Here is a 103,684-nt window from a genome sequence, read left to right as displayed (position 1 = left end):
CGCGGGTGAAATCTCTCAAGACACCGTGAGCAGGGAGATCACCCGAGACATACCTGGATGCCTCAACATCAGTGACGACATTCTTGTGTACGGAAAAACACAACAGGAACATGATCGGAATCTAGACAAATTATTCAAGAAGGCTAGAGAAAAGAAGATCACGTTTAACAAGGGAAAGTGTGAATTCAATAAGCAAAGTTGTGTGTATTACGGGATGAAGTTTTCTAAAGATGGAGCATCCCCTGACCCGCGAAAGGTTGAGGCTATCAAGGCGGCCGAGCCTCCTCGCAACGCGAAGGAACTGAACTTATTCCTATGTACAGTGCAATACAACGCGAGATTTATGGAAAAGTATGCTCCTCAAACCGACCTTCTGAGAGGTTTACTCAAAGCCAACGTTTTTGCCCGGACGAGAAATCATCAGGAAGCGTTCGAGAGTTTGAAAGAAGGCCTTAGCTCAGACAGTCTTGGTCTATTTTGACCCTGCTGCAGAGCATGAAGTTCATGTGGATGGCTGTCCGTTAGGAATCTCAGCGACCTTGGTCCAACGTGAGTCGAGTGACAAAGGCTGGAGGGTGGTGCAATACGCTAGCAGGGCCCTCTCAGATGCGGAACGGAACTATTCCCAAATCGAGCTAGAGATGCTGGCGGCAGATTTTGCGTGCAGGAAGTTTCATGTATTCATGTATGGCTGGCCATTCAAAATAGTCACCGATCACAAACCGCTTGAAGTCATCCTGAACAACCCTAGGCATCAGACGTCAATACGGCTGCAAAGAATGATGGTACGAATGCTCGATTATGAGTTCAAGGTCGAATATAGGGCCGGAAAGACGAATATCTCCGATTATACATCTAGGCACCCGCTGCCTCGTGAAACCTGCACTAGAAGGGAACTAGGCACTACCAAGGATGTCAAGCAGTACGTGAATTTCGTGGTCGCAAGTGACATTCTCCGGGCTATCAGCAAAGAGGACCTGGTAAAGGCAATAGAAAACGACGAGGAACTAAAAAGGATAATCACCTGTATACGGGAGAGGAAGATTGACCACAGGAACCAAGACATGAAAGCGTACTTCAATATTTACGATGAATTGGCTGTGGCTGACGGTCTTGTCCTTCGGGGAGAAAGAATCATAGTCCCTCGAAATTCAGAGAAACTATGGTGAAAATTGCTCATGAGGGTCACCCGGGCATCGTTCGTACGAAACAATTGCTTCGTGCCCACGTTTGGTTCCCCGGAATCGATAAGATGGTCGAAAAGCACGTTGGGAATTGCTTAGCTTGTCAAGCTACCATCCCTTGCCACACCAGAGAGCCACTCCAAATGTCGGAACTACCATCAGGTCCGTGGAAGAAGATCAGTGTGGAATTTGCGGGACCTTTTCCAAATAAGGACATGGCTTTAGTGTTCTGGGACCAGTATTCAAGGTATCCTGTCGTAGCATTTGTCACAAGTACCTCCGTAGAGGCTGTAATTCCCCAGCTCACACGTGTTTTCACTAATTATGGAATTCCAGAAGAGGTGAAGACAGATAACGGCCCCCCATTTAATGGGTCCAAATTTGCAAAATATGCCCAAGAACAAGGGTTCAGGCACAGGAAAGTCACACCCGGATGGGCGGAGGCAAATGGTGACGTCGAACGATTCATCCAGACGGTCAAAAAGAGCGCGAGGGTTGCCAAGATTGAGGGAAAAGCATTTAAACAAGAGATCCAAAGGACGGTTGGCCACTATCGTGCCACACCCTATCCTGTGACGAGAGAGAGTCCCGACAAGCTTATGTTCGGGAGAGAGATAAGAAGAAAACTGCTAGAAAGAGACGTTCCCCAGGAAGAACAATGCCATGAACTAATCCGTGAAAGAGACTAGAGAAAGAAGAAGCAAATGAAAGCTTATGTTGATGAGCGCAGACGCACATCACAAAGCTCGATCAAAATTGGTGACCGTGTCCTTTTGAAACAGCATAAGGGTAACACGTTGACCCCGCCCTATGATCCACGACCATACGCAGTCGTTGGAATAAAAGGGAGCATGATCACTGTGAAGAGAGGAAAGGAAGTCAAATCCCGCAATTCTTCCCACTGTAAGGTACTCAAGTATGCTGAAAAGGAGGAGCACGATGATTTGGATTGGGACAAAGAACAACAACCGATGAACAGGCGACCAACCAACCGCCATATTGGAGTAGGGGAGGTTCCTGGAGAAGAAAATATAGTCATGCTAGAGACACACAGGGGACCGACAATCGCGCCATCGGAACCCCGGAGATCAGTACGAGCCAGAACGTCCACGTGGGAAACAATTTACAGAGACTTCAAGCCTCACTAAAGAAAAGGGGGGAGGTGTAGTGTCCAGGCCTCTAAGTCCACGCCCAAGGCCCCTGGAGACGTTTACTCGAGTATTTATTATGCACGGTAAAGTGAGAACGGGGTGTGATACAATCTAGGATAACGAACAACTAAAGGAGCTGTAAGCGAACTGTAATCGAACTGTATAAGCGAACTCCAGAACGTTACAAGTCGTTTTTAATTTTTCTTACGCGTTAAGTGCCAGCATGTCTCTTAACGCGACTCAGTGAAGCGGTTTACGAACTTAAAAACATTCCGAAACATTTCTTGACAAAAACATCGCTTCTTATACTTGAAGAAATGATCTGTTGAGTTTATACTGCATATCCAAAAGTAAATTTCAACGTATTCCTAAAACTTAAACTTAGTAAAAGAGAAGTATTTTAGGTTTGGTGACTTATATATGACCGAAAACGTAGATAGCATTCGAAAATTCTCGTAAGTTCATCCTTGGCGTTACCATTTTGCGTACGTGACCTAATCACTGATCCGAATTGGGTAACCAGTAAATTTGACCACTTAGTTAGGTTAAGCCTTTTTCAGCTTTTTGCTCCCTTCGTCAAACTCTTACTTATTAAAAATATTTGGTGCTACACTGAAAAATTCGCTAAGGAAAGTGCACTGGAAACACGACTGAGAATTTCCCTTGGAAAAGCAATTTGAGATGGGCCGCAAGTGGTCAAATTTAACAGCTGCCAAAACACAGTTGCATATAGTTTTAGAAAAGCAAACTCAAACATAACCGAACGTGCAAATGACTAGCACCTTACGGCACTGTTAAAGCAAGTACATACCCGTTTTAGTGTAAAAAAATATGTGGCCTTGGTCGACGCCGTGCAACATGTACAGCGTAGATAGCCATGAGATTATTCCAAAGAGGGAGCATCAAATTACTGCGAAATCACAATATGTATTTGAGTTCTACACATGCACTCATGAAACGCATATGCAATGCGTGAGAAGCTTCCTGGCAACGCACAAAGTGTACCTTACATGCGTGTGACGGCTCAATAATTATTTCAGCTCGCTGCGTACCTATCGATCGTGACATTCTTTGAACGCGACCATTTTTCCGCTTCCCGGGAGGGTTAAGTCAACTTACATGTAATAATCGCAGTATAATGACCTAAACGAGGGTACACTTGTTCGGATCTCAAACACGTCTACTGACAACTAAATAATAAAAGGACCATTGAGGACATTTACGGGGGAATTTTAAAATCGCGCGACTGTGTTCTTTTTGTCCATTGCTCGCTTTTTTTTTTTTTTTTTTTTTGGTGTTACATTAAGTTATCCATTTACTCCACTGGCTGCATGTCTTTTTAAATCTTATCTCGTACGTATATTTCTTTTTTTTTTTGTTCAATTACCCTCTTGTCGTAATCAATTTGAAATAACCAAAACAGAAACTCCTGAACCACCTAAAGTGCCAAAATTGCTGATTAAAATTTACTTATCAAACTAAAATATCATCGATTAGGCGGTCTGTTCAGCCACTACAGCCCTAGGTATTAACAACAAGCAAACGAGGTAACCGATCAGAATTAATATGGGATACTGGTGGATCTGGCATGTGCACTGGGAAACAGCTTCACCAAGCAATGTAAGGTATGGTGCTTTTCGTTGAATGGCAGGTACAGGAACGTTCAGCTCCAAGTTCTGGCATTGACTCTGCAGCATGCCAAGCTTTAGCTTCTTCAACGTGTCGTTTTTCATTGTCGTACAAATATCGAACTGATCGAACAATGCAGTAAATGGCTTGAACCCGGGGGTAACATGCGAAAGTGTAGTGTGATCGTCCGGGTGAGTGTAGTCCTGATTGAGAAGGACTGTTGTCGGTGGTAGTGACTGACGTTTCGACAACCGGTGCGGAAGTAATCAGAGTCAAGTGAATAGTTGTTGTCAGTAGAATGTTCTTATTTCAGTTCGTGTAAAATGATTGGTCAGTTTTTCCGTGATGTAATTGCCTGTAAGACTCAAGCGGCGTAAGTCGGTCGTGATTGGTCTGTTTCGAACCGTCGGTAAAGTCAGGTCGTTCTGTAGGTAAAGCATTGACCACTTTCAACGGCTGGTTTACTAACTTAGAACAGACTCCCCTAAACAGGTGTCAACTTCTACCGGCTCCATACAAACGACTTATTCACAAAATAAACATTACAAACGAACCGAACAGAACGACCTAGCTTTACACTCACCCGGACGATCACACTACACTTTCACATGATCGAGCAATATTGGGTGCTGAAGAGATATGGTTTCTAGGGCCAAATTCCTTGCCATCGTGAAGTTTGTTTCCTCTTCGCTGGCCTGAACATCGCAATCATCCGGTCATGGTTGTTTCCGAACCTTAGCAGCAAGGCGGGAGAAGTAGGAGGAGATCTCCGGTGGGCTCAACGTTGAAAATTCGAGCACCGTCAGGTACTTGGGTACGTCTCATCTCTCTTGCAACTTCTTCCCTTTCTAATTTTCTACCTGACGTTTGGCCAATATTGAATTTGGCATTAAGGTATGCCCTCTGCTTCTCACTAGGGCTGTAGGCCTTCTTGGTTGACTTAAGAGCCCAGCCTTCCTTATTACAGCAATCAGTTCGACGTTCACGTCCTGGAACTGGTTGCAGAGTTGGTATAGTCCCCATACCTTCTTCCAATGCAGATTTATATGCGATCTTGGCCAGGTCTAGCAAAGATCTCTTCTCTAAAGACTTTGTGCATTTTTCTGAGGTCAGGTGTTTCTCTAAGGCAGAATACCTTTGAAAAACTCTCACGCACCCGTCTTGAGGGCAGGCAAATGCTGCTGTTTCATCACCAGCAATCACTTTATGCGTCTTAGAGACTTCAGGTTTCTCTGTAGTCTCCGACTCCGTCTGCGTGGGGTGTTTTTTGCTGAGTGATTTAAAACCACCTGCGGAAAATGTTGACCCCATCCAGCGATAACTACACTCTGAAAATGGAAGGATGTTATGGTCCTCAAAAGATTCTATAAAGAAGACGTTAAATTGTGGTAATTTTTTATGCGATTTTGCAAAGAAAATTCGGTACAACATAGACCATGCATATAAAAAAAATATTGCTATGTTAATTGTAAATTGACTAAATGAGACTGGCTAACGGATCTGACCCACGGAGAAAAAAAAAAGAAGCGGGAAGGAAGCGATCAATTAACAAACACATGATCGACAAGAGAAAGAAAAACCGATGGATGCACGGTCAAACGGTCGGGTGGACACACCCACGGACACGGTTGTGGTCGAGTATGGACGGGGGACTTGTGCGCGGACAGGGGGCAAAGAAGATTGCAACATATCAAAAATATGCTACTTGTCAACACTGTATGTAGCTCACTAGCACTTACCGGAAGATTGCTTCTCTAATCTGATATCTTTCCCACTCCCGATTTCATAGGCACGCCAAGCTGTAATGCTTTCGGGGTTGAACTTAAAATTGTTGAGCTTGCTGATACCGGGAATCATCCTTGCATCATCAATGACGGAATCCTCCATGCTGTCAATTGCAACTTCTCTCACTCCTTCGATGGCTTCGTGGGAAAGAAGAGCTTCTTGGAATTGACTTCCTTACACACGTCGTTGCCTTCGTTTATGTAGACCCTTATTTGGCCTTTACATTTTGCCGCAAGTCTGTCTGCGGCACCTTTACCTCCCTGCGGGTCAGAAAAGTCAATTCCTATAGCCTAGACACCAGTAGCTAGATTCTGCAATGGCTGGACACGCAAGGATTGTACATGATAAGTGATAGCAACCGGCGTTTTCCTGCCTGAAATATGCCTTCGTTACTTCCCCGTGTTGCAGCTTTAGGGTGTTCAGAACATCTTGCATGATAGCCACCACTTCAGGACTTCTTTGACTGCACGCGCGACTGGATTACATGGATGAATCTTGCCATTCAAGGCCATTTTCGCGACGATAGATTTTCACACAAATAATTCTCGGAAAGTTCTTTAAATAATGTGATGATAGTTTCCTCGACGGACTTTTATATTGTTCTTTCATCCAAGATTATTAAAGCAGAAATAAAAGAATTTGAGGCCATTCTTTGTTCACCAGAACATGTTAAGCGTTACAGCTTAGGTCACGCACAGGTCATTAAACTTGATAAATTGCATACATTGTCTATACCGTGAATGCTGTTAATAATCCAAATAGCTTTCTTTTTCTTCATTTAAGCACGAAGATTTTTTAGTATATTTGGTAAGAAGCAACTCAACACATCATTAATTTAGTGTAAGTAGCGGCGTTTTAGCCAACACTGATTGTTTTCGAAATGTTCCGAGGTTTGTAAATCCCATCAGCCGTGTTAACATGTGTTAAGAGACACGCTGGCACTTAAAACGTAGTTAAGAAAGACTAAAAGATTAAAAACTACTTTGCTTTACATTCACAGCTTCACAGAAGAAACATAACGATGCTGACGTCATTTAATTTTTTCTGTGTATTTTCGACAAACTGACTCTATAATTAGCTTGAAATTAACATCAAATTCTGCACGCTTACATAGCACTTAGGTGGCATCACGTTTTATTTAACTGCCAAGACGAGACTTAATTTCCAACGGCCAAACTCTCCAGGTGTATAGTTTGATAAATGAGCTCTCGTCTGATATGGTTTCAATGTCGAAATTTTAGGTACCAGGTGTCGTTTAAACCGGTAAAACTTATCCTTCATTTTGTCTCCTAAAAAGGCGTGCAAAATACACCTTTATAAAAACGGCGATAAAACCCATACCAAAGAGAATTACAAGAAACTTTTTATATGCTTTCACTGTGCAGTGATATTATAGTTACTGTGCAAAGTCTGATGGTGAATGGACTTGTTTGGCGCTGCCAACAGTTTTCTAAAGTTGCGCGACGATTTGACCGTTTAGGCAAGGCGAAAACGGCTTTTTAAACGAATTTTCAAACTTTTTAAATTTCAGCCGGAAAGAAAATCGCTGGAACTTTAAAATATTTTTTTCGAAACTAGTTCACAGATAGGGATGTTTTGGCAAAATAAAAAAAAATTCGATTTTTCGTCACTGATTTTCGATCCTCGAAATATTCTGGCGGTCTCTCTTAATTTATCTCCTGATCACTTCTGGGAGTAAAAGAGTTCAAAGGTTTTTCGAGACAGTTTATCATCAGTGCGTGGGCTGACTTTGAAGCTACAAGAACCTTAAAGGTAAGATATAGTATCGTAGTTCTTTTTGTACTTATTTCAAACAAATATGAAATTATTTAGATGAAGATTTACTCGCACAGACCCGTCAACAGACAAGAATGTCTTTTTTGTTGTGCAAATTTTTTCAAAAGTCTAGGGCGGAAGTTTTGGCCGAAATGTCATCATATTAGCAAAGGTTGAATGCTAGACTCAGCGATTCATGTGCATAAAAGCACCGATTAGATCATTGTATTGCAGTTTTCTACACAAAATCTTCAACGTTTTCAGCATTGATTTCGCCGATGAACACCATGAAAAGAAAATTCAGAAATAAGGACTTTGCAGCAGGTCACGGTTATCTCAGTTTTGGTGTAATCTTAAAATTTCAGTGCCAGCAGACGCGAAAAACTATGCGACGGTTACTTTAATAGTTCTTGGTTTTTTGGTCTCCACTGATCGTAGTTTATACTGAATGTTGTTTTGAAGATTCATATATTTAGTTTACCTGTGCTGCAATCAATTTTGCTCCTGGAATAAAAAGTTGCATAACAGCATGTTTGGCAAAATATTACAATGGGATATTACGCTTAGAGACTTCCTTGAAGAAAAAAAGGTACAAATAAATATATCGTAGTAATATACAGACAAATGTGGTTTTAAGGTTATTCTGAGTTTAATCGTCGAATCGTGCTCGCTTGATCGTGAAAACTGTGTTCTGCAAAACACGACTGGACGGGGATTTTGTTGAATGACGATATTTTGAATGTCCGGGCACTTTCGGGCACTTAGTCTTAATAGAAGGTATGTCATTAAATAACTATGCATGGTAGGAGTTGAATAATTGTTTTTGTTTAGTAAAAAGTTTGGACTGAAGTTGAACAATTAATTTTGTTGAGAAAAATAAAGATAGCTATTGAAGTTGAATAAATATTGTTGTCGAATGAAAATAATTTTGGTTGAATATGAAAAGAAAATGTGTGTCGTTGAACATAAATATAAAATGTTGACTATAATTGTATACTGTTGAATAAAAATATATTTTGTTGAGCATAGTTGTTGAATAAAAATATGCAAGTTGTTTAATTTTGCAACATTTGGCATGGCTAACCATAGTTTGCCTGCCAGCAGCACTTGAAAATTTGAAAAACGCCCCCTAATTAGATATGCACGAGTAAGGATAAAGCGCAAATCGCAACGGAAGTGGATTTTCACTTCCGTTGCTTGTCAAAATTTTTGTTATTCGAAGGGAATCACATGTGTCAAAATTTGTGTTCACATGTCGCTGAACGAGAATTGCCGCTTTTGCGGCTGTAGTTTTAAAGTTAAATACAGCTCATACCTGTCATCAGTAAATTTATTCAGAGTATCGAAGAGAAGTGATGCTTATGGAGTAATTTTATCAGACGTGTGTGCTGGAATTGGCATCGAACTCATTCAAAACAACGAACAGTTATCCAATCGCTCTACTAACTATGGTGACATGGCGGCATGCGCCAGCAGTTTTTAAATTGTAGCATTGTTGAAGAGGTTTCTCCCTTCACATAAATAATAAGTTTTGAGAATTTTAATGGTTAATGCCACTGACTCACTCGCGACCTTGATTCCCGACTTCGCGTTCTCCCGATAAGGTAATTTTTGTTGAAATTTTGTTACGCTGTTTTATATTTAGGGCCTGATTACATGAGCCGAGCGGGCCCGGTTAGCCGAGCTGATTTCTTTTGTTTTCACGCTTTGGCGAACACCAAAACAAAAGAAATCAGCCCGGCTAACAGGGCCAGCCCGGGTCATGTAATCAGGCCCTTAGAAAGCCTTCTTCACCTCTGTGTGTCATGTGTAACTTGGCCAATTGTCATAATTTATTCGCAGATACACTAGTTTTGAAATCCAGTTTGAAAGATCAATTCACACCGTAACTCACATTGACTCACACCGTAAGTCAGTTATGCTTTCTAAGGTGTATGAGTTTGATCAAATGCGTCATATGAAAAGTTTACGATTTATTTAAGCTGGCGTTTCAAGTGATCCCACTCTTTTCAAGCACAAGAGACAGTGACTTGCCAATTGGTAGGTGTTGCGTGGGTTCACTCATATTTCGCCGGTTTTAACGTTTGTGCCATTTATGACGCTTGCCTGAGAATTAATTTTCTATAAGATAGTGTGTCACCCGTTTAATGTTGCATGTTTTCAAATGGGTAGCCCGCCGAAAGGGTCCTTTCATATATCTCTTAACCTAAGGTAAAGAACGGTTTTAACCCAATTCGCTTTCTGTAGCTGCTCTAGTTTTAAGTGACTTAGACATTTACATTTTCAATAAAAATAGTGAGTTATCATGTAAACGTGTTATTCTCGTCAGTCAAAAAGTGCCGAAAGTGTAAAATTCTATGGCTGGTAAAAATGGGACGTACGAAAAATTTATTGGGTTCTGTCTTTTAGAAGACTGAGTTCGAAGAGGCCCTGGAGTTATTGCGACTTGAAGTTGAGCGAGATCGGGTGGAAGCAAACGAAAGCGGAGAAGAAAGAGACAGACAAGAACAGGATAGAGAGAGGCAGCGGAGAGAAAGGGAGAGGAGCAGGGAGGAGAACAGAGAGGGGAGAAGGTCGGCTGCAAGAGGAAGGAGAAGAGCAGACGGTGAAGAACAGAATAGGGAGAGGCGAAGAAGAGAAAGGGAGAGGAGCTGGGAAGAGAACCGAGAGAGGAGAAGGTCGGCTGTAAGAGGGAGGAGAAGAGCAGACGATGAGAGGCGCGAAAAAGTGGCCGTTGTGCCACAGAGACCCCCTCCACCGCCCCCCGGTCCACGACGACACCATCAAACCAGTGAGTAATCTACAGTTCTTCCAACCGTTTGCTAGATTTCAGATCCGCAACAACATAAATTGAATTTTTCCGAAGCTGCTTACACAATCCCGCAATCCCACAGTCCCAAAGTCTCGCTGTCCCGCAATCATATCTACGCTAATTTCCATAACTGAGAGCACCGAATCGTATCAGGGATTTTTTTCTGTGAACCTCGGTATTTCATGGCAAATCACCATTTCGGGAGCGTGGGACTGGGGAAGCATAAGTTCTTCAGCGCGTAGAATAGTCTTTATGAACTTCATGAAAAATCACCACTGGACTGCGAAAGAAACTCTCTAGCTTGCGTTCACAAAATGTGAGGGGTTAAGTGTGCTGTGAAATTGCTACCACGGCATCTGTTCAATTTTAATCCAAGTAACCACATATTAGACAGGTAGAAAAATGCATTTTAGTCTCACTTGCCAAGTTTTTCAATCTAAAGCGAGCAAAATACATGTTCTAACATGGCGCGCTGAGATACGAAATATCCCTTCGAGTGTTCAAAATGTCTCAGGATTGCGCGCAGCGAACGAGAGACATATTTTCCCTCCCTAAATTTCATATTGATATAAAAGCCACAGAATCACTTCATTTATGCGCGATTTACTTTGTATCAATGGCATCCGTGCATTATTCACATGTGAAAATAACACTGTAACACATGTCACATTTTGGTGCCCGACTTTGCCGTATAATATTCTACTGCTATTCATTTAATGAGTGTAGGATATTACATATTGTCAATATTTGATATTTAACAATTATTCGCCGAATGCGAGGTGAATATCGTCGAATAATCCCCGGGACGAAGTCGAGGGGATTATTCGACAATATTCACCGAACCTGAGGCGAATAATTGTTTTAGTATAATTTCAGAGCTGAACAACAATGAAATTTCTAAAATCATAACATTTTAGTAACTTTTATTTTAACATTTTATATAAACCGCGCGGAGCGGGTAATATAGCGTCCTAGAAGGAACCGCTCGACCAATCAGATTGCTGGAAACTCTTTGCTCAGCTCTGAAATTATACTAAATTTTATATATTATTCTTTGTTTCCTTGCAGAGAGATGTTACAATTGTGGAGTACTTGGCCACATCAGGACCCAGTGTCGTAAAAATAGGAGATGTGTACCCAAGAAAAGGGACAGTGTCATTAGGGGTGTTGTACATTTAAACTTCCACGGCACAATCAAAATTTGAAAATGGCAAAATAAAATGTGGTTAACGCTAAAAATGTCCGATTAAGCCTTATGACTATATTCACACATTGAGGGAATATGTCGGTAATGAAGGGTCTTGAAATAGTAACCTGGGTGGACGACATATGCTAACACGAATCCAGCGAACAAGAACTTCGAATTCATATGTATGCGTTATTAAAATAACCAAGCGTGAGGTCAAGATGGCAGGATATTGGCCGAGTTCTTGTTTTTGCATATTTATGACCGAGACGAAGTCGAGGTCCATAAAAATGAGAAAAAAGAATGAGGCTAATATTCAGCCGTCTTGACCGAAAAAGCTTGGTTAATACAGGATTTATTATACTATAAAACGATTTGGCTTTATCAAAAATTAAGAATGACTTGTTTACTACGAGAGCTTTGTTTTCCGTAAATCATTTTAATTGTTCCTCAGTGTGGGGGAGACGTCTAAACATAATCTACACAAATTACAGTTGGTGCAGAAGTTTGCAGCGAGAGTTGTAATAGAGTTAAGGAAGTTTGACCATATCTCTCAGGATCAGAGATCTCTTAGATGGTCAGATGTTACAGAGAAAGTTCTATTTGATAAGTTGGTCTTAGCATTTAAATGTGTAAATGGTCTAGCTCCAGCTAGATTATTCAGCTAAGTTTTTTGTTAAACGTTCAGGAGTTCACAATTAGGAATACAAGGGGATGTAATAGTTTTGTGGTTCCCCGATGTAGACTGTCAACGGGACAAAGGGGGTTTTACTACCGGGGTCCAAGGGAATGGAATGGGCTAGCTGAGAATATTAAGAATGTGAGAGAAATTGATAGTTTTAAGACTCTTTTTAAAAATGTGTTTTATAAGAAATAATTTTAGTTTAAATTGTTTGTGTAAATATGTTTAGTTAGTTTATTATGACTGAAAAGCCCTGTTTAAGGGAGTTCCAATAAAGTTAGTATGCATGTATGTATGTAAAGAAAACCAAATTGTGTTTGTAGCACAACAAACTCACGAGAATCGATCGTTTCTATTTTCATTGTATTGACTATCTTCTGCCACTTTTAGCATTTCCATCGACGAAATTTTCGAAGAATGACGAACTTAGTTCTAATTCTATTTTTTGTCATACTTCTCAGACAACCAATTATGAATCGATGACTTGTCGTGTCGAACTACCCCGAGAAATATTTTACAAACACCCACCCCGTCACTTTTCAAGCTAAGACCTACCAAGGCAACTGTGCTAAGAAATAGCAAGCTAAGGCGTAAGATAGAACATTGGATAATTCAGTATACTGGAAGATTTTACACCGTTAACTAACGGCGTAATTCATCTCAGTCGGTAATGTATATACTATAGGACAAGAGCCCTAATTGGCTCTTGTATAGGATTAACGCCGTTAATTAACGGCCTCTTTTGTTTCAGTCGGTGATATATGTAATGTAGGGTTTAACGCCGTAAACTGACGGTGTAATTTGCTTCAGTCGGTGATAGATATACTGTAGACGTAAAAATACATTACCTTTCTCTTTTTGATTTTTTAATTTTTTAGATTAGTTTGCATACATAATTAATCATATAATTATACCGAGAACGATTGTGGCATAAAATCTCCCTGTTTACAGAGAGAGATAATCACGTATTATGTTATTATATGTATTCCTATCTCTGTTGTTCGCGTGTTGTTATAGCTTCAGTCATGCGATCATTCATCCACTTCCTCTTCCGTCATCCATTGCTTGTCACGTCGTAACAAAAGTCACGCAAATATTTAAGACTGACCACATGAGCAATATTTCGATCTTAAATCATAGAGCGGATCGAGCTGAGCTTAGCCTCTGAAGGTGAGAAATGGGAAGGGTTTTTACAATTACTATTCTGGTCGTAAAGGAATAGAATCAGAAATTCGGTTTGGTTTTTTCTGTTCGGGAAAGTGCTCGATAGGCACTACAGGGCAGTTTTTTAAATTGGCGTAAAGCAATGTAGTAGTTGAGGTAGATTTTGGGCATCGAGTGTTTCAGACATGTTTGGAAATTTCGCGGACATGTTTGGAAATGCGTTGCATCAGATAAATCCTTTTACTTTAAGCCAGATTTGATTCTTGTATTTTTATGCTCGATGTGACGATTTAGCCCGGTCGCTTTGGTCAGTTTCAAACACCAACTCTGCGAAGTTTTAGAGCTATAATGATGTGTAATTTCAGAGTATCAGAAACAAAGACTATGTCGTAGAGTTCAGACTCTTGAGGCTTGTTTTGGAAAAAACGTTCATCACTGATACAGAATTGATTCAGGACTGTCAGCTTCCCGGTGATCGAAATTCAGACTGAGTGTTTGTTATCAGTTCGTTATATCGTCACGATCGATTAAATATAATCAAGGGTATGAAAAGGATAGAGGTGGAAAACACTTACATTTTAGGCTTCCCGTCATAGTTAAAGAGAAAGGTAATTCAAAAGATTTGTCGATAACCCAGAGGCAGTTGGAGTACGAGAATAATTTTATATTGGATACCAATTCCTATTCGTCTTTGTTGTAGAGAAACGGCAGAAAATATGCTTTAAGAGCGCGGAAATAGCTAAAGTACGAAAAATATTTTAAAATGAAGTACCGATTCGTGTTGGCTCCACCTAAGAAACCGTATTTTAGCAATTATGCCATTACTTCGTTGACGCATTCCTGTGTTCCCCTCTACCAACTATGGTTACATTTGCCTTGGCCCAGTTGTTCGAGGGCCGATTAGCGTTAACTCAAAGTTAAATTTCAACCCGGGTTTCTAAGCCTTTTTCGTAGAAATTTTCTCTATTATGTTTAGAGCATCCAATCACCAAATCGTAGCGAAAAATAGCTATAAGGAGTTTTCTTTTAAAGCCTTTAAATCTGAAATCAAATTTCACACAGACCCTTTGTTATCTTACCCAGCTTTGAACCACCCGGCCCTGCTGGTCGTTACCTTCCGGAATGCGAAAACAAGTTGATCACATGACCAGTAATTTACTCACTCAGGCCAGTAAACAGACAAAAATATCTCTTTGTTGTGGAAATTCTTTCAAAAGTTTATGGTGGACGTTTTGACGGACATGTCGTGCATCACATGAGTACATGTTGTATACTAGAATTTGGCGACTTCGAAACTTTTCTGAAGAAAAAAGGGCAAAAATAAATATATCGTGGTAATATGCAGACGAATGAGGTTTTCATATTATTCTGAATTTAACCATCGATTCGTGCTCGCTTGATCGTAGAAACTGTGTTTTGCGGAACATGACATGAACATTTGTAGTTGCCTTTCATTGAACAATGTCTTTATTATTTCTACTGAACTTGTCCTTGTTGCCGCCTTTTTGGAGCATTAAAATGGTGAAACACCAAGCTGTTAGTCTTGATGAAATAAAATACTCAGAATAATAACTGCGTTAAAATCTCTGTTGTCCGTGTGTCGTTATGGCTTAGTCATGTGATCATTCATATCTTCGAAGTCATCCGCTGTTTGTCTCGTCATAACAAAAGTTATGTAAATGTTTTAGACTGACCACGTGAACAACTTTTATCTAATCGCTCTTAAGAAGGTTGTCGAAGCAGTTTATCATCAGTGCGTAGGCTGATTTTGAAGCTTCAAGAGCGTTTAAAGGTGAGAAATAGCATCATAGTTCTTTTTGTACTTATTTCCGACCCGTAAAAGGACAACAATATCTTTTTTATTGGGGAAATTCTTTCAAAAGTTTATGGCGGAAGTTTTGACCGAAATGTCGTGCATCATATTAGTATATATGTTGTATGCTAGAAGTCGGCGACTTGTGCGTATATAAGCATCGATGAGATTATTAATATTGCAGTTTTCCTCACAAAATCTTCTACGCTTTAATATTGCTTTGATTTCGGAGTGGAATACCGTGACGAGAAATTTCAGCAAGAAGGACTTTGCAGCAGGTCACGGTTATCTCAGTTTGTGTGAGATCTTTAGGTTACCGTGCGCCTTCAGGGGGTGTCTCGCGTGCAAGCGATGTAGCGCGTCCGGTTTAAACTGTAGATATCCAAACCCCCAATCAAATTAAAGCTTATAGGACTGGCTATCAGACTATACCAAAAATTTTGAAAAAATATGAATTGTCGAATTTTTCACGACTTCTAAATGCGAGCGCCCAAATCACCTTTTGAACGTTAGATGTTAAAGCGAATTTTGTTTTTCTCTTAAGTAATGTGTTCCTCCGTTTCCGGGGCCAAAGCGCTAAAAAAACGTGTCTGCGATTTGCCATATTCAATTTCAGTGAAAAGTTACAGAACATTTTTGAAATAGGATTAAAAAAAATGTGGAGTGAATGTACAAAAATCGCTCTTGAAAAAAAAGTATTTAGAAATAAAAAATACGGAGACATCTTTTTGTTGTTTATATGTAAAACTAGCTACTGTCAAAATTTGAGAGAAATCAAACAAATTCCCTTTGACTTGCAGCTCTTAAAAGGTGATTCGGGCGCTCGCATTTAGAAGTATCGAAAAATTCGATAATTAATTTTTTTTCAAATTTTTTGGTATAGTTTGATAGCCAGTCCTATAAACCGGACGCACTACGTCGCTTGCACGCGGGAGACCCCTGAAGGTGCACGGTAACCTTAAAAGTGGTGAATGATCTCAAAAAAATGGTGAAACACCAAGCTGCTAGCCTTGATAAACTGAAATACCAAGAGTAACAACTGATAAAATCTCTTTTGTCCGCTTGTTGTTATAGGTTGGTCATGTGATCATTCATATTTTCTAAGTTATCCGCTGCTCGTCACATAACAAAAGTCACGCAAATGTTCTAGACTGGCTACGTGAGCAGTGTTGTGGGGGTTTTTCATCAATTTCGATCAGAATTCATAGAGCGGATCGATACCTTAAGAAACATTTTCAAAATGTTTTAGACGGAAGTACTTATCGATTTTCCTCGCAGACGTGTTTAGAATTGCCTGGCATTAGATAACGTCCTTATTTTAGGCCAGATTCGATTCTTGTATCTGTACGCTAAGTGAGGATTTAGCCCGGCCGCAATGGTAAGTTTCAAACACAAATTCTGCGAAGTTTTAGAGCTGTAATTTCAGAGTATCACAGACAAAGACTATGAGACAGGGTGTTGACTCTTGTGATTTGTTCAGCAAAAATGTTCGTCACGATAATTTTATCATATTGACGCGTATGGAATAGAGGTGGAAAACACAATCTCATCGCAGGATTCATGTCGAAGTTGAAGAGAGCATATGACATTACTTGATTGATGTTTACGCACATACTCGAGTTTTGGTTAAATTTCCCTGGTTGTTGCCCACCAGTTCAAGTTAATCACGGCTCCGTAATGCTGCTAAATTGTTGTCTGGTTGTGTTACTATCAAATCCTCTGCCAGCAGGGGTCATGCGGATGTTACATGCGTTCTCGTAGCACTGATCACGTGTCCATTTTATTAGTGCATGTTTATGCTTCATGCTAGATATGATTACTGGCGCGGTAAGTGCCTTTCATAATTGCAACCAAAGCGTTGAAGAGCTTGGGAACATGATTGCACTTTTAAGTTGTTACATCGATGAAGGGGTTTTTCCCTCCACATATAAAATAAGTTATTAGAATTTCAGTGGTTACTACCGCTGCAAAAAGATAAAATTGTCTGCTGAGTGAAAAAGTCTGAGTTCGTCGTTACAGACTTTTTCAAAATCGCTAAAAAAAACATTTTTGGGGCAAAAGGACTATACACAGCAGGTAAAGTAATTCAACGGTTATTTATCATTGATTTATTTACATAGTCAGCAGTATATCACTATAGGTGAGGCAAACGGTAAATCTGGTACATTCACGATAAAACAACAGTCGGCTACACAAACAGATTGTATGGCCCCTTTGTGCTCTTATATAAGCGTCGTAACGTTGTTCTAAAAATTTTCACCGTGCTTATTAACTGCTTGGTTTCAGTAAAACAGAAGGAAGGAGAGAAATTTTTTCGGATCGAATTTTAGAGGTGTAATCAACGGTTGCAAATTAACATTTACTTTTTTAAAGACTAAAGCTAAAACGTTTTTACAACTTTAACACAATTACAGTGACTGAGAGATGCTAAAGTTAACTGAATGTGAACTTTTCAGTTACGTCTCAAGCCAATGAATAAATCATTCAACTCTCGCAAGACCTGACAAAACAGTCCTTCTAGGTAAAATGAAATTTAACAAATTGTAGAAAAAGAAGCCTCTAAAAATTCAGTTTTGGACGGGGTTTTCGAGCCTGTGCCTGCTTAAGGTGCCAGTTGAGTAGTACATTGTGTTACTTTTTCTGCAATTCAATTTCTTTATTTGCAGTTCACGTGCCTCTTGGTTTTTGGTTGGTAGGCAGTGTTTCCCTTACTTTTTGAAAAGGAGATGTAATTGTTCTGCATAGGAAAAAATGTTTTGAAAAATTCCTTGGCATTTGTTTCTTCAATGGCCCTAAACTGTTTTTGTTTGGGGGGGGGTTTGAGCTTTCTTCATGTAAGGGCCCATTCAGAGCTGCGTAATGAACAACGTCCAGTCAAAAAAAGTTTTTGTCCAGTCCTTAGATGATTGACAATTTTTCCAGTCATTTATAATGGTAAGGAAAATATGTAGAGTTTCAAGTATTAATATTTTAAGGTTCAAAGACTTGAGAAGAAGACAGATACTTAAGTACCAGACCAAGAAGTTTTAATAAGGGATTTGTATTGGTTGTAAGATTTCTGGCTGTATGTGATTGCACATTTTTGCTTTGCCCCTTTCAATAAGATGTAGCAGTGAAACAATGTGATGCTTAAGCTTAGTCATTCTGAGCTCAAATTATGTCAAATCAGCGGACAAGGATGCTATTTGTGTTTCTGTCGCAGTAAATAAACTTTGTTTAGCTTGTATTACTTTGAGAATCAATTAGTTTGCAAGCCTGAGTTAATTTCATTAACTTCATAACCTAGGTAAGTATAAAAATTTAACCAATAAAAGATGTAGATGTAATACTGATTTCACAGACTGTTTTGGTTGTACCACTTTTCCTGCATTGAGATGGATGCTCATGTACAGTCAGAAAATGCTCTGAAAATTTACTTGTTTCATATTTAAATGTATTTAAATATCATGTCAAGGAGGGCACTTTTATAGTGATAAGATGCAATGGATGTTTTTCTGGCCAAAATGGGGTTGTGTCTGAGAAAATATAGGTTTGACTGGACAATTAGACTTCAGGCCTGGATTTTGATTTCTAAGGGCTGCTGGCCTGCTCTACACTAGCTGTTGTCATCAACAAGTTACTCTCCAATGTGTGGAAAGCCCAAACTGGGATCAATTTAGTTGTTGGTAAAATGTAGTGGTTGAAAACTTCATTTATGCCCCTTATTTAAACAAAGTTTAATCCTCATTTTAGGGGAACTTGTTATCTGCACAGTTATTTTTGTGAAGTGTCAATTAAGGGCCAAAAGCTAACAGTGGAAGGATATGAATTTAATGAAATCAACCCTTTTATAGAGAATACTCAAATGCAAGGCGTTGACCTCTAAATAACTAACCATTTGTGCCTAAACTAGATCTGTGGAAGCCCAAACACACTTTGCTCCTAAAAAGAGCAATCTATAGAAAGCAGAAGTTTGAAACACTGCCTGCCCAGGATATAAGAGGAGGTGAGAGTTTCTTCTTTAGTGAGATGTTAAGAAATGTAGCTAAATGTTTTTATTCAAATTGTTGAGGTGTATATAGAGAATGCTGGTACAAAGGGTATCTAGTCAGTGGTTCTATTTACTGACCCCTCTGTAAGCTTTAGTAGTCCATTTCTCTTTATTACCTCCAGATATTTCAATTCCTTTCTATATGAGAAAACACCCAAAGTCTCTGGATGATTTTATCTGATATCTTCCCAGAGAAAGAAATAGCATCATTCCTTCATACTGATTTAGAGTAGACTGTTCTGCCTTTGCTAGGCAAGGGTTCACCAAATATTAGAAATCTTTGGTTTAAAATTGTGAATACGGATTTTTCGTTCTTTGACAAGCTGGGTTGGGCTGAGACATGCCCTATTTTACTGTTTCAGTTAATTAAACTTCATTTTTCAAAAAAGATATGGCTACAAATCAGTGCGAATGTCCTCCTAAAAAGAGGAAGAGGAAAGCTGCTGGTGATGTCATTGAAAAGTCTGTAACGCTTATAACAGAGGAGGATGTCAATAGAAAGCCTGGATCAAGTGAAGTATGGATGCCAACAACAATAACTTTGGCAAAGATAAAGAAAGATAAGACAAAACGCGGGAAAATCTTATTTACAGTAAGCTCAACAAAAGAAGAAATGGAGCAGAAGCTCAGGGTTACTTTCCCAATTCTTGCCTGCACTGAAAGGTAATATTTTGTTGTCATGAGTGTTAAAAGTCCTTAATATTAGAAGCTTGCATTGTCTACTAAGTTTTTCAGGGACAATGATAGGTGTACTGGACTGGAAGGTTAATTATCAAATGAATAAGTAATTCTTAATAATTCCCCACTCAGTATGATTTGCACAGTCTGCAGTCTGTAGTCTGCAGTCTGCATTTTACCACGCCCTATTACCTATAGCAATTAACAGTTGCTCACTGATAAATTAGGAGATAATCCATGGTTAATAAGCTGCAAATATAGGGTACTTGTAATTACAATAATTGTAATCATAAAACTACCACAAGGTCCCCAAGGGCTGGCAATCTCTATCTTCAACATTCAAGTACAGAACAAGTGATTTATTTCACTACCTGAAAATAAATTTAAGAGAGTACGCATTACATTAAGTCATGCAGCTAAACATTTTGATGCCTCATCCTTGATTCACCTATTACAACTTATGTTGACCTCTCTACTTATAATTAACTTTGTTTTGCAGATTTTATTTTGCCAGGGCAACTGGGCAAGCGAAACTTGACTTTGGCGAGGAGTGTGGTATCTGGAGTGGAGGATATACAAACAGTATGATAAAGGGAGATAGTGTGTTGTATGTCTATTATAAGGTTCGTCTTACTCAGACAGTACATCATTTTGCAAAGTCTTAAGTAGTTCTTTGTGTTACTTTGCTCTGTATTTAATGCCTTATGTTGGTTAATGTTGTGTCACTTTACCAGGTGGAGATTTACTGGAATATCCATTTTCACATTTGGGACATATAATGGCCCTAAAGGTCATTTGCAAAGCACTGTGGTGTGATTTGACATACTTTGCTTTTTGAGAATAAGATACATACAGCACATTCAAAGTTTTGTTCCAATAACCCTCATCGTATCACCTGTCGGTCATAATTGGTAATGGCCTGTCAGTTATTTGTTGGCCCACAGTTGATGGAGGGGAGCTGTTCTTTACAAAATAGTTACCACATTTTGCATGTTCCTTCAAACTTTTATAAAAATCTGTACATACAGTTCAGAGCCACCTAAATTAGCATGTCATGCGTAGATATAAGTATGGTAAATAAGACTAATTGTAGCCTAGGCCAGGTTAAAACCAAGTCAATGCAGCACTCTCACTTGTGAGATGTGGGGTCTCAAGGGAGGTTTGTGGGGAACTTTCTGTGCCTTTACTTGATTTCTAGGTTTGCTTGCTTTGTTTCCCTCCCTTTTGATTCTTTCCACTAATTGGTAAGCATTGATTCCAGACTCTTTTTTAGTGTTTGTTTTGACAGGTACCTAAGTTAGTTTGGCTTTGTTGCCATGGTGACTTCACTGCTGCCCTCCACTGTTGTTACTTAATTTTACAGAATTATCGTTCGACTTAAATAAACTGTACCTCTTAAAATCCATTTTGAGCTTCCTTATGAAATATGTGGAATGTACTGCTGGAAATAAGGATTATGTAAATGACATTTTGACTTGTTTTTAAGGAAGAGAAAGGTGAAGACTCAGGCCTTTACTCCTCAGACTCAGAATTTCCTCTGACAAAGGTATTTTGAAGACCGCAGTTCAAAATATATGAACTTCATATATTTATTCTATCTCATTTATCACTTTCACGGGTTTATTGTGAATCGACTTAACGGCCTGCTCCCAGTTGGCTTATTAGCTCAATTGGTAGAGCGCTGCACTAGTATCGCAGAGGTCAGTGGTTCGAGTCCCGTACAGGCCTGATTTTTTTCAGGTCTGATTTTCACTATTGCACAAATAGCGCTATCTACTGCGAGGATCGTGCATCATGCATATAGATACTAACTTAACATGGAGACTGCCTGGAGTTGAAAAATATACTCTTTAATTTGGCAGCTTTGACTTGGGTTTGGCTAAGTCTCCCATTTACCTATCTATAGGAATTGGGGTCATTCCATTGTGAAATAAGAAAAAAAACTCCTGAGCTTTTGCTGCTTAGAGCTAGAGCATTTCTGTTTTTTAAATAAATAAAATTGCTTGTTTTGAGTTGATAATGATATTCTGTTAAAAAACAAACCTTATAAATTTGGACCATTTTTTTCTGCAACCATCACTCAATCAAATTTTCTTTTATTGACAAATTATAATGCATACAAGGTTTTTGAGATAAATTTTATTTCCTTGCAAATCACATGAGAGTAAACTAAAACATGCTCTAGGTAGGAGACTTTTTCATCATTGATAACAGTAGCTTACATTACTACAGCAACAGTAATATATATAACAAGTTCCTAATATAAGCTGACTAATCTGTTAGACTCAGGGATTTGTTAAAAAAGATTAAGGATAGAAGGAGAAATGCTCTACTATCTAATTATATATTTTTTTCAATTTTTTTCCAGGAAGACCAAATGCAAGACTCCAGCCAGTTCTCCACAGAGTCAGGACAGTCAGGAGCAGGTATTACACTTTCACCAGTGTGTTCTAACAAAATTGGTTCAAATGACATCGCCATTACCACCGCAACCAACACCTCCAACAAGTTGATTATAATGTTACTAGTGTTTTAATGTCTAGCAACTCACCCATTATGCCCCTTGCTTCATAAGTGTCTCACCCATGGCATTTAACAAACATTCTGAAGTGTTGCTTTCAGCAGTTCTTGGGTTCACAGAGTAGAGATGGAAATATTGTGCATTAAGTCACATTTTTCCCTTGCAACCTTTAATTTATTGAGGGGACGTTGGGGTTTTTGGTGTTGTGGTGTTGACCCCTTTTTGAATGAGGTATTGAGGTGAAGAACAACTCGCATTGCAGTGTTGCAGTGATCTCAGACCTTACAGTGTGCATTGTTTACAATTTCAAATTCATGGTGTTCAGTGAAATAAACCATTTCTGGTGTTGCAGTTTGTTCTTTACTACATTTTGATAACCTGTGGTTAATTGTCAAACAAAATAAGCATTACATACCAGATAATCTTCAATAAACAGTTTGTTCTATTTTGTTTGTGGTTTTGCAGTACTTTGAACCTCCCCCCCCCCCTCATGTTCTCCTCTTTATTAGTTTCTCTATAATGAGTGAATGTAAGTAGTTCTCTAACATATAATTTGAAACTTCAGTCCTGTTTAAACATTAGCAATGTGTGAGAAATTGGTTGAGAGGTATCAGTTGGCATGGGATTTTTATCTGGCAAGCCCTTATGGTTTTTTAGGATGTCCTGCACCCTTATTTATTAAGTTTTCTCATGTATTTAATTATTGCATAGTAAATACTGGGTCAAAAAAAAATTGTCTTGGGATCAAATATATGATCAAATATATGATACACGGTTGTACAAAGCTTTTTAGACCGATGTCATAAACACGGTTCTATCTCCTTTCCAGTTTAAATCAAGAACCTTTTAAACAAACAAGACCGAAACATTTTGAAGAAACTAAAATCAATGGATTGCCACCCCCTGTAAGACATCATTCCTGTCCAAAAGACATATGTACACAATCTTAGGAAAAAAGGCTGCGCGCACCCAAAAATTAATACACAGCGCTTTATGAACACCTTTGTAAATAGGTTGATATTTAAGCTCCATTTATTGTAATGACATACTTTTTAATTCATAATATGTATGTAGATTTCTGTAGTTTTTCCAAATTCACTGTAACATAAGATATGTAGTTTTATCTTATGATGGAATAAAGACTTTTTATTATTATTATTTATTATTATTATTATTATTATTATTATTATTATTATTAAAAAGGTAACCCATAGCTAGGAGACAATATAGACAGCAAGGTATTGTCCACTCTCCATGAAAATTGATTTGGCACAAGTGAAGCTGATAACAGCCATGTAATACTGAAACTTATGTCGGGTATAAAGAGGGGAACACTGCTGATAACAGAACTAGTTATGGATACTCTATTTGAGTTGTCAGAAACACATGATTGTACAAAAGGCTCATTATTTGGTAGCCTATAAAAAGATCATTTTGATCAGGAAGTAAATGGTTAAAAGTCAATGTAATGCATCATATGCTCAAGAAAATTCAGTTATTGGAGAAAAAAATTAAATATTTTGAAATAGACTTAAATATATGATTTTTTTGTCTGTAGATGATTTACAAGAGCAGACAAGGAATACCACTCTTATATCTCAATTTAAGAGTGTTAAAATCTCTGAGAAAGAGGAAGTGAAGAAGGCATCTCATAAACAGGCTTTGATGGAGACATTCACAGCAAAAGGGAGTCAAAGTTATCCACAGTTAGATGTTACTGAAGTCAACCAGCAATATACATGTGCAACTTTAGGGACCTCTAGCCCTGATGATAAGGTAATCAGTAACAAAAATTAAGAATGAATGAAATGGGTGGTAGTATAATATAAAATAATAGATGAATGGCTTTGGGAAAATTTTGAAATATTTTGAAGATAACAAGTTAATAAACAAACCAAAAGGCATTCAAGTTGATGTTAAAATGAAATAATTTTTCACAATAAGTATTAATTAGTGGAATAGTTTTTAGGAAATAGTAATGAAGGAAAGTTCAAAATCAGAAAATAGATAATTTAATAATATATGTATTGAATTTGGGAATGTCTGCTGATAAAAAATGAAATAAAAAATTTCTGGAAGAAGATTTTGAGAATGAAATCTTGCAGAGTTTGCCTATAGTGCAGCATTGACAAAATCTGGATTACATCATAGACTGGATCACAGACCAGATCACAGATTGGATCCTAGACTGGACCACAGATCAGATCACAGATCAGAAAATAAAAAGGTTTTGGAAAAAATTAAAACACTAAAATATGTTAGGGATGGGGTAGACTTTCAAGGCCAATTTTGATAAAAAAAATTTTATGGTAAAAATGGTTGATTTTACCTATTATAGTTTCCAAGGAAAATCGGGGTAAAATATTAAAACCTGAATGAGCTGTGCACAAAAAGGTATTTTCAAACTGAACTCTTTAGCCTGCCAGATTGTGAATTATAACATGTCAATAGTAATGACACCCTTAGGGTTTCTTGCAGTGAAACATCCTGGTCATTGAATTTCAATTACATAAACAACTCTTGATTTTGGTTACATGTGGAGATCTCTGCTATCTGTCTGCATTTATTACCAGAGTGTGAATAGACACACACACACACACACACACACACACACACACACACACACACACACACACAAACACACTGAAGGATTTCTTGGACAAATTGTTGTATTTATAAGGTATCTCATTCCATCAGCCTGTGAAAAGACCTTATGGCTAAAGAGTAGTGACATTGATGAGGAAGTAGTATATGTGGGGATGTTTAAAGTTCGTGTAAAAAGTTTCATGATGTTAGAAGGTGCACAGTCATTATGAACATCATTAATTTACATACAGGTCATAATATAAGAAGGTACTGACAGGTAAAATTTTTACATTTTCAAATAAGGGGTGCATGTTCTTCTTTATCAACAAGATAGATTAAATGTAATACTTTCCTTAATTTAGAGAATAACAATTTTGTTTACTAGATAAGTTTTAGACACATTACTCCAAGTAACAAGTCCATAGCAGTTCAATACGGTAAAATTAAGGATTCATAAATATCTATAAGTACAAATGATGGAACAAAGTATTTCAGCTTGGCAATAGTTCCTATGGTCTTACATATTTTAGTGATAATTAACACGTCAAATTGGTTTTTCCAAGGAAGATTTTTATTGTTTAAAATGCATAATACTTGATAAAACTTGCATATTCTAAACTGACCCTTCTATTTCTTTCACTGTCAAATATTCTTATTTGTGGGGAATAACATATTCTCTTTTGTTGAGGGAGAAAAATTACAAGATTTAATTAGTTTGCATTCAAAGTCAATTTATCGCCAGTCATGCAAATAATTGTTCAGTTCAGCGTTGATAATCTGTTCTGAAGACTTGAGGTCCTTGTCAGCATAGACAATCTTAGTGTCATCCACAAATAAGAAAAATTAAAGTTTATTGGAACAGAGGTAAGTGTCATTTATATTATTAAAGTAAAAAGGGAAGCTGTCCTAAGACCGAACCCTGAGGGACACCACATGAAGAAATTAGTTATGAGTTGATATGTGCGATCCAATTTGAGTTGTTTGAGTTTGATTTCTTAAGTATTACTGGAACCACTTATTGAAAATTCCTTGAAAACCAAAAAAAAATTATTTCATTAAGTAGTATTGTGTGATTGATAATATCAAAAGCCTTTTTGAATCAATGAAAACACCACACAAAAAAAATAATGCTTATCTGTATTGTTTAGTGAAGTTTTGACAATTTTTGGAATTGCATGACCAGGGGAGTTTGTCTTACAGAAGCCACAGTGTGAGGAATGTATTAACTTGTTTTTGTAAATAAAGTCCTTCACTCTGTAATTAAAAAAGAATCAGGTGATTTTAATTTCTTGAGATAATCCGTATGGTTGATTTTTGCGGGTAGTTTCCTCGATAAAATATTTGTTATACGTGACAGGTCATTATAATCATGGGTAACTTGACTATTGGGTCCTTAGATTCCGTAACCCTTTATGATGTTTTTGATGGTTTAAAAATTCATGTATTCCTTGTTATGTTTTTTCATGTCTGTTACGATATGTTTTCTTTAAAAAAATCAAAGAAATATTGCTTTTTGCTTAAATGCATAAGAGTGATGATTTTGTTCCTGAGATTTATATTTGCTTTAATTTCCAGTTTTATATAATCTATCCTTTATTTTAACTGAAGTTCTTATTCTCTTTGTTATCCATGGTTTTGCAAGTTGTTTAATTTTACATTTTGATACAACTTTTGAAGGCACTTGTTTTTTACGCCCTTATGAAAAGATGATTATTGGTCATCAACTCTATTAATTTTGCTTTTGATGCTATAATACTATCCTAGTCAACTATAGACAGATCATTATTAAACTGTACTGAGGAGAAGTCTGAGAAGTCATGTTTCTTTGTTGTTTTGTTATAAACTTCCTCCCTTTCTGAAGTCAAAATGTAAATCTGAGAGAAATTATCAGAAATGTTAGTGATGATATATATTATCACTAACTAAAACTCTTTCGGAATTGTCAGCAAAAAGTAAGAGAGGCTGACATTTTTTGCACGTCTGTTGGTTTGTCAATCATCCAAAGGAGGTAACTGCTCTGTAAGGCCAGTAAGAAGTACTAGTCTTGGCTGTATTGAGATTTTTTGGTCTTTATCAGACATATGTCGAAGTAGCCCATGCCCTTTATTGTTTTTCCTGTGGAAGCTCGCTTTTAGATTGTATCTTACTAAAATATTCAATTGGTAATTTCAACATTCAACTTCTCCAAATGTTTTGTTTCTCAATCACTGATTTTCTTTTTTAAGTTGACTTTCTTTTCCAATCATCTTGTTTGGTTTATCTCAGATGAGTTACAAAGTAATGGAGGAAAGAAAGACACATCCACTCAGTACTTGAGGCCATAGCTAAAAATGCTTGATCCAATTGGTGATCTAAACCATATTCTTTCTGTAATCTGATCTGTGATCTGAACAGTGATGCAGTCTGACTGATTTGTGATCCAGTCTGTGAGCCGAATCTGTGATCTGATGCGGGTTTGGTCACACCCCATAAAGTGCATGTTTTCTACAGCACTGATTCATCTCTACATCTTTGCAAAATATTGAGTTGTTCTGTGTGTACTGTTTGAAGTGATAAGTGAATTATATGTTACTCTCCTTATATTTGATATTTATCTGCTTATAAGCAGAACCGTGAAGGACTGATTGATTTTGATTCAGTCTATCAGGACTTCTTCAAATTTAGACAGAAGATGATGACTTCTTTCCCAAAATTTGTAGCATTTGTGGTGATAATTCTCTTATCTAGAATGATCTCCTGCACTCACATCTTTGTCTTTATGGTGTGACAGAGGCAAAATTAAAACTTTTATTAGCATGTCATTTTGCTTTGTTCGACTCTATTTTCAAGTCAATGATCACAAATGCCATAAAAAATGTAATGTGGCACTCTGCCACCAGTAGGATGGTTGGATAAACAAAGAGTAGATAAAAACAAAAAAATCCTGTGTGTCAGAGAAACTGAGTTAAAATTAACTTTAAATTTTCTGGATACAGATCATTCAACTGAGTGAAATTGACAGAGGATCAATTTTCCAACAGGTTGGGGCAAATTCCCAAGGTAAGTTTAAAAAAGTAATAATCCATTGTCACTGTAAATTAATGTTGTAAAGCAAATATAATTTCATCCCCATCAAGCTCTTCCATCAACATACCTCCACTTTTCAATGCTTTCTAATTAGCTTGCTCAACCTTGAATAACTTCTTTGCATCAGCTGAGATGTGAACCTCTGGAAATAAAAAATCTGGAGGCTCGAGGTTTGAATTTGGATCACATCCCCTGCGTACTTTCCCTAAATTTGGTTCTTGGCTCACCCTTACAAGTTTCAGATTGCTTTATTTTGTAGGCAGCAAGAGATAAAAAAATATGGTGTAGAGATGAGCATATCTTCTTCTTTTTATTAACTGATATTAACTTTTTAGCTCCAAAGTTCCAGGATGCTGAAAGCATAGTAGCGTGGTTGAAGCAATGTGATCATGAGGTTCATGCAAATCCTCCAGTGAGTCCTTTGCAGGTAAAGAAATTGCATTGTATATACCAATAGAATAATGCTCAAATTAAAAACAGATGTAGAAACATGCATTGTATCTTCAAAACAACAATAAAGGAAGTTGATTTCATAGTCTCTTATGGTTATATGGCTTACTGTAATTTGCAGAACAATACAAAATGAAAAGAAAATCTGTAATTTCATTGTGAAATAAAAATCTGTAGAAAAGTCATAAACATGCTTGAAACTCAAGAAAATCAAAGAGCTTGGGTCAGTTCCATTTTCCCAGCAGACATGATGTTTTATCCAGAAACATGCTGTCACATTTTCAACTTGTATTTTTTGTCAGGAAAGTGACCTATCATGCATTGGAATTATTCATTGACAACCTAAATTACTTATACCCTATTGGTAATATATAGTGCAGCTACAGTGCCAGCTAATATTTCAAATTTCATTTACTCCTTGTGGCATAATGGCACTCTTCTTTCACATAGATGACACATTGATTTATCCACCAATGTAGTGGAGATTTGACAACGAACACCATGCAGATTTCTCATTTCTCACTTTTGCTAGCTCATGTTATTATGATTTGATAGCTTGGGTATGCTATCTTCACTTGTGGTGAACTGACAAATTCATTTTTCCAGCCTGTGGAGTTTTCTGTATAGATTCTTGTTTCACAAATAACAGATTTCCATTTTGCAAATTACAGATTTCTGTTTTGCAAGTCATGGAATTCTATTTTGAAAATCATATTAACCAATTCCTATTTTGAAATTACAGTTTTCTACTTTGCAATTACAGATTCTATTCAGCAAATTAAGGAATTCTATCTTGCAAATCATCAGCAGATTTCTGTTTTACTAATTACAGATTTTCATTTTGTTTTGTTTAGTTTTGCTAATTAGCCATAATTACTTATTCTGTGTCTGTATCAAGCCTTTCCTTTAATGCTTTCAGCTCTGCTGTTTTTTTTTTTTTTTTTTAAGGACAAATAGTTTGTGAACTCTTTTTCACTATTTCTTGACGCAGTTCTGTAAGGTGTTTGTGCCAGAGCTCAAGATAATGGACAAATTTGTGGGCCATTTTCGTTTTGTTTGTCTGTCATGTGTAAGTGCAAGTTTGAATAAGAAGAAAGTAATAATTTGTTGACACTTAATTTTTTCTCCAAATCTTTAGGGAGGACACCCCTGTACTTTCAAATTTGAACCTGAGCTGCCATCAAATGTTAATGTGATAGCTCGCTTTGGTAAATTAGAACCAATTATGCTGGAGAAGACAAGAATTGGCTACATTTGTGAAATTCCAGGTTTGTAAAGGTTAATTATTAACTAGCATACAAATCAGAGAGCTATTTAACTCCTCTCTAATAAAGAATCAATAGAGACAACATTGACATTGGATTTTAATTGATTTATGATTTCAGCTGTCTTTGTTTTATTATTTTTGTTGTTTTATACAGTCTTATGGGTAGACCTCCTAAGAGCATCATTTACTTAAAGCATCTTTTTGTAGATGAAAATAGTTGCTTTCATAAAATGTGAACTTTCTCCTGCAGCTGGTGGTAACTGAAGTTAAAAAATAGCATACAAGTAGAGGGGATGGGGGATGAGGGCCCAAGAGAAAAGGGGGTAGGAGAGCCGGTGGGAAGCTGGATCTTGCCTATGGGGAAATAGAAAAGAAAACACAATGCTCAGTTATTTTTTTCTTAAATCATCTTTCCTCAAAGAAATGCTCTGATGAAAGAAGACCATTAAAGAACATATTTCAAGGAAAAAAACCAAAGATGCATAAAAGTTTTACTCAAAAATTAAGATAAAATATAAACATGAAATCAGTGAATTCTACGCATTTGTCCAAACACGCCTGTGAATCTCTTGTTTCTTGGAAACTGTGAACGAGAAGCTAGACAATAAACATCAGGAAATATTTCAGGACAAAAGTTCTATTCAAACCATTTCTGCTTGATGGACTGTTAGAAGTGAAAGAGCTGGTACAAAATTCTTGCGTGTACAAAACCCGAGCAGTAAGATCACTCGAATATTCCATGCCTAGCTCATTGTTTACTTTACTTCATGGCTAGTAAATTGCATAGGATTAAATTGCATAGCATTAAGTTGCAAATTGTGAAACAACATATCTAGTGTAAACATAATAACTACCTAGCCCTGGAAACATCAAGTTGTTGCCAGGCCTCACTTGAAGTAGTAAAGTTCTTTTTTCACTTTATGACCATACTCGGTATTGCTTCAGAGAATCTAAAAGTGGTTGACTCGAGAACTGATTCTGTCACTTCTAAGACTTTTGTACCCATTATTTTCCAAACAGAGTTTTTAATAGCATATTCACATTTCATTTTGAGCTTCAGAAGGTCTATGCAGTCAGAAAGGAACCAAAAATCATACTTGCGAAGACTTCAGTTTGCTCATTTGTTGTGATCACAGTAGTACTACTACTAAGCATGGTGAGGCAGGGAAAGGCTTATCTCACATAAGACAATCATGCTATGCAGGTGTTAATGTGTTTAATTACAGGGGAGTGTTAGGAAAGCTGAACAAAGTGTGATGACAAACTTGAAGAAACTGAAATAACTTAAGAAAACATTTGGTGACCGCTATTTTCAATGGCGGCAAACAAAAGAAACACATCTATAGAACAAACAGTTAATTTTTCATTCATTGCAAAAACTGTTTTGCCAGTATTTTTGGTTGTGCAAGTGAGACTGTGATCAGGATTAAAAATGGCCTCAATATTAATGCAACTGATGATAAAAGCTTGCATCACTCTGTTCTGAGGATTGTTTTTGCCTCTTATTTTGAAGATTTTTTATGTATACTATTGATTTTGTGGTAAAAAATTGAATTCAAAAGGAATTGAAGGGGGCATTTTATTTTCCTTCACTTTTTAAAAAAATGCAACATCAGCACTTTTTCTGAATTCAAACCTTATCTCAAAAAAATAGCATGGCTACACCCATGCCGGTTTTCTTTTTGGAGTTTGATGGCCCTTGATCTTGGTCTAGGAATTGTAACTCGCAGTTACATTCATTACATCTTTAAACCAGAATAACATCAAACCATGTCTGATTGTTCACATGATTGCTTTAATTGTAAACTTAAATATAATCTGGATACCTATCAAAGTTGGTTTTGTGTCATAACTCATGACATGAATGAGTTTCTCATGCAGTGTCTTACAAGCTGTTAAGCAATGGAAATTCTCTAGTGAATAAAGCGAGTCAGATCAAATGTTGTTAGAGGGCATTATTTATTGATGTGCTTCAGTTTTGTCAGATGTGGTATATTATTACAGAGTGTAGATTACTATCAAGATAAAGCTCGTATTAACAAAGATTTAATAATACATAGACAAGTAAAAACAAGCAATATAATATCCCAATGTTTTGGCGACTTCATGATGCCATTATCAAGGGTACAAATGAAAATAAAATTAACAAATGCGAGTTCAAGTGTTACAACTAATTAACATAGGGAAGGTAGCTACACAAATACTTTAGCACAGATAGAATCCGTTTGCATGTTCAAACTCAGTGATAATTGTTTGATGTATAGCATCTTACAACAAACATATAAAATACATATATATGAACTGCGGTTATGAAACGTATATGTGCACGATCCTTCGCAGTAAAGCACTATTGAAATCACAGCCTGAATTTTTTTCAGGTCTGATTTTCACTATTGCTTTAATAGTGCTTTACTGCGAAGGATCGTGCACGTATACATTTCATAACCGCAGTTCATATATATGTATTTCATATGTTTGTTGTTTGATGTATCATCTACGGGTTTATGTCGAATTAATTTGATGGCCTGCTCCCAGTTGGCTTGTTAGCTCAATTGGTAGAGCGCTGCACTAATATCGCAGAGGTCAGTGGTTCGAATCCCGTACAGGCCTGAATTTTTTTCAGGTCTGATTTTCACTATTGCTTAATAGTGCTCTACTGCGAAGGATCGTGTACATATACGTTTCGTAACCGCAGTTCATATATATGTATTTCATATGTTTGTTGTTTCATTTATCATCTACGGGTTTATGTCAAATTAATTTGATGGCCTGCTCCCAGTTGGCTTGTTAGCTCAATTGGTAGAGGGCTGCACTAGTATTGCAGAGGTCAGTGGTTCGAATCCCGTACAGGCCTGAATTTTTTTCAGGTCTGATTTTCACTATTGCTTAATAGTGCTTTACTGCGAAGGATCGTGTACATATACGTTTCGTAACCGCAGTTCATATATATGTATTTCATATGTTTGTTGTTTCATTTATCATCTACGGGTTTATGTCAAATTAATTTGATGGCCTGCTCCCAGTTGGCTTGTTAGCTCAATTGGTAGAGGGCTGCACTAGTATCGCAGAGGTCAGTGGTTCGAATCCCGTACAGGCCTGAATTTTTTTCAGGTCTGATTTTCACTATTGCTTAAATAGTGCTTTACCGCGAAGGATCGTGCACATATACGTTTCATAACCGCAGTTCATATATATGTATTTCATATGTTTGTTGTTTGATTTATCATCTACGGGTTTATGTCGAATTAATTTGATGGCCTGCTCTAAGTTGGCTTGTTGGCTCAATTGGTGGAGCGCTGCACTAGTATTGCAGAGGTCAGAGGTTCGAATCCCGTACAGGCCTGAATTTTTTTCAGGTCTGATTTTCACTATTGCTTAAATAGTGCTTTACTGCGAAGGATCGTGCACATATACGTATAGCATCTTGTTGACAAGACGGTCAAATTTGTTCATGCACCTCTTGAGAACTTGGAAACAGCAAAGAAGGTCCTCAGGGACAGCACCTGCATGGTCATTGTCATAGTGCTTTTGTACTGAAGATGACGTGCTCTTATGGCTATCCACGCAGGCATAGAAATGCCTGCATGTGTAACCAGATACAGGGAGCTATGTTGGTTACACGTGTGTGCATTTATATGCCCGCGTGGCTGGCCATAAGAGCACGTCATCTTCAGCACACAAGCACTATGAAAATAACCACGCAGGTGCTGTCCCTGAGGACCTTCTTTGCTGTTTCCAAGTTCTCAAGAGGTGCATGAACAAATTCGATTGTCTTGTCAACGAGGTGCTTTACATCAAACAGTTATCACCGAGTTTGAACGTGCAAATGGATTCTATGCGTGCTAAAGTATTTGTGTAGCTACCTCCCCTATGTTAATTAGTTGTAACTCTTGAACTCGCATTTGTTAATTTTATTTTTATTTGTACCCTTGATAATGGCGTCATGAAGCTGCCGAAACGTCGGGATATTGTATCGCTTGTTTTTACCTGTCCATGATGAAGCTGTTGTCACAATTACAACAAGACTTGTGATATCATAATTACCCACCACAGATATGCAATCAGTGAAACTAAAAGCAGGGAATTAGAAAGGAGTATTGAACTCTCAATGTTTGGTTGTCCAGTTTCATTTTTAAAAGTACTATCCCAGTTGTGCAGTGGACTGAGATATTCTTCTCTAGAGTGAAATGTTAGAATTGATGGTCAATCTCTGATAACCAGGTCAGTGAAAACTGGCCTGTAACAGTGTTCACCTTGAGAAAATTACCTCTCCTTCCCCACAAAAACACCAGAGAATAGTCCTGAATGATACGTTTTGGCACAGCTTGAAAAACACCCAGGTTTCTGATCGATCCCTTTTATTGACTTGTAGGTGGGAGTATAATACAATGAAGGGTTCCCAAGCAAAAGCAAGTTCTTTTGAATGTTCTCTGTGTTTTTCTTCATGGTAGTAAATGTAATTACATTATTCACTATCAGGACAAATATCACTGTTTTATGGATGTATTTCAATGTGGTTTTTGATCACCATTTTATCCAAAGCTTCACCTGAAATGACACCTGCTGTTATTCCAGTCTTGCTCATTTCAACAACCACTGGAAGAATTCTGGCACATACCTCTATGGTGTACTGCAAGATATTCACTCAGTTGTCAGTGAACATGCAAGATAGTTTTGGTGGAATGCCTGGAGCCAGTGGAGGTGGAACCAGTGGAGGAGGTGCCAGTGGAGGTGGGACCAGTGGAGGAGGAGCCTATGGGGGAGGAACCAGTAGGGGGGAGGCCAGTGGAAGTGGAAACAGTGGAAATGGTACCAGTGCAACCGGAGTAAGTGGATGTAGATGGGGAACCTATGGAGGTGGAGCTACTGAATGTCAATACAGTAGAGGTGAAACTCAAACTTTCAATACCCTTAATTGAAACTAATTAAATTCCCAGTTAATTGTGTAGATTAGTGACACGAAAGGACAAATTTAGGGAATCTCAGAAAGTGGAGCAGTCAGGTAATTCTTTACTTTTTATAAGCTATTGTCTGAGTGCTACATAGAGAACTTCAACTAAATAAGGGGTCTAGGGAAATGGAAGAGAGACGTGGTCAGTTGTACATCTTTTTAAGATGGTAATGAAGGTCAGCATTTACTGGAGTGAAGTTTTTAGACGTGAATTACATATTTTTCTGATGTGATGTAAACATTTCCTTGTTTTTTTGTCTCTCAATTATGATAACTGATATCAGACAAAGATATTTAAAATAAATTAAGGTAAGAACAAAGTTGAATCATGACAATTTTCCTTGCTAGGATTGTAGAAAGGAGACATGTCATCATAGATTAGTTGCATTTGTGCTAAAAGTAACTTGAATTTTTCTTAGTATCAATCGGTGCATCGATCACCATGTCTACATTTTTGAAAGGCAGGTTGCACTGATTCTCATGTTTCATTTTGATTGTGTTAAAATTCAGATGCCTCACAACCAGGCTCAGATGTGGTGTGGGAGTTGTGTGAACTTATACAAAAGTGCAGTGAGTGTATCTGGTGGCAGAATCTATCACAGAATAGAGGTAAATTCATCTAAGAGCCTATTTGTACTTTCAGTTGTAATTGTACAGTTAAAATGTTGTATTAAGAAATTAAAATGATCTGCACTGATCTTTGTTTTCAACTGAGTTTTAAATATGTGCTCCTCAATGTTGAGTGCAAATAGTTTGACTTCCCTTCTTTTCCTATACCATATAATTATGCCACCCATGGTTAAATTTCAATATTAAAGGCAAACGAGAACTTTTATCGTGAGCTTTGGGTATTTTTTGGTGAATTGTTGGCTAGGGTTTTTTTTTTACACTTAAATTTTCATGTGAAGTGTTCCTTCTCACAGCATGTACTGAAGATGAGGAGGATTTAGAAGATGATCAACTGTTATGCTCTCAGCAAAGCAATGAAAACTATTTTGCGGACACTGAGGATTGCTCAAGTGTTTCATCTGGAAGTGATAGTGCCTTGTCTGATTCAGAAAACAGGGATGAATCTTTAAGTGGTGAGATATTTGTTTTTAATCCTGTTTTTGATATTTCAATTAATTTGCTCTCCCTGACCATACAATAACTATGACAGTGAGACCTGATGTAATACTTGAGCTATAAACCATAAGTAGATGGTGCACAAATAACATACTGGTGTTTTTCCTTCGTTAAATTCTTGACCCAGTATTTCATGCTCAAGGTGTGCCACTTCAGCTTGATTTTGCACGGAAAACACAGCCATTTCGTCTTCTCTTTTTCTTCGTAGTAGGTCGAGCTCTCGTTTTCGACATTCAAGTTTCCACTCTATATCCCTTTGAGCCATTTCTTCTTGAAACTCCAGTTCGCGTACTTTGTTGTCTCTCTTAACTCATTCGGAAAGCTGTTTTGCTTGAAGGCTTGCAATGGAGGCCTTTATTTTAGCGTCTCCTCTTCTATTTGACGAGGACAACGAAAAACTAGAGCGAGAAAGCGCTTTCGAATGACCAGAATCGACCTGGCTGACTCTGCTTACCGAATCTTTAGGAGTCACTTAAAGGCTGCTGTGAAGCGGTGATATCACACATTTGTTGACCAAGTGCCATGATTCTTGATTGCTCGTCGTGAGCGGCTGATTTGCATCCGGCTCAAAATTGGACCAAAATGGACCAAAATTGGTAGGACCAAATAAAACGAGAGTTTTAATATTATTCAACTTGAACACAGCGTTACAATTCCTCTTTTTCTTCGCGGGCAAGCAGTTTTGCGTATAGCCTTGCAACAGTTGCAATGGCCGGCGGCCACTCCAACTATTGTGAGGTAAGCACAGGAAATGCACATGGCAGCTATTTGCAGTGCGTGATATGGTAATGGCGGAAGATGCCCACTGTAATATTTAATTAACATTGCCTTATAATAGTTAACAAAGTTTAAACCTTCAGTTTCAATATCTTGATACGTCAGTTAATATTTACTCTAAATTGAGAGAAGAATATTTGATCTTTCACTTATTATGTAAAGTGCCATAGTGTGGCCTAAACTCATATTCCTCTCTGAAAAGGTAGAGCATGGCACCCCCAATATTGAGTCTGTTTTTAAGCATTTGTGGAATTGAGTTGCCCAACTACATGTTCTTAAAGTTAGGTGAACCTCTTACAGTTCAGTCAGTGCAGTTCACACCATTTTCTACTCCAGTTTAGTTGATCCAGTTCAACACTGCAGTTGACTTTTCTCCAAATTTAGAGAATTCTTTTGTGGGTACTATGTTAAGTAAAGGAAAGTCAAATTTGATATTAGATTTTGTTATTATAACACTGTTTTAATTTGTGGTTATTGTTAAACTTTTATCTTTTTTCTGGACTCTTCACGTTCAGTGCCCTTGGTTTATGGTAGTTCAAGTGAATATCAAGAAGCTGATCCAAAAGCAGAATCAAGTCAACATTCACACAAAGGTGAACCTGATATGAGCCAAGAAATCCAAGCAACAATGACAGAGGGTTTCACCAGTGAGTTCAGCATTGGTGACAATAAATATGTTGGAAGTGGTGATTGTCCTGAATGGAACACGCCTTTACCAGAGTCAACAAAGACTGAAGTAAATTATGAGGAAGAAGACCATGATGAAAAGCAGGATTTAAGTCCGGAGTGGGCTCTCTATTCTGAAGAAAGTGCCTCGCATACTCTGTTAGCATCACAGGATAATACCCCAATGCTTCTTCTTGATGTTCCTGGTGTTAATGTGGAGAATGAAGAAAGTCAGTACTCAGATGATGAACTTTCTGAGATACTTCATACAGAAAAACCTCAACATTCTGAATCAAGCCATGATATTTCATTCGCACCTACAGAGGTTTTGGTCAATGAGTTTGATCTTTGTGAGAATGAAGATGCTGGAAAGATTGTGCATTCAAGATCGGAAATACTGTCTATAGAACCAAATAAGACTGATGGAGGTGCGGAGGAAGATAACTTTGATGCAGAGCAAGATTTAAGCCTAGAACAAGGACTCTTTTCTGAAGAAGGGAACTTGCATACTCACTTGTCATTACCTGACGATACTTCTGTTCAGAGTCGTCGTCCAGAAGTGGAGAATAAAGAGAGCCAGGTGTGTTTGTTATGTAGTTTTGTCAGAGTTTGGAAGTTCTTCCTTGAAGGCATATATGGTCCACTTGCAAACCCTGAATAAATAAAATAAATAAATAGACTTCAATTTTCTTTTACAAGTTCCTGTAGTCTTACAAGTTCTTGTAGCCATTACAACAAAAAAACAACAAAATACATATATATTATTTACCAGCCAGAAGGTCTGTACTGGGAGAAACTGCACCCAAGGTTTTGTATACCACCTTCGGCCTGGTCTTCTTTATCTTGAAATATGTTTTCCTCTTCTGGAAAATAGAATTTGCTTCCCCTTTGGTAGCTTTTATCGTCTAAACTCATAACCGTGAGTGACTTGTTACAATTTTTAAATCTTTTAGCCTCGCTTGTGAAAACATTGAAAAGTGCAAATTGCAAAACTTGAAGCAGTCTGTACTAGGGCCTGGTAAGGAAAATCTCGATCGCTGGAGCATGTAGATTTAGCCAATCAGATTTGAGGATTTAGGATTTGAAACCAATGAGATTCTTGTGAAAAAAGTTAACTTTCATACTAACAAGTTTCTTGAACTAACTTATTTTTAGGTCTAAGAGTTCATTATTCGTTGTGAGGTTTGGTGACCTCATGGTTAGTGGGCTCAACTCTTGATTGAGTGGTCCTGGTTTGAGCCCTGGCCAGGGACATTGTGTTGTGTTCTTGGGAAAGACACTTTACTCTCACAGTGCCTCTCTTCACTTAGGTGTTTAAATGGGTACTGGCAAATTTAATGCCGGGGGTAACCCTGTAACGTACTAGCACAGGCGGCCCAAGCTCTCTTTGAGAACCACACAAGGAACATAATTTGCATATCGATTTATAAGGATTTGTATGAGATTTTTTACAAGATATCCTTAGAGATAGTTAAAAGTGAAAATATTAAATAAAAATGGCTTACCTTATTCCATACGTGTGTTGCTTGCTCCTGGTGTCGTTATTTTACCGATTTCACGTGATTTAAGCGGTTTTTTTTTAAAATTCTGGTTTTCTTTTCTTAAAGAAGAGAAAACCAGGATTAAAAAAAACCGCTTAAATGAAGTGAAATCGGTAAAATAACGACACCAGGAGCAAGCAACACACGTATGGAATAAGGTAAGCCATTTTTATTTAATATTTTCACTTTTAACCATCTCTATGGATATCTTGTAGCAAATCCCATACAAATCCTTATAAATCGATATGCAAATTGTGTTCCTTGTGTGGTTCTCAAAGAGAGCTTGGGCTGCCTGTGGTACTAGCAACCCCTCCAGGATGGAGTAGAAATACTCCTAATTGCTTCACGTTACGGAAACCAGAGTTAAGTGCCGGCCTGATGGGCTACTTGGCCCATAAACGGACTTCACCTTTTTTCATTAAAGAAGATTAGGATAGAAGGAGATGTACTGTAGTATCTATGATACGAATTTCCAATTTTTTTTTTCTAGGAAGAGCAAATGCAAGTCTCTGACCAGTTCTCCACAGACTCAAAACAGTCAGCAGCACATATTACACTTCCACCAGTGTGTTCCAACGCAAGTGATATACCAAAAATGATTCCAGTGACATTGCCACTAGCACTGCAACCAAACCTTCCAACAGGTTGATAATGTGTAATTTTACTGGTACACGCAGTATTTCAATGTCTGCCAACTCTCACTCATTATCCCTCCTACTTATTCACTCCATGAAAATATCCGTCCTCTGATAATCTCATAGATGTAGTTGATGATGACCATTAAACTGAAGTGTGTCGGGTATAAACAGGGAAACACTGCTGAAAACAGTACAAAATATAGATACCGTAAATGCCCCTTGATAAGCTGCACCGACAGATAAACCGCACCCCAAATTTAGCAGCTCAAATTTTGGAAAAAAAGTTTTCTGATAGAAATCCAAAGAAATCCAAAGTCGAGTCTTGAGAAGTCTTCTTCATCCATTGTTTATCGAACGCAAACTTATTATTACCATTGCAAATGAAAATACTTCAAAGTGTTACCCACAATAGGCCATTTTACAGTTCTGCGCTTGGTTGCTAAGCCTTCGATTTGGAGTGAGGCTGAAAGTGACCCTGTTGTGATAGAGACCAGCATCTATTTAGCATGATAACAAATTAATTTACATTCGAAAAGCAGCAACATCTGTATCATAACAAGATAATTTAAATATATCAACAAAGTTGAAATGGTAAATTGGCCACCGTTACGATTATAAAAGCTGACGTTTCGAGCGTTAGCCCTTCGTCGGAGCGAATAGGTCCGACGAAGGGCTAGCGCTCGAAACGTCGGCTTTTATAACCGTAACGGTGGTCAATTTACCATTTCAACTTTGTTGATATATTCAAATTATTTCGTTATCCCCACCAACGCACGCCCCAAACAGTTTCTTTAGAAACTATCAGCCTTTATTCATTTGTATCATAACAAGGTCACCCTTAGCCTCACTCTCATTCAAAGGCTTGGCAACCAAGCATGCAACTGTAAAATGGACTATTTTAGCACTTTAATATAATGACTGTCGTTACTACCAACTTTGACATATGATTGGTCTTTTTCTGGTATTTGTTGACAGGAATTTCTTCATTCAACATTTTTTCCATAGATCTTTGCATTATAACAAGAACATTTGAAGCTTAGTTACCAGGCTTTAGATCAGATGCGAAAAATGGACATTCACGACGCCTTGTTTCAAATGTTCCCACAGATAAGCCACACTGCCAATTTCTAGCGACGAGTTTTGAAAAAAGGGTGCGGCTTATCCGCGGGCTTTTACTGTTATCTATTTGAGTTTTCAGAATTAAGCTTTTAAGATCATTTAGACCATGAACTAAAAGATTGAAAAAATTAACAAAAGACCTGTGCTCAAGAAAACTCAGCTCATGGAGGAAAAAAATTAAATGTCTTAATAGATAATTGATTCTTTTTTTATGTGTGTTTAGCTGACTTAGCGGAGCAGAAGAATTGTTCCACTCTTTTATCTCGATTGGAGAGTCTAAAAATTTCTGGGGAAGATAAAGAGTTCCAGAAGTCGCATGAACAGGCTTACACAGAGACATTCCCAGTGAAAGGGAGTCTGAGTGGTCAACCGCTAAGGCAGCCTAGGAATTTAAAAACTCAAGTTTCTGCAAAAGAAGCCAGTGTATCTGCTGTGGCTAAAGACAACCAGCAACATACACCTGTGACTGTAGGAGCTTCTGATGATCAGGTAATCATTTACAAAAAGGATAAGTTTACATTCAATTTATTCAGCTCACGCTCGTAGTATATGCATGGTGTTAAATCCCTGCAAAAATTTTATTTTTTAACATTCAAGTTTTCTTTTCAAATACACATTCAATTCTTTACTTCAGCCTTCTAGATGATTGACTGACAACATACAACTTTTGAATACAAGGGTCAAGTTTTGATTTGAACTTGATCTGCTAACAATAAAGTGCAATAAATCTGGTAAAATTGAATGTGTCAGTCAGATACTACTGCACATCAAGTTTACATGAATGAACATTTATTGCACTCGAAATTTACCTCTATCGCTTGGTGTTCGTCAAAATTCATTTTGAGGTAATTGTGAAAGTTCAAAATGACTGTCTATTAATTTGGATATATCAACAAAGTTGAAATGGTAAATTGGCCACCGTAACGATTACAAAAGCTGACGTTTCGAGCGTTAGCCCTTCGTCGGAGCGAAAAGAGGAATTGTGGGTTGTATGTGCTTTTAAATGCAGAAAATGGAGCTACGTTATTGGTGGGCGCATGGCAACGAGAAAAACACGAATAAATTAGTGGAATGAAAAGCGTCTATTAACTTGTTTCTGAATTTGTTTTCATTATGTCGGCCAACTGTCGGTGACCTGTCGGCCGACAGATATTTTGGGGAGCTCTTCTTCAATTTTACCTCCTTTTCAGCTCTATTTGTGTGGGCAGAGACTGTGATGAAGCTGTCAGTTTACAAATTTTCAATAGGGATGTGAATGTGATCCAAAATCAAGATCCCCACTAGATTTTGGATTTCTACAGAGCAAACCTCATGGTAACTTCTTGCTCTGAGACCTGTGAAGTGCAATTGGCTCAACTGTATGTTTAGATTTTACTATTTTATTCATGAATGGTTCAGCTTTGCGTGTCTCTTTCTCCTTTTGTCGTTTTCAGTTGATTGGTGACATCTCACTAATTGAAGCAGCTGAGAAAGGTTACTCTAACAGAGTTTCGCTGCTTATAGAGAAAGGAGCTGATGTCAACCAAAGAGGGAGAGTGGTATGTTTTGAGCTTAACTGTATTTTTATCTAGATTTGTGTCACAGTTTTGAATTTACATTTCGGAAGACAGATGACAGTTTGTTACTGTTCAGTGGAATTCTTGTGCTTTTAGATCACAGTGACTCATGGGGTCTGTTATATTTCTTTTGAACCAATCTTTCAACGAGAACTTGGGAGTTCTTCCATTTGGTGCCTGTTTCAAACAAGAGAAGGAAGTTGTTTGACTTACTGGGTCTTTTTTTTTTTTTAATAACTCCATCGATTCTCAGCGCAGAGGGCTCTGTCGCTCGCACCAATCAGATCGCCCCAATTTTTTTTTGTATCGCAAACCAATCAATCCCGTACCAATCAGAATCCCGCATTATTCCTGTATCGCAAACTAATCAGATTGCCGCATTAGGGTTTGTATCACGTAGCAATCAGATTGCCGCACTAGGGTATGTATTCCGCACCTATAAGATCACAGCATTGGGGTAGACTTGCACCAATTAGAATGCCGTCCACCTTGCTAATCATGTCTGGAAATTATGGTACAACGATACGTTGCGATGGAATCAACCCGACATTGACACACACCAAGAATGACAGCAACAAGAACTGTGAGCCCATCTACCCAGTGAAATGGTTCATTACTGTTACTGTTACTGAGAACTTTTTTTGCTATGATCTGTCGGGATTAGACAGATCATTAGGGAATTTCTCTGCCATTTGCAAGTTAAAACGTATTTTGTGTTCTGCTCCTGCACTTACGACGCGCACACCGTCAGCCAAAGGCCTAACACGAACTTATCACTAGAGCTTTTTGATTTGGTGGAGCCTGTTTTGCTGACTCGGTAACACTTGCGCAAAGTATTTGCATAATCAATATTTCATAGATAATCTTGTTTTTGCCTACTGGTTGCTCTTTTTGGAAAGGTTGAAAAGACCACCAAGTTATAATTACTTCTGCGTCGACTGCCATGTTAAATATTCGTTTCTTTGCTTCTAAAAGTTCTCCATGAATTGAATATTGTGTTTAAACGGTATTTTTCCGCTACAATCACGTGTTTACTTTTCACTCGCCACTGTGGACCAGACTTTCTCAAATGAAATGCCATTTTCCAGTGGACAATGAACGTAAATTTTATGACATAATCTTACCTCACTGAAATAATTTCACAAGGAATTTAATGTTACTGTTAATCAACTTCCACGCAATTCTCACGCGGTCAGTGAAATTCGTTTTTAGCTACCTTGGACTTTACCCTTTCACCTGCCATTTCCTTTTAAAACATCCTGTATTTTATCACGTATTTCACACGCAGTCCAGAAGTCCAGATAGGCAACAACCAAATAAGGAGCCTACGTTGTTGTGCTTTGTACAATGATACTTATCTCTGCGTTTAATCTATTTTCACTTGTTCGAAGAACGGAGACGGCAAAACATCTTTGTTCAAAGTCTTTAGAGATGGAATTGCTTTCCACTGCAAAATTATATGGAGGAATGTTTTTGAGGCAATTAGTTGTGACTGAATAATGAAGACTTTGTCTCTAACAAAGGAATGACAGCAAGCATTGCCATAGGCTACGAGCAGGTCATTGTTTGGTCTCGTCACGCAACGTGGGAGAAAGAACGCTGCATGACGAGACCAAATTAGGGCTGTGGAAGAAAGTGCAGGAAGTGTGGTATAAATACAGTATATTTTCCCCAACTGTTATTTAGACACCAATGGCAACAGACAATAAAAATACTTGTGTCTGAGTTTATTTCAGATAAATTGGAAGGGTTTTTTGTTGCTCTCCAGTGAACGATATTTTCAGTAGAATATTTTGAAAGTAAATGCTCTTTGTTACGAGAAAATTTAGTGATTTTTCCGTGTGGATGTTTCAGCATATTTATTCGTTGTTTTTGGTATTCTAGCCGTTCTCAATTCATGCGAGTTTCCTTGATTGCGGTGTTTTAAAAAGATAAAAGCCACAAGTAAATTTTGAATAGTGAAGTTAAATTGTACAGCTGCATCTCGGTACTTTTCTTGTTCAACTATAGTGAAATTTTTGATAGATAAAAGTGCTAATGGTCTTTCTGGCAAAATAGGTTCTTATGGTAGTTGGCAGCTGAGGTTATACTCGAAACTTCAATTTCCTTTCATACGATCAAACTTAACACCAACCTTGCTTAGATAAGCGGAAACTTTTAATTGTAGTTTTCAATTTATTTTGTAAGCTGCTCTGTTGTAATTTCCCGGGGTATATTTTCAATATCAAAGCTGCGAATTCTCACCTAAGTTTCCTATTTTTAATGGCCTTAACTTTATTGAACATGGTCTTCCAATTTCGACACATGAAAATTTCAATGTGAATCATTTTTGCTTTAAATACAAGTTTTCCGTTCCTTTGTAATTCTTATATAGATATTTTCAATTTGGAGGACAACAGAACCTTATACCAGCTCAGTACTTAAGTACGCAATTCGTAAAGGCTTTTCGATTACCAACTTGCGTACGCTAGATGTCATGTCAGTTGTTGGCCTGACCTAGAATAAGTTTACTATGAACCAAAACGCTGCCTCATCCTTGACGTCCGTATAAGTTCGCTCGAAGTAGATCTCTGTGCACCATTTTCCGTGACGAGTTTCCGTTCTCGCTGCCGAGTGGACTCTACCGAGTTCATTTCCCCCAGTTATTGTTGTGCCGTCCGCGAAGGTTGAGTTTCCCAGTTTGGGCGCGAAAAACTATGGTCACATCTTTTTCTTTTTCAAAAATACAGACAGTGTCCTTACTTAGTGCCCCATTCCAGCCCCCACATCCAAAAGAAAAAAAACTCCTGCACGCGTAGCATGCCTATGTTTCTGTTTGTTTTCAGTTTAAACTGATTAGATGACAACAGTTAGTACTCTCAAATATGTTGTGTTCGAAGTTTTAAATACTTAGATCACTTTGATTTGGAATATTCTTGTAAATAACCCTAACACCTAAATGATTTGGATTTTATGGTCTAAGCTTTAAAGCTCTACATTATTATTATTTTTGGCTGTGTATTATTATTTTTGGCTGTTGTGTTCGAAGTTTTAAATACTTAGATCACTTTGATTTGGAATATTCTTGTAAATAACCCTAACACCTAAATGATTTGGATTTTATGGTCTAAGCTTTAAAGCTCTACATTATTATTATGTTTGGCTGTGTAGCCGCGTGATGCGGTTCCAGTCAATACCCACTAATTGACCCTTGCTCACCATAGAGTCTCCTGTAGCTCAGTGGTTAGAGCATCCGACTAGATCACGGAGGGTCGTGGGTTCAAATCCCATCTGGAAACTCGATTTTTAAAAATTGTTATTATTGTTTTCTCTTCTATCACGGTCTTTGCTGGTGTTCCTTTTTTTGCAAGAGCATCAGTCACTCAAGTCAAATCATGCTGTTCATACACTAAGCACCCTTCTGAGGATTCGCGGAGATCCCAGCATGCAGATCTTATTACTATCATCATCATTATTATTATAATTATTATTATTATTATTATTATTATTATTATCATTATCATTATCGTTATCATTATTACTATTATTATTATTATCAATTCCATAACATTTGTTATTCCCTACGATCCTTAATAAGTACCCTGAGCTTATGATGATTCTATCACGATTGCGAATCGATCTATCGTTATTTCTAAACCTAATTCTGTCACTTTGAGGAGTTACATGTCCATTATTTTCTAGAACGTGTATTATTTAGCTTTTTTATCTCTCATTTTGAGCTCCAAAAGGTGTTTTACCATCGCAAGGAAACTAAAAAACCATCTTCAAACATGGTTTAACACAAGGAAACTTTGCATAGACAGAAACCATGTCAGTGGTGAGGGGGATCATTCTGTTGCTTCATTCTTAGTGTCCCTCCTAATCAGTATTATGAATTCCTATGATTTAGTACAAAGTAACATTCCTTCTGACCTTATGCTTGAAAACACCTGCAGACTGTTTCTTTCCTACATTTTAAAGGACACTCCACTCACTGCAGCTGCAAAGAATGGTCACATTGATATTGTAAGGTTGCTCATAGAGAACAAGGCTGATGTCAACAAAGAAGAATGGGTACGTTAGAAACATGAATTGTATTTGTGATGTCGAGTTTAGTCAGAATTTGAAAGGCTAATTTCGTATGGCTGTTCAAATTTTTCTTATTGTTGAGCAAAACGTCGCACGAAGATGCGTGCTCTTTCTCTTTCTTTCTTGCTGATTCGTTCGTAACGCCAAAGTGCTACCTCGGTCATAGAATAATATGCTCGCGAGCTGTAAGAGCTTGGACAGTTAGGAAGGCAAACCTGGCCAGAAAATGTTTTGAGACCAAAGCCTTTTTCAAGGAAGGGCTAAATTTGTTTAGAATCGCAATACTTGTAACAGCCCTATTTTTTTCTTATTTGGATTTGTGCACCAAATTCGCCATAATTAATTCGTTGTTCAGAGTTTGAAAGTCAATTTTTGCATGGCTGTTTAAATTATTTTGTATGACAGATTCAACCGCATTTCCTTACGTTAATCATTAAAGAAGAGAATATGAGCTTCATATATTACTATGATTCTCCTTTGCTTTCTTTCCTACATTTTGAAGGACACTCCACTCACTGCAGCTGCAAAGAAAGGTCACACTGATATTTCTAGATTACTTATAGAGAATGGAGCTGATGTCAACAAACTAGGAGGGGTATGATAGAAGCGTATATTTGTAATGTAGAGTTAAGGTTACCGTGGATCTTCAGGGGTGTCTCGCGTGCAAGCGATGTAGTGCGTCCGGTTTAAACTGTAGATATCTAAACCCCTACATCAAATTAAAGCTTATAGGACTGGCTATCAGACTATACCAAAAATTTGGAAAAAAAAATTAATTGTCGAATTTTTCACGACTTCTACATGCGAGCGCCTCAATCATCTTTTAAGAGCTACAAGTCAAAGGGAATTTGTTCGATTGCTCTCAAATTTTGACAGTAGCTAGTTTTACTAATAAACAACAAAAACATGTCTCCGAATTTTTTATTTCTAAATACTTTTTTTTCAAGAGCGATTTTTGTACTATCACTCCACATTTTTTAACCCTATTTCAAAAATGTTCTGTAATTTTTCACTGAAATTGAATATAGCAAATCACAGACATGCTTTTTTAGCGCTTTGGCCCCGGAAACAGAGGAACACATTAAATAAGCGAAAAACAAAATTCGCTTTAACATGTAACGTTCAAAAGATGATTCGGGCGCTCTCATTTAGAAGTCGTGAAAAATTCGACAATTAATTTTTTTTAAAATTTTTGGTATAGTCTCATAGCCAGTCCTATATGCTTTAATTTGATCTAGCGGTTTAGATATCTACAGTTTAAACCGGACGCGCAACATCGCTTGCACACAAGACACCCCTGAAGGTGCACGGTAACCTTATGTCGGAGTTTGAAAGTAAAATTTCGTTTGGCTGGTAAAATATTTCTTTCTGTCGAGCAAAACATTGTATTTCTTTCTCGTTGTTTCTTTCGTAACGTGATAGTGTCACCTTGGTCATAAGATGATATGCTCGCGAGCTGCCAGAAAACTTGGATAGATAACAGGGTAAACCAGGCCAGAAAATACTTGGAGACCAAAGCTTTTTTAAGGAACGGCTAAATTTGTTTAGGATCACAAACATTTGAATGCCCTGAATTTTTGTAGCTAAGTGCAACAGATTCATCAGGATTAAATTGTTGTTCATTAGACTTAACTGCCAGGAAACTGCGTGGTAATGTGTTAAGAATGTTTAAGGTGATTTCTCAGTGTCATTGCGCATCTGGTACCCCGCACTAAAAAAAAAAAAAAAAAAAAAAAAAAAAAAAAAGCCATAATCAGGCGAATAAGCTCGCGTGCATTCCCAGAGCATGGTATTCTTTTGCAATTAATGAACCAGATAAAGAGGTACGATGGTCTCTTGCTCTTAAACGAGTACGGTGACTTGTCTTTTTTATTTCATAACTTCGGTCCAACTCGAGTATTATTTAGTTTATATACTTTCTATAGTTTCTATATGATTTGTTTAACTGTTTTACAAGGCAGTACTCCTTCTGACCCTATGCTTACACAAGTGAAGAATGTTGTTGTATTAAAAGCAGATTCAACCATATCCTTACATTGGTCATTGAAGAACAGAATGGCCGCGTCATATATCACTGTGCTTTTTAATTGTGTATTCTGTTTTCTAGGAATTGGAGGACACTCCACTCGCTCACGCTGCAAGAAATGGTTGCACTGATACTGTTAGGTTGCTCATAGAGAACGAAGCTGATCTCAACAAAGCAGGAAGGGTACTTTAGAAGCATAAATTGTATTTGTCATGTCGAGTTTAGTCAGAATTTGAAAGTCAAATTTCGTAAGGCTGTTCAAATTTTTCTTGTTAAGGAAAACGTTGCACAAAGATGGGAGCTCATTCTCTTTCTTTCTTGTTCAGGAAATTGCGTCGTAATGTGTTGAAAATGTTTAAGGTGACTTCTCAGTGTCATTGCGCATCTTGTACATCGCATTAAAAAAAACGTAATCAAGCAAATGAGCTTGCGTGCATTCCTAGAACATGGTATTGTTGTTCAATCAATGGACCAGGTGAAGAGGTACGATGGTCTATAGCTAATGAAGGAGCACGGTGAACTAGATTTTTTTATTGGGTAATTTCAGTGTACAATTATCCCCACCCCCCCCCTTAAAACTCCTTGATGGGAAAAAAGGTATAGCTGAAAATGTCCACGCAGCCCGTTACCTTATGACGCAAATTATCACCTGGAAGGGAACGACTCGAGGAACGTTTTTGAGTCGATGTCGTAATTTTCCACAAATTTATATCAAATTTTTCCTTACGCCCGAGACCTTCTACCTATCAAGTTTTTTTCAAATATTAACTTAAAAACCTATGCTTGAAAAGTTATACCCAATATTTCCGAATCGAGTATTATTTAGTTTACATAGTTTTGATCTAAATTTGTGAGCTTCAAAAAGCTATCTCCATCAGACCAGAACTGAAAAGCTATTAAAGGTTTGAAACTGGTGGTTAAACAGGAGGAAACTATGCATAGACAGAAGCCATGTCAAGCTGGGGGGGGGGGGGGGCGGGGATCGTTAGAATGCTTTATTCTGAGTGCCTTTTCTAACTATTACTATGAATTCCTATGATTTGGTGAACTGTTATCCAAGGAAAAACTTCTTCTCACCATATGCTTAAAAAGCACTTACGGAGTGTATTCGTCTCTAAAGCAGATTCAAGCATATATCCTTACGTTGTTCATTACGGAAGAGAATATGAGCTTTCTATTACTGTACTTTCTCCTATTTTTTTCTTTCCTAAATTTTGAAGGACATTCCGCTCACCGCAGCTGCAAAGAGTGGTCACACCGATGTTGTAAGGGTGCTTACGGAGAACGGAGCTGATGTCAACAAAGAAAAATGGGTACGTTAGAAACATAACTTCTATTTGTGATGTCGCGTTTAGTCAGAATTTGAAAGGCAAATTTCGTATGGCTGTTTAAATTGTTCCCTTGAGACGTTCTACACATTGTGTTCTTTTCAAGAGTTACTTTGAAAAGCCTTGCTTGAAAAGTTAGATCTCCATTATTCCGGAATAGAGTATTATTTTGTAGCTTCACTCTCAGTGCCCCTTTTAACCAATATTATGAATTCCTATGATTTCGTAAACTGTTATGCAAGGAGAAACTCCTTCTGACCTTATGCTTAAAAAAGTCCTGCAGATTGTAGTTGTTCCAAACGCAGATTTATCTTTACCGTGGCCATTAAAAGAGGAAAATATGACCTTTATACATTACCGTGCTTTTTCCAATTTTTTTCCTACTTATAGGGGGACACTCCGCTCACTGCAGCTGTAAAGAATGGTCACACTGATATTGTTAGGTTACTTTTAGAGAACAGTGCTGATGTCAACAAAGGAGTACAGGTACGTTAGAAGCAAAAATGGTATTTGTTATGTCGAGTATAGTCAAAATTTTGAAAGTCAAGTTTTGTATGGTTGGTCGAATTTTTTTCGCTGTTGAGAAAAACGTTCCAAAAGTTGTGAGCTCTTTCTATTCTTTTCTTGTTGTTTCCTTGGTAACGATGTAGTGCCAGCCTAGTCATAAAATAATTTTCACGCGAGTTGCCAGGAAACTTGGGTAGAAAGTAACGCAAACCTGGAAAAAAAATTATTTGGAGACCAATGCTCTTTTGAAAGGAAGGGCTAAATTTGTTTGATGGTGGTGACTAGTCGAGAATGTTCAAGTTGAATTATCAGTATTGCATCGTGTACTCCGGATAAAAAAATATCTAATCAGGGGAATAAGCGTGCACACATCCGTGGATCATGGTATTGGTTTTCAATCGATAGATCAGGTACAGAGGTACGATGGTCTATAGCTCTCGAACGAGCACGGTTACCTATATTTTCTTTGCCTAAGTTTTAGTGTATAAAGTATCCTCTTTAAATTAGAGTAATTGAAAGAAAAACATCGATGGGAAAAAAAGGTACTGCGAAAAGTGTGCACCAAACGCGTTACTCGATGATGGAAATCATGACCTTGAAAGGAACAACTTAAACGACGTTTTGATTAGATATCGTTTAAAACTGCGCAGTTTTTCCATTAGTGAATATCAAACTGTCTCATGCGCTTGAGATTTTCTACCCAGTATGTTCTTTTCAAGTGTTACTTTGATAAGCCTTGCTTGAAAAGTTTTAGATGCCCATTATTCCTGGATAGAGTATTGTTTTTTTGCTTCATTCTTAGTACCCCTTCGAACCATTAATAAGAATTCCTATGATTTGGTGAACTATTGTACCAGGTAAAACTCCTTCTGACCTTAGCTTGAAAAAGTCCTGCAGAATGTAGTTGTTCCAAACGCAGATTTATCCTTACCGTGGCCATTAAAAGAGGAGAATATGACCTTTATACATTACCGTGCTTTTTCAATTTTTTTTCTACTTATAGGAGGACACTCTGCTCACTACAGCTGTAGAGAATGGTTACACTGATATTGTTAGGTTACTTTTACAGAACGGAGCTGATGTCAATAAAGGAGTACGGGTACGTTAGAAGCAAAAATTGTACTTGTAATGTCGGGTTTAGGCAAAATTTTGAAAGGTTGGTCGAATTGTTTTTCGCTGTTGAGAAAAACGTTCCAAAAGTTGCGAGCTCTTTCTATTCTTTTCTTGCTGTTTCTTTGGTAACGATGTAGTGCCAGCCTAGTCATAAAATAATTTCCACGCGAGCTGCCAGGAAACTTGGGTAGAAAGTAACGCAAACCTGGAAAAAAAATTATTTGGAGACCAATGCTCTTTTGAAAGAAACGGCTAAATTTGTTTGATGGTGGTGACTAGTCGAAAATGTTTAAGTTGAATGATCAGTATTGCATCGTGTACTGCGCATAAAAACATGTAATCAGGGGAATAAGCGTGCACACATCCGTGGATCATGGTATTGGTTTTCAATCGATAGATCAGGTAAAGAGGTACGATGGTCTATAGCTCTCGAACGAGCACGATTACCTATATTTTCTTCGCCTAAGTTTTAGTGTATACATCATCCTCTTTAAATTAGAGTAATTGAAGAAAAATCATCGACGGGAAAAAGAGGTACTGCAAAAAGTGTGCACTAAGCCCGTTACTCGATGATGGAAATCATGACCTTGAAAGGAACGACTCAAAGGACGTTTTCATTAGATATCGTTTAAAACTGCACAGTTTTTCCATTAGTGAATATCAAACTGTCTCATGCGCTTGAGACTTTCTACCCATTATGTTCTCTTCAAGTGTTACTTTGATAAGCCTTACTTGAAAAGTTGATGCCCATTATTCTTGGATAGAGTATTCTCTTTTTGCTTCATTCTGAGTACCCCTTCGAACCATTAATAAGAATTCCTATGATTTGGTGAACTATTGTACAAGGTAAACTCTTTCTGACCATAGCTTGAAAAAGTCCTGCAGAATGTAGCTGTCCCAAACGCAGATTTATCCTTACCGTGGCCATTAAAAGAGGAGAATATGACCTTTATACATTACCGTGCTTTTTCCAATTTTTTTCCTACTTATAGGACACTCCGCTCACTGCAGCTGTAAAGAATGGTGACACTGATATTGTTGGGTTACTTTTAGAGAACGGAGCTGATGTCTACAAAGGAGTAGGGGTACGTTAGAAGCAAAAATTGTATTTGTTATGTCGGGTTTAGGCAAAGTTTGAAAGTCAAGTTTTGTATGGTTGGTCGAATTTTTTTCGCAGTTGAGAAAAACGTTCGAAAAGTTGCGAGCTCTTTGTATTCCTTTCTTGTCGTTTGTTTGGTAACGATGTAGTGGCAGCCTAGTCATAAAATAATTTCGTCGCGAGCTGCTAGGAAACTTGGGTAGAAAGTAACGCAAACCTGGAAAAGAAATTATTTTGAGACCAATGCTCTTTTTAAAGGAAGGGCTAAATTTGTTTGATGGTGGTGACTAGTCGAGAATGTTTAAGTGGAATGATTAGTATTGCATCGTGCACTGCGCATAAAAAAATATGTAATCAAGGGAATAAGCGTGCACACATCCCTCGATCATGGTATTGGTTTTTAATCGATAGATCAGGTTAAGAGGTATGATGGTCTATAGCTTTCGAACGAGCACGGTTACCTATATTTTCTTTGTCTACTTTTTAGTGTATAAATACTCCTTTTTAAATTAGAGTAATTGAAAAAAAATAATCGACGGGAAAAAAAGGTACTGGTAAAAGTGTGCACCAAGCCCGTTACTCGATGATGGAAATCATGACCTTGAAAGGAACGACTCAAAGGACGTTTTGATTAGATATCGTTTAAAACTGCGCAGTTTTTCTAGTAGTCAATATCCAACTGTCTCATGCGCTTGAGACTTTCTACCCATTATGTTCTTTTCAAGTGTTACTTTGATAAGCCTTGCTTGAAAAGTTTTAGATGCCCATTATTCCTGGATAGAGTATTCTCTTTTTGCTTCATTCTTAGTACACCTTCGAACCATTAATAAGAATTCCTATGATTTGGTGAACTATTGTACAAAGTAAAACTCCTTCTGATCTTAGCTTGAAAAAGTCCTCCAGAATGTAATTGTTCCAAATGCAGATTTATCCTTACCGTGGCCATTAAAAGAGGAGAATATGACCTTTAAGAATCGTTTCATGCTTAGCGTGCGTATATTAAGGTTTGAATGCACGCGGGGTGTTTGGAGAGCACGAGAGAAGTGTAAAAGTTGCTCGAGAGCAACTCTAGCTTCTTGTGTGCTCTCCAAACTTCCCAAGTTCATCCAGAACTCGATATACGCACAGCTAAAATCATGAAACAATTCTTTTATAACATACGAAAACTGTTTGGGCGCTGAATGACGTTTTTGTAATTTTTTTTTAAATGAAAGTTGCCCAAAAATGTTGGTGTCTCCTATTGTTTTGTTGATTTTAAGTAATTAAATGGTTTTCGGTAGAGTTAACAAATGTAACCAAAAAAAACGTCATCAACAGAGACGTTTACCTTTAAAAGTCGCCACAGACCAATTTGTAGTCTTCTTAGTTCCTGTTGAATGTCTTTCTGTTAAAATTTTCTCCAGCTCCTGTTCCGAGAAATGGGGAAACGGGCCTGTTGTGTTTCGTTTAATTTTCGATCTTATTGGCTTGACTACTTGCGGGAAGGTCGAAATCCAAAGAAAAGTTTGGGTGGTCTTCCATTTACTGATATCGCTTACCGAAACTTTAACTTAAGGAACTCACACGACGGAAATTTTGCAGCTATTTTGAAACTGCACACGTCATTTTATTGAGCACGGACGTACGTACATAAAGATTTTGTTCATGTTGACGCAATAGGAATTAGATAGGACTAGCGCGCGCGCTATGTTATAATTATACATTACCGGGCTTTTTCCATTTTTTTCCTACTTATAGGAGGTCACTCCGCTCACTGCAGCTGTAAAGAATCGTTACACTGACATTCTTAGGTTACTTTTAAAGAAGGGAGCTGATGTCGACAAAAGAGTACGGGTACGTTAGAAGCAAAAATTGTATTTGTTATGTCGGGTATAGGCAAAGTTTGAAAGTCAAGTTTTGTATGGTTGGTCGAATTTTTTTCGCTGTTGAGAAAAACGTTCCAAAAGTTGCGAGCTCCTTCTATTCCTTTCTTGTTGTTTCTTTGGTAACGATGTAGTGGCAGCCTAGTCATAAAATAATTTCCTCGCGAGCTGTTAGGAAACTTGGGAAGAAAGTAACGCAAACCTGAAAAAAAATATTATTTGGATACCAATGCTCTTTTTAAAGGAAGGGCTAAATTTGTTGGATGGTGGTGACTAGACGAGAATGTTTCAGTTGAATTATCAGTATTGCATCGTGTACTGCGCATAAGAACATATGTAATCTGGGGAATAAGCGTGCACACATCCCTAGATCATGGTATTGGTTTTCAATCGATAGATCAGGTAAAGAGGTACGATGGTCTATAGCTCTCGAACGAGCACGATGACCTATATTTTCTTGCCTAATTTTTAGTGTATAAATATATCTTCTTTAAATTAGAGTAATTGAAAGAAAATCATCCATGGGAAAAAAATGTACTGCTAAAAGTGTGCACCAAGGCCGTTACTCGATGATGGAAATTATGACCTTGAAAGGAACGACTCAAAGGACGTTTTGATCAGATATCGTTTAAAACTGCGCAGTTTTCCATTAGTCAATATCAAACTGTCTCATGCGCTTGAGACTTTGTACCCATTAAGTTCTTTTCAAGTGTTACTTTGATAAGCCTTGCTTGAAAAGTTTTTGATGTCCATTATTCCTGGACAGAGAATTCTTTTATTGCTTCATTCTTAGTGCCCCTTCGAAGCATTAATAAGAATTCTTATGATTTGTTGAACTATTGTACAAGGTAAAACTCTTTCTGACCTTACCTTGAAAAAGTCCTGCACAATGAAGTTGTTCCAAACGCACATTTATCCTTAACGTGGCCATTAAAAGAGAATATGACGTCTATACATTACCGTGCTTTTTCCAATTTTTTTCCTACTTATAGGTGGACACTCTGCTCATTGCAGCTGTAAAGAATGGTCACACTGATGTTGTTAGCTTACTTTTAGAGAACGGAGCTGATCTCCAAGGAGTAAGGGTACGTTAGAAGCAAAAATTCTATTTGTTAGGTCGGGTTTAGGCAAAGTTTAAAAGGTAAGTTCTGTCTGGTTAGTCGAATTTTTTTCGCTGTTGAGCAAAACGTTCCCAAAGTTGCGAGCTCTTTCTATTCCTTTCTTCTTGTTTCTTTGATAACGATTTATTGCGAGCCCAGTTATAAAATAATTTCCTCGCGAGCTGGTAGGAAACTTGGGTAGAAAGTAACGGAAACCTGGAAAAAAAATTATTTGGAGACCAATGCTCTTTTTAAAGGAAGGCCTAAATTTGATTAATGGTGGTGACTAGTCGAGAATGTTTAAGTTGAATTATCAGTATTGCATTGTGTACTGCGCATAAAAAAATATGTAACCGGCGGAATAAGCGTGCACACATCCCTAGATCATGGTATTGGTTTTCAATCGATAGATCAGGTAAAGAGGTACGATGGTCTCTAGCTCTCGAACGAGCACGGTTACCTATATTTTCTTTTCCTACTTTTTAGTGTATAAATTATCCTCTTTAAATTAAAGTAATTGATAAAAATCATGGATGGGAGGAAAGGTACTCTGATAAGTTTGCATCAAGCCGGTTTCTTGATAATGGAAATCATAATCTTGAAAGGAACGACTCAAAGGACGTTTTGATTGGATATCGTTTAAAACTGCGCAGTTTTTCCATTAGTGAATATCAAACTGTGTCATGCGCTTGAGACTTTCTACCCATTATGTTCTTTTGAAGTGTTACTTTGATAAGCCTTGCTTGAAAAGTTTTAGATGCCCATTCTTCCTGGATAGAGTATTCTTTTTTTTGCTTCATTGTTAGTACCCCTTCGAAGTATTAATAATAATTCTTATGATTTGGTGAACTATTGTACAAGGTAAAACTCCTTCTGACCTTAGCTTGAAAAAGTCCTGCAGAATGTAGTTGTTCCAAACGCAGATTTATCCTTACCGTGGCCATTAAAAGAGGAGAATATGACCTTTATACATTACCGTGCTTTTTCCAATTTTTTTCTTACTTATAGGAGGACTCTCCGCTCACTGCAGCTGTAAGGAATGGTCACACGGAAATTGTTAGGTTACTTTTAAAGAACGGAGCTGATGTCAACAGAGGAGTATGGGTACGGTAGAATCAAAAATTGTATTTGTTTTGTCGGGTTTCGGCAAAGTTTGAAAGTCATTGTTTGTATGGGTGGTCGAATCTTTTTCGCTGTTAAGAAAAACGTTCCAAAAGTTGCGAGCTCTTTGTATTCCTTTCTTGTTGTTTCTTTGGTAACGATGTAGTGGCAGCCTAGTCATAAAATAATTTCCTCGCGAGCTGCTAGGAAACTTGGGTAGAAAGTAACACAAACCTGGAAAAAAAATTATTTTGAGACCAATGCTCTTTTTAAAGGAAGGGCTAAATTTGTTTGATGGTGGTGACTAGTCGAGAATGTTTAAGTTGAATTATTAGTTTTGCATGGTGTACTCCGCCTAAAAAAATATGTAATCAGGGGAATGAGCGTGCATACATCCCTGGATCATGGTATTGGTTTTCAATCGATTGATCAGTTAAAGAGCTACGCTGGTCCATAGGTCTCGAACGAGCACGGTTACCTATATTTTCTTTGCCTAAGTTTTAGTGTTTAAATTATCCTCTTTAAACTAGAGTAATTGAAAAAAAATCATCGACGGGAAAAAAAGGTACTGCTCAAAGTGTGCACCAAGCCCGGTACTCGATGATGGAAATCATGACCTTGAAAGGAACGACTCAAAGGACGTTTTGAGTAGATATCGTTTAAAACTGCGCAGTTTTTCCATTAGTGAATATCAAACTGTCTCATGCGCTTGAGACTTTCTACCCATTATGTTCTTTTGAAGTCTTACTTTGATAAGCCTTGCTTGAAAAGTTTTAGATGCCCATTATTCCTGGATAGAGTATTGTCTTTTTGCTTCATTGTTAGTACCCCTTCGAACCATTAATAAGAATTCCTATGATTTGGTGAACTATTGTACAAGGTAAAACTCCTTCTGACCTTAGCTTGAAAAAGTCCTGCAGAATGTAGTTGTTCCAAACGCAGATTTATCCTTACCGTGGCCATTAAAAGAGGAGAATATGACCTTTAAGAATTGTTTCATGCTTAGCGTGCGTATATCGAGTTATTAATGCACGCGGGGAGTTTGGAGAGCACGAGAGAAGTGTAAGAGTTGCTCGAGGCGCAGCCGAGAGCAACTCTAGCTTCTTGCGTGCTCTCCAAACTTCCCAAGTTGATCCAGAACTCGATATACGCACAGCTAAAATCATGAAACAATTCTTTTATAACATTGGAAAACAGTTTGGGCGCTGAATGACGTTTTTGTAATTTTTTTTAAAATGAAAGTTGCCCGAAAATGTTGCCGTCTCCGACTGTTTTGTTGATTTTAACTAATTAAATGGTTTTCGGTAGAGTTAACAAATGTAACCAAAAAAAACGTCATCAACAGAGACGTTTACCTTTAAAAGTCGCCACAGACCAATTTGTAGTCTTCTTAGTTCCTGTTGAATGTCTTTCTGTTAAGATTTTCTCGAGCTCCTGTTCCGATTAATCGGGAAACGGGCCTGTTGTGTTTCGTTTAATTTTCGATCTTATTGGCTTGACTACTTGCGGGAAGGTCGAAAGCCAAAGAAAAGTTTGGGTGGTCTTCCACTTACTGATATCGCTTACCGAAACTTTAACTTAAGGAACTCACACGACGGAAATTTTGCAGCTATTTGGAAACTGCACACGTCATTTTATTGAGCACGGACGTGCGTACATAAAGATTTTGTTCATGTTGACGCAATAGGAATTAGATAGGACTAGCGCGCGCGCTATGTTATAATTATACATTACCGTGCTTTTTCCATTTTTTTCCTACTTATAGAAGGACACTCCGCTCACTGCAGCTGTAAAGAATCGTTACACTGATATTCTTAGGTTACTTTTAGAGAACGGAGCTGATGTCAACAAAGGAGTATGGGTACGTTAGATGCAAAAATTGTATTTGTTATTTCGGGTATAGGCAAAGTTTGAAAGTCAAGTTTTGTATGGTTGGTCGAATTTTTTTCGCTGTCCAGAAAAACGTTCCAAAAGCTGCGAGCTCTTTGTATTCCTTTCTTGTTGTTTCTTTGGTAACGATGTGGTGGCAGCCTAGTCATAAAATATTTTCCTCGCGAGCTGTTAGGAAACTTGGGTAGAAAGTAACGCAAACCTGAAAAAAAATATTATTTGGATACCAATCCTCTTTTTAAAGGAAGGGCTAAATTTGTTGGATGGTGGTGACTAGTCGAGAATGTTTCAGTTGAATTATCAGGATTGCATCGTGTACTGCGCATAAAAACATATGTAATCAGGGGAATAAGCGTGCACACATCCCTGGATCATGGTATTGGTTTTCAATCGATAGATCAGGTAAAGAGGTACGATGGTCTATAGCTCTCGAACGAGCACGGTTACCTATATTTTCTTTTCCTACTTTTTAGTGTATAAATTATCCTCTTTGAATTAGAGTAATTGATAAAAATCATGGATGGGAGGAAAGGTACTCCGATAAGTTTGCACCAAGCCGGCTTCTGGATGATGGAAATCATAATCTTGAAAGGAACGACTCAAAGGACGTTTTGATTACATATCGTTTAAAACTGCGCAGTTTTTCCATTAGTGAATATCGAACTGTGTCATGCGCTTGAGACTTTCTACCCATCATGTTCTATTGAAGTGTTACTTTGATAAGCCTTGCTTGAAAAGTTTTAGATGCGCATTCTTCCTGGATAGAGTATTTTTTTTTTGCTTCATTTTTAGTACCCCTTCGAAGCATTAATAAGAATTCTTATGATTTGGTGAACTATTGTACAAGGTAAAACTCCTTCTGACCTTAACTTGAAAAAGTCCTGCAGAATGTAGTTGTTCCAAACGCAGATTTATCCTTACCGTGGCCATTAAAAGAGGAGAATATATGACCTTTATACATTACCGTGCTTTTTCCAATTTTTTTCTTACTTATAGGGGGACTCTCCGCTCACTGCAGCTGTAAAGAATGGTCACACGGAAATTGTTTGGCTTATTTTAAAGAACGGACCTGATGTCAACAAAGGAGTATGGGTACGGTAGAAGCAAAAATTGTATTTGTTATGTCGGGTTTAGGCAAAGTTTAAAAGTCAAGTTTTGTATGGTTGGTCAAATTTTTTTCGCTGTTAAGAAAAACGTTCCAAAAGTTGCGAGCTCTTTGTATTCCTTTCTTGTTGTTTCTTTGGTAACGATGTAGTGGCAGCCTAGTCATAAAATAATTTCCGAGCGAGCTGCTCATAAACTTGGGTAGAAAGTAACGCAAACTTGGAAAAAAAATTATTTTGAGACCAATGCTCTTTTTAAAGGAAGGGCTAAATTTCTTTGATGGTGTTTACTAATCGAGAATGTTTAGTTGAATTATCAGTATTGCATCGTGTACTGCGCATAAAAAAATATGTAATCAGGGGAATAAGGGTGCACATATCCCTGGATTATGGTATTTGTTTTCAATCGATAGATCAGGTAAAGAGGTACGATGGTCTATAGCTTTTGAACGAGCACGGTTACCTATATTTTCTTTGCCTACTTTTTAGTGTATAAATTATCCTCTTTAAATTAGAGTGATTGAAGAAAAATGATCGACGGGAAAAAGAGGTACTGCTGAAAGTGTGCACCAAACCCGTTACTCGATGATGGAAATCATGACCTTGAAAGGAATGACTCAAAGGACGTTTTGGTTAGATATCGATTAAAGCTGCGCAGTTTTTCCATTAGTCAATATCAAACTGTCTCTTGCGCCTGAGACTTTCTAACCATTATGTTCTTTTGAAGTGTTAATTTGATAAGCCTTGCTTGAAAAGTTTTAGATGCCCATTTTTCCTCGATAGACTATTTTTTTTTTTTGCTTCATTGTTAGTACCCCTTCGAACCAATTATAAGAATTGTTATGATTTGGTGAACTATTGTACAAGGTAAAACTCCTTCTGACCTTAGCTTGAAAAAGTCCTTCAGAATGTAGATGTTCCAAACGCAGATTTATCCTTACCGTGGCCATTAAAACAGGAGAATATGACCTTTATACATTACCGTGCTTTTTCCAATTTTTTTCCTACTTATAGGAGGACACTCCGCTTACTGTAGCCTTAAAGAATGGTCACACTGATGTTGTTAGGTTACTTTTAGAGAAGGGAGCTGATGTCAACAAAGGAGTATGGGTACGTTAGAAGCAAAGATTGTATTTGTTATGTCGGTTTTAGGCAAAGTTTGAAAGTCAAGTTTTGTATGGTTGGTCGAAATTTTTTCGCTGTTGAGAAAAACGTTCGAAAACTTGCGAGCTCTTTCTATTCCTTTCTTGTTGTTTCTTTGGTAACGATGTAGTGCCAGCCTAGTCATAAAATATTTTCCTCGCGAGCTGTAGGAAACTTGGGTAGAAAGTAACGCAAACGTGGAAAAAAAATTATTTGGAGACTAATGCTCTTTTTAAAGGAAGGGCTAAATTTTTTTGATGTTGGTGACTAGTCGAGAATGTTTCCGTTGAATTATCAGTATTTCTTCGTGTACTGCGCATAAAAAAATATGTAATCAGGGGAATAAGCGTGCACACATCCCTGGATCATGGTATTGGTTTTCAATTGATAGATGAGGTAAAGAGGTACGATGGTCTCGAGCTCTCGAACGAGCACGGTTACCTATATATTCTTTGCCTAATTTTTAGTGTATAAAATATCCTCTTTGAATTAGAATAATTGACAAATCATCATCGACGGGAAAAAAAAGGTGCTGCTAAAAGTGTGCACCAAGTCCGTTACTCGATGATGGAAATCATGACCTTGAAAGGAACGACTCAAAGGGCCTTTTTATTTAGATATCGTTTAAAACTGCGTAGTTTTTCCATTAGTCAATATGAAACGGTCGCATGCGCTTGAGACTTTCTACCCATTATGTTCTTTTGAAGTGTTACTTTGATAAGCCTTGCTTGAAAAGTTTTAGATGCCCATTATTCCTGGATAGAGTATTTATTTTTTCCTTCATTCTTAGTACCCCTTCGAACCATTTATAAGAATTCTTATGAATTGCTGAACTATTGTACAAGGTAAAACTCCTTCTGACCTTAGCTTGAAAAAGTCCTGCAGAATGTAGTTGTTTGAAACGCAGATTTATCCTAACCGGTGTCATTGAAAGAGGAGAATAAGACCTTTATACATTACCGTGCTGTTTCCAATTTTTTTCCTACTTATAGCAGGACACTCTGCTCACTGCAGCTGTAAAGAATGGTCACACTGATATTGTTAGGTTACTTTTAAAGAACGGAGCTGATGTCAACAAAGGAATATGGGTACGTTAGAAGCAAAAATTGTATTTGTTATGTCGGGTTTAGGCAAAGTTTGAAAGTCAAATTTTGTTTGGTTGGTCGAAGTTTTCTCGCTGTTGAGAAAAACGTTCGAAAAGTTGCGAGGCCTTTTTATTCCTTTCTTGTTGTTTCTTTGGTAACAATGTAGTGCCAGCCTAGTCATAAAATAACTTTCTCGCGAGCTTGTAGGAAACTTGGGTAGAAAGTAACGTAAACCTGGAAAAAAATTATTTTGAGACCAATGCTCTTTTTAAAGGTAGGGCTAAATTTGTTTGATGGTGGTGAATAGTCGAGAATGTTTAAGTTGAATGATTACTATTGCATCGTGCACTGCGCATAAAAAAATATGTAAGCAGGGGAATAAGCGTGCAAACATTCCGTGATCATGGTATTGGTTTTTAATCGATAGATCAGGTACAGAGGTACGATGGTCTATAGCTCTCGAACGAGCACGGTTACCTATATTTTCTTTGCCTAATTTTTAGTGTATAAATTATCCTCTTTAAATTAGAGTAATTGAAAAAAAATAATCGATGGGAAAAAAAGGTACTGCTAAAATTGTGCACCAAGCCCGTTACTCGATGATGGAAATCATGACCTTGAAAGGAACGACTCAAAGGACGTTTTGATTAGATATCGTTTAAAACTGCCCAATTTTTCCATTAGTCAATATCAAACTGTCTTATGCGCTTGAGACTTTCTACCCTTCATGTTTTTTTGAAGTGTTACTTTGATAAGCCTTACTTGAAAAGTTTTAGATGCCCATTATTCCACGACAGAGTATTCCTTTATTGCTTCATTGTTAGTACCCCTTCGAAGCATTAATAAGAATTCTTATGATTTGGTAAACTATTGTACAAGGTAAAACTCCTTCTGACCTTAGCTTGAAAAAGTCCTGCAGAATGTAGTTGTTCCAAACGCAGATTTATCCTTACCGTGGCCATTAAAAGAGGAGAATATGACCTTTATACATTAACGTGCTTTTTCGAATTTTTTTCCTACTTTTAGGAGGACAGTCCGCTCAGTGTTGCTGTAAAGAATTGTCACACTGATTGTTTAAGGTTACTTTTAGAGAACGGAGCTGATGTCAACAAAGGAGTATGGGTACGTTGGAAGGAAAAATTTTATTTGTTAGGTGGGGTTTAGGGAAAGTTTGAAAGTCAAGTTTTGTATAGTTGGTCGAATTTTTTTTCACTTTTGAGAAAAACGCTGCAAAAGTTGCGAGCTCTTTCTACTCCTTTCTTGTTGTTTCTTCGGTAACGATGTAGGGGCCAGCCTAGTCATAAAATAATTTCCTCGCGAGCTGCTAGGAAACTTGGGTAGAAAGTAACGCAAAGCTGGAAAAAAATTATTTGGAGACCAATGCTCTTTTTAAAGGAACGGCTAAATTTGTTTGATGGTGGTGACTAGTCGAGAATGTTTAAGTTGAATGATCAGTATTGCATCGTGTACTGCGCATAAAAAAAATATATAATCGGGAATAAGCGTGCACACATCTCTGCATCATGGTATTGGTTTTTAATCGATAGATCAGGTAAAGAGGTACGATGGTCTATAGCTCTCGAACGAGCACGGTTACCTATATTTTCCTTGCCTCATTTTTAGTGTATAAATTATCCTCTTTAAATTAGAGTAATTGAAAAAACCTCATGGATGGAAAAAAAGGTACTGCTAAAAGTGTGCACCAAGCCTGTTAGTCGATGATGGAAATCATGACCTTGAAAGTAACGATTCAAAGGACGTCTTGATTAGATATTGTTCAAAACTGCGCAGTTTTACCATTAGTCAATATCAAACTGTCTCATGGGCTTGAGACTTTCTACCCATTATGTTCTTTTGAAGTGTTACTTTGATAAGCCTTGCTTGAAAAGTTTTAGTTGCCCATTATTCCTGGAGAGAGTATTTTTTTTTTTAGCTTCATTCTTAGTACCCCTTCGAACCATTAATAAGAATTTTTATGATTTGGTGAACTATTGTACAAGGTAAAACTCCTTCTGACATTAGCTTTAAAAAGTCCTGCAGAATGTAGTTGTTCCACACGTAGATTTATCCTTACCGTGGCCATTAAAAGAGGAGAATATGACCTTTATACGTTACCGTGCTTTTTCCAATTTTTTTCCTACTTATAGGACGACAGTCCGCTCAGTGCAGCTGTAAAGAATGGTCACACTGATTGTGTAAGGTTACTTTTAGAGAACGGAGCTGATGTCAACAAAGGAGTATGGGTACGTTAGAAGCAAAAATTGCATTTGTTATGTCGGGTATAGGCAAAGTTTGAAAGTCAAGTTTTGTTTGGTTGGTCGAATTTTTCTCGCTGTTGAGAAAAACGTTCCAAAAGTTGCGAGCTCTTTCTATTCCTTTCTTGTTGTTTCTTTGGTAACGATTTAGTGCCAGCCTAGTCATAAAATAATTGTCTCGCGAGCTTGTAGGAAACTTGGGTAGAAAGTAACGCAAACCTGGAAAAGAAATTATTTGGAGACCAATGCCCTTTTTAAAGGAAGGGCTAAATTTTTTTGATGGTGGTGACTAGTCGAGAATGTTTAAGTCGAATGATCAGTATTGCATCGTGTACTGCGGATCAAAAAATATGTAATCAGGGGAATAAGGGTGCACACACCCCTGGATTATGGTATTGGTTTTGAATCGATAGATCAGGTAAAGAGATACGATGGTCTATAGCTCTCCAACGAGCACGGTTACTTATATTTCTTTGTCTGATTTTTAGTGTATAAATTATCCTCTTTAAATTAGAGTAATTGAAAAAAACTCAGCGATGGGGAAAAAGGTACTGCTAAAAGTGTGCACCAAGCCCGTTACTCGATGATGGAAATTATGACCTTGAAAGAAACGACTCGAAGGACGTTTTGATTAGATATCGTTTGAAACTGCGCAGTTTTTTTATTAGTCATTATCAAACTGTCTCGCGCGCTTGAGACTTTCTACCCTTTAAGTTCTTTTCAAGAGTTACTTTGATAAGCCTTGCTTGAGAAGTAGATGCCCATTATTCCTGGATAGAGTATTTTTTTTTTGCTTCGTTCTTAGTGCCCCTTCGAACCATTAATAAGAATTCCTATGATTTGGTGAACTATTGTACAAGGTAAAACTCCTTCTGACCTTAGGTTGGAAAAAGTCCTGCGGAGTGTAGTAGTTTCAAACTCAGATTGATCCTTACCGTGGCCATTGAAGAAGAGAGAATGAACTTTGTACATTATTGTACTTGCTCAATTTTTTGTCTTTTCTACATTCTGAAGGACGCTCTAGGTACTGCAGCTGTAAAGAATGGTTACACCGAAATTGTAAGTTTGTTCATAGCGAACGGAGGTGATGTCAGCAAAGGAGTATGGGTACGTTAGAAGCATGAATTGCGTTGTTATTTAGAGTTTAGTCAGAGTTCTTTTTGTCAGATTTTGCATGGCTGTCAAAATTTTGTTGGAGTGTAGTCGTTCTAAAAACAGATTCAACTGTATATCCTAACGTCGGTCATTAAAGAAGAGAATATGAGGTTTAAATATGACTTTATTACATTAAATTTATTACATATTTTTTTCCTTTCTCACATGTTGAAGGACACTATACTCTTTGCAGCCGTAACAAATGGTCACACTGATATTGCTAAGTTGCTCATAGACAACGGAGCTGATGTCAACGAAGCAAGATGGGTACGTTAAAAGCAAAAATTTTATTTGCTATGACGGGTTTAGGCAAAGATTGAAAGTCAAATTTTGTATGGCTGTTCAAATTTTTCCTACTGGTGAGAAAAACGTTCCATGAAGTTGCGAGCTCTTTTTATTCCTTCCATGTTGTTTCTTTGGTAACGATGTATTGCCAGCCTAGTCATACAATAATTTTCTTGTTTGCATAGAAATGCAGTAAATGGCTTGAACCCGGGGATAACATGTGAAGGTGTAGTCTGATCGTCCGGGTGAGTGTATTTCTGAGAAGGACTGTTGTCGGTGGTAGTGACTGACGTTTCGACAACCTGTGCGGAAGTCATCATCAGAGTCAAGTGAACGATTGTTGTCAGTAGAATGTTCTTATTCCAGTTCGTGTAAAATGATCGGTTGGTTTTGCCGTGATGTTATTGGCTGTAAGACTCAAGTGACGTAAGTCGGTCGTGATTGGTCTGTTTCGATCTGTCGGTAAAGTTAGGTCTTTATTTTTCGGTCGTTTGTGATGTTTATGTCATGAATGAGTCGTTTGTATGGAGCGGGTAGTTGTTGACATCTGTTTAGGGGAGTCTGTTCTAAGTTAGTAAACCAGCTTTCCAGAGTCAGTCGTTGAAAATAGTCAGTGCTGTAGGTTAGGCATTGCGCAGAGTCCCAGTCAATGTTGTGGTTGGTAAGTCGATGGTGTTCAGCAATGTGATTGCTGACATCACCTTTCCTCGTCGCCCGTCTGGGTTCAGTCAGTCTTGTTGTGAGGTTTCTGCCAGTCTCACCGATGTAGGAGGCTTGGCAGTCGGAACAATTGATCTTATAAATCGTTTCCTGTCTGTTCCTCGGTTCGTCTTTGTCTTTAACGTTGGTTAGTAACTGACGTAGTGTGGTGATAGGTTTGTGGGCGACGTGGATATTGAAGGGTAGTAAGATGCGCGAGATGTTTTCAGACATGCCTTTTATGTACGGTATGGTTGCTGTAGACGTAGGGTTAGCGGTGTCGCTTTTGTCGGTTGTGGTAGTGAGTCGGTGAGTGTTTCGTCGGATGAAGTCGTTGTAGTTGTTCTTCGAAAAAACACGGTGAAGGTATTTGTTCTCGTCGGATAAGCTGTCTGTCGAGTCGCATACTAGTTGTGCGCGTCGTGTTAGAGTTCTGATAGTTGTGGCTTTGTGTGATGTAGGGTTGTAGGATGACTCGCCTAGTTATCTGTCGGTGTGTGTCGGTTTCCTGTAAACTGTCGTCCGTAATGAGTTGTCGTTGTGGCTTACCAGGCAGTCTAGAAAAGGAATTTTGCCATTTTCTTCGACTTCTCTGGTAAACTGTATGTCAGTGTTTTGTTCGTTAAGGTGGTGGTGGAATGCGTCGATTTCGTCGTGTCGAACGGCGGTGAATGTGTCGTCAACGTAACGTAACCAAAGCGGTATCGTTTGTCGGCAAGTCGAAAGGGCGCGTTCCGCGATGTTCTGCATCACAATTTCTGCTATAACAACAGAAACTGGAGACCCCATGGCAGTGCCGTGTAACTGTTTGTAGTGTTTACTGTTGTGCTGAAAGTAAGTAGACATTAGGCAAATGCTTAGCAAGTCCATGATGTTGTCTGTCGGTAGCGGTAGTGGGTCGGTAGATTGTCGGATTGCAGTCTCAGTACATTGTAATGCCAATTGAAGTGGAATACTTGTGAACAGTGATTTCACATCAAATGACACTAGTTTGTAGTCGTCAGGTATCTGAACAGTCTTGGTAGCGTTATTGAAGTCTTCAGTGGATTGTAGTTTATGTCTGGATTTGTCGGTTAGCGGTTGTAGTATTGTCGTCAGGTACTTGGATAGTTGGTATGTGGGAGAGCCACAGAAAGAAACAATAGCTCGCATCGGGAAACCAGGTTTGTGTAGTTTCGGCAAACCGTGCAGTTTCGGTGGCTGTGGTACCGAGTACCTCAGTCGATAGTACCGGTGGGTGTCAAAGGCGTTCGTTTTCTTGATTGTCAGTAGTTTACTGTTGAGTTTACGTTGAAGTGCAGGAGTTGGGTCACGTTTGAGTTCTTCGTAGGTTCGTTTGTCGTTAAATACTGCGTCCATTTGTTGTGATAGTCAGTTTTGTCCATTACAACAGTAACTCGTCCTTTGTCGGCTGGTAGGATGACTATGTTCTCGTCGTTTCTCAGTCGTTTCAGTGCGCGTTGTTCGTCTTTAGTCAAGTTGCTGTCATGTAGTGACGTGGATTGTATACTGGAGGCAATTCTGTTTCTGATGTTATCCTTGGTCGGCTCAGATAGCTCTCGTTGCCGAGACAGAGCCGCCTCAACACTAGATACAATACCCTCGGTCGGTATACGTTTAGGTGTTACTGAGTGTTTTAGTCCGTAGGATAGTATGATAGTTTTAGTCCGTGTGATAGTAGTCTTGTCTGAGGAACGAGAAGAAATGTTGCTTACCCAGTTGTCGTCCAGTTTCCTTCGTTTCTCTTCTTTGTGGCGTAGAAGTCGTGTCAATTTTTGTTGATGTCCAGTGCGGGCGCGTTCAGTCGTCTTGTTGGCTCGTTTGTCGGCAATTGTCCTAACGGTGTCAAGTAGGTCAGTTGGTATCAGTTGTTTCAGTTGGTCGTGTAGTTGTCGTAGTTTGTTTCTGTGGCGTTTGAGTCTTCTGTGGCAATCATTTATCCGCGCTTTGACCAGTCGTCTGCAGGTGGCTTTGACGATCTGGATGGCCTCCTGTGTGTTCAACGGGGACTTAAGTTTGACTCTGGAAAGCTGGTTTACTAACTTAGAACAGACTCCCCTAAACAGATGTCAACAACTACCCGCTCCATACAAACGACTCATTCATGACATAAACATCACAAACGACCGAAAAATAACGACCTAACTTTACCGACAGATCGAAACAGACCAATCACGACCGACTTACGTCACTTGAGACTTACAGCCAATAACATCACGGCAAAACCAACCGATCATTTTACACGAACTGGAATAAGAACATTTTACTGACAACAATCATCCACTTGACTCTGATGATGACTTCCGCACAGGTTGTCGAAACGTCAGTCACTACCACCGACAACAGTCCTTCTCAAGACTACACTCACCCAGACGATCAGACTACACCTTCACTTTGCATAGAAAGTAACGCAAACCTGGGCAGAAAATATTTGAAGACCAATGGTTTTTTTAAAGGAAGGGCTAAATTTGTTAAGAATTGCAAAACTCCTAAATGCCCTGATTTTGTTATAGATGTGTGCAACAGATTCAAAATAATTTAGTCGTTGTTCATTATACTTAACGGTTAGAAAGTTGTGTGGTGACCAGTTAAAAATGTTTAATTTGAATCCTCAGTATTGCATCGTGTACTGCGCATACAAAGTACGTAATCAGGCGAATTAGCGCGTGCGCATTCCTTGAACATGGTAATGCTTTTCAGTCAATAGACCAGGTAAAGAGGCACGATGGTCTTAAGCTCTTGAAAGAGCACGTTTAAGTATATTTTCTTTGCTTAATTTTAGTGTACAAATTATCCTCTTTAAAGTAGAGAAATTAAAAAAAAAACTCATCGATGGGGGAAAAAGATACAGCTAATAAAGTGCACCAAGCCCGTTACTCGATGATGGAAATTATGACCTTGAAAGGACGACTCGAGAAACGTTTTGATTTGAAACCGTTTAAAACTGTGTAATTTTTCCACAAGTTATTTATCAAATTGTCTCATGTGCTTGGGACGTTCTACACATTGTTTTTTTCAAGTGTTACTTTGAAAAGCCTTTCTTGAAAAGTTAGATGCCCATTATTCCCGAATAGAGTATTATTTTGTTGCTTCATTCTTAGTGCCCCCTCTAACTATTAGTATGAATTGCCATGGTTTGATGAACTGTTGTACAAGGTGAAACTCCTTCTGACCTTGTGCTTGAAAAAGTCCTGCAGAGTGTAGTTGTTCCAAACCCAGATTTATCCTTAATTTCTTTTTCCTACGTATAGGAGGGCACTCCACTCACTGAAGCTGTAAAGAATGGTCACACTGATCTTGTTAGGTTGCTTATAGAGAACGGAGGCGATGTGAACGATGGAGGGGTACGTTAGAAGCGTAAACTGTATCTGTTATGTAGAGTTTTTTCAGAGTTTGATGGTCCAATATTGTATGGCTGTGTTGCTTCATTCATAGTGTCCCTTTTAACATTGGTTTGAGTTAATATGATTTGGTGAATTGTTGTACAAGGTAGTACTCTTACCTTATTTTTGAAAAACACATGCAAAGTGTTGTCGTCTGAAAAGCAGATTCGACCATATATCCTTGCGTTGATCATTAAAGAAAGGAATATGAGCTATATATGTTACTGTACCTTTTCATTGTGTTTTTTTTTTCTAGTTTTTTGGGTCCACTCCACTCACTGAAGCTGCAAGAATAGGTCACAATGATATTGTTGGGTTGCTCATAGAGAAAGGAGCTGATCTCAGCAAAGAAGGAGGGGTACGTTAAATTTGTGATGCGAAGTTTAGTCAAATTTTGTATGGCTGTTCAACTTATTGCTGTGATCAAAGCGTTTGAGGATTTTGCGAGCTCTTTCTATTTCGTTCTCGTTGTTTCATTCGTAACGTTCAAGTGCCACCATCAGTCATAAAATGATATGCTCGCTAGCTGTAAGAAAATGTGGATTGAGAGCGAGGCACACCTCGAGAGAAAACATTTGGAGACTAAAGCTTTTTTCAAAAAGGGCTAAATTCTGAGTGCCCTGATTATTTGTCTTTTGATGTGTACATCAGATTCACCATGATTAAATTGTTGTTTACTAGACTTTCCGGCCAGAAAATTGCGTGGTAATGTCGGAAGTGTTTATAAGGAAAAGGATTTGAAACAAATTTTTCTATTCAGCAATACTTTGAGGAAACTAACACTTATATTTAAAACGATATTTACCGTTGAAAAGTTCTTCCAAAGCTCAGTTTTCATTTTTCACCCATAATTCTTTTGACGTTTGGGAATCAAAGTTTTGTTAGCTCCTAAACTATTTTTGTTGCTGCAAAAGTTAGCTGCCCCAACTTTTCAAAATCGAGAATTATTTACTCTATGTAGTTTTCACCAAGACTGCTTAGTGGCTGTTAAACAAAATGCAATGTTGGAGCGTGGGGGACACGAAAGGCCTACTTCTTTCTGAAATTGGTGCATCTCGGAGCAATCAAACAGTCTTCTTTCCAGTTTGTGGCCCCTTTGCCCCATGTTCAGTAAATTCGAGCCAGATGATTCTACATAATAAATCGTTTGGGAAGACTTCCTCCACTAATTGTGCTCACTTACAGTCGATCGTGTCGTTTCGTAAGGAGTACCTCTTTCCACTTAAATGCAGACTACTTGGTGAACTTTTTTCAAGTACAACTCCTTAAGATGTCCGATTACTTCCTTGTAGAATAGAGTTGGCTGAAGTCGGGGCAGATTTTCCGATTTAAATATACGCATTTTATAGCCCTTGGAGGAAAATGGTTAAGATTCAAATGTAATCTTCTTTCTCCTTATGTTGCTGTTATTTTAAGAAGCATTGTTTTGTAGCTGTAGTAGTAGCTCTCTAGGTCCACTCCCTCTCTCTCCAGAATCTGCCATTGCAACGCTACGTTAATTTTAGCTTCTTAAGCGAGACTGTTGAGCTGCTGAGTGTTTTTAACTATTTTACTAGTTGGCTGTTATTCAAAGCAAGCTGACTGAAAAGGGCCTGCGTAGTAGAAAGTTCGAAGCTGATGCCAGGGTATGTTTGCTGCTCTACAGAAGAAGTTTAATTTTGTGTTAGAAATTCAGCATTTGTTAATTAACGATCTTTACCCTCGTCAAATGGAATAACGTGGAGATATTTCAGGAAACGGGCTTCGTGTTATGTGCACTTTGTAAACACTCCTGCATCAGTAGGAACTTATTTAGCTGAATTTCCTTGATCTTCTTCATGACATATCAGATGTGATACTAAAAACAGGCTGAAAAATTGATATCCCCAATTTGCATTATTGTATTATTTTTAATTGATATGTGTAAAAAAATTGTTGTCAGTGTTTACTCGCTGTGCTAAGTCTAAACATAGTGCTGAAAGGGCTAAAGAAACAACTTGCTTTCTAAGAATAATAATTTATAGCTTAAGTGCATTGATTAAATTTGACCTATTTTATTCTTATTTTAGAGTACTGAATTATCACTCGAAAGATGTGTAGATGTTGTAGATGTACAGGTATGTTTGGAAGTTGTAAACTATTCTCCCGACACATTTTCATTCAATGAGTCCTCGTACTAATCCTTTCATATGATAATAAGTTTCCATTCACATGCAAATTCAACTCATTTTCACAAGAATGGTTGAGCACGAGGACTCGCTTTGAAAATGAGGCCAAGGATATGTGGCCATTGAACGATAAAGATCGTAATGACGTGTTCAATATACTTGCTGTGCAACAAAACAAGCAGAGCTGTACATGCGTCCAACTTGAACTGAGACGGTATAACGAGTGAAGTTTATGTCTAGGAGCTCATTCATTCATTCATTCTTTTATTCACACTTATTCTACTAAAAATACAACAACGAGAAAGAGAAAAAGTAGAAGAAAAAAAAGAAGAGAGTTCTAACTATACATGAATTTACACAAAGCTGTGGAAAGAGTGTGTAGTAGCCAAAGGAGCCAAGCTTTCGAGTTGGCCACTACCACAGAGCAGTTACGGATGGGTGAAAGTTAAATACACTTAAGGAGATAGCACATATACTAAATAGTTAAAATAGTGAAATAGAGCTCTATGATAGGTTAAAGTTGTTCAAGATGTCTGCCTGCCAAGTAGGAAGAGTTTATATTCTTTTTTAAAGCTTTTGGCAGGGAGACACTTTATTTTAATAGGTATCGTTTGCCAGATCTGTGATGCCATCACACTAAATCTTGCTAGACCATAATTGGTTCAGCTCATACTTGACTGAAAAAAGAAAACGAAGAAGAACAAAGGAGAAAAACACTTTGAACCAGGAAACATCTAGCAATAACATGTTAGGGTGACAAGTAATTGATAAAAGAGGGATTCGTGAATTTAAGTTCTTAAGTGAAAGAGGTAAAGATTTTTTCGTCTTGACGCGAACATAGAAAAATAAACAAAACTGAAATTCTTAGGTTTGACTTCTCATTGGAACTCTTCTTTTTCCCACACACGAGACAATACTGTAGTTTCCTTCTCTTTCTCAATCACATTTTTCACCTTTCCCACGCGTATCCTTTTTACCTTACCCTATTTTCAGCCTCCTTTCCTGTCTTCAAAGGCTACTCAGTCTTATAAATACAACAATGCTACAAAACGAAAAAATACTTTTACGCATCGCTTTTTGTATGCATAATGTACCTTTTTCTCCCCATAGCTGAGAGAGAAGAAGAAAACAAGTCCGGCTAATTCGAGGAAATACAGTATGTGACTTTAAAGCTTAATAATCACCATATACTCTTCACCCTTCTGGGCGTTGAGTTATACAAAAATGATGATCATATATATATTTTTTAATTTTCCCTGCGAGGATTAACTTGAGTACCTAGATCATAAACACAAATGAGTCTCTTTTCCTCCTGTGATGTATATTTAAAGATGGACAAAAGTTCTCACCAAAAAGCCCAATCCACATCAACGAAAGATACTTAGGTGGCTTAAGGACATTTCATCAGAAAAAAAAAACTGAATTGGCTTTAATGCGGAGGCAAAAAGCTGTATTTCGAGATTAGAAGGTGCACCATTCTGTATTTTCATGTCTATGTACGTCAATTACCAAAGTATTTTAATCGCATGTTTCCCGGCAGATGTGCATGAAAGTTGACTCTTCAAAAGATGGTTTTCAAATTTATTTAGATAACTCACCACGAGTAAGGCATGTACTCTCCGCTTTCAATTCAATTTTACGCGCAACGACCCAATCAGCGGATAAAGTTATTTTATGCTTCACGCGTGCTATCAAATTGTTCCTGGGAAAGGCTGATGTCTACATGAAATGATAGCTGATATTAATTGTTTGACAGCTGCCTACACCAAGGATATTCTAATACGGATATCCAGATTCAAATAGAAGCTGGCTTCAATAATTAATTCTTTTCTGGAAGGCTCTCTTGTTGTTTATAGAACATTTATCTCCCTCCAGGAGTAAAATGAAAAACTTGTAATACTATGAAACCTGTAACGATAGTGGGCCAAGAAAAATATTTTTTGGATGGCGTGATCTCAAAAGTTTCATTGCGACATATCAATATTAACGCTATGGATGAGTAAGTAATCTAGGAGTAATAGCACTAGTCTTTGTGCTTTCCTGTCCAGAAAACCTGGTATGGGTTTTAAGAGTTTGAGGCCAGCTTATACGATGGTACTTACTTTGAAGACTTTCTAACTTTTTAAATTTCTACCTACACAGAAAATGAGCCCAGAGAAATTTCATTTGACAAGAACCGTGAAGATGAAGCTGAGGAGAACGACGATGTGGATACGGAACTCTCTTTAGTCAGTTCATATCCGTGCTATGGTCAATATTGAATGACCTAGATGATACCTAAATCGTGTACAAGTTATGTTTTCTTTTTCGTAAATAAAACACTTGTTTACAATAACGAAAACTTTAACACGAAATGGAAGAGGAAGGCCAGTAACCTTAAATTTCGCAAGAATGTGAATGGTTGTACTATGAGGTCAATTGTATGTTCAACAAGTGTTAGAAAAGTTTTCATATATGATTCCATGCTTAATTAAATAATTTTTTTTAGGTGAATATGCAAAAAAGGTCAGCATGTTATCCAAAATTGATCAGTAATAACGTAATGTTATTTATAGTTTTAGAGTATTAGAAGCGTATAGCTTTTATTTCATATACGATCCCATGCTTGATTTAATAATTATTTAAGGTGAATATGCAAAAAAGGTAAATAGCATGTTATCCGAAATTGATCAGTAGTAACGTAATGTTATTTATATTATTAGAAGTGTATAGCTTTTCTTTATGGTCAGGTTCAGTTTACTTCTATGTCCAATGATGACTAATTTAAATGATTGTTATCAAGTGTTAGTTAGCACACTTTCAGTATATATACTTGTTCGCGACAATAAAAAGAAATCAAAGTTAACATGTGAGCTTGAATGGAATGACTAATCAATTACTTTATAGAGCGTTTTGCTGTTGTTATAGAAGTAGTGGACAAATTTGCTTTTACACGAATTCGAAGCAGAGAACACTGGAAAGTGAATGTTGCACAGAGTAAATGCTAAGCTGTTCGTTAACATTTTGTTCCGTTCGTTGCAAAAATGTCTGAGGGATAATAGACACAGCCTTTATTTTGAATGATACCAAAACCATTCTAGTTTAGTGATACCCGCGATCTACCACCGTTTCTGTTGGTTTTGTTCCGTCATTAAGTGAAGTTTCATGCTTGAGAAGTTGCAAAACTTGAGCCGAAGCGTATGTTGCAGGGTTGATAGTTTGTTAAAATGAAAGTCTAGTGCCATAAAACCAAGAATTATGGCGTATCAATGGTATTCCATATCAGCTGCTCCTGGAGCATCGCCATTCATATCTATCTCGAAGTGAACTTCGTCTAGTCCAGCACAAGGAGTTCATACACCCTGCGTTGTGACACCATACTGAGGACGAGAGCAGGTTGTCCTCTTGAACCAACTATACCCATCTGTCTTGTTTAAACAGGATTTGAAACAATTTGAGGAAATCAAGCTCCGTTGCAGCCATTTTGGGTGGCAAGTGATTGAAAATGAGATGGTAAGATAGATGTTTTATGCAGCAATGGCGTCTGCAAACAATTTCTTTGTTCATATCTTGAAGATGAAAACATTCGATTTAGGGGAGGAAATTTCTTATAAAGTAAATGTTTTGCTAAAGGAATGAAGCTTTAAAAATGTAGTTTGAAATTAAAAATTGAACCATAGGTAGAACAATCAAGCAAAAGAGAAGGTTTTCTGTGTTATTCCATCTAAACACGACAGGGATTGGGAGAATTCGAGAAAGTTGTGCAAAGTCTCGACTGAACCTCGGGCTTTTTTTTTATTTTTATTACTCACAGTCCTTGGTCTTGAGATGAGGCTGTGTTAACACAGGAAAAATCCTCTTTTGCTGTTACAAATATTCCTGGAATATTACAGAAAGTGTGACCTCTTAGAAATGTTTGCATAATCTCATCCGGACACACCTATCGGCCAATTAGAACACTCTTTTTATCTCAATATTTGATAAACACGCACAATACAAAAGTCCAGACGACGCACCATTAAAGGGTCTCATAGGGGTTTAACCGTCCGCCGTCAGAGGACCTAATATTTAAAGGTCAGTTGTCTAAAAAGTAAGTAAATTTTTACCGTCAACCGTCAAAATAGCAGTTCAATGCTTACCCTCGCGTGCTTCCAAGATGTTTCGGATCTCGCCACTTTCTCCATACTCGCTCCTTGCTGCGTGCAGTTGAAGATCTTACAGGTCATTAAATGATCTTAAACTGGTAAACCAGTTTCCAGCCTTCCATATATACTCACTTTATAGCAATGTTTACTATGTTTTACTTAAACTGACAGTTTGAAAATATTCTCTTTTTTTTTTTAAATTTTAATAGTTTTTGTTTGAAAACTAATCTGTTCTGCTCAGTGGCCACGCCACGCAGCACGCAACGTTATTCCAACCTTATGTAACGGCTGCCACGCTTTTGCCTGCTGTTAAGGTGGCTCGTACCGGTTTTCATCATTTTGATGGTTTGTAACTTTGAAAGAATACAACAGAAAGACTGACCAAGGCCAGTTGAACACTTTTACGGGGTTGAATTACATAATCATTGGTTATCCAAAAATAAGTGTCATTTCGTCACTAGCAGTTTCCATGGCAACGCTTTCATAGGCTTATTCAGACGCATTTTTTAGCTTGTGGCTTAAATAATTCGAAAACTAACCCGGTGATCCCCTGATTTTTTTCAGTGATTGCTTTTGGCACTTGAAAAGGAAAATACACAAAGATTTTTAAAAAATTCTACGGAGCGGAATTTCAGAAAATCTACAAAAAGGGCAATTTTCACACATCGCAAATTTCCTTCCGTAGAATTTTCTAGTTTTTTTTCTGATTCCTTTCGACGTTATTATCATATTGGAACAATAAAAAGAAGGGGTCACCGGACTTGTTTTCATGCAATAGCTTTCGTGAGTTTAGCAATTTCCACGGGCGTTCTCGCGCATTTAAAAATCTGGATTCTATAAGATCGACATTTGCTCATGATCTGTTTTAGCTACCGCTGACAACTGCGTGTGCTCGCGCGAGCACCTACGATCTGATGTTTACAGACGTTTACTGCTAAGAAAATCATTAAACAGCCGTCAAAGACAGCCTCCCGAGCTGATCTTAAAAATCCTACACATGACTTCTGGCTATATCATATTATTTCCTTGAAGTTTCAAAGTCTTCTTCCACTTCAGGTAGATTATCCTTCACTTGAGTTCTTGTTTTTTCGCCGTCACAAGATTTCATATCGGTTAAATATATTTCTTTTAAATGTGAAGTGAAGCAACCTTTACTTCTTCGCAAATCGTCTTCGTTATCTTAATTTCTATCTCCTGCATTCAAAGTGGCCGCTCAACACATCAAATACAAGCTCTTAGGAAAACTTCTCACAAAAGTTGAAAAATTTCCACGCGCCGCCATCTTTGTTTTGAATTTTCATCTTTTGATCTCGCGCTTCTTTCGCATGTTTCTCTCGCGCGCGTCACGCAAGAGTAACCTGTTTCCCACGCGAGGAAACTGGTACGAGCCACCTTACATACATACATACATACATACTTTATTTATTCCAGAAGCAGACTATGTATACACTAAGAGGAAATGGAAAATATGCTTCCAGAAAAGGAAGTTAAGAGGTTATCCCTATGTGAAAACTCCCTAAAAAATAAGTCTAAATGAAAATAAAATACTTAGTTATAATTAAATATTTAAATACAATTTAAGCTGAGATTTAAAATGCTGAAGATTATCAGCTTCCACTATGTTTCTTGGTAATTCATTCCATAATTTAACAATCCTAATGAAGAACGAATGTTTATAACAATTAAGTCTTGCTGGTTTGACGTAAAGTTTGTACTGATGATTTGCTCTCGTACATCTAGTTGTGGCAAAATCAAAAAAGGTTCCAAAATCTAAATGGTAAAAACCAAAAACAATTTTATAACACTCAATTAAAGATAGATAAGTTCTACGGTCAGAAAGAGTAGGCCATTTTAGCAATTTGCATCGGTCTTCGTAGGACATGTCTCCTTTGCGTTGATTTAAAGCAAGTCTTGAAGCTCTTCGCTGTACATTCTCAAGAGCATGGATGTCCTTGACGAGGTAAGGACACCAGACAGGTACCACATATTCCAAAATTGGCCGTACAAGAGATTTGTAGAGCATAGAAAAAATATTTGCATTAGCGGTGCCTATCGAGCGTTTAATAGAACCTAGGACTTTATTCGCTTTGTTCACAGTTATACCAATGTGGTTACTCCATGAGAGGTCCTTAGTTATTATAACACCGAGATCTTTAAATTTATCTACGTCTTTCAAGGGCTGTCCAAAGAAATAATTGGTCACTGACTTATCACGTGAATGTGTAATTCGCATAGATTGACATTTATCCGCGTTAAAACGTAATTGCCATTTACAAGCCCATTCGCCAATATTGGTAAGATCTTCCTGAAGACGCTGACAATCTGTGATCGGGTCAATTATCTCTCTATAGATCTTCGTATCGTCTGCATATAATTTGATTGTGGACGATACACATTCTGTTATGTCATTAATATACAGCAAAAACAATAAAGGCCCAAGGATGGTCCCCTGTGGAGTGCCGGAGGTTACATACGACCAATCAGAACAAGATCCCCTGATAACTACACGTTGTTTGCGACCAACCAGAAAATGTCTGAGCCAGTTAAGCAGACAACCGTCGATGCCATTACTTTTTAATTTTAAAAGCAGCCGCTCGTGAGGGACACTGTCAAAGGCTTTAGCAAGATCGAGAAAGATGACGTCGGTAGGAGTGGAGAGATTTCGTGATTTCGCCCAGTCATTAAAAGTTGATAATAATTGAGTTGCAGTAGATCTTCCTCGCAGAAAGCCGAATTGATTGTTGTTGATAAGGTCAATTTCACGCCAGAAATTAAACATCCTGTCGAAAACAATTTTTTCACCGATCTTACAAGGGATTGAAGTAAGGGAAATTGGGCGGTAGTTTTCTCTCGAAGACTTAGGACCCTTCTTGTGTAGAGGTGTAATATCTGCGTGTTTCCATTCATCTGGTAAGAGGCCAGCAGAGAACGATTTATTTAGCATATAGGTCAACGAAGGTGCTAATTCCGAAGCACACGATTTTAAGATGCACGGCGCGATAAGTTCAGGCCCAGGGGACTTGTTGGGCTTGAGTTTTAGGAGGAGGCGGCTTACCTCATCAACACAACAATCAATGTTTGCAAGCTTCTTGTCGACAATACAATCCTGTATAGGGAAATTTACATAATCTTCAGTGGTAAATACCGAAGAGAAATATGAGTTCATGCTTTGAGCAATATCAGAGTCGTCTGTTAGAACAGATCCATCAACTTTCAAGGAGATAAGAGTGTTAGTACCTCTTCTCTTAGACTTGACAAAATTCCAGAAAGGCTTAGGGTTTTCATTTTCCTGCAGATCAAGCGCTAGTTTCTTTATATATGACCACCGCGCTGTGTTACAAAGTCTCTTAACTGAGTTGTTGAGTTTCCGATACTTTTCCCAAATAACAATTTTGTTACTTCTGCGCGCTCTGTGATACAACGATTTCTTCTTTTTACACAAAACAATAAGCTCCTTTGTAATCCAAGGGACATTCAATCTCGTTTTGCTTTTGCGTTTGGGAATACACTCGTCGACTGCTGTGAATAATAAATCTTTCCAGCAAGCCCAGTTATGATTGATATCGCTGTCGAAGAAAGCGCAATGCCATGGAATGTAGGACAGCAATGATCTTAGGTGATCCCAGTCGGCTTTACCATAGCAATACAACAGCTTTTGTGATTTGCGCTGGATATAAGGAATACCAGATAACAAAAAAGAGATAGAATTATGATCCGAGAAGGGTTCCCCAACTGCCAAATTGTCTACGAGGTCGGGCGAAGTAGTGAGAAGTAAGAAGACGTTAAAAAACTTGTGCGCGCGCGACTCGCGTGCGCGTGCTTTGAGGTTACGAAGTAATCTCGTAAGCAAATAACGCGGACCCTTTTAAATGTTGGCGTGTGCGATTATTAGAGAAGAGTAGTTGAAGTTTTTTTTTAGTTTATCGTTTGGTTGTTGTCGTTTGCCGTAAGACTAGTTTTCTGTGTTAGAGTGTCTGTTTGGATTTCCCGTTTCGCTTCCGAATACCTAACTTATATTGAAGTTCGTTTTGGTTCAATTCTTACAAGCGGGACTGTTATGTGAGTGCTAATGTTCCTTTCCTTGAGCTTATAAATAGTTTTTTTGTGAGTTTCTTTGAGTTTTTAGATAGGTATGCATGTTGCCTTTACATCGGAATGTTTGGAATGTTGGTTTGTCTATTCGCATTTAGCTTAGCTTCCTTATGAATTCATATTTCAGTTTACGATAAGTACTTGGATACCACGACTACGTTAAATAAAACGATTCAAGGCTTGTCCGTAAAATATATCCTCGCTTCATAGTGTGTCTTCATTTGCGAAACTCAGTTGTCGTCGAAATTTTGCTTCGCTTGTGTCTTCGCTTACGAGATTACTTCGTAACCTCAAAGCACGTGCACGCGAGTCGCGCGCGCACAAGTTTGTTAACGTCTTCTTAACAGCAGGCAAAAGCGTGGCAGCCGTTACAGCTTACATCACATTTCGTCATGTCCAGTGTGTTGAAAGCCGTGGTGGGTTTCTATTATAAAGGGAGGGATAAGGCTTTCGAGCGATTCAAGAGAAGAATATCTGATGGGGAAAAGCATTGGAAGTGTTCGGCAGCACATCAACAGGTGCTCTGAATGGTAGTTGTCAAAAGAGATCTTCGCCAGCTGAGAATACTCTCACAGATGACGAGTATAAAGACATATAAAGAATAATAACAATGACAACTTGTAGAGATTTGACTTGCTCATTTGAAGTATAACAAATTCAACTCACCTCGTCACTTGACAAAATTTCATAGACGAAATTGCTGCTAAAGAAAGCAACATATATTTGTAAACTGTTTTAGATGTAGATGTCACAGAAAAACAAAGGAACAAAGGTGATTGAATTCAAAAGCTCACCAGTCATCCATGGTTGCTCGAGAGAGAAGAGAAGGAATATTATATTGTGGAGGACTGGGACGAGTCAATGAACACGCAGGGGAATGAGCCGAACAAAATGGCGGAGGCAATCAGTGGCAGCGAATGCAGAAGGGTTTTTATTCACAAGTTAGCTAAGTTATCGGTCTTTTCCTTTTTTTTTTTTTTTTTTTACTTTTTAGTTGGCTTTTTTCCTCCTTTCACTGCCACGGTAATGTTTGGAATATTAACAGTCAAAATTTCGCCATCGTGAACAAAAAAACAACGGTAAGTCAAATCTCTATAAGTTGTCATTGTTATTATTGTCTTTTCATGGGGGGTCCGTAAAGGGGGGTCCATAGAGGATCCGAGGACCGGTCCGTACAGGGGTCCGTGAACCAGGTCTGTAGGGGGGTCCATGGACTGGGGGTCAGTGTGTGTTTTCGGAACATCCGTGTTGTCCGCCATATTGGATTTCGATACATAAATACAGTATTAGTGCGAGCAGGAAACTGGGAAAAAGTAGTCTTCGTAGGTGACTGTCAGTACGAAATTGCAAAATTAATGACCTGCGAGGTCAAAAGCAAAAGCAATCAACCTTAGATCTTTTTTGTCAAGGAAAACGCAAATCAAATGAAGCCAAGTTTTTCTTGTTGTCTACTTATGTTCTGTGACGGGGTGTGGACAAAAGGTGGCCTGGGTCATGGCCCTACCCTGTGGCCTACCCTGTGGCCTACTGGTGGTCAGATTTTTAAAAGGATAGCATCGCTGAAAACCTTTCAACGTTTTTCTGAGTCCTGTCCTACCAACGACTTTATTCTACTGTTTTGGCGGCCACATTCCTATCAAAATTTCTAATAAACCTTCTGATAGAATAAGGACATCAAGGAATAGAAGCCGCTTAAACGCAACTTTTGGGCAAACATCATCCTATCAGCTCTCCTTTCAAATTAGTGCAATACTGGCCCTTTTTTTGGAAAAGCAAGTAAAAGTTTGCGAAATGTTTACGACGGCGATGCGTGCGTGTCCCGGGGTGCTCGTTGCAAATTCAATATACTCTACAACACTTAAGAGGCACTTAAAAAATTGGCCTGGCACGTAATGTTTGCGTTTTCCTACCTGGATATGCTCTCCGATATAACGCCGTTCATTACATTTTTTACACCAGCACTCCACTATATGTTACCATCTGACAGCCTGCATCGTAAAGCCGCCATTTTACATATCCTCTGCGACCACGCAATATTGGCCCCTCCTCTCCCCTCCCCCTTAACCTACCGTTAGGTTGGGTGCTGTGATAGTTGCAGTGTTTCGTTCCCTCGGATGTTGAAAATCGTGTTAGCGACTTCTTAGCATACCCTTTTCAGAGACAGATAATTGTACGCCGGCGTATTCGTTCGACTCTTACTGATTTTATTTTTATCTTCTTAAAAAACTGACCACCGGTAGGCCATAGGGTAGGCCATAGGATAGGCCATAGGGTAGGCCATAGGGTAGGCCATAGGGTAGGCCATAGGGTAGGCCATAGGGTAGGCCATAGGGTAGGCCATAGGGTAGGCCATAGGGTAGGCCATAGGGTAGGCCATAGGGTAGGCCACAGGGTAGGCCATAGGGTTGGCCACAGGGTAGGCCATGGCCTAGGCCACGTTTTGTCCACACCCTCTGTGACGGCCGGGAAAAACCGAAGATACTAGACCTTTGGACTGTTAGGCTTGTTCCCGTTATCGAGCGGATTAATTCCCGTTTACCGGTCTATTCCTTCAAGTATGTGCCAAGTTTACAAGTTGTCAAGTGGCAATATTTGCCAGGCTCATTAGCTCCAAAAAAACCACCAAAAAGATACAAAAAATATCATTCCACTTTTTGTTCATATGATTGCATTGTTGAAATGTCGCTTATTCTTTCTTTGAGTAACATGGCTTTCACAGTATAATTGCAGCTTAATTCATTCCACTAATATCTGAGGCCCCGTCCACACGTATCCGGATATTTTTGAATCCGCAACTTTTTCGTTCCGGATACGGCTATCGTCCACACGTATCCGGCGAATTTGCAAGCAAATCCGGATATTTTTGAATCCGCTCTCCAGAGTGGAAATTTTTTAATCCGATAACATTTTGGATATGTGTGGACGGTCGAATCCGGATATTTTTTGATACGATGACCTCACAAAATTGGCGCCAGTGTTTACCGCGCAGAGTTAAATATGACCGCCGATCAAAGGCAAATAGTGATTTACGAAGCGATCTAAAATATTGCCATATTTACTCTGGCACGACTCTCAGTAGATGTTCTCCATAGATTTTGCGGCTTTGTACTATATTGTCACGTTCAATAACAACTCGATCTAACTCGTCGTCGCTCCATATGAATGATTCTGGCTTGTTCCCCTCATTCTTCTTAGCTTTCTTGCCTGATTTCGACATGTTTTTAACTGTTAGAACTGGCGCACGTAAACTGAAACATTGAATTTCCGCGGCTGCTAAATGCCGTAGCGCATGCTCCGTAACCAATATATATAGAGTCATACTGGGTACTAGAGTGAATCTGGAGTGAATCCGGATACGCGTGGACGGGCGAATTCGATTTGAATACGCTGTGATTACATAACGTGTGGACGTAGACATTTTCGCATCCGGAAAGAAAAAGTTGGGGATTCAAAAATGTCCGGATACGTGTGGACGGGGCCTGAGTTTCATGGCCCAAAATGCCAGGTAATGCGTTTTCCAGCGTTCCAGTTTTCAAACATTTTCCGGGTAGCATTCCCCGGGCCCCCCTAGAAACGATGGGCTGAGGTCCATCAAATAGCTCCTCCGGACCCACAACCGTCTTCTTTTCAAAAAACTCCGGCTACTTAAAAACTTAGAGAAAACCCTGAAAAAGTGACAAATTTTGAAAAGGAAAGCTGATTGTTTATTATGTTAACTATCAGTAGGGCATTGTTTGGTCTACAGCTGGTGGGTAAATGAACCATAGCTGAACCTTTTGCCAAGGAAAGACCAGCAGTCAGACCACAGGCATATATTTACTTTTTCTTTATTTTGTTAAGTTTGCTTATTATTAAGTGTACTGTGATAAATGGTTTTCACAAGCTGTGTTTGGTACATTTTCAGTCCTTACGGATCGTAATTATAATCATAGAAGAGGTTATCACATTTAAAATTGCTACAAATGCTTACAAAGTCAGACAACTTATGATACCTCCAACCAAGAACAGTCAAGTCAATTTTTATTTAAACTCACACAGAATAATAATTGATCACAAATTAGTTTTTTAAATACAAAAAATCAAGAGATTGTGAAGGAAAAGAAATTTTCAATTGTAGGTTCATTGTGCAGAGTTTGGAACAACTAAATAGTAGGTGACCTAAACAATAATATGAGTAGAATGAATTTAGATACAAAGTAGTTGTTTTAGATAAAAAGTATGACTTCATTAGTTAAATAGTAGTTAAAGATAATATAATCGTAAGCCATTAGGAATCAGTAATAGCATTTTAACCATCAGTCACAGAATTCTTGATATATTGACGGAAACTGGAAAACAGCTTGATTTTCTTTGCATCAATAGATAAAGAATTCCAAAGTTTTGGAAAAAAGTGTAACTGGGAGAATGAATGCCATATTGAGCGGTAGGAACAGATTTAACAAACAGATTCTCAATATACGTGTATTATATGAACGAGTAGAAGATACTGGGTTAAAAACAATTAATAAAAAAAAAAGGGCTTAGTTTATGGTACCACTGATAAACAAAAGAGAGAATTTGAAGATGAATTATATCAGCGAATTTTAGGAGTCTGAGAGACTTCAGTAATGGCCCAGAATGAGATCTAGCGTCAGAAAAAGTCATTATTCTGACGACTCGTTTTTGCAAACTCCTACATTGTAGTGTACAGTTTTAGTAAGAGACTCAAATCTATTCAATGCAATCAAGTCATTATCAGTATAAAGTAGAGGGCAAAATTACTTAATGCTGATTTACTGAAAGGCTGGTTTCTTTCCTTTGGTATTGTCATACCAAAATTAAAATTTAATTCAGCTGATTTGTGCGTCTAACTGTTCATTGACACTAACTGAACACTGAAATGGCAACAGAGCGTATTTTTGACCTCAATAGAAAAATGATGTTTCCCTTTATGTTAAAAACAAGTAATTGCTTTTTTTCCTTGTAAAATTAAGGATAAATAAATTCACTTGTGGTTTCAGAAGTTTTATAAATTTCCCATGTAACTGTGGTCACTGTGCGCCTCTGGCTATTTCTGAAACGTCTGAAAACATGATATTTAAATCCTTAATTTTACTCAACCCAATACTTATTGTCATGGCTTAATAATAGTTTTCTTTGCAGGTGAGACAAGATCTGTGCTTGGTAGACTGGAAAAAGTACTTGATACACCAAAAACAGGTGGCCTAAAACCATCTGTCCATACTACAACAATGCAGGTACATGAACATTATTTTTAAGAACTAGTCTCTGACAAACAATTTGGTAAATGATCCAATTTCAATCCCTCTTTTCCCTTTCGATTTTGCGTGCAGTTAGACACTCAAGGGGGTGTACCATTTAAAAGCTTTAGCATTCTTGATAATAATGGTGTTGAAAGAATGCTATGTTATGAGAAATGATGTCGATCAATTGATCAGAAGTAACTACAAACATATACCTCCAATCGTGTTAATATCAACCAAATAGCGATTGCCGGACCTTCCTTCATGAGAACTGGAGCAATCATAAATGCTATAACGATGTACTGCTATACTTCTCTGTCTATTGCAACATGTTATAGCTGGTTTTAGATACTCGCGTCCGCTGATTCACGCGAAATAATGATTAACGTTCATAAAAACGTCGAACATCTGTCATAAACATGTACATTATTTACAATGCGATGCTGTATTTCTCCGTGAAGTTTTTATTGGTCGCTCCAAAGAGGACTTCCACCTTTACTTTTTATAACGACATTCAAACATGGTGCCCGCTTCTGCCACAGCGCATAGGGGCTGCGCATCACGCCATGCAGTTGCGTGCTCGCGCGTGTGTGGAAAAACTAGTCTCTCGCATGATTACGCATTATTAGAAACTATCAGCCTTTATTCATTTGAATTTAAAATACTCATGAATTTAAAAGCATTCCTTTTTGTGCAGCATGTTAATTGGTGCATCCCTACCCATGCTGTGTTCCAAAATATTTACCTAACCAAGGTGAAAACATGATTTCTCCATTTTGCTTTAATGTATTAAACTGATGTGCGTTAAAAAAATGGTGTCAGTGTTAACTCGTTGTGCTAAGCCTGGGTATAGTGCGTTAGTCAGTTGGTAGTATCAGAAATTGAACGAGTGAGTGAAGCAAACGAATGAGATTTCTGATAAAAAAAAGGAGGGCATAAATACTGTAAGGACAGACTTTCCATTGTGTTTTCTGTTGATTCCACGAGCAGACTTTACCATTTAGCTTTGGCTTCTTTAGGTCATTCAATAAGAGAAGTTTAGCTCTTTGTATTTCTATCTCATTGAGTTTTTCATTTAAGGAGCCTTTTTAGCCCAGTAGCATAAATTCTGCGTGAAAAATACTCCAGTGCAGTTTGTCCATGGGGGTGATTTGACCACATTCATTTACTTGTCTTTAGGGAAATTACTAATTAGAGAGCATTCGGAAGTCATCAGTCCTTTAGCCCTTCATTATGAGCGCTTCAGGTCGAGCTTTTCTCTGCCACGGGAAGACTTGAGACGAGTTAGGAGAGGTCTAAGCAGGTACGTTACCATGCCACCTCAGTTGTAAGATGAATTGTTTGCGAGCCATTAGAAAACGTGGATAGAAGTAAGGCAAACGTAGCGAGAAAATATTTCGAGACTGAAGCTTTATTCATGGAAGGGCTCTGTTTGGTTAGAAGCGCAAAATATATGAATGTCTTGCGTTTATGAGACGCGTGCATTAAACTCAACATATGTTTGAATCGTTTATTAGATTGATATCATATTTTTCCCTGGAAAGTATACGTCTCAAGTTGGCCATGCAACGGGTACGTATTAGGGTCAGTTGGATTATAATTGTATACTTTATGTAATGTTTAGTCAAAGTTCTAAATCAGATCTTTTTGGGAAATGCATTCTCATGTATCTACTCATCGCGTTGTCTCTCTTTAAGATAGTTGCTGTTCAGATGAATGTATTCTTGAATTCACGAAGATGTCGTTCAGATTATCATTTGTAGTTAGCTTCAAAAGAAATATGTTAAGGCCTTATCAATGGGGTCATTGTGGTGTTTCAATCATGGGGCTAATTAAGATTATTTTCCAAGTAGTAAACTATTAGTAGGTTTTATTATGTTTACTGTGAATGATATTTCACATCTGTTAACATATGTTAGTTGGATGCTACACGCAAAGTGTCTTGAATTCAGGTTAATGTGGCTTAGACAGAAGTCCTGTTATCAGGGTCACAACGTTGTTCCATTTGCGGCACCTCTATCTACCTGGAATTATTAATACACACGGTGTACTAGTTAGTGAACTGTAGTACAAGGCGATACTCCTCAGTTGTCTAGGTGAATGGAGTTTTGTCAAGGTTTCAACTTTTAATTTACTGAAGGTAGAGAACTGTTCCACTGACTTCAAGTTAGGGAAATTCAATGATGAATTCATGACATCCTGTTGGGAAGTCAGGATGACTTTTTAAGCCCATTGTTTTTCCTAAGCTAATACACCGGAGAGCACTCGAAAGTCATCATTGCTTTAGCCATTCATTGTGAGCGCTGCAGGTCAAGCGTTTCTCTGCCGCGGGAAGACTTGAGACGAGTCGGTAGAGGTCTGAGTGGGCACGTTACAGTGCCACCCCAGTCGTAAGAGGAGATGCTTGCGAACCACTAGTTAACCTGGATAGAAATAAGGCAAACGAGGCCAAAAAAAAATTTTGACTGATGCTTTATTCAAGGAAGGGTTACATTGTTTAGAAGCGCAAAATATATGAATGTCTTGAGTTTATGAGACGCGTGCATTAGATTCACCATGCTTGAATCGTTGTTCATGAAATTTACGACTAGAAGATTAATTGGGGATGTGTTAAAAATTTTTGATAAGTGAAAGATTCTTAATCAAAATCATCTATTTAATAGTACCTTTTGGAAATGAACACCTATATTTTGATATGATGGTCACCGTTTCAAAAAGCAATCCAAGTTCAGTTTTCAGTTTTCAGCCATAATACGTATCGGATTTGTCGCTCGAGGAGTCAGATGGCGCTTACTCGTGGAGCTTCCGCGGCGCATCGGCTTCACTCCAATAGTTCCCGCAGCACGCTAACATTAATTTTTTTTAAATGAATTTTTTTTTGACTCACGCAATGGACTTGGCCGAAAAGATGGTACTACTCGTGGTCTAATTTTTTTTTTTTTTTTAATTTTTGAAGGTCGAAGAATTGTTCCGCTTCACGATCATGCCATCGGTACGTATTAAGTTCAATTATATTGTAATTGTATTTTTCATGTAAAGTTTAGTCAAAGTTCTAAATCAGACCTTTTATGGCAGTTCATAGTTGTGTGGCATATCCTATAAACTCGGTGCTGTACATCTTAAGATGTTATTGGCATGGTGTGTAAAAATTATTGTTGCTGCTTTTCTTGAAAAGACATGTGGAAAACTCAGTATTTTGTTAGGGTTATCGTCATTTTTTTTTATTTAAGGTGCCCTGTTCGCCCAGTGGCATAAATTCTGCGCGCAAAATACTCCTGGTATTCTCTTGCCACGAAGACCTGCTGAGTGCAGTTTGCTCATGGGGACATTTGACTGCATTCATGTACTTTTCTCTAAAGGAAATGCATCCTCACGTATCTTCTTATTGTGTTTTCTTTCTTTAACATAGTTGCAGTTCAGATGAATGCATTCTTGAATTCACGAAGATGTCATTCTCGTACATGTGTTCAGATTATCATTCGTAGTTAGCTTTAAAAGGGATACTTTAAAGCCTTATCAGTAGGGTCATTGTGCTGTTACATTTGTGGGGCTAATTAAGATTATTTTCCAAGTATCAAACTCTATAGAAAAAATAGTCGGTTGAGGCCGGGGTAGATTTACGGATTTGAATTTAGATTAATTTTAGGCCGTAGAGGAAAATGGTTGAGCATCAAATATTGCTCTGTCTCCGGCATTCTGTTGTTATTTTGAGAGGCATTGCTTTCTTGCTTGAAGTAGTAGCTTTTCAAATCCACTCTTTCTTCAGAATCTGCTATTGCGAAGCTGCATTAACTTTAGTTTCTTAAGAGAAACTGTTGAGCTCATGAGTGTTTTTAATTATTTTTCCAGGGCGAAGAAGAAGGGCTGGAAAAAGAGGAGCGGCTTAGCTTTAGGAGAAAGTTCGAAGCTTATGCCAGGGTATGTTTGGTTGCTCCTCGGAAGAAATTTAATTTTGTAGTAGGAATTTTGCATTTTCTAATCAACCATATTTATCCTCAATATTGAACATAAACAGGTACGTCAAATGGAATAACGTAAGGACATTTTAGGAAATGAGCTTCATGTCATGTGCATTTTGTACACACTGCAGTTTTTATATGAAATTACTACCTGACCTTCCGTAATCTTCTTCATTATATCGCAGATGTGTTATTAAGAATGTTTCATTGCTTGCAGCCCCTTGGCTGAATTTAAAATACCTTATAAATTTAAAAGCATTTCTGTTTGTACAGCATGTTAATTGGTGCATCCCTACCCGTGCTGTGTTCCAGAGTATTTACCTTACGAAGCTGAAAGCATAATTTCCCTCTTTGCATTTATGTATATATTTTTTGGTGTCTGTGTTTACTCGTTGTGCTAAGCCTGGGCATGATGCTGAGAGGGTTACATACTAAGAATGATAATGTGTAGCTTAAGTGCATCGAATGATAATTTTATTATTTGACCGATTTTATTCCCATTTTAGGACACTAAATTATCACTTGAAAGAGATGTAGATATACAGGTATGTTCGGAAGTTAGGAAGCTATTTTCTTGTAAACGTTTTCATTCAATAATTTCAAAAATCCGCATCAGGAGCGGGATGGTGTGAGTCAACTTGAATTCATTTGACTTGAAGTCACTTTGAATTCATCTACAAGTTACACTTGGTGTAGGATGTGTAGTGATTGAATGATAAAAATTTTAATGACATTCAAAACACTTGCTGTGCAACAAAAGCAATCATAGATGTACATGCGTCAACTTGAACTGAGACGGTATCACAATTTACGTTTAAGTCTGGCAGCTCATACTTGACTGAAAAACAGAAAAACACTTTGAACTAGAAAACATTTAGCGAATACATGTTGTAAGGGTGACAATTAATAAATTATAGAGGGTTTAGTGAACTTTAAGCTCATAAGTGAAAGGGGAAAGATGATTTTCATCTTGTAGCGAACGTGGAACATAGAAAAATAAACTAAAAATTCTGAGGTTCGGCTCCTCATTGGAACTTTTCTTTTTTTCTCGAATTTGATAAAACGGAAAATCGTCTCTCCAATTAAGGGTTAATGCTTCAGTTTCCTTCGCCTTCTCATTCGCGTGTTTCACCTTTCCCACCCTTATCCTTTTACCTTACCCTTCTTGAACCTCCTTTCCCTTCTGCAAAGGCCACAGAGTCGTATAAATAGAACCATTGCTAAAAAACGATAAAATACTTTTACACTTCGCTTCCTGTATCCATGATGTACTTTTTTCTCTTCTCATAGCTGAGAGGAAAGAAGACCGTAAGTTTGCCTAAAAGGCCTGGAAAGAAGTTTACGACGCAAACAGAGATGACAAATCCGAGAGACATCGTTGAAGAAGCCAAACGTGGAAAAGAGTCAACGACAGATGTTGAGCTTGGCTTAAACTGTTTACATCTTAGCCCGAGATGAGAACAGTTTAAGCCTCGTATTATGGAAGAATCACCCGGTGAATCTTCCATAATGTATCACGATTTTACACCTCTCAGCAAACGTATGAACAGACTGACATTAACAGCTGCAGACAATGCCAAACAAGGTCACTGCGTAGTTGTTGAAATATCAAACACTCACCCTGGTGGTGCTACTAGCCTTAGATATGGGAGGAAGATAAATGAAGAAGGATCCGGTGTGTGTGAACCTTATCAACTCGTGACGAAAGATTTCATAGGTACCTGGGAGGATGAGGAGGTGAAAGCAGAAAATGTTCGAGTTGGTTCAATTGTCAAGTACGTTCAAGTGGGAGATGAATTTGTCTTTCAAGGGAACACGAAACGTCCGCGACAGGTGAGCAGGCGGCTTTCTCTAATTATGTTTTCCTTCGATTTGGAATACCTCGCTGTCTAGAAACTTATAGATCCTAAGAAAGAGTTTGAGAAACATTGGAACTGTTCGCACATAGGAGTACGTATGATTTCATATAGGGCAGAATTGATCATGGAGTTAATTTTTTTTTAAATAATGCGCATCAGGTTCTCAAAAGTCTGATTTGGCCACGGGACTTGAAGGATTCTGATAATTTTTAATGATATTTTGGGGGTACTTTCTGATTTTTTTGTTGCATTTTTGATTTTTTTTTTATTGATGTTGTCGTTGTTGTTGTTAGTTAGTGTTAGGTTTTTTTTTTTTTTTTTCTTTTTTTTTTTTTTGCAAAAATCCTGCCGGGATTCTTAAGACGTTCACATTTAAAAGTTTTGTTATAGAATTAACCACTTCGAGGACACTTAAAAATGCATTTGTTTGCAGAATGTGAACAAGATTCTTCTGGACCTACGCTGTGCTGCTGGTTCCTGCAGAGACACTGAAGATGCCTTTTCTTGCGTAGAAATCTCCTCTGAAAGGATTCACGAAGACTATGCATCTGATGAGATCTTATGCCTTATCAGCCTTAAATGTAGCGGGATCCAAAATGAATCAATTGCATTCGTAGCCAAGCTTGTAGAACTCTTGAACCTCAAGCTTAATTGCAAATTGCAGAGAACACTGTCTGCTTTATACATCTCCCGGTGCTTTGCAACTGGTTGACGGTGAAGACACCGACGATGTTGTTGATGTCGCTGATGTGAAGATGGGAGAACCACTTCTGATTACGGGAGATGATGGTTCAGAGTAAATCGCATTTCCAAGCTATTTCCGAGGGCCTCATTCCGAGTAAGTAAATTTAACTTCTTATCATCCTGTTTTTGCTCGAATTAGCGCCCAGGCCCCTCTTTAAAATTTCGGCTAAAAGTAGGGGTGCTCATTGGAAGGAGGGCACTTAATAGAGGGGGCGCTTATTCAGAAACTATCAACCTCTACCGGCCCCGCTATAGTTAAACCTTAAAAATTTCTAAATAAAATGGCAACAGAAACAGTTTTCCTTTGTTTCCTTACTATTTCAGAAAGTGTGGGAAGAAGCTGAGGGGGGCGTTTATTTGAGCGTGAGCAGTTATTCTGGGAAATTCGGTATGCAACTTTGAAGTTAAATAATCACAATATCCTCTTCACCCTTCTGGGCGTAAGGATATACAAAAATAATGATATAAATTTCTTAATATTTGCTACGTGGGGATTAACTTAAGTGTCCCAGATCATAAATACAAAAGGAGCCTGTTTTCCTCCTGACGAGGTATATCTAAAGATGGACAAAAGTTCTGACGAAAAAGCCTCATCCACACCAACGAAAGATACTTCGGTGGCTTAAGGACCTTTTATCAGAAAAAGAAACTAAATTGGCTTTGACGCGGAAGCAAAAAGCTCTGTTTCGACATCAGTATACTTAGGTGCATTATTCTGTACTTTCATTGCTAAGGTGTGACAGTTACCAAAAAATGTCTTAAATGTGCACGAAAGTTGACTAACTCTTCAAGAGGTCGTTTTCAGATTCATTTAGATAACTAAGCATGAATGATCCATTTGCCCCCCGGTATTTTTTGCTATCAAATTGTTTCAAGAAAGGCTTATGTCTACAAGCTATTTCCGAGGGCCTCATTCCGAGTAAGTAAATTTAACTTCTTATCATCCTGTTTTTGCTCGAATTAGAGTTCAGGCCCTTAGTTAAAATATCGGCTAAAAGTAGGGGTGCTCATTGGAAGGAGGACACTCAATAGAGGGGGCACTTATGGATGGTTTTTAGATTTATTTGTTAACTCGTCACGAATGATGGATCTACTCCCCACTTTCAATTCAGTTTTGCGTGCAAGCACCTAATAAGCGGATAAAGGTATTTTATACTTGACGTGTGCTATCAAATTGTTCCTGGAAAAGGATGATGTCTATAGGAAATGATCGCTGATATTATTTTGTTGACAGCTGCCTACCCCAAGGCCTTGAGTTCTAATTCGAAATTCGAATATTCTGCTTTAGACATAAGCTGGCTTGAATGCTATATTTTATTTAAAAGGCTCTCTTGTTGCTTACAGAGCATTCCACCCCCCGCCGAAGTGTAATGGAGAACTTGTGATATTAGGAAACCTGTTACAAATTCTGGGCCAATTAAAAATTTTTGCTAGGCAGAATTTCAGAAGTTTCGTTGCGATGTATTAATGTTAACGCTATGGATTAACAAGTAATCCAGGCGTAAAAGCAGTAGTCCTTGTGCCTTCCTGCCCAGAAGCCTGTTAGGGGTTTTAAGAATTTATTGAAACTTACGTTTCTACTGACTTTGTAGACATTCTAGCTATTTCAATTTCTTTCCACCCAGAAAATGAGCCTAGGGAAATCTCATTTGACAAGAAACCTGCCGATGAAGGCGAGGAAACCGACGATGATGTTAACAATTGAAATTTAATTTGGATACGTGAACTACCATGTCCAAGATGTGAAAAAAAAAAAAAAACTTTCAACGTGGAATTAAAATATGAAAGTTAAAACTTATGGTGCCAGAAGGCGATATTTTTGTAATTTGGATTAGTAACCATTATAACTATCGTCAGAGAATACACTTTTTTTAAGGTTGATGAAGTTATTGGTGCTGTTTTTCAAGGTGACTTATTAAACAAATTGTATATCTTTAGAAATGTTATAATATTTTAATCACTGCCCCTGTTCCTAAATTGAGCACAGAGTGTCACAGGCCTTTGTTGCCTTCTATTTTACATTGATGTCGTTAGTCGTTTGGGTAACCTTTCATTTTACTTTCGTTTGACTGAATCGCAAACCTTGCCCTTCTAACGAGACACATATTACATTTTTGGGCTTTAAGAATATTTATCATTCTGATTTTACAGAACTTAATTGAAAGAAAACGGTACCATATTTTGCAGTTGGTGGATTTGACTCAACTATAGAGAATTCTTAATATTTGTAAATACTGTCTATCATACGGCAGAATATGGTCTGTAGTTTGAATAGTTAGGTAAACTGCTGGAAAGAAGTACACTTTACGCCTTTGCTTGCCGTCAAAAGTAGGATCCACAGACTTATTTTACAGAGCGGGAAGTGTCTGGGAATTCTTCCTTAATTCAATGCTAGGGTCAACATTGAATCACCGGGATGATACCTGAATAGTGTACAATTAATTTTTTTTTTGTAAATAAAACACTTCTTTACAATTACGAAAACTTAAGCAGGAAATGGAGGAGGAAGGTCGGTAATCTTAAATTTCGCAAAAAATGTGAATGTTTGTACTACGAGGTCAATTGTATGTTCAGTAAGTGTTAGAAAAGTTCTCTTATACAAAACCATGCTGAATTAAGTAATTATTTTTTAGGTGAATAGACAAGAAAGGGAAATAGCAGGTTATCTCAAATTGATAATAACGTAGTATTATTTATATTATTAGAATTGTATGGCTTTTATTGATGGTCAGGTTCAGGTTCAATGATGAAGGATTTAAATGATCATTATTCATGTTAGCCTAGTTTCAGCATATATATATATATATATATATAAATATTTGTTAAAGATAATAAAGAGAAATCGAAATGAACATATAGGCTTGAAGGAAATGATTAATCAATTGATAATCTGTTGTTAGAGAAGTAACGGACGAATTTGTTTTTACATTTTGAGTCGAAGCAAACAACACTGGAAAGTGAAGATCCCACACAGTAATTGCTAACTTTTCATAATCATTTTGATCCGCTCGTTGCAAAAATATTTGAAGGATAATAAACACAGCCTCCATTTTGAATAATACCAAAACTATTTTAGTTTCGTGGGACCAATCTACCACCGTTTCTGTTTATTTTGTTTCGTCGTCAAGTGAGGTTTTATGCTTGAGAAGTTGAAAATTATATGCCAAAGCGTGCGGTACAGGGTTAATAGTTTGTCAATGGAAAGCCTACTGCCATCGAACAAATAATCATGGTCTATCGATGCTATTCTATATCAACTGCTCCTGGAACATCACCACTCAATCATATTCATCTCGAGGTGAACTTCGTCTAGTCCAGCACAAGGAGTTCATACACCCTGCATTGTGACACTATACTGAAGACGTGAGTAGGTTGTCCTCTTGAACCTCTGTCTTGCTCAAAGAGGATTTGAAATAGTTTGAGGAAATTAAGCTCCGTTGCAGCCATTTTGGTTGGTAAATGAATCAAAATCAGATGTTAAGATGCAATGAATAGGTTTGCAAACGATTCCTTTGTTCATATCTTGAAGATGAAAACGTGCAATTTAGGGAAGGAAATGCCATATAATGTTAATGTTTTACTATAGGAATGAGGCGTTAGAAATATAGTTTGAAATTAAAAGTTGAACCGCACGTGAAACAATCAAGCAAAAGAGAGGTTTTCTGTGTATGCATAACCTCATCTAAACACGACAGGAGTTGGGAGAATTCGAGAAAATTATGCAGTCTCGAATGATCCTCGGGTTTTTGTCGCTTTCTTAAATCCTCACAGCCCTTAGTGTTAATATGAGGCTATGTAAACACAGGGAATAATCCTCTCTTGCTGTTATAAAATATTCCTGGAAGAACACAAGAAGTGTGACGTCATATCCAGGTTTACTTACTCTCATCCAGACACACGTATCGACCAATAAGAGCGTTTGTTTCATCTCAATATTTAATAAACACGCACAGTACAAAAGTCAAGACGACGCACCAATAGAGGATCTCAAAGAGGTTTACCCGTCAGTCGTCAAAAGGCCTAATATCTAACCTTCAGCTGTCAAAAAAAAATCTTTACCGTCAGTCAAAATAGCAGCTCAGTGCCTCACGCGCTTTAAAGGTGTTTCAGATCTCCCTATTTTTCCCCTATTTGCTGCTTACCTCAAACAGTTGAGGATCTTACACGACAGGAAAAGATCTGTAAACCGTTAAACCAGTTTCCGGGTTTCCATGTGTACTCCCTTTAAGGTCAAGTTTACTGTGTTTTGCCTTAACTGACAGTCTGACAGTTTGAAAAAAAAATAATTTTTTTTAAAAAGGAAGAAAAATTTCGAGAGTTTGGAAACCGACAACTCAAAACAGGGTGATAGCTTAATACTTATTTACCCAAATAGTGCCACTAAGCTTACTTCATTCTTCGAGCCTCAAGTGTCGTGCATATTCGTGGGCGGCGCTTATCTGAGGGTGGTCCTTATTCAACTTGAACTTGGTCTGACGACGACAAAAAGTTTTTTTTTAGGCGAAACGAATCGATTTTATATCTGCGAAAAGAGAAAATTTAGTAGTAACCATCAGAGACGTTTTTTGATCGTTACCTTTCATCTCTCCTGGTATTTTTCAATTACACCATCCTTGGCGTTTTTTTGACCGTTACCTTTCTTCTATTCCGACACTTTTTAAGTACACCACCACAAGTGTGTTTACGTAACTTCAATCTCACTGATCCCAGTTGTTGATCTGAGTGTAAGGGCCCCATCGTAGGGGTACTCTTTATCAACGTCTAAATTCTTTTTTTTTTTTCTTTTTTTTTAATGATTTGCATTTGTTCCCCAAGATATCCAACTGCGTAAAAATTTTTGCAGCTTTTGAAAGAATTTTTCGGAAAAGCGCTCCACCAGAGGCCAGGTTCTCGAAAGTCCCGTTAACTTAATGGGGCCGTGAAGCTATTCTGCTTTCATTTAAGATGGGGATTTCAAAAGTTTTAAAAATGATACAATTAAACTATCAGCTAAAGAAACAAAAAGGACTGGTTTAGTAGCCAGAACCTGCTTTCCCATCCTTTAAATTTTAATTTTAAAACAAGGCGTTGGCCCCGTTAAGTTGCCGGGACTTTCGAGAAACGGGCCGTTGGACCGCATATTGGGGGGAGACGCTTATTGAATTTTTACCCAAATGCGGCGCTTATTCGTGTGTGGCGCTTATTCATCAGCGCTCGTTCGAGTTGATACAGTAATCAACAATCGCCCCTTCTTCTCCATGAGATTTTCTATACACCTCTTTGAGTTTTTAGAGTCAGTGCAGGTAAGGACTAAAGCCAGGGATATTCTCTTCATCTAACGGAATAATACTTGCGCCATGGCGTTTTTAAGATGTTTCGGTTATGGTCACAAACTTTTGAAAATTTTACGAACTCTTACGAATTGGAATCAAACTTTTGTCATTGCAACTGCGAAGTTTTTTGTGCTTCACCCTTTTGCACCGAAGATCTGGTTGTTAATCCTCCCCTAAAACCGCTGTGAATTTTTTTGTAAAATAGTTACAAGAATTTAAAGTTAGATCAACATAAAAACTTCTACCTGACGAGTTTGAGTATTCTCATTACCTGTTTGCCGGACAATGTATCTATATTATAGGGAGAAGTTAAGTGTTATTCTCTTGTTTGGGTTAAACGGTTAAGACATGATTTTTTCGCCAATTTCAAAATACGTTTTTCAGACTAAAATTTATGGGATTAAACTAAAGTAGATTTTGAAATAATTTATCTGGGACTTTTATCCACGTTGAGCTGAGCAATAATGTATGCGATTACGATGGGGAAACGCTGTCACAGGTGCTGCTTTTCAAAGAAAAATAAATTAAGATAAATATCAAATAAAATAGAATCACTTATATTGAAATTGCTGTCAGTCATCACCACTGTACTGTCCTCCACTGACTGGTTGACTGACTGATTGGGTTGCCAAGGGTAAGGTAGAGTCAAGTCTCCGCCATAGAAACGAGCCTCCTGTACAGAAATGAACGTCTTTCGTAATAGTGATTCTGCCTCTGTCTTTGCGTAAAGAGGCAGATGCTGTCTGCAGCATAAAGACAGCATAGCACATCAGAGTGAGTCAATTGAATTCTACAGATTACCTGGGTTCGGCAGTTGTGGTGATTTTCACCATCCGGAATGGTGTTCTGTAGTGTTGCAGGATGCATTATATAACTTTTCCCCATGACACTGTCAAAAGGTTCAAAAGTCTGTGAATCTGGTATAGACTGTGCTGTTCCATTCCCGGCATGCCTTCTCAAAGGTCTACTGAATAGTAAAGACTCTAAAGATGTGGTCACTTTATAGGATCTCCCTTCGCGTCGGTAACCCAATGTTCTTCTCCAGGAAGGTAGTCTTACATCCTTGTATGACCTCGCTGAAAACTTTTCTTGTGAGGTTGGAGGGCATTATGCCCCTCCTAACCCAAATGTTACAATGAGAGAGGACTTTTTTCAAGTTGGTCTTTCAAAGTTTATGTATATTTGAGGAATCCAGATTTCTAGAAGAATAGCACTTTCCGTGTCAGTAGTTCCGACAGCATAAATGCTGTCTGCTCCATGCCCTTTGACGGTTTTCGTCTCCTTAATGTCCTTGCTGAATTCTTCTTGTTTTGAGGCTGCCTTAATGTGGCCTTGAGGGGGCTAGTGGTTGTATTTGCAGGAGAGTCTACCGTTTTCATCCTAAACAGGCATATTTCCACTTCCAGATCCACCCTCTCGGACCTCTAGCGTCTTGGAGATGGCACATGGCGGCTTCAGGTGTTACCACGCCGCAGTCTCATTTGATTCCCACGCCACGTTCTTGACTTAATACTTCTTGTCTTCGTCAGACATCCTTTAAACCTCTATCTAGTTTTTGTTTTGCGAAGGGTACGGTTACGCGTAGGCTTCCACGTTATACTTGGCCATTCACACTTGAGTGAACCAAAGAATTCAGTTCGAAAATATATTTTTGTAAATTAAGTGTATGCAAGGGTATGGCGCTCAATTTTTTCATGGTATGTATGTTGCAAAAATGGCTATTCACTTGACCAGTAAGCTTTCCAAATTCAAATAATTCTTATAAAATCTTAGTCTAAGGTTAGTGGGGGGATCATTCTTAGTAGCCATGGTAGTCTTGGTGAATCTGTTACGATACCAGTTCCTCGTTGCGTCACTGGAAAAAGTAACGCAACGTTCAAATTGAACTCACCACGTGAGCGCTTTTACACAGAACGCCACAAGAGCCTTTTCAAGGGTGAATTTATTCTTCGCCTATGTGTTTGGATTGAATTACGCCATAGGCTGTAGAGGTTGAGCTCAACTTTAAAAGGTGAGTGATATGAAGCTCTTTTTATACCGTGATATCAAACAAGTATGAAATGCCGAACTAAGTGATAGATTTACTTTTATGAATTTTTTATGAAAACAGGAAAAGCTTAAGGAAGGCTTTTTGAATGTTTAAGACGGAAGTATTGACAAATTTTCCTCTCAGACATACTGAGGCTCTTGTCTTTGTTAGCTAAGCACGTCGATTTAGCCAGATCATTTGTTCCGTTTCAAACACAAAATCGGCGAGGTTTTACAGCTGTAATTTCCGAGATGAGTACTGTGAAATCAAACCAAATATCAACTCTGCACCAGGGTCAGTTTATAACTCTTCAAGGAGGGCTTGTTCTGAATGTACGATCAAGATAGACGCGCAAAATTAGACAATGGCTCGTCAATTCTTGACTTTTTGTTCTTCACTGATCGACGCTTACACTCAGAAATTGGAAAATTCTTGAATATTCCTTTTATTAGTATCGTGTAATAGTGATCAACTTTGCTCATGGTAGATTGGCTGGTCAGGTGCAAGACTCATACCGTCGTACGTTTCAAGTCGTGTATCGAGAGAAAGGGCTGAACAGAATATCCATATACTTCGAGAACGCAGAGACGACTGAAACACGGAAAGGACCGGCTTTGAAACCAGCGACTAATTCGTGTGCACTGCATCTTAGAAATAATCGGTTTCAAGGAAAGGTGAGAAGTGACCGACGGACATATATTTGGGTTTAAATAAATACTGTCTGAGTTAGTGCTGGTTGCATTGGCCTAGTCTTTACCTTTTCAAACTGGGAAATCGGTTAATCATTCCGCCAGTAAGCTTGCTAGAATAAAAGTTTTGTGATCAAATCCTTTCTGCTCATATTTCTCTTCGGTATTTACCACTGAAGATTATGTAAATTTCCCTATACAGGATTGTATTGTCGACAAGAAGCTTGCAAACATCGATTGTTGTGTTGATGAAGTGAGCCGCCTCCTCCTAAAATTCAAGCCCAACAAGTCCCCTGGGCCTGACCTTATCGCGCCGTGCATCTTAAAATCGTGTGCATCGGAATTAGCACCTTCGTTGACGTATATGCTAAACAAATCGTTCTCTGCTGGCCTCCTACCTGGTGAATGGAAACATGCAGATATTACACCTCTACACAAGAAGGGTCCTAAGTCTTCGAGAGAAAACTACCGCCCAATTTCCCTTACTTCAATCCCTTGTAAGATCGGTGAAAAAATTGCTTTCGACAGGATGTTTAATTTCTGGCGTGAAATTGACCTTATCAACAACAATCAATTCGGCTTTCTGCGAGGAAGATCTACTGCAACTCAATTATTATCAACGTTTACTGACTGGGCGAAATCACGAAATGTCTCCACTCCTACCGACATCATCTTTCTCGATCTTGCTAAAGCCTTTGACAGTGTCCCTCACGAGCGGCGGCTTTAAAATTAAAAAGTAATGGCATCGACGGTTGTCTGCTTAACTGGCTCAGACATTTTCTGATTGGTCGCAAACAAAGTGTAGTTATTAGGGGATCTTGTTCTGATTGGTACGGTACGGTGGCCCAGAAGGCTCAACGCACACAAAAAATATACTGCAGCAAATAAAAAATATACTGCAGCAAATAAAAATAAACTGCAGCGACTAAAAAAATATACTGCAGCAAATAAAAAATCAAAACGTAAAGAAAAAAAGTACGCAGCAAATGAAAAATTCAACGCAAACATAAAATATTGCAGCAAATAAAATTTGCAACGCAAAAAAATAAAAAAGAAAGAAAACGCAAGCAAAAAAAATTGGAACGCAACGCCAAGGAAGACTGGGTAATAGTTCTTAGTTTCCCGCCAACACTCGTTCCATCCTTTGCTTGTTCGCCTTCCGCAACCATGTTTTGCAGCGAACTTATGACAGTACCATGCTGCTCCTTTAAAAAATCGATAATAACTCTACTTTCATACCCTTCATGAAAGTAATCTTCTATAATCCTACGCAGATCGCTTTCGTCCATAACCAAAAGCGAGTTCCAGCTCATGCTGTTTTGGCGGGAAACTAAGAACTATTACCCAGTCTTCCCTGGCGTTGCGTTCTAATTTTTTTTGTTTGCGTTTTCTTTTTTTTTTTTAGCTTGCGTTGCATATTTTATTTGCTGCAGTACATTTTGTTTGCGTTGCATTTTTTATTTGCCTCGACACTTTTTTTCTTTGCGTTTTGATTTTTTTTTATTGGCTGCAGTATTTTTTTTATTTGCTGCAGTATATTTTTTGTTTGTGTTGAGCCTTCTGGGCCACCTAGATTGGTCGTATGTAACCTCCGGCACTCCACAGGGGACCATCCTTGGGCCTTTATTGTTTTTACTGTATATTAATGACATAACAGAATGCGTATCGTCCACAGTCAAATTATATGCAGACGATACGAAGATCTATCCTTGGGTTTCACCCACGTGACCAATACCTTAGCAACGGTTACTGTCCGCCATCTTGGTGTCCCTCGAGCGTAAACAAACCGTATCTAACGAAGAGTTCATGTGAGAAAGAAGGGATGGTTTTATGCATTATTGTTGGCTGTTCGAGCAAAAGTGGAAAGCATAAAGACTAAGGATTTTTTCGTATAATAATTTAATAATTTTATTCTTTCTATAGCGCAAAATTCATTATATATATGATCTAAAGCGCTATACCTAAGATCATCACAAATCAAGGAGAAGAACAGGAGGAACTAGAAGTTGTTGTATTGTTCGAGGCTTGCGGCTGTTGTAGATCCTCGATTTTTTGGTCGAGCTTTTCTTTGAGCTTCTTAGCCGATGAGAAATCGATGTCTTTAGCCCTCGCATACGGCACTTCATTGACCTATGTCGGCAAAATCCATGAGCATTTTACCTGAGTGCAAGTAAGCTTGGGGTGTCACGAAAACTCACACCCCGAAAACTCAGACCTCAGACCCCGAAAACTCAGACTCCTCGAAAATTCAAGAGATAAACTCGACTCATGATCACTCCTGGTAATCCCTTGTGTATGTTGACCTTTTGGGTCTTCATCCAACTGAAGCAGCAAAAGCAAGGCCGCAAGTTGCACGTTTCGCAAAATCGTCCGATGGTTGAGTATTAAAACATTTTAGAGTGACACAAGACTTCATTTAGCTTAGACTTCCTCCATTTTTCCCGTTAATTTTGAACTTTTCATTCACAGTTAACGGGATCAAATGCGCTCGCTCCAACACCAAAGTATTAAAATGTGGCGTGATTTTGACGAGCCGAAAGGGACGACCCTTGGGCTAAAGTTCTTAAATGAGGCAGAAAGAGAAAAACAACGCGAAAGAAGACTCGGCATCAGCGCCGTCACGATTCGCCTCACTGAAGAATCACTCTTGATATTGTTGTTCGTCTTTCGCGTCGGATTTGTTGCATTATTCCACCGGTTATATTATAAAAAAATTGGTTCTTGCTTTATGCTATGCACTATCGAATTATGGAGCACTTCGGAAGTTTGGAGAACACTTCGAGGGACCTGAGTTTTCGGTGTCTGAGTTTTCGTGACACTCAGCGACCTTGCCATGAATTCTAGTAGTTGTCTCTAACATAAATAAAACACTCGCGATATGTGAGCATGACTCAGCCAGTCCAGCTTTGCATCCCAAGCAATGGGCTGACAAAATAGTCCCATCGTTTTCGGAAATGACCCAAATGTTCAATAAAGGATCATTCATATGCTGTGAATGCCAAACTCGTGCTCTCACGGCATACTTGCCGGCGATTACTTTGCCTACAACTGAGGTTACAAATCCCGACACCATTTGATTAAACCCCTCTAGACTCTTGAACGCCTTGAACTGCTTCTTGGTGTAGAAGCTGGTCTCAAGAACGAGGTAACTCAGCAAGTCCGACGCTTCCACAGGAGGCAAGCATTTTGGACTGAACTTCTCGGCTGGTATGCTTGCAGGGTCAACCCCAATGACCGAGATCTTTTGCAAACATCTTTCCCTCCAACTCTCTAAGCTTTCGGCATACTCAGAGAGCACTGGGATACCTTAAGATGAATGCCAGATACTTTTATCGCTTTTTTCTTCCTGGATATTCATGTAGCTGGCGAAATAATACGGCGATAAGAGAGAGGGCTTCACTATAGAAATCGACTAATTATTCATAAATTTGACACCCGAGGGACACCAACATGGCGGACACTCACTTCAGCAAAGCTTGTGACGTCACCTGAAACCCAACCATAGAGAGATAGTTGACCCGATCACGGATTGTCAGCGTCTTCAGGAAGATCTTACCAACATTGGGGAATGGGCTTGTAAATGGCAACTACGTTTTAACGCGGATAAATGTGAATCTATGCGAATTACACATTCCCGTGATAAGTCAGTAACCAATTATTTCTTAGGACAGCCCTTGAAAGACGTAGAAAAATTTAAAGATCTCGGTGTTATAATAACTAAGGACCTCTCATGGAGTAACCACATTGGTATAACTGTGAACAAAGCGAATAAAGTCCTAGGTTCTATTAAACGCTCGATAGGCACCGCTAATGCAAATATTTTTTCTATGCTCTACAAATCTCTTGTATGGCCAATTTTGGAATATGTGGTACCTGTCTGGTGTCCTTACCTCGTCAAGGACATCCATGCTCTTGAGAATGTACAGCGAAGAGCTTCAAGACTTGCCTTAAATCAACGCAAAGGAGACATGTTCTACGAAGACCGATGCAAATTGCTAAAATGGCCTACTCTTTCCGATCGTAGAACTTATCTATCTTTAGTTGAGTGTTATAAAATTGTTTTTGGTTTTTACCATTTAGATTTTGGAAACTTTTTCGATTTCGTCACAACTAGATGTACGAGAGCAAATC

General features: G+C 38.1%; 2 protein-coding genes, 2 long non-coding RNA genes and 1 other non-coding gene across 7 annotated transcripts; 4 read left to right on the top strand and 1 right to left on the bottom strand.

Annotated features, from left to right (window-relative positions):
* Positions 1–4,699: 4,699 nt before the first annotated feature.
* Positions 4,700–6,029, bottom strand: LOC148724840 (uncharacterized). The gene is made up of 2 exons (XM_088731384.1): positions 5,704–6,029; positions 4,700–5,292 (listed from the first exon to the last, which is right to left on the bottom strand). Exons 1-2 carry the CDS (start codon positions 5,849–5,851, stop codon positions 4,700–4,702), a joined length of 741 nt encoding a protein of 246 aa, XP_088587510.1. The 5' UTR covers positions 5,852–6,029.
* A 9,045-nt stretch (positions 6,030–15,074) lies between these two features.
* LOC111319351 (uncharacterized) lies at positions 15,075–74,562 on the top strand. Of its 3 annotated transcripts, none has more exons than XM_088731199.1 (41): positions 15,075–15,161; positions 19,075–19,167; positions 19,602–19,875; positions 20,390–20,513; positions 21,377–21,436; positions 22,259–22,316; positions 23,970–24,187; positions 27,973–28,036; positions 28,399–28,490; positions 29,652–29,781; positions 34,323–34,667; positions 35,242–35,340; positions 35,655–35,813; positions 37,149–37,879; positions 39,331–39,484; positions 40,821–41,086; positions 42,031–42,135; positions 46,114–46,206; positions 46,724–46,816; positions 48,329–48,430; positions 49,468–49,560; positions 49,966–50,061; positions 51,086–51,181; positions 52,188–52,280; positions 54,032–54,127; positions 55,149–55,241; positions 56,265–56,360; positions 58,123–58,218; positions 59,244–59,339; positions 60,365–60,460; positions 61,486–61,581; positions 62,605–62,700; positions 63,726–63,821; positions 64,848–64,940; positions 65,163–65,255; positions 69,224–69,316; positions 69,612–69,713; positions 70,912–70,980; positions 71,404–71,451; positions 72,613–72,658; positions 73,645–74,562. In XM_088731199.1, exons 3-41 carry the CDS (start codon positions 19,604–19,606, stop codon positions 73,761–73,763), a joined length of 5,067 nt encoding a protein of 1,688 aa, XP_088587325.1. In that variant the 5' UTR covers positions 15,075–15,161; positions 19,075–19,167; positions 19,602–19,603; the 3' UTR covers positions 73,764–74,562. The 3 variants fall into 3 exon arrangements, with proteins under 3 accessions (XP_088587325.1, XP_088587324.1, XP_088587326.1); XM_088731198.1 differs by lacking the exon at positions 15,075–15,161 and adding an exon at positions 16,350–16,560; XM_088731200.1 differs by lacking the exon at positions 15,075–15,161 and having other exon boundaries at positions 18,498–19,167.
* On the top strand, positions 32,318–32,390 carry Trnai-aau (transfer RNA isoleucine (anticodon AAU)). The gene has a single exon. It is a non-coding gene; the product is annotated as a tRNA-Ile (tRNA).
* Positions 74,563–79,598: 5,036 nt separating the features above from the next.
* On the top strand, positions 79,599–79,914 carry LOC148724838 (uncharacterized). Its single transcript, XR_015991057.1, has 2 exons — positions 79,599–79,685; positions 79,846–79,914. It is a non-coding gene; the product is annotated as an uncharacterized LOC148724838 (long non-coding RNA).
* An 11,535-nt stretch (positions 79,915–91,449) lies between these two features.
* LOC148724837 (uncharacterized) lies at positions 91,450–93,433 on the top strand. The gene is made up of 2 exons (XR_015991058.1): positions 91,450–91,617; positions 93,149–93,433. It is a non-coding gene; the product is annotated as an uncharacterized LOC148724837 (long non-coding RNA).
* The last annotated feature ends 10,251 nt before the right edge of the window (positions 93,434–103,684 follow it).

Source organism: Stylophora pistillata, chromosome 8 (assembly GCF_964205215.1).
Source record: "Stylophora pistillata chromosome 8, jaStyPist1.2, whole genome shotgun sequence".
NCBI classification, from domain to species: Eukaryota; Metazoa; Cnidaria; class Anthozoa; order Scleractinia; family Pocilloporidae; genus Stylophora; species Stylophora pistillata.
The sequence above is the reverse complement of the archived record's forward strand: the minus strand, read 5'-3'. Positions and strand labels throughout refer to the sequence as shown.

Excerpts from the sequence above, each read along its gene's own strand:
- LOC148724840 (XM_088731384.1), bottom strand. The coding sequence starts at position 5,851 with ATGGAGGATTCCGTCATTGATGATGCAAGGATGATTCCCGGTATCAGC. Across the intron at positions 5,293-5,703 it reads ATTAGAGAAGCAATCTTCCG|AGTGTAGTTATCGCTGGATG; the intron begins GTAAGTGCTAGT and ends TTCCATTTTCAG.
- LOC111319351 (XM_088731199.1), top strand. The coding sequence starts at position 19,604 with ATGGCTACAAATCAGTGCGAATGTCCTCCTAAAAAGAGGAAGAGGAAA. Across the intron at positions 46,817-48,328 it reads ATGTCAACAAACTAGGAGGG|GAATTGGAGGACACTCCACT; the intron begins GTATGATAGAAG and ends TCTGTTTTCTAG. Across the intron at positions 55,242-56,264 it reads CTGATCTCCAAGGAGTAAGG|GAGGACTCTCCGCTCACTGC; the intron begins GTACGTTAGAAG and ends TCTTACTTATAG.